The 144,179-nt window shown below is 44.2% G+C and overlaps 2 protein-coding genes across 2 annotated transcripts; both read right to left on the minus strand.

The window, feature by feature from the left end:
* Window positions 1-15,120: 15,120 nt before the first annotated feature.
* LOC147702253 (sterile alpha motif domain-containing protein 9-like) lies at window positions 15,121-104,262 on the minus strand. The gene is made up of 4 exons (XM_086930905.1): window positions 103,970-104,262; window positions 76,494-76,543; window positions 20,530-20,563; window positions 15,121-20,443 (listed from the first exon to the last, which is right to left on the minus strand). The coding sequence occupies exons 3-4, from the start codon at window positions 20,531-20,533 to the stop codon at window positions 15,690-15,692; spliced, it is 4,758 nt and encodes a 1,585-aa protein (XP_086787031.1). The 5' UTR covers window positions 20,534-20,563; window positions 76,494-76,543; window positions 103,970-104,262; the 3' UTR covers window positions 15,121-15,689.
* A 31,505-nt stretch (window positions 104,263-135,767) lies between these two features.
* LOC147702254 (sterile alpha motif domain-containing protein 9-like) lies at window positions 135,768-140,553 on the minus strand. The gene is given in 2 exon segments (XM_086928768.1): window positions 135,768-140,246; window positions 140,248-140,553. Coding segments are annotated over 2 exon segments (4,782 nt in total). The 5' UTR covers window positions 140,551-140,553.
* Window positions 140,554-144,179: the final 3,626 nt, after the last annotated feature.

The following is a 144,179-nucleotide window of genomic DNA, read 5'->3' on the forward strand; positions in this document are numbered from 1 at the left end:
TGCTGGTTACCAGTCTAGCTGCTGCGTAGAGGCTTGCTTGGAGTGGGGCCGTTCTTGATCTGGGAAGACATGAAAGGGTTGCAGAACCATATTCTAGTCTTGAGACCACTAATCACACCTACTGCTTGTTGGAAGTCTGGAGGTGCTAGGAATGGTTTCACTTTCTTTAGTAGTCTGTGTTGGAATGACGCAAGCGCTTGGTTGCACTGATATGTTCTCTCATGTTCAGAATCTTGTCTAGTGTTATTCCGAGGTATTAAGTGGAATCAATAATGGCAGGCTTGCAGTTCAGGGCTTTGAGGTGAATGAACTAGTCTTGAATGTGTGTGGAGCTGTTCTGAGGGGAGAAAAGTAGGAATTCTGATAGTGCTCCTAGGAGGATATATTTAAGTATAATTGTGTGTGGTTCACGTACATGTGCTATGCAACATTTGATTGTTTGAAGATTTCCGTTAGTTGCTCCATGTATATGTTAAAGAGTGTGGGGGAAACGGTCGACCCATGTGGGGCTCTTCATTTCACTGTTGTGGTACCTGAGAATGAGCATCCTAGTTAGATTCTTTGGTTCTACAGGAAGGATGCAAACTATAAGAGCACTTTACTGAACAGCCCAATTCTGTTTTCTAGCAGTTTTAACAGGTTGTTGTGAAACACTGATGAGAGGTCCAGTTGGATGAGTAGGCAGGAGTTGTTAATGTCTAGCATCTTCATGGTGTCATCCAGTATGTGAACAATGGCTGATTCTGTACTGTGCCCTGGTCCAAATTCTGATTTGAATTTGTCGAGTATGTCAAATGGATCAATGTGCTGACTCAATTGGTTGTGTACACATTTTTCCAGCAATCTTCGATATTGAGCGAAAGTTGCTCAGGATTGTAGGGTCTTCTCCAACATTTTTCAGGTAGGGTGTCACTTGCCCAGTCTTCATGCAGTCCAATTCCAATTTCAATTTTAATTTCAAAATGCTTTATTTGGTATGTATTAATACAACCATAAAGCAACAACATAAAATAAAATAAAAACATATTTATATCAATTTTGGTTTGCCAAATGCCATGATTACTTAAATACGGTATACATTTAACACCACATATCCGACAGTCTTTAAAGTATTTTTTAGTGCATTTGTATACTAATGTATGTGCAAATTTAGCAATATTAAAGTGCAAAATTAAATGAATCATCCTTACATATGTACAAATTACATTGGAGCATACTTCTACTAGTACATGTGCAAAGTGGCAAGATAAAGTGCAAAATGGCAATAGCGTTCTTTCTGAACACAGTATACAATAGCAGCGCATGTCTGGCATTCATGCAGTCCAGAATAATGACTTGTTTTAGCGGTGAAGTTATATTCTTCATCAGTATGGGAGAGAGGAGGTGACTGAGTTCCTTTAGCAATGTGAAGGGATAGGGTTGTTCAAAATGTTATGTTGTTTAAATGGATATTAAGGTCTTGTGGACCTCTTTCCCAGTAAGTGATTTGAAGTCATTCCAGACAGCTTCATTTTTATGGCTCGGGCCTACGTCACGCTGCGTAGCAGTGTAGGCGGAGCCCAAGAGTCCTTGTGTGAGGGTCTCCGAAAACCTACCTAACAAATTCCTGGCTGCTCGTGATTTTTCGTCCTTTTTTTTGCCAGCTGCATAGCAATTGGGCTTCACATGCGTGTGTTTTTAGAAGAGAGCACGCAATAGGCCATAGGCGGTAGAGTAGCTCCGCCTATTGCATATTGTGTGCGGTCACGCGCACCAGAAGGCCATATTTCTTCAATTACCAGCTGTCAGGGGCCGCGGTAATTGAAAACAGATGCTGGGCCCGCGTGCACCACTCTCGAGTTTCTTTTTGTCAGCTGTGTGTGTGCGCATGCCGCCTCCCGGCCAAACCTTGACTTCACTTCAGTCTTGAGATGATAGAACATAAGCATGAAAGGGTCAATATAACGGTCAAAAAGTAAACACCTCATAGCAGCAAATACGGTATCGCATCGTGTTGTGAGCTGAAGAGTCCTTTACCAAAGTGCTGTTCCGACATGTAAACAAGTAAAACCCGGTGAAAGGTTTACGAGGTGACAAAATGGTAACAAGATGTGAATCAGTGTACGAGCTTTAAGCAGTGGCAGGGTGGTTCAAAACTGGGCTGTTGATATCAATACGCGAGCATGCACGTACGTTTTCACGAACAAACTTACATGCGGAAACTCCACTCAGTTCTTTTCGGTTTGGTGTATTACTGTAATGATAAACTGAGCAAGGTGCACAACAGTTAGAAAAGTGTAACAGGATTGCAATTAAAGAAGCTGTGAAATGAGATTACAAAAGTACGCTTACCCGACTGGTGAAGTTATAAGCCTATACGATTATTCTTGTGAGATGCGGACACGAAGGTGCTTCAATGTTAGTAAATGGTAGATACGTGTATCCAGAAGTATAAGCAGAAATCAACAAAAGACTGTGAACGGTGCGAGTACCGGCTGTGTTAAACTGGAGTATGAAAAAGGATGCGCAATTGATTCCAAAAGTTGTGCTGCTAAAAGACTGTCGCATCATGAAACAAAAATTAAACATAATGCGTGTCAGCAGGTGAACTTCAGAAATGTTAATGTGGATAGTAGGCGCATACGTCCGAGAGTGTGAGCGCGTCTGAACTACAACAGTGATGAACATCAACAAAAGACTGGTAGTCTTGAAATAGAATGGACACTTAGAAAAGATACTTGAATCGTTCTTAAATTCGTACTTTTGGAGAAGTCCCATCGTGCGGAAAACATATGTACAAAAGACTGGAATTTTTAAAGAGTGCGGACAATTTAAAAAGATACTTAAATTGGTCTGAGATTCGTACTTTTGAAGAGCAGTCACTGCCTGTAAACCACATGTTGCAAAACATATATTCATAATGCATTTGTACAAAAACCTATTGTGTTTGATGTAATACTCTGCAATGCTGCTCTGTGATACTCTGGGCAACGTTCAGGTTTATACGACAACTATCTTGTTTCTGAATTCACAAATGGTTCATGTTTAAAAACAGTCCGATAAATAAGTACTTCCCAGTGCATTGGTATAATGTGACATATTAATGTCACAGCTTCTACATGTTAAAGAAATGCACTTTTTAGTGCAGAGTGGGAGTGAGTGCAGAGTGAGAGTGAGTGCAGACTGAGTGCAGAGTGTGAGTAAGTGCAGTGTGAGTGAGTGCAGAGTGAGTGCAGAATGAGTGCAGAGTGTGAGTAAGTGCAGAGTGAGTGCAGAGTGTGAGTGAGTGCAGAGTGAGTGCAGAATGAGTGCAGAGTGTGAGTGAGTGCAGAGTGAGAGAGAGTGCAGAGTGAGAGTGAGTGCAGAGTGTAGAGTGAGTGCTGCAGAGTGTGAGTGAGTGCTGCAGAGTGTGAGTGAGTGCTGCAGAGTGTGAGTGAGCGCTGCAGAGTGTGAGTGAGCGCAGAGTGTGTGCAGAGTGAGAGTGAGTGCTGCAGTGTGAGTGAGTGCTGCAGACTGTTAGTGAGTGCTGCAGATTGTGAGTGAGTGCAGAGTGAGTGCAGACTGAGCGCAGAGTGAGTGTGAGTGCAGAGTTAGTGTAGAGTGAGTGCAGCTGCCGAGTGAGTGCAGAGTGAGTGCGAGTGCAGAGTGACTGCAGAGTGAGTGTGACTGCAGAGTGAGTGTGAGTGGAGAGTGACTGCAGAGTGAGTGTGACTGCAGAGTGAGTGTGACTGCAGAGTGACTGCAGAGTGCTAGTGACTGCGGAGTGACAGTAACTGCAGTGTGTGAGTGTGTAGGGTGAACAGTGTGTGAGTGTGCAGGGTGAACAGTGTGTGAGTGTGCAGGGTGAACAGTGTGTGAGTGTGCAGGGTGAACAGTGTGAGTGTGCAAGGTGAGCAGTGTGTGAGTGTGTAGGGCCAGTGTGTGAGTGTGCAGGATACGAACACTTGAACTAAGTACACCACACACACATACATAAGACCACACACACACCACACCACACACATACACACACCAGTCACTCACCACCACTCACCACCACACACTCACCACCACACACTCAGTGCAAACTTACACACACTCACCACCACACACACAACCACCACACACACACACAACCACACACCACCAGCCGTCAGTGCACGCTTTCACCACGCACAAACACCACCAGGCATCAGTGCACGCTTTCACCGCACCAACCACACACACCAGCCGTCAGTGCACGCTTTTACCAGGCGCACTCACCACCAGCCGTCAGTGCACGCTTTTACCAGGCGCACTCACCACCAGCCGTCAGTGCACGCTTTCACCAGGCACACACACCACCAGCCATCTGTGCACGCTTTTACCAAGCACACATACCACCAGCCGTCAGTGCATGCTTCCACCAGGCACACACACCTCCAGTCGGCAGTGCACGCTTCCACCAAGCACACACACCACCAGCCATCAGTGAACAATTTCTACAGGCACACACACCAACAGCCATCAGTGCACACATCAATTGTTAGTGCATCCACAATAAACTATTATACCAATCGCAGTATGGTGCACTTTACTTTTAAACATATTCATCTAAAGCGCAGCATGCCACCATTGATACTATTCCAATACAACCCACACATTTCTACTACACACCACATGCATACACTCCATAAGACATGGATAAAACACTTTGCCATTTACAATGCCATTACCTCTAACTCAAATAAATCCGAGACCTATTGCATTTCTAATGCTTGTTAGTTTTGGATGGGGGAGCCTTTATCTGTTCCTCCACTAGGTGTGGCGATGCAACGTCGGAATTGTGTTCATTTTCTATATTTGCTCTTAGCCTTTTTATATCAGATACAATTTATTCTTTGATTTCTGAGATTTTTCCATTGAAATAAGAAGAAAAAGCTTCACAGTTTTCCACTGAGTTATTGTCGATCTTGGTTACAACGTATGCCCCGGTTTGTTAGTTGACAATTTCAAATAATCGTCTTGGGTGATTCCTTGAGTCATCGAGTTGGAATCATAATTATGATGCTTTTGTGTTTGATGTGTTTTTTTGTATCTGTTCCATCGTTCTCGTAGTTTGACTAGGAGCAATGTTGAGGCTTCCTGCCTCCACCTTCATTGTTTGGAGCTAAGACTCCTCCTTTCCTCGTTTAGACTTTGCTTGTACCAAGGGTGGGAGGGTTTGTTTTTTGGTCATTTGAGGGTCAGTGGTGCTACTGACTCCACCATGTTTGATAGTGTTTGGTTGTAGTGCTAGGTTAATTCAAGAACATTTTGAGTTTCTGTTGAGGGAGTGAGGATTTTCTTGCAAAGTGGGGTTAGTTTGGCTCTGTTAATGTTTTTGGTGTCTCTAATCCAGCATTTCTGTTTAGTTTCTTGCCCTTTTATGTGTCTATGTATGTGTATTTAGGTAGAAAATTATTGAGTGATCAGTCCAGTCATTGGGTGTGATGGAGTCAATTGCCAACGCTCCTTCTCTGGATATGATTAGGTCGAGCGTTGATCCTTTGATATGAGTTGGGCTTGTGCATGATTGGATCAGGTTTTGGTTAGGGAGGAATTGTTTAAGAGTGGATACCTGCATATCGTTCACGTTGTTCCAGTGAAGGTTGAAGTCTCCTGGAGAAAAATGGCACTGGGGTGTGGTATGGATTTTATAATGATTGTTTCCATGATATGCTCAATGAACAGTTGGTATCTCCTGGAGTGTGTTAAATTAGGTGTATTTTGGCTAGAGATTTCTTTGCTGCAGAGATTTTTGCCCCCATGAATTCACAGGATGTCTACTGGGCAAGATTAGACTTGTAGGGATTTCTCATTAATGATGGCGATCCCTCCTCCCTGTCGCTGCTGCCGATCAAGGTGTTGAATGGTGTAATCTGGAGGCACAATGATGTCAAGCATGGACAAGGACCACTGATTTAGCTAGGTTTCTGTCAGGAATAGCATGTCCAATTTGTGATGGAGGATAATTTCGTCGATGTCTGTGGTGCGATTGATCGCTGATCTGCATTGAGAAGCATGTATTTTAGGGTCAGCTTTAAGAGGCATGCAAAGTTAAGATTTGGTGTTAGCAGGACCTTGATGAGGTTTCCATGGTATGTATGCTGTCTCTTATCCTATGGCCATCATCTTTTCTTGCTGTCGATGGTCTGTATGTGGTAGATCAGCAACGGGGCTTCTTTGCAGAATACCTGTAGTATAGCTGCAAAACGTTGATGTCTGACGTGATAGATGGTCATGCACTCGCTTGAGTGGCAGAGTAGATGGTCATGGGTGGATGGCTTATCTTGTGATTGAATCAGGGAGGTTGTTAACCTTTAACACGTTTTGTTTGTATGACAATCTCAAGTGTAGTTTCTCTGGTGTTCGCAATTGCTCCCTTTAATCCCAAGATGATGTTATCAATTTTGTGTTCCCGCTTGCTTAGCTGGTTAGTTCAAAGTGTATTCCAATTATGTCCAAGGACATGTTACATTTTGTGGATTCAGAAGGGGGGTCATCATTACGGATGGGAGAGTAGTGTGGTCTGGAAACAGGAGATGTGTGTGAGCTCTTCAGGGTATGCGGGGTATTTCGCTGCTCTAATGGATCAGAGTTGGTGTGGGAGGTAATAGTGGAAAACTCGGTTGAAATAAGGCTAGGAGAGGGACTGCTAGATGGGATGATAGGAAGGGGATAGGAGGAGGTCTGCTAGATGCATCAGCGAGGGGCAGCCTGTGCTCTTGGCAGGTTCTTTCGAGCAGGTTGGAGTTTGGGATGATCGATATTGTCGCAGACTGTGAGGCCGATGTAGAAGGTGAAGGGGTGACCTAGCTTGCAGGAGGCCGATTAGTGACCCAAATTGTCTCCAAGTGGACAAATCTCAGCTTGTGAATACCATTTCCCAGGCTTCTATGAGCTGAGGGCATGTGTAGATCAGTTACGTGGGTAAAGAGGGCAAGACTCATCAATTTGAGAGTGTGATCTAGGACTGTCAGCGGCGGTTCCAGTGTTGCAGTGGCAGGGAGTGATAAAGAAGGTGGGTTGAGGTGATGCCAGCATTTTGATTGTGGATTGGGTTGGTAGATGTTGACTTTGAGAGCAGATGGGAACATTGTTCGACATCACCATGTTTTTGATATTCAGGAACATTGCGGTCAGAAGATTGGATGAGAACGTTCCCGCTGTTGTAGAGGGAGATGGTTGCCTTGGCCTTGAAAGCCACAGAGGGTGTTATGGTGATTCACAGTCCATGCAGTGTTTTTCTTGTTGTGCTTATCTGAAGCATTGCGGCTATTACTGTTCTCCATTGTGCTCTTCTGTTGGTGAAGATTAGATCAGTAAATACCGGTCCTTTCTTAGCACAATATTAGGAGTAAGAAATTAGTGTTTCAGTGTTCCGTTTGAGAAAACTATGTTTGAAACTCTTGGCAGCTTTCTTAGATTGGGGGGATATCATTTTGAACGCATTGTGGCCCATCAGTGTCATCAAACTGCTTCTAGAGCTTAGGTTGTTTGTCTCTTAGCAAAGGAACCCTGAATTTAAATGCATAAATAAAACTGCTGAGAGTTAACAGATACAAAAGGAGTTGTTGCAAATGTGAGTGCTGTCAGCTGTGGTGTAATGGCAGTGTAGACCACGTGAAGACCAAGAGTGGTGGAGAAGAAAGCTCCTGTATTCCTGCGAGCAGAGGTACTGAAAGGATCAACCCAGTGTTTTTTCAGTGTGCCTGCTCATTAGACGTTCTGAAACGTGGAGTCCTTCTTTTTTTATTCTGAAAGCAATTCACCAAGAAAGTTTTTTCATTTACAGTGGTAAAGGCTAGTTTAACTAATCCACTAAACTATCCACATAAAATACAGATCTCTTCTTTGCAGGAGGTATGTTGACTGGCAGCGCTACTTTATGGAGAGTCAAAAATGCTCTCTCTAGCAGGAACATTAATCAAGAGAGTTATCTTTATATTTTTATAACTGCCTGAAAGCTGGATGCACAAGGAACTCTGCAGCAGGTGCTTTTAAACTGTAGGTTATTGCTAAACACAGCGTGTCCCCCGCTTCCTCCAGGTTAGCGCCTCAAGCAGCCGCACAGGTCGCAACAGCTTAAAGCTGGCCCTTCCCTGGAGCTCTCAAATTAGTGTGTTTGGACAGAGCACAGTACGTGTATTGATATGGAACTTGAGTGTGGAAGAAGTTGCCACATAATAAGCCAACAAGTTGTATTGTGCCAAGCTATCCAGTGCACCCGATTTAAAACGCCACACCACTATCATAGAGGGGCAAAGTCGTGGCTTGGCTGGAATAAATGTCCAGCAGGCTGTCAAGTTTACCTGAAGTATGGGGAATCTCAGTAGGAATAAAGACATTGCATTCAAGGGATGTTTGTTTCAGCCCCTCATATTTCAATGCCGGGCTAGCAAGATGCAGGTTAAAAAAATAAATATATATATATATTTTTTATTACACTGGCCTGTGCTCACCTCGCACGGATAAATAATTATCCAAAATGGCCTCTGCTACTTGCTGTACTGAGTCGTCAAAAGAGGACGAATGACGACCCGAGAGAGTATTCTCTTCGTCTGTCAGATGCATTCTGACAGTGATGAGTTTTTGCATACCGAGGGAGTTCATTTATAGTTTTTTAAAGCGCTGTTTCGGTTTTCTTATGGATGTGTGACACTTTGTCAAAGGTGGAGTTAGTTCACAAGGTCAGCACTGTGGTAGGCCGCGGGTATCGGTCAAATGGCTTTGCAGAAATTCAGCAAGTTTCCTGATCAGCGGGTCTTCTTTTTGATCCAATCCTTTGTAGAATGTCTTGGGCTTCAGGAGTGGGTGCAATGCAGCCAGTTTGGTTGTTGCTTTCTGGCAAGTCTTCTCTATGTGGTTTCTCCAGCTGAGTTTGGAGTCAAGAGTCACCCGCAGGTAGGAGCTACTGTTTTCCCATTTGATCTCCTCTCCATTGAGGAGGATGTGTGGATGCTTCCTGGTGAATAATGTTGCTGTGGTTTTACTTGTGTTCAGGGTACCTGCCAGTCGCTGTACCATTTGGAGATCCTGCTGAGCGATGTGTAAAGGTTTTAGCCACTTCTTTTTCGCTGAAGGATTGGGAGATGACTGCAACATCATCGGTGTAAAGAGCAAGATCGGTCTTCTTAAGTTTGTGGGGATATCGTGGGGATATCGCTCACAAATATATTTGGTCCAAGAATTGGTCCATGAGGCACTCCATAAGAATAGCGTGTGATGTTGAGCGTTCTTCTCATACTGCCATGTGAAAGGTCCGTTCTAACGAGTATGATAAACAAAAAAGGGGGTGACCCTGTGTCCCTCAGAACCTGGGTATTCAATAGTTAAATAAAAAATGGTTTTGTCGGGTAAGACAGATTACTTGAACAATGCTCATAAATGTAGACAAACGAAAGACAGCTCTCTGATACATAATGTACGTTTTGAGAAATGAATGCTCAAAAAACAAAGTCATACGGTCAACGTGTTATATTGTATAAATTATAGCAAATTTCTTCCAAACATATCCGAAATTTCTGCATTCAAGGATACATTTTTCAATACATGATACGACCGTCATAAAAACATGCAAATTTTGTGACTTTTTGTGAAGTGGTGCTCAATGGGTGTGATAACATATACAATGCAAAGGAATTAATACATATACATATATACAAGATAGATTTCAATGGCCAGACGCTGAATATTGACCAAGGATTCCTAAGATTGTGGTGAGGATCCTGGTGAGTCTGGGCCTATAAATGCGTCGACGTTTCGACCCTCATGCGCCCCTGTGGGTGGTCGCGGCGGGTCTTTCTCAAGACAAGGAAGGATGACAGTTCAGGTTAAACAGACAGGGGACCCTCAGTCTAAATCTTTGTGGCACAATGGCCCATGGTATCTAAAGTGTAGGTGACGGGGCGCGGTCGGCTGCCATGACACGTCAGGACGCGGATCTATGCAGGCACGGAGAGCAGCCGATCGTGCCCCATCACATACACTTTAGATACCACAGGCCTTTCTGAAACCCAAACTTCTTCGGAGAGGAGGTTTTCACTTAATGCAATGTCGATGAGACGAGCGAGAATACCTTTTTCTCTGCCGCCTTCGATACAGTCTGCCACCAAACTCTAAGATCCCGCCTCCACAATGCAGGGATCCAAGGAAATGCCCTGGAATGGATCACCTCATTTCTCTCCGACAGAACCCAGAGAGTCCGCCTCCCTCCCTTCCGGTCCGCGGCAACCAAAATCATCTGCGGTGTACCCCAAGGCTCCTCATTCAGCCTGACCCTCTTCAATGTCTACATGAGCCCCCTCGCCGCCATCGTACGCAAACACAACCTCAACATCATTACCTACGCCAACGACACCCAGCTGATCCTCTCCCTCACCAAAGACCCAGCCACCGCCAGAATCAACCTCCAGGAAGGAATGAAAGACGTTGCGGAATGGATGAAATACAGCCGCCTAAAGCTAAACTCAAACAAAATGGAGGTCCTCATCCTGGGAACATCACAATCTGCCTGGAATGACTCCTGGTGGCCCACCGCGCTGGGCTCCCCACCGACACCCACGGACCACACACGCAACCTAGGATTCATCTTGGGACTCCTTGCTCACCATGTCCAAACAAGTCAATGCCATCTCGTCTTCATGCTTCAACACCCTACGCATGCTTCGAAAATGTTTCAAGTAGATCCCCACCGAAACGAGAAGGACGGTCACCCAGGCCCTCGTCACCAGCCGGTTGGACTACGGAAACGCCCTATACGCAGGAACCACAGCAAAACTTCAGAACAGACTCCAGCGCATACAGAACGCATCCGCACACCTCATCCTGGACATCCCCTGACACAGCCACATAACCGCCCACCTGAGAGACCTGCACTGGCTCCCCATCAACAAAAGAATCACGTTCAGTCTCCTCACCCACGCACACAAAGCACTCCACAACACCGGACACAAATACCTCAACAGACGCCTCGCGTTCTACACTCCAACCCGCCAGATCCGCTCTGCCACCCTTGCCTTCGCCGCCATCCCACGGATCCACAGAACCACCACCGGAGGAAGATCGTTCTCCTACCTGGCCGCCACGACATGGAACTCCCTTCCCGCACACCTACGTCTGACGCAGGACCACATCACCTTCAGGAGACACCTCAAGACCTGGCTGTTCGAGCAGTAGCAGCATCACCCCTCTCCCCCCAGCGCCTTGAGACCCCCACAGGTGAGTAGCGCGCTCTAAAAATTCCTTGATTGATTGATTGAAGAGCTTCGACAGGCCAGAGAGCAGACTTATGAGGCGGTAGTTTGCAGGATCTCGTAGTGGTTTTTCAGCCTTAAGGTAAAAGACTGCTCTTGCTTCTTTCCAAATGTTGGGAAAGTATTGGTGCTGCATACGCGCATTAAATATCTTTGCAAATCGATCCACTGCAGCATCTGGGAGCATCTTGATGGCTTGGTTGGTTATTCTGTCCTTTACTGGAGCCTGCCATTTTTCAGTTTCTTTACCAGGGCCAGTACTTCATCGGTTGAGCATTCCTCAATGGTTGTATTTTCTGTTTCTGACATGTGCTCCTGGTGGTGCTTAGCGACCTCTTGCTTGACTTCTACTTCCAGGTTGCTTGCCTGGTTAGGCCTGAAGAATGCCTGCAGCATGTCGGCGAATACCTCAGCCTTGTCCCTGTTGCTGCATGCCAGGTGTGTCTTTCCTTGTATTGGTGGGTTTGGTTCCTTCTTCCCAGTCAAGCGTCGGGTCATTCTCCAGAGAGAGTTGTCAGAGTCCTTCAAGTTAGCTGTAGGTGCTTCACATTTTTCACCTCTGTGCTGGCTTATTTGCATCTTCAGCTGTCTTGTCAGCTCGTTGTACTTCTTCAAAGGGTCAGGGATGCGATACCTTTGCCACTATCTCCAAGCTCTGTTCTTGTCATTTGGGGCGTTGTAGATGGAGCAGCATAGGTTTCTGCTAAGGGACGCTGCGTTCAATAGCAGTGTGGACTGCAGCTGTGAAGTGGTGAACCGCCTGGTCAATGTCTTCAATGCAGCGTAAGGGACCAGTGTCTCCTCCAGGCTTCTCTTGTATAGGCTCCAGTCTGCCTTCTTGAAATTGTTCCTGGTGCCCTGTTGTTAGTTTTCAATCACATCTCCAACTGTGATCAATACTGGGTTGGGATCGGACGTCAGTGCTGTCAAGGTCTCCCACTCCATAGATTGGGATACATTCTTAATGACAACTATGTCCAGAACATCAGAATTATACAGTGCAGCACCTGGGTAGTGTGTTGGGCGAGTTGGGCCAGCCACTACAAAGTCCTTCTTCCTTGAGTGGGCAAGTAAAGCGTGTCCGTTCCTGCTTGCAATGCGAGAGTTCCAGCACTGGTGCTTGGCATTAAGGTCGCCTCCAATTAATGTTGGAATGTTGGGGTCCAGTAAGGCATCCAGGTCCTTAGGGTTTAGCTGGTCTGGGGGTGAGTAGGCGGCAATCATCCTTAGGGGGCCTGCTGATGTCTGGATCTGTATAGCAGTTGCTTCAATACTCCCCGCTGATGGTAGTGCAATCTTGTGGTGCTTCTCTTTTGTGCTGACAATCACCGCTGTTCCTCACCCAGTGTTTGCTAGGTTATGCTTCTGGTTTCCTTATAGATGGGTTTCAGAGATAACCGAATGATGACAGGTGGAGCTGGGCTGCATATAAACAGCCTCCACCCTGGAAGTGACCTAACTGAAGGGGTTTTAGCCTTCCTCTCCCTATGTAACCGCTCCCCCCAGCAGCCCTGACCATCCAATGGTAAGGGTAAAGTGGATGTAAGGTTATATAGCCTGGCAGAGGCAATACTGCACTAAACTGCTCCCTACCCAAATTGTCGCCCCGTGTGCGACACAGGCAGACACATTTGTTCTTCCATGTTAAGTGTGGTGCAGTGATCAAACTGTAAGTACTCTGTGCTGGCCGCCCGTCTAGTTCATTCAGGGAGTAGGTGGGACAAGTGGATATATTTACAGGGAAAGTAGCTTTCTTTGACATTTTGCCAGTAGGACAAGTAGATTTTTTTTAACAAATTCACACTTACGAACCACTATAGAAGGTCATTTTCTACTTTTGTTGGCAATGGCGAAATAGAGCATTTTAATGTAATGTAATGATGTGTATTGTTAAACTTAAAAGGCCCATATTTACAAACTGAATGATCAAGTTCTGGTCTTCAAAAAGGTACGGGGTCCTTTCCTCTACATTCCAATTTTGATGAGTCGCTAGCATGCTTTTGAATACCTGGAATCCTGCATGTTCTTAGATTTCAGAATGTTACAATGCTACTTTGATCTGGACGTTTTACAAGCACTCAATGCTCTGCTTTTTCCCTCGTTCTACTTTTCGCCTTACCGGCCATACTGATTCAGAGCCATATCAATTTTCTGATTTGTGCAATGTCTTTCTACCTAATCTCAGTTCCTCTATTCTATCACAGGATACTTTACCCTCTGTTAGCTCTCCTGCCTACCCCTTATGAGCCACCCTTTCCATTTCAGTTTTGCACACACCAGATCCCTGTTCCCTGCACCTTCATACCCCCGTACTTCACTTTATCCTACCTGTTAAAACTTGGATGGCCAGACTCCTCTCTATGGGATATATTCTGTACTGTCAGACATTTGTATTCTATTACTGAATCTTGCTAGGTGTTATCAAAGATTAACAGTTAGATTCATCAAGCTTAAATCCGCTCGCAAAGGGGCAGATTCTCAGAATCTGCCCCTTTGCGACCGGTATTTTTGCATTTGGGATGCATCTTCCCAAATGCAAAAATCGTTAATTAAGAATTCGCTAAATTGTGATTCTTTGCATTTAAGGAATCTCAAATTAAGATTGCTTAAATGCAATGCATGAAAGTGAAAAAAATAGCGAAATCGCTATTAGGGCACACAAATTTCCATGAAGTACAACTTCGTGGTAATTTGCAAAAACTTTGAAAAATGCACTAAAGTGCATTTTTCAAAGTTTCATGTTGCGCACACACATGCCCTAAGGGCATGTGTGTGAGCAACCCCTGTTGCACCCCTGTTTCAGGGGTGCAACAGGGTATCCTTTGGACACCCCTGCACCCTTGAAATCGCTATCTCAATTTGTGAATCGCTAATTGCGATTAGCAAATTGAGATTGTCTTCCCATTCATTCCTATGGGCCTCTAGGCCCATAGGAATGAATGAGGAGATATTCCTTAATTGCGACTCGCACTTTGTGAGTCGCAATTAAGGAATTATTAGAAATCGCTATTTTTTTTGTGATTTCTTGATGCATAGCATTTTGCTATTCCTTAATAGCGAATCGGTATTTTTCGCTATTAAGGAATAGCAAAATGTGTTCTTGATGAATCTGGGGGTAAGTCACCCTGCTTTCTATTACCCCTCTCAGATAGGATGGGATCTTGCTATGGCAAGTGTTTGGACCGGACATCCCTCTGCTTTTAAATGTGCGGACCGGTTGGATTTTGTCTTCATCGTCTACAGATTATGGAAGTATTGGTGTTATTTCTTTTTTCATGTCTTTATCCGCTTTGTACTATTTCCTGGAAAGTGTTTTTATATTTTTATCTCAACCTCTCTCTAAGATGTGATCTTTCATAAGGGCGACACATTATACTTCACGTACTATTTTCATGTCTCTACTGTACTCCTTAATAAAGGGAAAAAGAAAAAAAGTCAAATTAAACCTTACACCATGATGAATATATTGTAACTATTTTGCTTCCATACAAAGTACGTAGGGCAATATTTACTTTAATTTTGCCACAAGAGCAGCACCAATGGCGTTTTCTGCACTGTTAACCTGGCCCCTCAATACTATCTCATCATGCAATCTCCAAACTTTCACTCAAGTAAAAGGAAATGTTAAACATGAAAGCCATAAACACAGAAAGAAATTAAAATGATCATACACCATCAGCATAAATTGATATATTTTGAACGCGGCATGCAAGGCCCAATGCTTCATTAGCACAAATGTGGAATTCTAAGGTCTCACTCTCACCTTGCAGTTTTGTTGAGAATAAAAGAAAGCCATTCGTTTGAATACATATGCAACATTTTAATGTAAAATGAAAGATAGCCATAATGAAATATTGCTGAACAAAAGGGATATAAAGGTCACTGATACTGTTTTTCATTTTATTTATGGTTAGATACTGTAAATATTTAAGTGAAGAGGGCAACATCAGATACACATCACTGAACAACAGAAGTTCAAAGTATTCATTTAAACTGAAATATAGTCTCATTCCTGATGGCTTTTAGAACATTATTTCAAACATGAATCAGGATGAAAATTAATTGATTTATCAATGTTTTTATGAAGTGTTGGCATGGTGTCTAATGGACATGACAGAGCACTTAATAGGTTAACTAGGGAGAATACATATAAAATAAACCTGCTCTTTTTGTATAACTAAAAGTAGTGTGTTGTCCTTTACTTTCCCACTCAATTTGATTAAAATGTAACCTTGGCTACAGATCAAACCTATTTACAGGTAGTCCCCAGAGACCAATTTGGTACAGCACAAAACTACCAGTATATATGAATGGAACCAATTATGTTTTTTCATAACCACTGAAACAAAAATATGCATTTCATATATGCAGATGAGATATCCAATTTCTAAAAAAGTTTACCTTCCCGCTTCAAATTTGATGGAAATCTGTAAATTTTCTTTCATGGTTAAAACATCATAAATGTTTCAAAGTGCGTTCTAATTTTGCGACTTGAATATTGTAAGCCACCAGACCATTGAATGAAAAACCTAAGTAAAATGTCACTTTCTCATTACCTTGAGGTACTGAAGAAATGTTTAAAGGGAGAATTCTGATCTTAGTCTTTTCACAGTGGCCACATGCAAACACTTTCCCATCCTCTGTCCAACCAAGAACTGGTTTTAGCACTTTATGCACCTTGTGCATTTTCAACAATTCTTCGTTTTGCCATTTCATTTGCCGCTCATTTAGTGGACCTTCAATTAATTTTTCAATCTTGCTTCTGTGTACAATCTTGTGAATCCCACTCCCCTTACTCAAGAAAAATAGAACATTTGTTCTTTTCTTTCTGACAGGGATATTTTTTATTTTTATTTCATGCAAGCGCCTCATAGTTTGAAGTGCTAATGTCAAAATGTCATCTTTTTCCTGACTGGGCTCTTGATCTTCCAAATCGTCTGGCCAGTAAAGCAAAGAAAGCAGTAGATAGGCGCTTGGTGGATAGGTTCTCCTATGTCTAAACCATCTACTGCTAAGGTGCCTAAGTTTTTGAAAAGGTAAAATTTTGTGTGAATTAGGGGATACACAACATAATGCAATATGGCACAGAATGTAGTTTACCAGCTCAAAGTCTTCAAGGCTTTCTTTCTGTACATCTTTAGGATAGAGGCTTATTATTTCTTCTAACTTCACTGCAGATCTTTCATCTTTGAAATCTGACAGTAAAGACAGTATTGTGGTGACGCTCCCCCCACCATGCCTATAAATATTCATGTGTCTCACTAATTGAGATACTAAAGCTGGATTTTTTAATTCTACACTATCATCATTCAAGAGGTGTTTGGAACAAAAAAACTTGGCAAACGCTTCTGTTTTTCTTGCTAACCATTTTCTAGGGCTGTAAATCTGCTCTTCACTTTTCTTGTGGGGTTGATCATCCTCATTCTTATCAATCTGAAAATAGCTTAGATCTTCTGAAATGTATTCTAGTGCGCGATAAATATTATCATACAAGCCTTTCAGATGGCTATGAAACTTGGTCCAGGGTTTAAAAATTTCTTCAGGTACATATTCTGTAAGAAGGTAACGCATAAGTTTCACATTTTCACTTGCCTTGTTGGATTGAAACACTTCCAGTGAAGAAAGCAACTTCAATAACCGGCATCCAACATCAACCTCTGAAAAATATGCGGAGGTGTTTATAGAATCTAAGTCCGATTTTGCTGCGTTTTCAGATGCCCTGAAGCATTCCATGGCTTTTAGGGCAAGTTCAATTAATTTAAACACCTCTCCTGATTTATGCTCACCTTTCTTTTTGTCTATTAAAACATTGAACCATTTACTGTACACCAGACCTTCAGTATGCAAAATATATAAATCATCTGGTGAGTGTAACTTTGCCTGTTCTGCCCATTTCTTTGCATCATCAAATTTTTCATGAGAATAATTCAATCGGGCAAGTTGTTGTGCAAAAAATGGATCTTTCCCAAATCGTTCATAGGCAGCTTTCAAAAGATCAATTGCTTTATCACAGTTTTTTTCAGTATCACATATATGTTCAATAAGTGGAGAAAAAAAGCTGTCAACACTGTCTCCTCTACTTTTCTTATAGCGCCTTAAGAAAAGATCTCTAATAAACTTCAGAAAGTCATCTTTTCCAAACCTGTGCTCAAGAAGATCAGCTGCAATTTGACTTTGAGGGCGACTTCCAGAGAGTTGTTGTAAAATTTCCTTTGCAACAAGGGGGTGTATTATATGAATAGATGAAATCCAAGTGGTAGGCTCTGTTATCTCAATAAAGATAAGTTTTGCCTGGTCACTTAAACAAGCTTTAAAATTATACTGCCTTAAGCAGTTTTGGTAATCATCTGTGTGTGCCCCTAGTCCCAAGAATGCTTCACAGTGTGATAAAGAGATGTACGAATTTTGTACATAGAAATTTAATAAAGCAACATACCTCATCAGTCGAGTGACAGGTGATGAGTGGTCAATCCCTTCCAGCACATTTACTACAAAGTTTCTAACATACTGTTCATTAAATTCTTCACTCATTAAAACAAATGTTATTATAAACTCAGGTTCAAACTGGCGACAGAGTATTACTGCTTTATTTGCAAAAAGTCTTTTTTCATCTCCTTTCAGTTTGTGAGTAACTGCAACAGTTTCTAGTGGAGATGCTTTGCACAGTTTTTCAGGGTCATTTGCTCGCTTACAGCTCATGAGGATGAAACAAGGCTTTGAATGATTAATCTTTTTACAAACCATGGCATCTGCTAGTTCATATTTTAAATCATCGATATATTCTTCATCACAGTCTTCTACAAGGAGGAGCACTGGGAGGCACTGATGGACATCTTTTTCCTCATATTCTCTTAACTTAACTGCATGCTGACAGACAGTTGTAACGGGACATGATGTTTTCAGCACTGCACATCGTAAGTCTTTTCTCTTTTTCCAAAGAACCTGCCGTGCAACAGTACTTCCCCCACTTCCTGGCTGGTGTGCTATTTTTATTCGAGCTACAGGAAGCTTGACAGTGTTTTCATGCAAAATTCCATGCAGAATCTTGTCAACTTCTGAACAAGCCTCCCGCTCTATAACTTCTCCACATTTCTTTTTATCCGCAAGCCAAAAATTCTTCCAACTTACCTTTCCCCCACGATAAAAAGTACTTTCTATTTCCAGTATTTTTTCATCGCTCAAAAGGTCTAGCTTTGTAGAATCACATTCATCAATGCATAGTATCTCAAGTGAAAACATTCTCTCTTCTTCAGGTGTTGCTAGAATGCACACCCCTTTTGTAGAAACTGGCAAACGCCTGGAAGGGGCTGTAATAAAAGGCAGCATATTCTGAACAGTGGCATCAATATGACTCAGTTTCATCCCAACAATACTTCTATGTTCAATAGTCTCCGAGCTGCATGATGCCTGGGCCAGGCTTGCCCACTTTGCATAATTTTCTTTACACTCTGAAATACAAATTATATCATCCATTCCACTCATTTCTGCATAGAATTCATGAAAGGTATCTACAACTGGTTTTTCGACTGGAGATAACAGCAAGAAAAGAACAATAAAAGACCCTTTGGGAAGAATTTCATTACAGATAAAAGAAACAGCTTTCTTCAAATATTTCTTTTTGGTTTTAACCCATGTATTTTCATCACAATACTGGTCATCTCCAGGGTAATTACTACGGCCATTACAAAATATCCAGCTGGTTTGAGCAAATAAGTTCAAATGTTTTTTTAATTCACTTGTGCTCATTCCACTTTCATTAGTATAGCTTTTCAATGAATGCAGAATTGTTGCATGATGGTCTTTGTACTTGAGGCATAACCCTGATGATTCAGAATCTGCATCAAAATCAAAAACACAGAACATTTTTTTCATACACATCAAAAAGGTTATATTCTGCAAGTCCTTCCTTTCACATTTATTTGTGACAAGTATGTACCATAAAGAATCATCTATATATTTCTTGCCATTAGTTAACAGAACTGATAATTTTCTTCCCAAGTCTTCCTGTGCTTCTACAAAAGATGTACTTTTAGACTCTGCCTCTTTTCTTCTGGCATCTTTCTCCTGCAATTCCTGAATGAAAGCAACACTTTCTTCGTCTTTCACTGGCTCCGATTTTGTCCCAACTCTCTGATAGATAGTTCTCTTCTCATGACTTACCTTGTTTGAATTTTCATTAAATTTTGGTAAGCATACCTGAAAAACCTTTCCTTTCACTATGTCAAAAAGTGGTTCAATGTCAACTTCAATAACAAAAGACTGTTCTTGAGATTCCTTGCAAATAACTTCAATAAATTTTGGGGGATGAATGCAGAGCCTTGCAGCATTTTGTTCAGATGGTGATTTAAAACATCTTTCAATATAATCTAATGCATCCACATAAATATCTTTTTCATGTACAGGAATACCTACTATTTGTCCATGCTTCCAGCCTTTGTTCTCCACACTGTCCATTACACCAAAGTGTATTGTGCCATTTGTTCGAACATTCATACAGGCAGAGCCAAATCGAAGGACCTCATATGCAAACTTTGCTTGTATTCTTGTACGATCTAATCCTGAAGCAGTGGCAAACGATTTGTATTCATGACATGGAGTTATTAAATCTATTATGCCAGTTTCTGGTTGTAAGATTCTATTTTTAACATATGTAAAATGAAGGACTTCACTGCCAAAAGTGAGAAATGCACTTGAAATAAAATGATCTTCTTCATTCCTTATAAAATCCTTAGATCGTTGTAGTTTTTCTTTTTTGTTGCTCACTTTTTGGTAGTTCTGGACCTCAGATTCAGAGTCTGATACACTTTTTTGAGTTGTGCTTTGGTTGTCAGTTGTGTTGTTATGACTCTTGTCCATAGCAGTAGCATAATTAAGAACAGACAAAGCAGCATCTTTGCCAACAGCAGATTTATTAGGAGACTCGGAATCATGGGGCACTTTAGAAACAAGTTGACCAATATTTTCGATTCCTAGTCCAGTATTTGTGTATGAACATTGTAAAACAAGTTCATTTCTTTTTTTTATTAGAAGTTGTATTTGTCCTTCTTTCATGCCAATTTTTTTCAGAAAATCTTCATTTATTTCTTTTAGGGCTGGTCCAGTTACTTCCTCATCAATCAACCTTTGTATGTACTCATTTTTAATGTGTATGCTCTTCAACCAAGAGCTGACATGGCTTTCATCCCAATCCTCCAAGGTAAATTTATATTCTGGAAACCACACAAATGTATAATCAGAACATGTTTGAAATAAAAATACTCATGTAAATATTATTCTAAAACAAACCAATACATACCCATTCTCAAATTTCAGACACTGCCAAAAACAATCTGAAAAGAAAACACATTGTATAAGAACTTGCGTGCATTTTATTGGTATTTAGCTCCAAGTTAGATTACGGAGTATTCAGCACTCGTTCAAATGTAACTTTCAGTAAGTGCAAACAAACATATTTTAATCAGTATAGCAAGCTGTTGTTATTTATATTATATTTTCATTGTACATGTTTACCAATATGCATCTTTTGCTAGGACATAAATGAAACATTCTCAAGACAGCAAATTCAGATATCCTCTACATTAAAATAACATCTTTTATTTTGACCTCAGTGCATAGATTTTAATGGTTATGCTTTTTTTAATGTAAATCTTGTAAATTGTTAGAATTTATACTTAATATTTATCTATCAAAATAGGTACAAAGTGGGAAATTGCAGTAGCTGTCAGGAAATCGAAGGCCCACTTGCCAGATGTAGCCAACCGTTTTTGAAGCAGAGGTAAGAGGTAGAAGAAAAACAGCCTGGGAGCCTTCCCTAAGGATGGATTTCAACCATAACAGCGCTTGGTCTCTAAAACCGACCCTTTCAAGTCTCTCAAGCAAAATAGTGTGAGAGACCATATCGAATGGCGAGGTAAGGTCAAGAAGCATTACCATAACCGGAGTGTTTTAGTCCAAATTTTCTTTAATATATTCTGAGACTTCATGCAGGGAAATCTCCATGCTGTAGCCAGCACGCAATCCTGATTGGGAGTCATGACGCAGATGATTAGACTCAAGGAAATATAGCATATTCCTGTTTACATTTTTCTCAAGTACTTTAACAACTGTAGGAACAAGTGAAATTTGTCTGAAGTTGCTAAAAACCTTAGGGTCGGCTGATGGCTTCAAAAGGAGGGGAAGTAGCAGAGCTTGTTTCCAGTTGGAAGGAACCAGCACCATGTCTAGGAAATCATTTATCAGTTTGCTCAAAATAGGATTAACCACACAGGCAGCACATTTAAAGATAGCTGAGGGGCAAAGGGCCAGGTGGGGGGCCAGACTTGCAACTTGCAAGTTCAGCTGCTCACTCCTCTAAGGTTATGGGGACAAATCTAGAAAGTGACGGACTGGAATAGGAGTTGGATGTAACCCCATGAATAATGGGACTCTCCGCCGGATATTGACAATAGATGGTTTGGATTTTTTTTTTAAAAGAAGTCCGTGAGTCCCTTACTTAACTCGATAAAAAGAGTTGAAAATTTTAAACAACTCTCTGGGTTTGTTTGTTGGCTCAGAGATGGAGGAGGCAATAAAGGTCTTTGGGCCATCCGAATAGCCGCATGGTATTTTTTCAGACCGGCCTGGTAATTTGTTTTTTGTGCCCTAATCATACTTGGATCTCCATTGCCTTTACGGCATTTGCATACTGATTTCTCAGACTTAGGGGCATCAAGAACCAAGCCACAGAAGGTTTTAGTCACTTAGAGGAGTGAGATTTTAGAGGAGCGATGGTATCTATAGCATCAATCAACCAGTTATTAACAGACAATGTGTCCTGCTATAAGTCCTCGGTCCCATGACAGCGCTTGGATTGAAGCAACTCCATCAATTGGGAGTCTGAGATTTTATGCCAAGGTCTAGTTGATGTCTTGGTCCATCCTTGCGTACTGCAAGGAACTGTGGAGCCTACATTAAAAGGGACTAGAATATGGTCAGACCAAATAAGTTTCAGAACAGGTTTTCCATGACTGTCGAGAAATTTGCTCAGATATGGTCCAGTGTATGACTTGCTAGGCTTGTAGGCTCCTTAATTAGTTGCTCTAGGCAGGGCTGGTACCCTCTGTGGCACATCCTAGACAGCATGTGTGATTTGCTCAGCTCTGTAGTCTTGTCAGCTTTTCAGAGGTAGAAACATGTTGGAATATTCACGGTTTTCCACGCAGACCATTAAATGTATGTAGTATCTTTGGGGCATATGCATCAACCTATTTAGGAAGTGCAAACGGTGCGAATCGGTAAATTCGGCCGTTTGCACTTCCTAAATATGTGTTTGGGATGCATCAAGCATTTTTGAGTAATTCAGTATTTTTACCGAAATCCAAAAATGCGATTGCAAATTTGCAATTCCTTAAAAGCTATGCATCATTTAAAAAAAAATTGCGATTATTCAAATTGGAAGTGCAAATTACCACGAGGTTCAACCTCGTGGTAATTTGCGAAATTGTTTAAAAATGCTTAAAAATGCATTTTTTAAACTGTCCAGTTACAGACACACATGTCCTTAGGACATGTGTGTGTGAAACATGCACTTTCAAATGCATTTCAGGGGTGCAGGGGGGGGGTCCTTTGGACCCCCCCCTGCACCCATGAAATTTTCTAAGTGCCACTCGCAATTTGCTACTGCCTTCCAATTGACTACATTGATTCCTATGGGCCTCTAGGCCCATAGGAATCAATGTAATGCCATTCCTTAATTGCACTTCGCAATTAAGGAATCGCAATTTCCGAAAATTAAGAAATCCTAAAAACTTTTAGGATTTCTTGATGCATAGCATTTTGCATTTCCTAAATAGCGATTCCTTAATTTTCGCTATTTAAGAAATGCAAAATCCTAGATTGATGCATGTGGGGGATTATGTACAACCTAGCTGTTTAATCTGAATCCATCAATACTAATATAATAAAGAGAGAGCCGAAAATTTTGAGGCGGGTAATCTCGGGAACCACAGCACCAATCACAACACCCAATACAGCGTTGGAAAGGGCAGTTACAGCAGAAGGGCATAGGCTATACAGACGCCCACCATATACATTTAAAAGGTAAAAGAACCGTGCCAGCAAAGTAGTCCCTTGTGGGCGTGTCTGCGTTGTGCTGTGGGCGTGACAAAGGCTGGGGGCGTGTGGTACGTTCCTGCCTTCATGCCCTGTCTCATATCGTGTGCTAATCCCACCCTGCTCCCTTAAAATACCCCTGCACCCCATAATCATAACCCATCCTTATTCCTTAAAATACCCCAACACCCTTAAACACTAACCCATCTTAACCCTATAAATATACCCTGTACCCCAAAACCCAAACCTATCCCTAAACCCTAAAAATACCCCTGTACCCCAAAACCCAAACCTAGCCCTGAACGCTATAAATACCCCTGTACCTCAAAACCCAAACCTACCCCTGAACCCTAAAAATACCCATGTACCCCAAAACCCAAACCTAGCCCTGAACCCTAAAAATACCCCTGTACCCCAAAACCCAAACCTAGCCCTGAACCCTAAAAATACCCCTGTACCCGAAAAACCCAATCCTAGCCCTGAACCCTTAAAATACCCCTGTACCCCAAAACCCAAACCTACTCCTGAACCCTAAAAATACCCCTATACCACAAAACCCTAACCTAGCCCTGAACCCTGAAAATACCCCTGTACCCCAAAACCCATACCTATCCCTAAACCTACCCCTGTACCCCATAACCCAAAACTATATCTGAACCCTTAAAATATCCAAACACCCCAAACATATACCTCAGTACCCCAAAACATATACCCCTATACCCATACTTACCTTATCCAAACATTAAAAAAACATGCTTTTACCATTCATGCATTTACAACGAATTTCGTTGTAAATGTATGCGTGGTAAAAGCATATAAAATGTAATGCCTTGCGTTATAATGGAATTGCGGAGTCATGGTACTTTCGTAATGAAAGTATGCAAAGTGATGGTATGCGGAAAGAAAGTTGCGGAATAATGGGTGTTTAACCTCCCCGGGTAAGTACATTGGTGGCACGGCGGCCCACATCTCCAGCAACATACTCATATTTTTTCACCACCCATTTGAAAAATGCACAGGTCTCTCTCATTGATGGCCAGCACCGACATACACTTTTAGACACATCTCCCACCACAAGTTCTAGAATAGCGAACTTTAGAGCTGGGAGCTACGGTCAAATCTCAGCATCAGCTCAACATCCTGAGATTCCAGGCAAATCGCTTTGTCTCCCCGTGCCTACCACAAATGAATGTGTTCTTCTGTAATGTAAATTGTGCTCATGCCATGTTGTCGAATTCGCGCTATATAATATTGCAAGGAAAAATAAAGTAGGGAAACTCGAGTTCAAACACTACTGGAAGCACACTCTTAAGTGCATCAGCAGTGCACTGTGAATCGGAGCATTTCACAGGCCTGTCACAGATAAGAAATGCTATCAAAACGAAATCCTACAAAACAATATACTACTGGCCGGCAGCAATTCATACCCGGACAACGTCGGGGCGGGCTGCTAGTACTAATATAATAAAGAGGGAGCCCAAACCTTTGAGGCGGGTAATCTCAGGAACCACAGCACCAATCACAACACCCAATACAGCGTTGGAAAGGGCAGTTGCAGCAGAAGGACATAGGCTATGCAGACACACATCATATACATTTAAAAGGTAAAAGAACCATGCCAGCAAAGTAGTCCCTTGTGGGCGTGTCTGCATTGTGCTGTGGGCGTGTGCATGGGGCGTGACAAACGCTGTGTGGTACGTTCTGCCCTTCATGCCATGTCTCATATTGTGTGCTAATCCCACCCTGCTCCCTTTAAATACCCCTGCACCCCATACTCATAACCCACCTTTACTCCTTAAAATACCCCAACACCCTTAAACACTAACCCATCTTAACCCTATAAATATACCCTGTACCCCAAAACCCAAACCTATCCCTAAACCCTAATGTCCCTGTACCCCAATACCCAAACCTAGCCCTGAACTCTAAAAATACCACTGTACCCCAAAACCCAAACCTAGCCCTGAACCCTTAAAATACCCCTGTACCCCAAACCTAGCCCTGAACACTAACAATACCCCTGTACCCCAAAACCCAAACCTAGTCCTGAACCCTAAAAATAACCCTGTACCCCAAAACCCAAACCTACCCCTGAACTCTAAAATACACCTGTACCCCAAAACCCAAACCTAGCCCTGAACCCTTTAAATACCCCTGTACCCCAAACCTACCACTGAACCCTAAAAATACCCCTATACCCCAAAACCCAAACCTAGCCATGAACCCTAAAAATACACCTGTACCCCAAAACCCATACATATACCTAAACCCTAAAACTACCCTTGTACCCCATAACCCAAAACTATATCTGAACCCTTAAAATACCCAAACACCCCAAAACATATACCTCAGTACCTCAAAAGATATACCCCTATACCCATACTTACCTTATCCAAACATTTTTAAAAAACATGCTTTTACCATTCATGCATTTACAACGAATTTCGTTGTAAATGTATGCGTGGTAAAAGCATATAAAATGTAATGCCATGCGTTATAATGGCATTGCGGAGTCATGGTACTTTCGTAATGAAAGTATGAGGAGTGTTGGTATGCGGAAAGAAAGTTGCTGAATAATGGGTGTTTACCCTCCCCCGGTAAGTACATTGGTGGCATGGCGGCCCACAGCTCCAGCAACATACTCATATTTTTTCATCACCCATTTGAAAAATGCACAGGTCTCTCTCACTGATGGCCAGCACCGACATACACGTTTAGACACACCTCCCGCCACAAGTTCTAGAATTGCGAACTTTAGAGCTGGGAAGCTAGGTTCGAATCTCGGCATCAGCTTAACATCCTGTGATTCCAGGCAAATCGCTTTTGTCTCCCCGTGCCTACCACAAATGAATGTGTTCTTCTGTAATGTAAATTGTGCTCATGCCATGTTGTTGAGTTCGCGCTATATAATATTGCAAGGAAATATAAAGTACGGAAACTCGAGTTCACACACTACTGAACGCGCACTCTTAAATGCATCAGCAGTGCACTGTGAATCGGAGCATTTCACAGGCCTGTCACAGATAAGAAATGCTATCAAAACGAAATCCTACAAAACAATATACTACTGGCCGGCAGAAATTCATACCCGGACAACGTCGGGACGGGCTGCTAGTATACTATAAAGAACAAATGCTGCATACGCGTCCAAAGGGTACAACTCTGTGGGGAAGTTCTGGTTCTATGAAGTGGCGTTTGTTTATTTTGTTCTATTACATAGCGCTTTCACTAAAAAGATTTTCCAATTTAGTTTACCGTCCGATATAAATTGGTTTTAACCATTATGAATAGCAAAGTAAAACCCCTCGACTTAACTCAGGATATTTGACATTAAAGCCTAGATTTACCAAGGGATACACAACTGCTTGCGGAATGATGCACAACTTTGCACTGAACCCACTGCATTTTCAAGGGAATGTAAATTTACAGAATGCCTTGCGTCACTTTGCAAGTGCCCATGCAAAACATTACTAAATCAACCCTTAATTTTCAGTCTTATGCCCATTCACTCATTGGTCTCCGCAAGGATCACATGGAGGCAAAAATACAAGTCAATGCCTGAGCCTTGTTAGTCTTTGCTCTATACAAGATACTTTCAAAGTTCATTTTGCAATTCCACAAGGTGTATCCCTTAATAGTGACAGGCATGTAACCTGCTTTGATTCCAGAGAGAAGCAACACTATATTAATGGCTGTTTATCAACTTGACCATTGTTCTCACTAGGAAAAGTAAATGATTTCATAACAAAGCGTCACAATGACATTTATAAGTAAACCTCACAGTCCTCTGCTTTCTAAAGCTGTAGCTTTGACACCACACAAAACACAATGAATACATATAATTCTCTAAGGTTAGCCAGCACTTCTCAAAATATTGCTAACAATAATCACTTGATTTTGTATAAAACATAGCAGCTCAACAGTCTATAGTGGATAGATCCCTAGAAGGTTTTGGTATAGTTTTATACTTTGAGAACTGATATTCACTCTTTGGTATCTCACAAATATGACTTGTAACAAGATCACACACAAAAATCTTTTAAATCCACTTGACCAATTTTGGTTGCTTGAATTATTTGTCAACAACCAGTGTTGGGATGCAGGTTTACTGCATTGACTCTATAACCCATCATACAGGTGCTTTGACCCTCATCCTTGCACCCACCAACCAACTCATTCCCCAAATCTACCAACTCATTGTTGTATTTACTCACTCATTCACCCGCAATAACATACACACACAAACTCAAAAAGTATATGCAAATAAATGAATCAATGTGACAAACTAAACATGTAGGGCAAAAGCTTAATATGAAAAAATGTTAAAAAATATATTATCAGGCAGCGATCTTAAATTTAATTGTATTCACTTGGAAAGGCTCATAAGCTTAAAGATATGCTTTCACAACAAATGTCAGCCCTACTGCCTTTATCGTCACTTAAGAACAGATTATACCTTTTGCATTTGTCCTAACTTTTCCCAGTCAAACATTCAGGACTAAATCCTTTTTAGGTCTCGCTTGGCGTTAGCAGCGCGCATGCGCTGGCCTCGCCATGCGAAGGCCTTTTTGTAATCAATATATTTTCGTAAGGAACTTTAAGCCCCGCCTTTGTTTTTTATTGGCTCACGTCATTGTTTATGTTAGACGCTGGAGCATGATTGAAAACCGGGCTTTGGGGTTACCATCTTGTCCACTTTTAGGATGGCCCATGTGGACAGGCCAACGCCATCTTTGTTTTGGCATGACGTTGCACATCACAGGAGGAGCACTAAAAGAATTCACTTTGAAATGCATGTTTCCCTTCCTCACTTCTATTTGAGGATGAAAAAGGAAAGTACAGAACTTCGCGCAGGGTATACATAATGAACGACGCAAAACATGCGGGTGCAGATATAGCATGACCCCGGACTGTCTTGGACACCGGCACCTTCTGGACGGGCTGTTTTTGGTTTGACTGGTATAGACAAACTTAGTGTGAGGTGCGTGCATCCCTTTGTGAATACGTAACTGACTTACAGGCAACTGTCCGGCCAGCTAAGCAGTCTCTTAACCCAGGCAAAGCGTTCACCCTGCGCGCACGTTGTACGGAACACATACAGTGCACATAGTAAATGTGGATGCCGTAGGGAAGTTGGAGGTCACAATTAGTGTAAAGCACGTAAAAGGGAACGGGTCAGGTCGTGCAACACCTCTACCCATGACTAACACTGATAATGTACGGATGGGTGAAAATAGCTTGTATGTACCGTGCACCTGATTACTGCCTGCTCGCCAGCAGGGATTAGTTGTAAGGCACACCTGATTTCTGGATTCCTTTTCATTATTTAGGACGGCGCTGCTGCCGGCCTGGACCCCACAAACACAAAGACAGCGTTCATTGCTCTTTTGAGACAGTTCCAAGCTCCGAGCTCAAAGTCAACCAAACACATGGATGTCTGCCTCATCTTGCGCATAACAGCCTGTGAAACTCCCTCTCGCGCTGGTGACGGTTACCAATGCAACACTATTTTTAACATTTGTACCAACTCTCTCACTGACAGATTTGGCTCTGCTTAATATCAACTTGTTTTATGCTGGCTGTTAATAGCACAACTCATGCTGCGTTAAAACAGGTTAATAGTTTCAGATTTTAATCGCTAAACAGGTCATTAAAATAAGATATCTGGGTGTTGCTAGTAATAATGCATTTGTTTTGTTTGCCTTCGATATTAAAATCATAGCCCATTGACTTTTACACTATACAAATAACTACAACAGATAAAGCCATGCTACAATAAATAGGCTATTAATCTGTGAAGTACATAGCTACTTAAGTATCGGGTCTGGGAAAAAGTATGGTTGTTAAAGTTGTAATGAGGGTCTTCTTACTTGGAAAACGATTTTTAGAAACTATTGGCATCAGGAATCCACTGCATGCACTGGATGGCACTCCAAACTTCGAAGAGTACTGCATGGCAAACTGAAAACAAGCATTGGCATAGCCTATAGGTCGCTTTTTTGACTGCTTGATTTCGTAGCGCCACAGGTTGCCTCGGCCGCGCTTGTTTTAATGTGCCTAGCTTTTTTTCTATTAAACAAACAGTAGATGTTTCAGCACCAAGGCTAGTGTGCTGATTATCTAAACACATACATGGTCCCAAAGGTGAGACCGATTGCATTGCAAATGCTTGTTTGGTTTGTCATCATAACCAACTGAGTTTACTGTATAGAGCATAAGGTTTCCCACAAGGGAGCCACTGGGCATGCATACAGTCATAAAATGATACATATGTGCAAATTTACATTTGGAAAAACAATATACAACCCTTGCTAAGTGGGCCAAACAAGGATTATCACAGTGAAACTCTTTTACCACAGCATCTGTCAGATTTGGTAACCAAAACCAAAACCTTAGACTATTAAAGTAATCTGTGAGATTCTATGTAACAAAAATACCTGTTCACAGGCTTTAATACATTTTAGAACATTGGAATGTTGGGAGCTCCATTGAAAACAATGGAGTGCTCCGGGCTTATAATGGCTGGTATAAGCCCGTAGCTCTAACATTCCAATGTTTCTTTGTTCACAGCACTGGCTGTGAACAAAGGCTTCAGGGAGCCTGAGGGGATTTCAATCCCCTTGCGCTCCCTGAAGGCTTTGTTTTATTTGTTAGAACATTCTGCCCTCTAGTGGCAGAATGTTCTAATAGCCTTATAGCCCTTTGTAGCAGGGCTATACTGGCTATTAAATTCCCGCTGCCTTGTTAAAGTCCCTCGCCAGCGGGCCTTTAATAGCCGGTATAGCCCGCTACGGCGGGCTATAAGGCTATAGTAATAGTAATCCACTGTAGGAAGCTGCCTCTCTATATATTGCACTAAAACGAAGTACATACACTGTGCAGAGTCCAGTGGGACCCCAATTGGTTTACAGAGACAAAAGTAGATAATACTAACGCTTGCTTTGGTGGTATTGTGGGTGCACAAAGGGTAGTGTTAAGCATTTGTTGTACTCACAGAGGCAATAAGGATTATGTCACTTACCCTGTAAGCATCTGTTCTTGGCATGTAGAGCTGTATATTCACATGCTTTGCATACTCCTGCCATCTGGCGTTGGGTCCTGATGTTTGAAAGTTGTTTTTCTTCTAAGAAGTCTTTTCCAGTCACAAGGCAAAGTGACTCCTACTTTCGGTGATAATGCGTATGTGCATCGACTCCATTGTTAGACTGTTTTCCCGCAAGAGGGTAAGAATGGAGTAAGTAAATGTAATATATAGATGTCCATGCATATGTAATATGAATAATAAGAACTGCAACAACCATAGGTGTCCGGGGAGGAGGGAGGACGCAAGGGCATCTACAGCTCTACATGCCAAGAACAGATGCTTAACACCTTGGCTGCTAGTGGTTTTCCCCTCCTGTGCTGCATATGCAGGATCCCCATTGTTCATGACGAGCTCAGCTCGTCATAAGCACACGACCAGTGTACTGCATGGCGAGCTGAGCTCGTCATGAGCAGCGAAGGGGTTAAAGGGTAACATAATCCGTACGAGGCATGTGTGCTGTAGATACACATGTTTTGCATAGACTATATTACAGTACTTCTCCCAAAACGGTATCTAACCAGTGGGTGTTGCAGTTGTTTGAAAAAGTGTTTTTGAGCACTGCTTGTCCTATATTAGCTTGTTGACGTACTAACATATCCACCCAATAATGTTTGGTAAATGTGTGTGATGTGGGCCACATAGCTACCTTACATATGTCAGCTATGGGAATGTTGCCTAAAAAGGCTATAGATGCTCCTATTTTGTGAGTGGAATGTGCTCTAGGAGGTACAGTTAAAGTTATTTTAGTCTTAACATAGCAAGTTTGAATATATTTGACAATCCATTTTGAAACACCGAATTTAGAGATAGGTTTCCCTTTCTGAGGTGGAGCAAAGGCAAGAAAAAGTTGTGTTGTTTTGCGAAAATCTTTTGTCTTATCAATTTTGTATAATAGTGCTCTTTTGATATCAAGTCTGTGTAGAGCTGTTTCTGATACTGAATCAGGTTGAGGGGAAGAACACAGGTAACTCAACCGATTGGTTCATATGAAAATCAAGAGACTACTTTTGGAAGAAATTTTGGATTTGTACAAAGAACTATCCTATCTTTATGAAGTTAAAAGAAGGGTTCTTCTAAGGTTAATGCCTGTAACTCACTAACCCGTCTTAGTGAGTGATAATGATTAAGAAGGCAACCTTCCATGAAAGAAATTGTAATAAAAAATTGTGAAATGGTTCAAAAGGTGAGCCCATACGTCTTTCCAGACAGGTGCAGGTGGTACCCTGGGTGGAATTATTCTTTTAAGGCCTTCCATAAAACCATTGATGACATGAACTTTGAAAAAAGTTAAATGTTGCCTGTTGTAAAGATATGCAGCTACTTCTGCAAGGTGTAGTCGAATAGATGTGTAAGCTAAACCTGCGTGCTGTATAGATACAAAATATAACAAATAATATAGCCTTATAGCCCACCGTGACGGGCTATACCGGCTATTGAAGGCCCTCTCCAGCGTTACAGGCCCGAGCCGAAGGCGAGGGACTGTCATAGCCGGTACAACCCAGGTACGAAGGGCTATAAGGCTATTAGAACATTCTGTCACTAGAGGCCAGAATGTTGCAATAAATAAAACAAAGCCTTCAGGGAGTGCGAGGGGATTGGAATCCCCTCAGGCTCCCTAAAGCCTTTGTTCACAGCCAGAGCTGTGAACAAAGAAACATTGATATGTTGGAGCTCCAGGCCTATACCAGCCATTATAAGCCCGCAGGTCTCCATTATTTTCAATGGAGCTACCAACATTCCAATGTTCTAATATTTTGTATATATGCATCTAGCGGATTATTTTGAGTTATTATTGCAATATATGACAAATCTTTTCCACTTGGCTGCATAACATGCTCTAGTGGTAGTTCTCCTTACTTCTTTAACACCTTGGCTGCTAGGCGTTCCCCCCCCCCCCCCCTGTGCTGGAAATTGCCATTTTGCTGGTGTCATGACGAGCTCAGCTCGTCATCAGCACAGCTCAACTGTGCATCATGACGAGCTGAGCTCGTCATGAGCATCGAAAGGGTTAAGAATTGTCATACAATCTGGTGGTCGGGTTAGATAACCAAACTCTATGACTTCAGGAGCCAAATCGCTAGGTTGAGGTCCTTGGGATTTGCATGTTGGATTTTTCCACAGTTCTGTAAGAGAACGTTTGACATTATGTGAAGCTTCTGATGTGGAACCACTGATAATTCTAATAGTGTGGTGGACAATGGCTGACATGCCCATGTGGGAGCTGCGAGAATCAGTGTGAAAGATGTCTGCCCGAGGTTCCGAACCAGAAATGGAAAGAGGGGGAGAGGTGGAAAAGCGTAAGCAAATATCCTTGACCAGTTCATTCAGACGACATTGCCTTTGGATAGAGGGTGTGGGACCCTGAAGGTGTAGTCTGGGCATCTGAGTTCTGTGTTGTGCCAAAGAGGTCTATATTTGTGGAAATCCCCATTTTACAAAGTACGGAAGGAGAACTTGTGGGTGAAGTTGATATTTATGTAATTGTTGTTTCATTCTGCTGTGGAGATCGTTAAAGATGTTGCCATTGCCTTGAAGGTGTTCTGCCAGTAGGTGGATTTTGTGATGAATTGCCCAACTCCAAATGTTCTGAGAGAGGCATGACAGCTGTAGAGAGTTGTTATATTGTCCGTCCGGATTAAGACAACTTTCCTTACTAGATGAGGTAGAAATGCTTTTAACACTAGTTGAACTGCTTGCAGCTCTAGGTAGTTGATGTGGTTGGTCTGTTGTTTGGAGTTCCAAAGACCCTGAACTGTTAATTATTGTAAGTGTGCACCCCACCCTGTGAGAGATGCGTCTGCTGTGAGCACGACTTGTGGAATAGGGTCAATAAAGGCCCGTCCTTTTGATACATTTTGTGTGGTCCACCACTGCGGAGAGCGATGCTTGTGGCTGTCTACCAACTCTAGGGGCCAGATGTAGGAGGCCATTTACCGACCGGTAACGACCGTTACCGACCGTTAAATGGGTATTTGTGATGTAGGGGGCCAATTTTACCGATTCGGTAAATTTACTGAATCAGCAAAATACAGAATCGGTATTTCTACCAATTCAGTAACTGCCAGATGTAGGTGGGACTCTTCTGAGTCCCAAAGGTCTTACAGATTCGGTATTTTACCACCCAATCCAATTTGGTGGTAAAATACCGAATCCAGGTGTGCATGCACATTTGTGCATGCACACCTATGCCATGTGACAGACATCGCACACATGCCTGTATTTGGGGTGCTAGAGGGTGTCAAAGTGACACCCCCTGCACCCTTGCAGGATTTGGTATTTACCGAATCGGTAAATACCAATTCGGTAATGCTCATGGATTCCTATGGGCTTCAAGGCCCATAGGAATCAATGGGCATTACCGAATCGGTATTTACCGATTCGGTAAATACCGATTTTTACAGATTCGGTAATTCAATTACCGAATTTACCTAAATCTCCCTCCTTCTATTTTACCGATTCATAAATACTGAATCGGTAAAATTCGGTATTTATGAGTCGGTAAAATATAATTGCCTACATTTGGCCCTAGATCTGTTAGCTGACCCTGTGATTGATTGCACTGAAATGCTAAGCATTCTAGTAGAGGACTCATGTTTAGTCTTGCATGAGGCACTTTGGTAATGCATTAGACCATCATCCATAGTAACTGCATGAATATTCTGGTTTAGAGATACTGTCTTTTGAAACTGTAGTTACAATGTTTGAAAAATAAAAATCCAGGCTGCATTGGGATATGCTAGAGTTATTTGAATGTTTTGAATGGCTCCCAGATATGGTTGGGTTTCATTGGGTATAAGATGGGATTTTTGTGTATTGACTGTGAATCCCAACTGATGTAGAAGGTCTATGGATATTTAAGTGTAATTCACACACTTGAGATGCGTTTTTGCTTTTATGAGTCAATCATCTTAAGTATGGGAAGACATGTATTTGTTGTATTCTTAGATGTGCAGCTACTTCTACCAGGAATTTGGTGAACACTCTGGGTGCAGTTGTTACTCCGAACGGAAGTACTTTGAACTGATAATGATTTTTTCCGATCACAAATCTGAGGTATTTACGATGTGCTGGGTGAATGGGTATATGAAACTGAAGCTGGGACGACTGCCGCTGGGGATCACGGTTAGATCCCTGGCTCCGACGGCAGGGGTCTGCCCAGCAACATGCGACTCTGGGCAATAGCTCGTATAATCTTCCCAATGGCCCCCAGCGCCGAGATACCCCTTTGGGGGTGATTTGTGTGCTATACAAGTACTGGATTTATTTTAGGTCTTGTGTTGACATAAAGTAGCCTTGCTGCAAAAGTAGAAGTACTTGTTGTAAAGTGACCATACAGAAGTGTTCTGATATTATGTATAGGTTTAAAGGTCTGAAATCCAATATTGGTCTTAATGAACCGTCTTTTTTGGGAATTAGGAAGTATAGTGAATATGCTCCTGTCCCTTGTTGTTGTAATGGGAGGAGTTTTATATCTCCTTTTGTTAGAAGAGCTTGTACTTCTTGTTTGAGTAGATATGTGTGTTCCAAAGACAGTTTGTGAATACGAGGTGGAATGTTGGGAGGGTTGCTTACGAGCTCCAGGCAATAAACATGGTGGATAATGTCCAATGCCCATTTTTCTGTTATTATTGATTGCCAAATGGGAGAAAACTGATGCAAACTTTCCCCTACATGTGGTGATTGTTTAGGGGGAAGTTATATCAAGTCACTGTTTGTGGATGATGGGGTACGTGATGTTGTACCTTTACCTTTAAAGTTGTGTTGTGGCATCTGTGGTATTATTTTTGGATCCCCCTCTGTAGAAGGAGCAACAGAAGGAACCTCTATTAGATGGAGACTGAAGTGTGCCCATTGATTTTGCTACTTCTGTGACCTTTTTTATTTTCTCTAGCGATTGGTATATCTGAGGCCCAGAAAGATGTTCTTTGTCAAATGGCGCATTAAGTATAGTTTGTCGAACTTCTGGTTTGAAACCAGAAATTCGGAGACATGCATGGCTCCTTAGTAAAATGCTGGTTTTGAGTCCTCTAGCTGCAGTATCTGAAGCATCTAGAGACCATCTAAAGGAATTATTGGAAATATGCTTGCCTTCTTGCAGTATTTCCTGGCCTTTTTTTCCTTGTTCTTCTGGAAGATATTGTAATAATTCTTACATCTCATCCCAATGTGCCCTATCATACCTAACCAACAGCCCTTGAGTGTTGGCTAAGCGCCAATGGTTGGCTGATTGAGCAGCTACTCTTTTTCCAGAAGCATCTATTAATTTTGGGGCCATATGTATCAAGATAAATTGCCCTCACAATGCTGAAATTCGCAGAATTTCAGCGTTTACGATCGCAATGTAGCTTTGTGCTATGTAGGTAAGTTTGGACCTATTCGCAAAATAAGGAATCGCAAAAATTGTGATTCTTTTTTTGCGCAGGCATTTAGAGAATCGCAATTTGCGATTCTTTAAGTGCTATGCTAGAAAGCATTACAAATTGCGATATTGCCTTAAGGAATCGCAAATTACCACCAACGCCAAGTTGGTGGTAATATGCGATTTTCTTTAAAAACACTTTATTTTTTTCAAGGTGCCATGTGGTACACATACATGCCCTTAGGCTATGTATGTGCGCCACATATGCACATTTCAGGGGTGCAACAGGGTGTCCTTTTGGCACCCTTGCATTCTCAATTTGCGATTCTCTAATTTGTAATCGCAAATTGAGAATGTCTTCTCAATTATTCCTTTTAGCCTCCTAGCCCATAGGAATAAATGGGAAGGTATTCCTTATTTGACAATCTCAATTTGTGATTCGCAAATAAGGAATATGTAGGATTCGTCAAATTTTTTGCAAATCCTATATACATTGCATTTTACAATTCTCAAATAGCGATTCTCTAAAAATCGCTATTTGAGAATCGCAAATATATCCTTTGATACATATGCCCCTTTATTCCTAATCAGGAGGAAGTGCTTCTCCTGAGCTTTGTGAATTTGCTCTTTTAGGTGCCTTTAAAAATACTAAGGAATCTAAAGGTAACTGACCCTTAATAAATGCTGGGTCAGATGGAGCGGCTTTATATTTTTTTGCCGACCCTAGGTGTTAATATACGTGACCTAACAGGATCCTTAGAAATTTCGTGTCTGCATGCCTCATCATACCCTTTAACAGGGGCAAAGATTGAGATGTTTTGTGTGTATTCCCTGAAGTTTCAAAGAGGAAATCCTCTTCTAGGTCTTCTTTATGTAAAGTGACCCCGTGATAAGTGCCTGCCCTAACAATGAATTCTTGATATGCATTATTATCATCAGGAGGGGAAGGTTTGGATGGATATAGACCAGGATTTGTCCCCTCGTGATCTATGTTATAGTCATCCCATGGGTCAGGTATTTGATTATCATTGTCCTTATTATCAGCTATATCTGGATCCATATCAGGCGACCCTGGAGGTGTTTTATGTGAAGGGTCTGAAGCTGGTATGGCAGGCACAGGTGAAGAGGGTGGAGTAGCTGGAGGAATGTTAATAGGACTAGTAGCTATGTCCTTTTTCTTCTTCATAGGTATTCTATAATCGTTTTTGCTTTTCTTTTTGGATAGTGTTATCACTGGCGTAGTGGTAATGGGTCCAGTTTAAGGGTTAATATAAGGTGACTTTTGGTTGAGATCCAGGTGGTGCTGCATTTTCTCCAGAATCAACTCTGGTGGTTTCAAAGGAGATTCTTTCTCTTTTGGTGCCGACATTTTTGACACCGAGCTGGACTTGTCTTTTTTATCTTTCCATGCCGACTTTCTATTTTGGTGCCCAGCCTGAAGGCGAGGCATCGGAATCAAAGTCTCTGTGCCTTCCATGGTCAATAGCCTTTGGCTTGGTCGGAGTGGGTTTGGTGGGCCAAGGGGCTTTGTTACTCACTGCACCATGTCCAGATGGAATGTCGTGGGACTCGAGCTCGATCTCCAACTCTAAATCGGAGTCCTGGACAGAAAAAGCCTTTTACTCTTCCACCAACAAGGCGTCCATCTCTTCTTCTTCGACATGTTCGCCGAAGATATCGGGAGTGTCCTCGATAGTTTGTCGCTGCATATTTCTGCGTCGAGCACACCGGTCTCCTTGAGTCTTTTTGGAATGGAACGATCAACAGACATCACAGTCTTCTTCAATATGTTCCAGAGGGAGACAAAGGGTACAGCCCTTATGAAGATCGGTATGCGGTTATTTGGAATGGCACCTAGGACAGAATTGGAATGGCGTCTGTTCCATCAGCAGAAGGCTCGATGCAGGATCTTCGAGTGGAAACAGGAGAAGAGCTAGGTCAGAAGGTCGCGGTTAAGAGTTCTGTATGACCAAGGAAAGTTTTCAGAAGTTCTGCGACACGCCGACGAGGGTAGAGTGAATTGCGAACCGAAGGGATCCTGATTGACAGTTTTGAATCGGAGTGCAGCAATACACGTCCGAACCCGATGGCGTAAAAAAAAAAAATCTAACAATGGATTCGATGTCCATGCACACTATCGCTGAAAGGAGGAGTTACCTTGCCTTGTGACTGGAAAAGACTTCTTCTAAGAAAAAGAACTTGCAAACATCCCAACACTAGATGGCAGGAGTATGCAAAGCATGTGTATCTACAGCACACAGGCCTCGAACATATACTTTTTAGAATAAACAAGTCAAGGCTACTAATTTTGTCATAACATTTCATAATTAACAGATAAGCTATAATCATTGCCTTGTTACCCCAACCAACACAGACATACTGTATTGAGAACAAGGTTTTCCACAAGGCAAACAGACCAATACAAGCACTTTTTTTTAATGGAAGCACACACACTCTGCCCAATCAAACATTTGTAGCAAGGAAGAACAATATATGGGATGATCCCATGTTCCTATCTTAGTACTGCTTCATAAACCTTTTTCTGGTTATCTCATAATGTGGGTTGACAGCTAGACTTAACAATAACAGTCGCGAGCGGCAGACATGGTTCTGTTACCTTTAAACAAATCATGTTAACAGTGCGTAGGTAACAGCAGAAAGACTGAAAGACAAGAAAAGTTAGCTGCAGGAAAGTAAATCAGCATTTTCATAATTTTCAGGGAGTTGGAACCGGGCCTCTTCTGACCACGTCAGTGGTCTTCCTACTGTCTTGCTTGCTTATTGTCTTTCCCAGCCTTCTTCTAGCACCCTCTGCTGCTGACCCTTAGCCAGAAATTTCCTAGGATTGGAAATGTATCCCATGAACTCCCAAGGCTAAAAGAATATAATAACATGCAAGCAAATTGCCCTTTTTTAACCAGAGTCGGGAAATAGGGTTTTCTCTAATCACTGCACAGTCTACTCCTCCCTAGCTTCTTATTTTCTGACTTTATCGTTCCTCTAAAGAGCCCTTTCTGCTGTCACTTTGCAAAAAGCTGTGTTTTGGTGTAGTATGCCTCTCCTGAGAATACTAAGGTGAGAGAAAAGAATACTAAGGAGCAGGCAAGAAACTTTACAATCTTTTATTAATTTTAGAGACAACTCTTAACAGCCTTGGATTGCCGCCTGTGACCCGGAGGCATCTTTTCTTGAGAACCTTAAAAACATCAGCCCAACCCATTAGAGGTAATGGCTAAAGGAGCTAAAAGAATGTCTGCCAAGACAACTTCGTAATTTTGGCCTGTTGGAAGCCAGATATGGCTATCGGCCAGAACCCCTATATCACCAGCATCTCACCTGCCAGACTGAAATGTTAACCCTTATCATTATTGAACAAAGTCACTTCACGGCTACCTCAAGTAATAGTATATAGACAACTCCACTGATATCAACAATTATTGCATTTGGGTATCCTTTGGCCATCCTGCCTAAGAGTCACCTGTACATTTGAGTCACCTAAGCACAGCCTGTATTTGAGTCAATTAATCATAGAATAACCAGTTTTCAACATGCATTTGAGGCAGCTATGACAAGAGTTTGATCAGCGTTTGGGTCACATGTGCACTTGTGCTCAGCTTGCATCTTAGTCAACTATGCATAAGCTATGTGTAAGCCATCTTTGCTTTGCGTCAGCTGTGCCTAATCTGCATTTAAATTAACCAAGTATATGTGAGATACGGATTGTGTAAATGGAACTCATCACTCATGGTAAACCCGGGTATTAGGCAAGGATGCACTTCAGTCCCAGTTGTGAACAGTATTTTTATAAACAGCTTCCTTTCAGCATTGTTGTCAGTTACTCCTGAGGTACCAAATCTAAGCTGAGTTCCAACCTCTAGTCTGCTATATGGAGATTATACTGTTCTGCTGCCTAGAACAGAAAAAGCTAATCACAAACTGTTGAATGCCTTTGAGTCCTAATGCAGTACAAAGAAAATAAAAGTCAGAGCCAGTACATGCCAGGGGTCACCTTACTGCGAGGCAACTTTGTGAAAGAAAGGTCCTTAAAGAAACGCATGTAGGTGGAAGTAGCTGATGACTGTGAGAACCCCATTCTCCACTTTAGTAGCAGAGGGGATTGAACAGCCAAAATTCAGAAATCCCTTTTAATTCTGGCCAACATGGCCCACATATCTATATCGAACCTCAAGAAAAGGAGCATATCAGCAACTTTAACAACTTTGCAGGCTAAAATAAACATACGGTTTCCTTATTGGGGCCCAGCCGGAAAGGAGAATCCTACAAGACTTGTCTCTGTTGAGCTCCTGGTTCAGGCTCCCGTCATGATGGATTACAGAGGGCTCCAAAGCTTTTGGATGATTCTAACTGGTGCATGTGTTATGTTATTTTATAGTATGTTCGTGGATTTGCAGAGACCCGCTTAGCAACTATAAGGGTATCAAGGCACTAGGCAGGTGAAAACTGAGTCTAGCAGTGGTTGGTGAAGGGACTTGAGTGCTAGTTGAAGAGCCAGGTATTCAAATTTTTTCAGAATTCCAGAGTGACATGGAGGTCCTGATGTGGAGAGAGAGGCTGTTCCAGCACTTTGCTGTTAGGTGGGAGAAGCATTAGCCTTTGCATCTGCTTCTACGTTTGTGGGTTACTTAGGAGATAGAGAGAGAGGCAGAACAAAGGTGTCTGGTGGGTTGATGGAAGTGGAGGCGGTGATAGAGGCAGGAGGGTCAGGTGTTGTGAAGAGCCTTGAATGCTTTTGTGAGGAGCTTAAACTGGCAACGTTTCTGGACTAAGAATCAGTGCAACTGCCTTACTTGGGAAGTAACGTGGTGCTTTGGGGAAGGTCCAGGATGATGTCTACTCTAGTTTGTATAAGATTCTCAGGACTTACCTTAACTTGGAGCAACAGGATGTGATTTTCCAAACAAGAATTTGAGAACAGGCAACAGTGATGAAGGACGCAAGAAAAACAGAACACAAGTTCTCCTTATATGACTAATGGAGGGCACCATTTTTGGGTATGCATTTCGGACGGGGTCTACTATCGCATTTCTCACTCTTGTTCAATCATATTTAGACTTTCTGTTTGTTTGAGGAAAAGGGTTGTGAAATTCTCTAAGAAATATTTCTGAAGTGGATGGATGTGAATGGTTTTTCCAATTTTATTTCCACATTCCTGTAAAAATTAAGTATTTGGGCTGCTTACAGTTCAGGTCTTTTTGCTGTATAACAGTACCAAGGGCAATACACCGTTGGCGAAGCCACTAAACTGACTTGTTGAGTGTGATTAAACACTCTGAGAAACTTCAAATATCATGGTATTGAGTTGGCATGTATGAGTTAACATTTTGCTAGGAAAATCAGGACAATTAAGTTTATAATTAGACATAGAGGCATAATAAGGCTGACTGAACCTGCAGTTTCCCCCTTATGTGCCCAAGTCTTATTTACAAATGAATTGAGAGACTTTTGTTACAAGTTATCATGGAGTGAATTTAATCAAAAAAATCATCATCTAAATTATTTGGTGGGTACAAAATGTCTTATGGCATGCATTATGTTCATTGTAAACTACTCTAATACTATACCATGGCTAACTTTCAACATTAGAATGCAGAGAATAATTCAATGATCCAAGAGAGTGAACGAGAGAGAAATGCTAAGAGTGAAATCTCAATAGTCCAAAGTATTAAAGTTAAGTTTTCCACCTACAATTGATTGTTATTCTTTAGTCTAAAGGAGCGTGTTATAAAACACTAAAACATATCTCCCCTTCATAAGGTTGCTGGCCATCATTTTGAGAGGCCAGAATGAGATGGCTCCTATCAGTGTTTCTTTTTATTCTCTTGTTCTATTACCCTTTCCCTTTTGTGGATTCACCGGCTCCCACTGCAGAATTGAAATTGTGTGGATCAAATAGGGGTGTGAGGGAAATAGCAACTGTGATCTTTTCACATTCCCACAGAAAGATGGTAAGTCTTTATATACGACAGCTATCTTTGTATATCTCACTGATGAGGACTTATAAGGCTGAAACTGGCCAAGGGTTGTTTGATTGCCCTTATGTACAGGGTCTCGTATTGCAGTTCAGGGGGTTCTATTCCTATGAGGAAGAGGATCAGTACTGATTTCCATAAGGTAGACCACTGTCAAGATTGGGACAATGGGCAAATATCGATAAGTTGTAATGCTACCCCAAGTGATTGCCAATGGTTAACTTATTTGCACACATTCCTCCCATCACCCTTTGTGTGTTTTATGTAACTACCTATTTGCAGGAATTTGTGCAAGAAAATCTGAGATCATGTCGACCACAAAACCAAAATATCAGACTACTCAATCAATGTCAATTTCAAAATCAGATTAAAAATGGTATACCCAAACAGTTCTCCATTCAGCCAAAATACAGAATATCAACAACAGACTTACTAGCACCTTCAACAACAGGTAACATCCAATTCCTCATTATAATGAAACTTTATAAAATCCTTAGAAAAAAGAGATCATTTACTTCAGATGGCCTGAAACCAGATTAGACCATGTTAAAGATAATTTAGCCCCTATTAACCCTGTCAGCCTTAGAGTGGTCTTCCCTCAATCATTTTGCCTTACTCCTCCAATTTATTTTTGCTAATCTAATTTTTTTGGTCTTAGGACACCTTATAGTAAACTGTGCTAAAGTGTTTGTGCTCACTCCCTAAAACACTGTACAATTGGCTTACACCCAACTTGCACCTTTAATTTACTTATAGGCCCTAGTAAAGTGGTATTACATGTACCGTGGGTGTGTAAATTAAATGCTAAGATGTGTAGATCTGGTGCAACGACAGCATGCAAAACTTTTCCCTGTGAATCCATATGTTTGCTTGTCGCAAATCCAGAATGGGCCTGAACTCGTTCTTGTCCTTCTTGCGCACCAGGAAGAACCGTGAGTAAAGACCCTTTCCCCTTTGAGACAAAGGGACGTCTTTCTATCGCCCTTTTTCTTAACAGGGTATCGGCCTCCGCTTGGAGCTCGCGCAGTTGAAACTGCGAGCAAACCGGTGGAATTGCTGGAGGCGGCTGGTGAAACGAAGACTGTATCCATTGCAAACAATATTCAGCACCCACTTGTCCTGAGTAATTTTTCTCCACTCTGCCAAGTACTGTTGGATGCCTCCCCCCACCGGTGCGGGTAACGAATGAGGGGGAAGTAGCACCTCAGGGCCTAGACCCAGCCGGGCCTTTGGGCGTCGAGGAGGACTGCTGGCTTCCTCTGCCCCTCTGTCGCTTCTGGAACGGCCACCTCTGGTACTGCTGCTGCTGATGTTGCTGCTGACCAGTTTGACGACCGTGCCCTCTGCCCTGGGCACCAAAACGGCTCTGGAAGGGGCGGAATGACTTCTTCTGTTCCTTCGGCTTCTCCAACCCGACGGACGTCAAGGTTTCAGCCTCTGCCTTCATGCGGGCCATCTGCTCATCAGCGTGTTTTCCAAAAATGTCACCCCTGAGAACAGCAGGTTGGCGACCCTCTGCTGGGCCTCTGGTTTCAGCGACGTCAGGCGTAACCAGGCATGACGTCTCAAATTTATCCAGTGGCAATAGCCATGGGCAGGCAAGAGCGAAGAATCTGCCGCCGCGCTGATCACCTGATTAGACACCATCATGCCCTCGTTGATGATCTCTTGAAAATCCTCCCTTTTGTCCCTAGGGAGATGCTCCATAAACTGCTGCAGGGAATCCCACAGGGATCGGTCGTATCGTCCCAGGAGAGCCATGGCACTAACAGCTTACATAGACGTAGAAGCGGTACCACACACTTTACGCCCCGCTGAATCAATCTGCTTACTCGCTTTATCAGGGGGTACCGTGGATGAAGGAGCAGCAGCGTGTTGTTTCCTGGTGGCCGTAACGATTACAGAATCTGGGACCGGGTCTGACCTGAGAAACACCGGATCGGAGTCTGGAGGCCTGTATTTCTTCTGCAGCCTGGAGGGGGCGGATCTCGCTGACGCTGGCGTCAGGAAAAGGTCCATTTCTGGGTCCTCCAGGCACGGCACGAAGGGCAATAGTGGTCATGATAGTTGCCGCTTATGGAGGGTCTCGAAGATCACTGTAGTAGAAGGCGTGGGCACCGTCAGGGTAATACCCAGCTTCGCCGCCCCTCGCAATAAAACCTCTTGAAACAACACAATGTCGTCCACTGGCGACACTCTAGTTCGGGGTGAATCTGACAAAGTGGCTAATGCCCCCGAACACTGGACAAATCCGTATGACGGGATCTCGATCGATCACGTCTGTGACGCCGCCGTGACCTTGTAGATGAATGAGAGTCACTCCTAGAATGGCGTCTTCGCTTGGATAGCGACCTTGACCGTGATCTGGACCCCCGAGGCCATGGACGATCCACAGGCCTGGTCGGCTGCAGAGGTAGAACCGGAGTCTTCGGCTGTGGCGTCCCCTTAGGTGGTGATGGGAAGCGCGGCAGTGAGACTGACCATGGAGGAAGCCTTGGTGGAAGAGGCGGGGGATAATGTGGAGGCGGAGGAGGAAGAGTCTTCGGAAGAGGAGGAGGAGGAGTCGTCGTCCTCGGAAGAGGCGGAAGCGGTGGAGTGGCACTCTTCTGCGGCAACGTAGAAGGTGTAGGCGACCTCGGCCGAGAAGGGGAGTAGGCTTGAGAGTACTCAGAGTTGGAAGATCTAACCACTCTCTTCTACTTTGTAGGTCTTCGTAACAAAGTCCTAGAAGCGGACCTTCTACTGGGCGAGCGCCGGCGCTGCCGCGACCGGGGGCTCGTGGAAGCAGAGGACAGGCTGACCACCGAGCCCGGGGATGCCATCCTTGCCCTGGATTGCCTCCTGGAGGTTGACTTCTCCTTTCTAGACGTCGAATGCCGAGTAGACCTCGACGGCGAGCGGCGGTGCCTGGAACCATCACGACGTTGATGACTCCTCGACGTTGATGTAGTTCTCGACGTCAACCTCGTCCGAGGTCTCGACGTCAGCCCCCTCGACGCCGCATCGACCCAGAGCCCTGGGTCGATGGGGAGCACATGGTGGTCAATCCTCTCGACGACGACGTCAAGGACATCGACGTCGACGGAGAAATGTGTCATTTTCTGGCCTTCTCTTGACTGGGGAGCCCCCCAAAGGCCTCAGCACGGGCAGAGGACTCAGTTCCAGCCCTCCCATGCCCAGACCCACCTTGATCCTGAAGTTTCCTCAGCTCCAGGCCTTGGTCTGGTCTTCTCCTTCTCTCTCCTGGTCCTTTTGGTAAAGGACTGGCAGATGTCACAATCCTCAGGAACATGGGATGAAGGGAGACAGAGGATACACACTCTGTGGCCATCCGATTTGGCCTTCTTCCTGGCACACTCAGGGCATCTGTTGAACAATGCAGGCATTTTCGGCATAAAAGGTGGCAAAAACTGGCAAAAAAACTCCAGGAAATGGAAGAAGGAACAGGTGGACGTCGAGTGAAACACTCTAAACACTTGAAAAGTGTAAAAAATTAGAATTAAACCCAAAAAGGGAGAGCTCAATGCTCCAGGGTCCTGCTAGCAGGAGCCGGAAAAAAGAACTGAAAATAAACGGAGTTTGCTGTGCATCATGGGATACCGAGGATCTCTGGAGAGTTCCTTAAAGGCACGGTATCCCTTTTCCAGACAAATAATGGCAGCATACAGTTTCTCTATGGATGGAACTTGACACATTATGGTAAATGTGATGTTGGTAAAATATCCTTGGCATTTCTAGTTGAAGTACTGGACAGTGTAGCCTTGTAGGTACAGGCTGCATTATTGTCTTTAATTTTCTCTTAAGTGTCTATGCAGGACTGCAAAGAAGACCACTTAAGAGATTATTTTTGATTGCTCCGGGGTCCACGCACATGGGCGGGACTATTCAATAGATTATGACTATACACAGAGATCCCCTACTACAGAAAAATGGGTTACCTAATTACATTTAATAAATGCAAACTTTCAAATGGTAGCAGGGGCGTGGCCTGACCAGCGACTGTAATGGCTGCTCTGACCTGAAGCTCCGTGAGAACCCTGCACATCATCAATAAAATACGGTCTTGAACCGTATGATTGCCTGAAGAAAGCTGCAAACCAGAACGCAGAACGGGCGCTGCAACCTATAATCCTGTGCATGAAAACAAGCATCAGAAGCTGCCGAATGTTCAGTGTGATCTGCCACGGCCGCAGGCAAAATAGCGCCCGAGCCCGATGAGCTATGCGATGGGGAAATGACATCCAGCCAGCCGGAGCGACCCGAAGCCCGCTGAACGACCTCTGCGGTGACGACTGAGGCCCACTGCTGCAATTCCATCCTTCTGGACTGGGAACTCTGCTAAACCCAGCCACGGTAAGAACACCGCTTATACTGCAGACCAGGAGTCTGAGGGGCAGGAGCAGAATACGCTATTGTGAATGAAAGTACGGAACACGGTCCCCCTGAAGGCGCGCGACCCCCGGACAGCCTGAAATCAGCGAGGTTAGCCCGCGGAACCGCTGTGCAACAAGTTGCTGCCTGCCATCCTGCACGCACGACAGCCACATGGACGGAACAGAGGCGACCCTACAGCTGTGGGATAGGTTGGAGACACCGGTCATGCAATGTTGGGTGGATGTAGGGATCCCACACCACAATGTGAGATGCCAGTGGAAACCCTCTCCTAGTATGCACCCGTTAATCTGTGTGAAGGGAGCCCACCTCTCCCACAGCAGTCACTGCGGAAAAGACTTAAACGCTCAGAGATGCGCCCGTGCAAGACAACCTACCTGCAGCTATATGCTGAGAGTGGACATTGCGTCGCAGTGCTAGCCTAACAAGAGCGCGGATTGCACGCCCACGACAATAACAAGGCCCGAGCTGTGGGGGTGGCACGTGCCTCAGGAGGATGACATGCAGAGATCCTAAGCAACAGAAGTTGCCATTTGACGCACTTAAGACTAAAAAAAATGCGCAAACCAACACTATGGCAGAGGAAACATTCACTGGAACACTAGGGAATAGCGGTCTGCCGCACGCCAGTGCGCTGATGCTAAAGCTGAGATCTGGCTTTAAAGATTTTGATAGCCGATTCGACGCCTTGGATAAATGACTCGACGGACTGGGTGAGCGCATAGATCGACATAAAGCTCGACTAGACACAGCAGAGGGTCTATTCTCAGATCTCAGGGATGGCGCGGCCTAAACAGTCAAAAGACTGGAACGGCTGGAAAGAGTCATGAAAACGATTGGCACAAAAAATTAAAGAATTAGAAGCAAGAAGCAGAAGAAACAATGTGCCCATAGTGGGGGTATCAGAATCCACCAATACGGGGAGAATAGATCAGATCATTGAGCGGCTACTGGCAGGTCTATTTGGAGCGGAACATTTTACATCTACGTTTGTTGTGGAGCGTGCGCATCGAACACTGGAACTGTGCACAAACCCTGGATGCCCACCCAGACCCATCCTTGCAAGGCTGCTAAACTTTAGAGATCAAGACACCATGTTGCGGAGAGCGCGCGACGCGGCGAGAGGAGAGCGCGCGATGCGGCGAGACAAGATGGCCGCTCCCTCCTGAGCTCGGCGATGTCGGGCGGCGCTCATTAACGAAGGGATTGTTTCCTGTCGGCGTTTTCTATCCTTATTTTGGTATGCTATTTGGGGCTTAATATGTTATTTTACACATAGTTTCATGAGGAAATGCTCCTCACTCGAAAACGGCCGACATTTAGTTTTTTCGTTTTTTCACACGTTTTTTTTCCTTTTTTCTTGCCTTTTGATTCTTCAATTACATTCAGCAAACATTTTTGCAGCCACCTTAGATGAAATTTCATTATTTGCTTGATTAAACCATGTTTCCTGGAACATATATTCTCCTCAGTACTCTCCTCTGACCACTTATTATTGGATTCTGTGAATACTCTTCAGTCCACATAGAGGAGCAGTTGTTTTGTCACGTTGTGCTGCACTTTTGAGCCATTTTTTGTCGCTCTTACTCTTACTGCTATTGCCTTGCTTGCCAGTTTATTACTCTCACGCACCTTGGTGGCCCTTCCATCTCCTCTTTTTCTCCGTAACTGGTCATCTTGGTGTATGTGCACAATGGAACACGCACATAACTCTAAAGATCCTGGTGCTGCCTCTTCCACACGTAAAGACCCTTCTTCCACTGGTAAACGCCTCAAAAAAGACCCTCCATCTCCTTCTAAGTCTCCACTTCCTGTTACGTAGGAGGATATCATGGAGGAGCTACGTCTCATACGCCCTTTTATGGCTGATACCACCACTACTCTACAGAGACTTGACGATAAATGGTATAACCTGGATAAGAGGGTCTCTGACGTGGAGCAAAAGATTAGTGACGCTCAGGATGTTGTTGCTAAGTTGGCCAGTCTTACAAAGGAAGTTGACCTGCTCAAAACAAACTCAGAGGATTTGGAAAATCTCAATCGGCGCAATAATTCGCGCATTTATGGTATTCTGGAGAATTCGGAGGGGTCAGATATTATCCAATTTTTAAAGACTCAAGTCTTACCTATAACTGGCCATCCTAAGCATCTGGATGTGAATATACAAAGGGCGCACCGTCTTGGACCAAAGAATTCTTCTTCATCCTCCAAACCTAGAGGCATCATTGCTTATTTCCTTCTCTATTCTGACCTTATGTCTATCCTTCACTCTGCCAAACAGCACAAGCAGTTACTTTGGCCTGGCCATAAAGTTTCCTCACTCAAGTCGTTTCTAAACTAACTACTGCATGACGCAAGGAGTTTCTAGACTTAAGACCTACTCTACGATCTATGAATGCCAGATATGGTCTCATTCATCCTTATTTTTTCAAAGTGACCTATAAAGAAAGAACTTTCAGCTTCGACGATCCGGTGGACCTTCGGAAGTTCATTAATACTCATAAGGATGATTCCATGGAACTCAGCAAATCTTATGCTTGTTGTTTTATAATTCGTTGATATTTTGTTCTCCATGGTAATGTTGTTCTTTTTCCTCTCACTTTGTTTTTCAGGTTCCCTCTTCATTGTTCTCGTTGTACTTCCCCTTTACTGTGCTGCCCTGATGTCTGTTCTGTGCATCTCGTTATGCTGCCTTCCCTTCCCAAATGTTTGGTAAGTCCCCTTCATTTGTTTTAGCTGGTCGTGTTTGGTCTCTTGACATATTTGTCTTTTTCCTGTTCTCTAGGTACCTATTGTTTTTGAGACCATGCATTTGACGTTCTCTTCTGCCGTGTGGTTGTTTTGTCCTTCGCTGCTCCCGCTCTCACTCTACTGTCCTTCGTGTTTTTGACTTCCATGGCTAAAGCCACTTGGCTTATTGCCATCTTTTTCTTTTCACTCTATCTTAAGGGAGTTTTGGTCTCCCACTCCCTCCTTTTTCCCTGTCTCTGTTTTTTCACTCTACTCCTTTTTTCAAGGCATTCTGCATGTATTCTTGCTCCTTTCATTTCCTCTTTGTTATTCACTTCAAGATTCTCCTCAGTCCTTTCAACTATTTCACAACTTGCTTATCCTCATTTTCTTTTCTGCAGTGGTGTGGGTTCTACTTTTTTACTTGCTACTTTCCTTCCAGTAGCCTTTCTTCCTTCTTCTCAATTTTTTATCTCTTGCTTACTTCTACTATGGTATGCTCCTTATTTTCTATCCTCTTGCTTATTTTTCTATTACTTCCAGAAATGAATAGTCTTCGTGTCATTTCCTGGAATGTTAAAGGTCTTCGCAACCCGGTTAAAAAACAACGGATTCTAGCTCATTTAGCAAGACTGAAGTGCCAAGTTGCTCTGTTACAAGAAACCCACCTCTCCCACAAAGACTTGTCTTCTCTACGCAAACAATGGGTGGGAGACGTTTTTTGTTCTCCTTCAGTTAGCAATAAAAATTGAGCTCTCATTTTCTTTCATAAATCACTATCTGTTCAGTTAAAAAACGAGTTATCAGATACAAATGGTAGATGGTTATATTTAGATGTTACAGTTAATAATTCAGAATTATCCTTTTGTAATGTTTATGGTCCTAATGGTATTGATTTAACCTTCTGGAATGATTTCTTCATGTTCCTTTCCTCGCATACTAGTGCTGATTTAATTGTTGGGGGTGATTGTAATCAGCTAATGGACCCTTTCCTGGACCGCAAATCCCAAACCAGATTTATTCCCAACAAGATGCAAAAGTCCTTTTACAAAGCAATATCTTCTAGAGGTCTAATTGACTCCTGGAGATTATCCCACCCCGATACCTTGGAATTTTCCTTTTTTTCTCCTGTCCATGCATCACACTCCCGGATAGATTACATTTTTCTCACTCAACATACCTTTCAATCCATGACAAATGTTGAAATTGGTTCTATCCTTATTTCTGATCATGCCCCTGTTATTCTTGACATTGACTTACCTTCTCCTACCCCCATATTCCTCAGCTGGCGCTTCAATAATTCCCTCCTTCTTGACCCCCAATTTAATGATCAATTTACCCTTTTTATGTAGGAATTTTTTCACAATAACCTTAATTCCACCTCTCAATTCCATTTCATCTGGGACGCTTTTAAAGCTGCAGCTAGAGGTTTTATCATTGACTTCGTTTCTTGCAAGAAGAGGCAAGCCCTTTCTAAATCTTCCCTTATTCTTAAACAGATAAAGGACTTAGAGCATCTTTTCTATACCTCCAACTCTCCAGAAGCTCTCTCTTCCCTTATTAAAGCTAAAATTCAATTTAATAAATATTCCTGTGATGCGGCTTGTAATAATCTTCTTAAATGTAATTCTAAAATGTATGATGGGCGTAACAAAGCTGGTAAATCACTTGCCAATTACCTCAAAATAAAAAAACAGAAGTCCAAAATAGCCGTCATTACTGATGCTCATGGAAACCGTCATTGCACGGATGATAAGATCCTTGAATGCTTCGTTCAGTACTACTCCTCTCTATACACACCTGAATCAACACCGTCCTCTGCTCAAATAGACTCTTTTTTCCAAAACATACCTAAATCCTCAACTGCTGATGTTGATTTCTCCTCCCTCGATGCCCCCATTTCCGAAAAAGAGATTCTACAGGCCATTACTCTTTAACCTAAAGATAAATCAACCGGCCCTGATGGCTTTACTGTCCGTTTCTATTTTCACTTTAAGAACTTTTTACTACCACATCTATCTTCATTGATTGCTCATTTCCTTTCTATGGGTGAATCCAAAGGTTCTTTCACTCAAGCCATGTTATGCTTACTCCCCAAAAAAGATAAAGATCCCTCCCTTTGTAAATATTATCGGTCTATTTCTTTAGTTAATAAAGTTTGCAAAATATATGCCAACATTTTAGCTTCCTGAATAAATACTGTTATTCCCCACCTCATCAACATCTACCAATCTGGTTTTGTTAAAGGCAGATCTATCACAGATAATTCTAGAACCCTCCTTAACATTATTTACCTTGCCTCTAAACTGAACGCTCCACTCGCTGCCATCACCAAGGATGCTGAAAAAGCTTTTGATAGGGTTAATTGGGATTTTATGTTTGGCGCTCTCCGTTGGCATGGTTTCAGTCCACACATCATTAAACTAATTCAGCTCCTTCTACCTCTATTTGGGTTAATGGCGCTCAATCTTCTTATTTCCCTTTACATAGGAGCACTAAGCAAGGTTGTCCCTTGTCCCCCCTTCTTTTTATTTTGGCTTTAGAACCCTTTCTTGAAAAAATTTGGTGCTCCAGATCTTATTCTGGTTTTGTTTATAAAAAGTTAGATATCAAGTTCACTGCTTATCTTGATGATATTTTACTTTATATTTCTAAACCTACTACTTCTTTACCTGCTCTTTTTTCCTTACTTCGCGAATACTCTTTAGTTTCTGGTTATAAGCTGAATATTGATAAATCTGAAGTATTACCTCTTAATAAGTACTGTCTTGCCCATATGTTTCAAGGTTCCGGTTTTGAATGGAATCCTACGAGCATCAAATGTTTAGGTGTCCTATATGCCAATAGTATCAAAGATACCATCAACATTAATCATAAAGACATCCTTTCTAAGCTCTCCGCTGTTATAGACCGCTGGTCCCCCTTATTCTTATCTTGGTGGGGAAGATTGGCAACTATTAAAAGGATGCTTCTCCCCATTATTAACTTCTATCTCTCAATGCTTCCCATCTCCCTTCCTGCTTACTTTTTTACACTTATCAACCGTATCCTTGTTCGGTTTCTTTGGAATAACCGCAAATCTAGGATCTCTCTCTCTCTCGTCTTCAGCGACCAAAGAATTTGGGAGGTGTTAATTTTCCCAACCTCGTCCGTTTTCATTCCTCCTTTACTTTCAAACAAATTTGGCCTTTCTTAACTGACTTGTCCCCTCTCCCTATCACTGCATGGAGTGCCCTAGAGCTGGCTCAGCTTTCGCCTTTCTCTTTTCTCACTGCTACCCACGTATCTCAACCCCCTAAGCGATTTCTCTCACCCACTTTCAAACTCTCTACGGCCCTTGCACTATATTTGTTTCGGTCCTCATTCTCTCAAGCACACCTTCACTCTCTTACCCCGTTATGGTATAATCAATCCTTGAAGATTAACAACAAAGCCCTTTTTTGGAAGGAATGGATTGACAAAGGTATTATGTATGTAGATGAGCTCTTTGTTAATGGTTCTTTGTTGGATTTTTCAGATATTCGCACATCCTTTCACCTATCTAACACATATTCTTCACAGTATCCTGCGTTTAAATTAGCTCTATCCACTCTCATTTCTCACCACAGTTCACTACCTGATAATACTCCATCAGATTCCCCTCTGCTAGATTTCACCACTCCCCACAAAGCTGCTGTTATTTACAAGATTCTTTCTTGCTCTGTCCCTGACTGTTCCAAATCTAAATCCAAATCCAAATCCAAATCCAAATCCGAGCTTGCATGGGAAAGAGATTTATCACAGGACTTTTCCCTTCCTGTCTGGGAATCCATTTGGTCTAAAATCCATACTGTTTCCCGCTCAGCTAGTACCACTCGGACTCTTTATTTATTTTTTTTTTTTTTTTTTTTTATAACCGACTTTTCCTTACCCCCTCAGATTTATTCAAGTTCAAATCTTCAGACTCCAGTCAATGTTGGTCATGTCCCCATCCTGACAGTAACCTCTTTCATATGTTTTTCCAATGTCCATTGCTCAAATCCCTTTGGCACCAAATATGGTACAAGCTGAATGATATTTTAGGCTCTAATTACACCTTTGACATTGTTCATATTTTTCGAGGTGGTTCCTCCCCTATTTGGAATGTTTCATGTAATGTTCGTAAATGTATAGATTTGTTCATAGCTATTTCTTTGCAGATAATTACTACAAACTGGAAAGATACCTCAAAAATCTCTTACAATGCTTGGTGGAATTTGATATGTCATCATCATAGACTTGATCGTGCTTATCCTACGACTACCCCTCTTTTGATTAATAGAGATTTGTCATGGTTACCTTTAACTGATTTTCTTTACAGACGTATATCCTAATATGCCTCAATTGATTTTTTGTTTTATTTCAAATTTCTGTATTGTCATGCCTTTATTCTCCCTCCCCTCTCTTTCTTTTTCTCCCCCTTCTTTTTCCTCTCTTTCTCTCTTTCTTATTCCTCGAAAAATGTTTAAAAAAGCATTTTCTCTTAGTATATAATTTATATTCCCTTTTTGGGATTTCTTTGTTTTTAATATTCACCTTTATATTGTATTTTTCTATTTGCTTAACTTTTCTTAATGACTGTGATTCTGTACTAATGTTTTACTTGGCATAATTGATTCAATAAAGCTTTCTAAACCCAACAAAAAAAAGACACTGTGTTGCGACTAACCCGTGAAGCTTTATTATGACAAGGATCATCCATATCCGTATACCCAGACTTCACCATGCTTGTACAGGAGGCTAGGCGCACATTCAAAGGAGTGAAAGCGACACTACAGAGAGGCAATCCCGGGCAGAGCGTCACCGGACAACCACTCAGGCGCAAGCGTGGACCTATTCACACCTAGCTGAGGCTCAGACCTACAATGATGAGAGCCTTGTCTTTGGAACACAACTCTTGATGCTAAATGATACCTGACCCATTCTCATGGTATGCTGATTTAGAGTTGGTAATTAGTAAGTAACTTCTGGATGCGGCTAAGTAGGATCTGATTTGGCTAATATATTGATGTGCTGGGGGCTCACGTAACATTGCCGCCCCCGTGTTATCACAATGGTAACTGAATGGAATTATCTGCCACGCTGGCATTACGAAAATGTAAAGTTAAATGATGGGTACATGGGGAGTGAACCTGGTAGACTGCTACTAGGTTTGGGAGGGAGGAGGGGGATGGGCAAAGCAGACTATAGCATGTTAGTAGTTATTGTTCAGGTTTGTTGGTTCACAATCACACTTACTGCAACAGGCATGTAGATGCACCATAACTTAACTAAGCACACAAAAAATGGCACAATAGGTAGACATCTGTCCATGTACAGATATAACCATGTTGATGTGGAATATACGGGGACTAAATAACCAGAGAAAGATGAAGCAGGTACTCCAAATACATACGAAAATGCAAGATTGACATTGTATACATTCAGGAGCTACACCTACTGCCCGCTCACCAATCTAGACTGCTTAGTGGCCACACCACTATTTCTCGAATTATAGCTCATGCTCCCAGGGAGTATCCATTCTGATAAAGCGTTACCATTTGAACACGTATCCACAATTGCTGATGTTGAACGCCAGTTTCTGTTAAGATGCCTAGTAGGACAGAAAGTCTTTTTTGTTAATGTATACTCCGAATCCGAACATAGATGATCTGACCTCTACCAGCGATTACAGTCGCAGATAGACTTAGTGGACACAGACCATATTTTTTGAGGGGGAGACCTCAATATCCGCTAAACCCCATGCTCGGCAGCACCACTGCAGCCCCTGTCAACAAGCCCAGATCACTCACAAACTAAAGGAGCGGTGTTAAACTCATGCATTGACAGATGCCTGGCGGCAGAGGAATCCTCAATGTACTGATTACACCCAATATGCACAGCAATATAACACCCGGACGAGGCTGGATTACTGGCTGATATCCGGTCCAACTATGCCATGGGTCCAAACTATTAAGCACCTACCCCACACCTTATCTGATCACTCTAACGTGCTTATAACAATGCAACTCCCTGAAGGATTTGAACGGCAATGGCGATTCCCTTACACATCGCTGCAAGACATTGTCTTTAGGACTGTACTGCGCACAGCAATTGTAGAATACTTTGACCACAATAAGGGGTCAGTCACGACATAAGCCACACTGTGGGAGTCTTTTAAGGCTTATCTTAGGGGAGTCTGCATCTCCACGCAAACTGGAGCTCTAAGGGACTTACAGTGAACTCTCGCCAGACTAGCGGGTGACCTTGTAGAACTAGACAGGGAAACTATAGAGGGGGGTGGGGGTTGGGACACCCCAAAATACTTGAACCGGAGAGCAGAGCTGCTGGTTGAATATAGGGAGGCAGCAGAGCATGAGACCCACTATTTAGGAAAGTATGCAAATGCCCTAAAATACAGTGAAGGGGAGCAGCCGTTGCGCACCTAGGCACGATTGCTAAGACTGCAGCTGAGCCAGAACTCTATTACTAGACTGCAGGGACAGGATGGCGCATGCATGGTAGGCACACCAGTTATTGCGCAGGAACTACTAGCGTATTATACTGACCTGTGCACTCCTAGATCCGTCAACATTCATTTTTTTTTGTTTTTTTTAATATATTTTTATTGCAGGAATCAGTACAACAATACAGTAACGACCAGCATCATAGTATAGCCAACTCTTACAAGATATAGCCCACCGACCCCCTTCCATAGCATTGCTATACAGCCAAGCGGCCCATATTCCTGGGGTTGGGCGGCAAATGTAGCTGGGGTCAGTAAGATGCTGGAGCTGGTCCGGATAACACACTGTCCGTCATCTGCTTTTCTAAACAAACCCCAACCCCCAAAAAGATACCCCCCCCCTCAAACTACCAGTCATTGTGAAACTCCCCCCTCCCCCCCCCCCACCATCAGCGCCAGGGAGTTTTATCACTGTAGGATCCACTGCTTGACCCTCGGGGAAGGTAATAGTGCTGTTAATGCTAGTGTCTAACGGGACTCGGGTCTAGTTGCGTCTTCGCTTTCGGAGTCGCTGGGGGTACAATAATCCCTGAGGGCCTGCACCAGCGTTTCCCATTCTAACGCGGCCTCCTGCGCCTTCTCATTGCTTTGCCTCCAAGCCAACTGATATCGCAGCGCGCTCTCACCCGCTGCCCATTTCAAAAGTTCACCGTGCCATCTGCTGCCCGTAGGACCAGCACGTGCCTTCCAGTTCCTGGTCACCTCTCGCTTAGCCAGTAGGAGCCCCAGGTCTATAAATTTACTGGTGATTTTATTCCTGGGGGTATGGGGGAACCAGTGCAGTAGCCCTACCGCCGCATCGAACGATAAGTGCCTCCCCGTCACCTCTTCTAAAGTCGCCGCCACCTCCTGCCAGTAGGACGTCAATCCGGGACAGGCCCATAGCATGTGTAGGAGGTCCGCCTCCTGAGCCGGGCACCTAGGGCATTCCGCCGAGGCTGCGGCAAAATAACGCCTGATCTTAACCGGGGTCAGGTACGCCCTATGGAGAACATAGTAGTGGACCAGTTGGAAACGGGCGCTACGTGTACCCTTCCATGCTCGCCTCACCAGCTGGGACCAGGTCGTCTCCGGGATCTCCCTACCGATGTCCTCTTCCCAGCGGGACTTCAGTGTGGTGAGGGGGACCAACCCCTCGGTAATCAACCTGCCGTAAAGGCAAGTGACCGCCTTCACTGTGCCCGCCGACATCATTACATACTGGCACACCTGAGACAACTGAGGTTCCTCTAGTCCGTTTTGCCAGTACGCCTGGATCACTCGCACAATGGCCGAGTGCAGCAGAAAGTCGCCCCGGGGGATCCCAAAGCGGTCAATAAGATCCTGAAAGGACAGGAGCACTCCGTCCTCACACAGGTCCCCGACGAGCTGTAAACCCGAATCCTCCCAGTCCGCCAGTCGCGACCAGTCTCCTCCGTGGGGGAGGGCCGTCAGCATCCCCAATGGTATTTCAGGTGCATATGGGGTCCGCAGGTGACCTCTGTTATGAGCCCGATTCCAACAGAGTCGGATAGTCCGCTCCTCCATCGACAGGTCCCGAAGGACTAAACGCTGTCGCAGCGCGATAAAGGAGAGGACGTGCCTGGCTATACCCGTCCCTCTACCGTCTTCCGGGCCTCTGAACTCCCGGGCTATCTCCTGGGTGTATGTCTGGAGCTGCGCCGCCAGGTAGTACTTCTCAAAGTCCGGCACAGCGAGCCCCCCTTCGTCCTTCGGCCTCATCAGGGTATTGAGGGCCACCCGCCGCCGGCCCGTGCCCCAAAGGAACCCGACCACCATAGAACGCAAGCGGCGAAACGTAGCCGGTGGGACCCAGATCGGCAAAGTCCGAAAGTAATACAATAGTCGGGGGAGCGCCACCATTTTGAGCAGGGCGATGCGTCCTGCCACGGAGAGCGGCAGCGTGGCCCAAAAATCCATGCTGCCTCGGAGTGCTCGTATGCAACGGGCAATGTTTCCGTCTAGGAGGTCGGGCTGGTCGTGGTACACAAATACCCCAAGGTATTTAAAGCAGTCGGGTTCCCATCTGATCTCCCTACTTAGCGCCGGAGTGGGGACACCCCTACGCATCGGGAAGAGGCAGGTCTTAGACCAGTTCACTCGTAGGCCTGAGACTTCTCCGAACTCCGTTAGCGCTAATTCCGCTCCCCGTAATGCGTCGACCGGGTCCTCCAGGAAGAGCAACAGGTCGTCCGCATAGAGCGAGACGTAATGCGGGCCCGCCGCTGTCCATAAGCCCGTATAGTGGGCTCCCGAGCGAAGATGCATCGCTAGTGGCTCCACCGCTAGTGCAAAAAGAAGCGGGGATAAGGAGCACCCTTGCCGCGTGCCACGCTCCACCGGGTATCGCGATGAAATCAAAGGGCCCGATCTAACCCTGGCTGAAGCGGAAGCGTAAAGAACTGCTGTCCATTTGATAAATCCCTCCCCGAGGCCGAATTTCCGCAATACCGCGCTTAAGTAGTCCCACTCCAGGCTATCAAACGCCTTCTCCAGGTCCACCGACAAAACTACCGGGGACGGGGCATCCACGAATGGTTCCCCAAGCAAGCGAAACAACCTTCGGATGTTCATGGTCGTATTTCGCCGTGGGATGAAACCGGCTTGGTCCTCGTGTACTAGGGAGCCCATATGTCCTAACAGCCTCGAGGCCAAGATGCTGCTCAATATTTTGTAGTCCACCGTCAGCATTGAGAGGGGACGGTAGGACCCCGGGTCAGACGAGTCTCGGCCTGGCTTGAGGAGAGGAACCACCAACGCCTCACACATCGAGCCGGGGAGGCGACCCAGCTTCTTCGCCTCCCTGTAGACCACCAGTAAACGAGGGGCCAGGAGGTCAGCATAAGCTGCATAGAACTCCACCGGCAGGCCATCTAGGCCCGGGGTCTTGTTCCTCGCCATCCGTTTGATGGCCCCGCGGATCTCCCCCAAGCCTATGTCAGATCCCAGGGTGTCTGCCACTTCTCGTTCCACTGTGCGGAGTTCCAGCGGGCGAAGATAGTTATCAAGCCGGTCTGGGTCACGCGCGGAGCGACTGCGGTATAAACACTCGTAATAATGCCGGAAGCAAGTAAGAATCTCCGGTTGGGTGCACACCTCGGTCCCATCCGCCCTACGCATCCTAGTCGTCGTTTGGGACTGGCGCGTAGGGTTGGCCAACCACGCCAGTAACGCGCTCGACCTGTCGCCCTCCGCTATAGATCGGACCGTGTAGGCCTTATAATCGAAACAGCGGAGCCGTTCGACCTCCACCGCCACCTTCTCCCTCGCCTCTGCCGTTTGTGTTTGCAATTCCGGGCGTCCGGGTCGGCTAATTTCGAGCTCGCGGAGCGTTCGGTCCGCTGCGTCTAAATCAGCCAGGATAACACGCCGCATGCCCACCCTCTTAGAGATACAGTACCCCCTCACCACCACCTTGAAAGCGTCCCATTCGAACGCCCTAGTACTCGCGGAACCGCCGTTGGATGCAAAATAATCCGTGATTCTCTCCCCTAGGTCTGCCTTGAAGACACTGTCCTCGAGGATCTCGGGGCGCATCTTCCAGGTGGGTACCGCTGGCGTCCCAGGGAACCAGCGAATGTCCAGCAGGAGGGGGTTATGGTCCGAAATGGTCCGCGATAAATACTCCGATCGGACCGCTGCCGAGACTAATTCGGACGAACCGAGAAAGCCATCCAGTCTGACATGCAGCTCATGAAGGCTCGAAAAGTACGAATAATCTCTAGACGCGGGGTGATGCGCCCTCCATATGTCCGTCAAACCCCAGCGGGTCTGCCAATCTTGACGGCCCTTAGCCGTCCGCCGGACCGGGGAGTCGGGGAGCGGGGGATGCGAGCGGTCTATGTCTACATCTACCACGGAGTTAAAGTCTCCCCCCAGCAGGAGGGGACCTGTGAAAAAATGGGCCAACGAGCCCGATAACCCGGAAAGGAAGGCAGTCTGGTCCACATTAGGGGCATACACACAGCAAACATTCAAGTCCCTCCCTCCTAGCGTGCCCGATATGGCCACGAAGCGCCCTTCTGGGTCCAACACTGTCCTCGTGACCTGGAAGGGGACTCCTGCCCTGATCCATATTAGCGCCCCCCTGGCATAAGCAGAGTACGCCGTGGAGAAGACCTGCCCTCGCCACCTACGCTGAAGCGCCGCCCCTTCCGCCTTGTTCAGATGCGTTTCCTGCAGCAGCGCCATTTGCACTCCCCTACGCACTAAATAAGCGTGGACCTTGTGACGCCTAGACATAGTGTGAAGCCCCCTCACGTTCCAAGTAATACATTTCAAGTTAGCAACATCAGCCATTGTCCCAAAGTGTTCTTGCACAGTCTCCCCGTCCGGGTCCCCACAAAGAAAAAACATCAATCCTCCCAGCGCTGTCGGCGGCCATTTTCCCCAACCAGAACCAAACCCCCCAAAAACCAACAAAACCCCCTCCCAACCACCCCAGAACAGGACCCAAACTGCACCATCTAGATCCCATCCAAACTTCTACGGAGAACAACCCCAAAAACCCCACTAGTCCTATGGTCGCCACCGTAGGAAGGCCTTACGGGCCAGGTGCGGGCTGAGCGGAGGCAGCGGGCCCTCGTCGCCCAGGCTACCAGGACTATAATAAGCCCCCCCGTGTCAAAATCTTTCGGGGCAAGAGTAGAAGCCTCCCAACCCTCCCTCTTCCATTGTCAGCAATAAAGAACGGCAGCCGCCTCCCCCCTGCCGGGCCCCCACCCAAAACAAGGCAACCTATCCCATTACCCTTGTCCGTCCAAAAGGTCCTCCACCGATTTCGGTGTGATCACCGGTGTGTGGGTACTGTCTGCCACTGAGTCTTCCGAGTCCGATGGTGCCCCCTGAGCACCCGGGTTTTCTTCCTCCTCTTCGATGTCTTCGCCCCTTGCTCCCGACAGTTCTGACAGAACTTCCAGCACTCCCCTCCGCTCAGATGATGTCTCCGCTGTCGAGGGTCCTCCCGTGCGGCCGCGGCGGTTCCTGACCCTTTTAGATCGCCTCCTTTGTTCCGGCTCCTCCGCCTGATGGGTCGAGGCGTTATAACCATCCTTCCCTGTTCGGTACAGTTCGAGCCAGTCACAGGCCTCCTCCGGGGTGTCGAAGAACTGGGTTTTGTCGTCGACAATGACTCGGAGCCTCGCGGGAAATAGGAGTGAATATTGGATGCCCTCACTCCTGAGTTCACGCTTAACCGCCAGGAAGGAGAACCGCTTGCGCTGCGTCTCGTAGGTATAGTCAGGGAAGATATTCACCTGGCTGTTTGCAACCTGGAACGGGCCATTGTGTCTGGCGGCATTTAGGATCAGGTCTCTGTCCCGGAAATGTAGCAACCGCGCCACCACCGGCCTCGGGGCTCGTCCCTGCTGTGGGGGCCGCGCTGGAACTCTGTGGGCCCGTTCTAGAGTGTAAAAGGAGGACAGGCCCTCCGGGACCACCGTGTCTCGGAGCCAGGTCTCCAGGTAGCGCACCATATCGCCTTCCTCAACCTTTTCCGGAAGGCCCACTACCCGAATGTTATTCCTCCTGTTTCGGCCTTCCGCATCCTCCGCCCTCCGTTCGAGGGTCTCGATTCGGGACATGGCATCCTTTATCGTCGCAGCCAGGGTTCTCTGCGCCGGTTCGATAGTCTTCACCGTGCTCTCCACCTCCTTGACCCGGTCCGAGAGTTTACCGTGGTCTGCCCTAAGGAGGCCCAGGCCAGTCGCCACCTGGGCAATGTCCTGTTGTAGGGCCGACCGAGTTGCCTCTATGGCTTCCAGTACACGGTCGAATTGTTGCTGGAGTGGTGCGCCACCAGGTCTTTTAGGATCTCCATGTTCTTCCTTGTCCTGGGCCTCAGAGTCCGAGGTGGCCTGGCTGGATCCCTTGGCTCCTTTAGGTTTCCCCATGCTGCCAGGGGCTCTCCGCAAAGGTCCCGGAGTATTCGCCTCCGTGTGCAAGTGTCCAGCACGACTTTCCCGGGGTTTCGCCCTCCAGTCCGGAATGGGCGATCTCCTTCTCCAGAGCCTGTGGAGACTCCGCCGTTTCGGCTCACGCCACCGCCACGGCGTCCGAGGGCACCGATAAGGGGGCGGAGACACCCGTCTCCGAGTCGGGCAGGCCCGTTCACCCACTATAGCTCCGGGGGAAGGGCCACCAACTCCCCCGGTTGTCCTGTGGCGCCCGAGTGTCGCGCCATCCATGTAGTCGGGGTGGCCAGGAACTCGCAGCTAGTTGCGGAGTCGCGGTGCCGACCACTGCCTAGAACTAAGTGCACCCGTGCCCGGTGCCCTCTAACGCGTGGGCACCCGCCCGGTCGTCTAAACGAGTATGGTCCCGCTGTAGAGGGTCCGAACCAGCCAATGTCCAATGTCTAAAACAACTGAGGCTGGTGAAGCCGGGTGCCGGGCGACACCCGCGAGACCTCCTCAACTCCGTAGGTTCGATCAAGGGGACAAAGGGGTCCGGGCGCCATATTGGGTCGCACTCCGCCACTCCGCAAACTTCGGCATTTCTTCAAAGCCACCTCCGTCCAAACTCCACCAGGGCCCTCGGGAGGGTGTCGTCGCCTCGCTCAACCGAATGCGGGGTCTGGGGTGTCCCTCAGCCTCCGATATTCAGGATAATTCCGGGCTCAGTCCCGGAGCCGAGCTCTCAGGCGACCATCGCCATCGGCGCCCAAGCCACGCCCCCCTAGATCCGTCAACATTCATGGAGACATTTCTTACTATCTAGATGAGATAGCAATGTTTTGGCTGCTAGACGCCCATCAACAATTTCTGAGTTAACCCATCTCAACCGAAGAGATAATACAGGCTATTGATGCTATGGATGGCTCAAAAGCACCGGGCCTCGATGGCTTCACCTGAGCCTTTTATAATGCCTACAGACATCTCCTGACACCTCATCTCCTGGAGGTATATGCCGAGGCCCTGGATAAAGGAACCCTACCTCCCACACTTAGGGAAGCGGTTATCACCCTGATATTGAAACCTGGGAAAGATCCGGAAAAATGCTGATCTTACCGCCGTCACTTCTCAATTTTGATAATAAAACACTAGCTAAGATGTTAGTTACCCGCCTAGCTCTCCTTATGGAGCAGATTAAATCACCTGCTCAATCTGGAATCATAAGGCATAGATTCACAGCACTGAATCTACTAACCTTTTCTTTGGTCCTCCATAGAATAGATCCAGGAGTCCCAGTGTTGGCTGCATTACTGGATGCTGAAAAAGCATTTGATTCTATGGAATGGCCTTTCTTGCACACTGTGCTGGGAAAATTGGGTATACAGAAGGGTTTTTCTGCATTGATTAAATTATTGTACACTGCGCCCACAGCTCGCATCCGTTTCAATAGTATGATCACGGAACCTTTTTTCTATATCACTAGGCAGGGGTGCCCATTGTCTCCATTATTGTTTATAATTGCAATGGACCCACGGGTGAGAAACTTGTAAAAAGATCATATGCATAGAGGACTACAGTTCAAGCACAGCCCACTGCTAATAACTCTCTATGCAGATGATATAGTGCTATATGTAAGGAAGCCACCCGACAACCTCCTGCCGATTCTGACGGAAGTGGACCAGTATGGCGCTCTGTCCGGTTTCCATATAAACTGGGGCCAATCAGCGATCTTTCCACTGATGGAAGTGCGTAACAGGTACTGTGGGAATTATCCAATACAGTGGTGTGAGGCGGAAACCAAATACTTGGAATATACCTTCACCGGGATAAAGAACATGTATTGAGACTAAATTACCGGCTAGTAGTTGACAAGCTAAATAGACTGGTGGAAAGATGGATTTATCTCCAGCTATCCATAGCGGGAGCATAGCCATTATTAAAATGGGAGTCCTACCCCAGCTGCTTTATCTTTTTCAAAACATACCCATCCCCTTAACAAATGACTTTCTTCAAATTAGAACGCTCTTAACAAAATTAATAGGGGGTAAACAACCAAAAGTAAGTTGGAACACACTGATCCTACCATATGAAAAAGGGGGATTTGTAGTGCCGGATATACAACTATATTATTTAGTGGCACAATGTAGCTATTCCTGGTTCTGGTATCACCCGACGTGCGAGTTCCTCATGCCAAACTAGGGAGAGATTTAGCAGACTCCACCCCACTGGACGCTCTGTAACCAGCTGGGATGACATGGGATCCTCACGATATCCAAACATTAAACACCATTTGCTGAGCATGGGTGTGATTACTTATGAGAACAGGAGGGGCAGCATTATATTCTCCAACGCTTCCAATGCTTGCTAACCCATGGCTACCCCCATCACTGGCCCCATTAACGCAGAACACCCTACAGCGATTGGAAATATGCAAAATTGGTGACTTATTCCCCAACGGGCACACCTTCTGCCGTACAAAATATTGCTTTAATGGACCAATTAATCCTGGCCTGTATGCAAGCACCATTAAGGAATATAATTTCAACCTACCCCATTGAACCTAAGGAACTCACACTACTTACACTTATAATTGAAGATCATAGTGGAGAATATATAATTTCCCGATTTTATAAAGCTTTCCTGGCACTCATACCACCACAAGATACTAAGGTGAGAGGTGCATGGGAAGCGGCCTTGGGACGGCCCCTCACAGATCAAATCTGGAAAAGCTGCTGCAAAATTAGTCTCATGTAATCATAGACATAAGCTAATCCATTTTAAATTCCTGAAAAGGGCTTATGTTACCCCACAACAGATGGTTCGCATAGACAATAACCAGTTTACACACTGCCCCAAATGTAACATTACATGCACATGGCCACTTTCGCACACATGACATGGGCATGTACCAAGATTGCTTCATATTGGCAAGACATATCTTATAATAGTAACATTCCTAGGCAACTAGAAACCTGGCGAAAATCAGGTAATAACATAACAATGTCATGACAAAGGTGTTAACCTCCTTTATCTACAAAGACTTAGCCACCTATGGTTTATACCATTATATTATGCATATTTATGTGTTTTTGTATAATTCTGTGATAGAATGTATGTGAATTGAATAGGATTTTATGTATTCTTATATCGGTAGTCATGTCACTGTTACGGTATTATGAATGATATTGTTGTACCTTTTTAAAAAACAATTTGCATGAATAAAATGAATTGTTCTTCACTGTCTTTTGGTAGTACACTGAGCCTCTGTTCATAATTTTGTATGTGTAAGATCTGATTTTCGCCAGGTTTCTAGTTGCCTAGGAATGTTACTATTATAAGAATTGTTTCCCTGTCCTAGGAACTACTAGCAGATTCAGGGGGTCCTTTTTTAATACTATTTGCAAGACAGAATCATAGAAGTTCAGCGAATGAATGCGCTGCAATTGGAACACTCTCCACTTTTAGCACTACTCGTGTATGTTGATTATATCCTGACGGCTACTCTCTCTATAGGCAGGACAGACTCTTGCGCAGAGGAGGCGGCATTGCCATTCTTGTGAAATCCTCCTTTCTCTGTGTGATCAAACCAATATCGATTCTTCCATCTCACTTAGAATCACTTTATTTTTGCATTACCCTTTCTCCTTCAGCCTCCTTCTCTGGGATCCTGATCTACAGACCCCCAGGCTCTAGGGCCAGCTTCCCTTCTGAACTAATGACCATCCTTGAACCTTACTTCGGAAAAACGGCCTTTACCATCCTGGGTGATTTTAATTTTCACCTAGATGAGACCAACTCAAAGGACACAATCTCTCTTGTCGAAACGCTAGAAGCCTGCGACCTCGTCCAGCTTGTAAAAAGTACCACTCACAAGGCTGGATGGGGTCTTCTCTAACGACGACAGGCTCTCCACCGGCCCTCCACTACCGGTGGTCTGGACCGATCTTTTTGCCGTGCCATTGGAACTCTTCATTCCTGTCCCCTGTTCCACTAACCGGACCACCTCCCCTTTCACCCTCAGGAGAAACTTAAGGAATATCTCTGATGAGGCCCTAGCCCCTTTGGTCTCCACTCCTGAATCTTTAGCTCTTAGTGACGCAGCAGAGGCAGCCCAAACTCTGACCGACTCCATTTCTAACGCAGTGGAACAACTTGCTCCCTCATCCTTGCGCTATTTAGCGCGCCGTAAGCCTACGGCACCTTGGTTTTCCGATCAGCTGAGACTTTTGAGACAAGGCTGTAGGAGCAGTGAGAGAAACTGGAGGAAATCTTGGGACCTAAATGACAAGAAGGCTCATAAATCTGCACTGCGGGCTTACAAACAGAGAGTGATAATAGAGAAACAGGAATACTTCTCCAATCTCACTAGCTCTCTCTCCTCTTCTAGGGAGCTCTTTAAAATCGCCGACACCTTATGCTCCTTGCAAATCCCTGACCCCGTAGTTAGCTCACAAGAACTTTGCAATGATATCTCTGACTTCTTTCATAACAAAATTCATGACATACATGTCTCTCTTGAAGCCCATTGCCTTGCTCTTGATAAAAATATTCCACCTGTCATATCCAGTCTCGATTCGCTAGGCAAAGATCCATCTCGCCTACTCATGGAATTTCCAGCTCTATCCCTTGAAGCACTGAACCTACTACTTGACAGGACCAAATCGGCCTCTCCCCTTGATCCGATACCTCTTAAAAAACTGAAGGAATGCAGAAATAGCCTTCTTCCCCCCATGCTTGAGGTTTTGAACAAGGCTATTACTCAAGGATCTTTCCCTCCGATATGGAAGAAGGCAATTGTTAAACCTCTTCTTAAGAAACCGTCCCTGGATCCGGCCATGCTGAAAAACTTTAGGCCAATCTCCCTCCTTCCAGCTCCCGCGAAGATGCTCGAGGCGCATCTCAACTTCCATTTGTCCTCCTTCCTCGACTCCTCTGAATACCTGGATAACACCCAACATGGTTTCAGAAAACACCACAGCACAGAGTCCGCTCTCACTTGTGTGGTCGATAACATCCGACGCAAAGTGGACTCTGGCCAAACTACGGTTCTGGCCCTGTTAGACCTCACGGCCGCGTTCGACACCCTGTCCCCCGCCATTCTTACATCTCAGCTGAGGGAAGCTGGTGTCATGGGACCGGCCCTGAGCCTCCTAAATTCCTTCTTGACTGAAAGGGAGCAGAGAGTGATGCTTGGGAACCACCTCTCCCCTGCCAAGTCACTGCAGTGTGGGGTGCCACAAGGGTCGGCCTTAAGTCCGGCCCTGTTTAACATCTATGTGGCCCCCCTGGCAAGACTAGTTAAATCTCAGGGGATGGAGGTGGTATCCTACGCAGATGACACCCAGATCATGGTATCACTAGCTCACACCTCTGTTAGTACATCTGCCGCCAGTTTCAGGGTATGCATGCAGTATGTGGCAGACTGGATGACTATAAATTCCCTCAAACTGAACGGCGAAAAAACGGAGGTGTTGATCTTTGGGAAGGACCAAGATCTGTGGTCGAGTGAGTGGTGGCCCTCTTCTCTTGGCATCTGCCCCACTCCCTCCCAATCTGCCAGAAATCTTGGTGTACTATTTGACACCTCGCTTTCTATGTCCCTGCAAGTTAACAGGACCGTGGCCACCTGCTGGGGTGTGATCAGGATACTCAATAAAATCCGCGGGTACCTTTCCCCCCAGGCGCGCAAACAGGTTGCAGTCGCCCTGGTTGGCTCGAGGCTAGATTACTGCAACTCCCTGTACATGGAAGCCAATAAAAGCCTGATACACCGTCTGCAGATTTTGCAGAATGCTGAAGAACGCTTTGTCTTGGATCTTCCAAAAGCCTCTTCTGCCACCCTAACCAGGAAGGAGCTTCATTGGCTTCCGGTGCAGCACAGAATCGCCTTTAAAATTCTCTGTTTGACCCACAGAGCATTGAAGGATGGTCCCTCTAGTGCTATCGGTTCTCTTTTAATGCGTCATGTCCCCACAAGAAGCCTTCGCTCTGCGGGACTCTCTCAACTGGTTTTCCCCGTGTCAAACTTGCTAGATGGGGAGCCAGAGCTTTCTCCGTGGTTGCTCCGCAGCTTTGGAATTCCATCCCCATTGAAATAAAAACTCTCCCTTCCATCGAGTCGTTTAAAAAGGCTCTCAAAACCTACTTCTTTAAGAGGGCCTACTTTTGAGAGAATAGGACTTGGGAGGGCGCTAGCTTCTGCATTTGACTTAGGCGCCTTGACGCCCACTGGGCTAAGTTTGCGCAATACAAGAACTGTTTCATTCATTCATTCATTCATTCATATCCCTAAAAGCATGCGCAGGTTTATAGCAGTATGATCTATTGCGACACCACAAGCAAGTTGTTCGCAGAATTACAGCCCGCTAAATCTCATCCAAAGGAGATCTGGCAGTGCCTGAGAGAATATAAATCAACAAGACAAATGGACCACACAACAACACCCGGAGTTACCATCAGTTAATACTATATATAAGTATACACACCTTTTAAATGTATATCATGATGTTGAACTATACTGTTGGAAATGCATAGTGAAATACGCTAATCTGCCTACTCTAGCATACTTAATAGTGACGTTAACCACGAAAGATAGTATGACTACATTGTACATCGCTCAAGAAACATTGGAACTGACCAATAGTGCTTAACGGCTACACTTGTACAAATACTAGGATGCATGTATTGTGTAATTGTGACCATAAACTTAACAAGAATTGGCACAGCAAATAGGTCTCGCTTTTGGGACCTTATAACTATTTAGTAATGCAGCACAATATCCTTGGTGCAACAACATCAACTTTTGCATGGCTAAACACTTATAAGGTTCCAAAGTCGATACCTATTGGCTATGCCAATGCTTAATATTTAACTCTCAGGGAATGAGAAAATACTCTGTTGAAAGATCTTATCTCCCTCCTTCTGTCCGGAATGGCACCGTCTAATCACGAGGTGCTGGACAGACCCGGGTGGCTTTATGAAGAGCTGCGGCGGGCGTCATTGGTGTCTCTAGGGGCATCCACTGAGAAACACAGACTACAACCAGTGAGGCGCCTAATGCACAGCCTACAGAGTTCAAAGGTCGCCAGGCAACGTCCCGCTACATAAGATTCACAGGTTTAAAGGCCATGTTCGCACTGCCTACACTCTTCATTAGTGGTGTTTGCTATCTTCTATCCGTGGTGCTTTGATCTTTAGGAGAAAGCACTTACACAAATCACACCAAGTGTGAGGGTCTGTGGGAGATGTCAGTGGTATAAAGCACCAGCGAGATGTCACAAGCTCCCCCCTACTGCAGCATTACTTCTACTGTGCGCATGAGGTGGCGCGTCACATCCAGAGTGGCATCTTTTTGACAGTCACTACCCTGCACGTTTACCAGGGAACTGCAGGCGTCCCTCTCAAGTAATGTAAGCACACTTGATGAAAGCAGCGTCGGCTCTGCAGAGTCAAGGAGAGCCGCATCCTTGCGGTACCTGCTGCTGTCGGGAAGACAGACTCCCAACATTTCCAGGCAAAGTACCTGTGCGAAAGGCCAAGCCCTCCATGGCTATTACTGAAGCGTGCCATATGTCATGTGCGACTGCATCATCCACGCCTGGCAATTCATGTATTGTAGTATAACCAGTATCCGAAATCAAATAAATGCCTGAAGTCCGACAATACATACCTACTAGTAACATTGTTACTCGCACGCCTTGCTCTATTTTACAATAATCGGTTGCGATACGAACATCCTCTTACAGTGACGATACCTGGCTCACATGAAGTCCTGAGGTAACCAGGTGTACAGTACGTACTCGCAATGGCGTCCGCGTGACAGCACCCCCTTGCAAGGGGGGGAGGCATCTTCCGTGGAGGCACGCTGTGGGGGGCTCCTGACCTCCGTGGGGGAGCACTCTCCTCTGGAAGGGCGAGATTCCTTTAGAAGTCCTGCACCTCCGCAGTGTAGTGGTCTCCAGACACCCAGCTGGCCAGGATGCGCTGCGGAGGTTGTGCTCTCCCACCCTGGCACCGGTGTCCTTAACGGAAGCTAACTGATTAAGAGGAATAACACCGAAATCCAGGAACAAAAGTGACTACATAGGCAGTCCCAGCACACAAGGGACAAAGAGACTACCAAAAAGAAATTCGTAGTGATGACATAACTGGTAATAATGGGGGGATTTAATGAAGTCAAACACAGGTAAAACACGAGAGTCATTGAGAACATAAAAAGGCAAGTGCTCAAAAGTGCTAAAGTAAAGCACCTTATCTGTGTGTAAAATGCCAGGAGTCAAAAAGTGCTAAATGATGTGGGTGCTTTAACCAGCAGTAAAGAGAACTGGCCTGCATGCTAAGCATAGCAGCCGCGGGCACTGTTGGGAAACTCTTGCTGGGGGTGAAAGGGCCTCAGACAGCTCCCTGGTGTGTGTGTGTCTGTGTGTGTGGAGTGGACAGGCGGGCAAAGGCGCAGAGATGGGAAGCCAAGCCTGATAGCCCCACAGAAAGGCACCGTGTGCCAGGAAGCACAAACACACCAAAGGAGAGAGGCACACAGAAAACCAATCCGCTAATTTCCCGGAGTGCGAGCAGGGGCACAAAGAAAGCAGCTCACATTGTGCGTGCATGAAAGTACCCGAACAAATGAAAGGTTGCAAAAGACAGGAAATAAACAAGTATTCGGCAGCCACACTAGCACCATACCACGTGCACTCACACTCACTGCACCCGTAGTGTGGGCAGCCATAAACAACCATGCGACCCGTGCAAAGGTCTGCTGACATCAGAGGAGAAACTTGGACCTTTTCTCCACACAGAGCATTGCTTTTTTCCTGCGAAACCAGGTGGGGGTAGGGGAAAAGGGACCTGCGAGTGGGACGCGCTCTGTAGTGGGGGAGGGGGAGGAGCGTTGAAGCGCACGTAAAGCAGGCTGGCAAGTGGTGTACAATTTGTGCGCACCATGACGAGAGAGGAAAGCCAGATGGCGCCTCTGTTCGTCATTGTGCGCGTAAGCGCACACTCTATGCCAGCCAAAAAGCTGTGGTCGGACTTTTGAAAGCCCACACACTAAATATGTCTCGCAGAACATCGCATGCGCTGGCTCGGGCGAGACCTAAAAAATGACGGTGCTCAGCACCGGTGAAACCCAGCCCACTAAAAGCCCTGCCTATATGAATAAAAGTTCAACTTTGCCAGGACTTGATCACCTTAGATTGTTACTTGATTACGCTAGAGAGAGAGTGTCACTCATGGCCGTTCCAATATCACTCATAATTATACTGAAATTATGAGAATGTCACACAGCAATTCGAAACCTTGGCAGCTATGCATGACGAGCTCGGATAAGGGGTGGGGCAGCGGCCATTCAAGGCTTGTTCGCCGTGGCCTGTGGAGTGTGTCAAGGAGATGTTCGAGGCGGGGACCAACACTCTGCGGCCTCAAGGCGCAGGTGGCAGTGTTCCATCACGGGCCAAGAAGGGTGTGGTGCAGTCAGGGAAGGACATTGACAAACGACTGATAAATGCATTTGGTATACTCTGATAAAAATGGTGAACTTTGGAGGAAGTGGTTTACCTTGAGGGATTATCCCCATTCAGCAGTGCAGCAGTTGGGTGCGCGAATGATGTGCCCTTTTTGGTAGATTTAAAGTTAAGCTGAGACTTGGGACGTTTCTCAGACAACTGTTCGCACGCACTAGAATAAACATGCATCATTTTATGGACGAATTAAAGAGTAAAGGGAAGGTGTGCACTTTCACACTCATCATTGTTTCCTTAGCAGTCAGGGAAGGGCCATGGGAGGAAACAAGTTATCGTGGCATGAGTCGGATGGCTATTAGAAGGCAGATGGCGCCATAGAAGCTAATACGGGGCGGAACCCACGGTGACCAAAAGACCCAGCTCTGAAGTCACCACTATCGTTCCTGTTCACATTGCTTGTGGTGCCCTTTTAGCTGCCTTAGGCCCGGGCTTCGGCTCACTTTGATGTAGCTTCAAAAGTGACTCATTCCACAGTAAGAAGCTTGCCTGCTCTATTCATAAAGAAGCTCCTATGTGCAGCAGGTACAGTTTCTAAGCCACTTCCCAGAAAACCCCAGCAGCCAATGAAACAATCAGTAAACAAAGCTTCATCCAATCGAAACTCACACCACAATCTGCAATGTTCTACAACCTACGGGAAATAAAGAAGACCTCCATTAGCCAATCCCATAATAAGAGTTCTTCCAACGAATGCAAGATCACCACACTTTACTACTGCCCAATCGAATATGTGTTGAACTGCTTGATGCACCTGAGGCACTTGCACGCCGACCCCGTTTGCAATAATTACAAGAAAGAAGATGGCCGTTAGCGGAATGCGGATTTCTTTCTCAAAATACTGGCTCTTCTGTGGTATTCTGGACTGCTGGCCACCCGAGGTAACCCTAGAAAGGAGAATGGCAGTTAAAGGGCAATATGTCTGTTTGGTTGGTGTAAAGGCATAGAAGGATAAGGTTTGATGAGCGTTTTCTTTTTGCATGGCTAGACAAGCATGCTGTTAGTTGCTGCGTGACTGTGGGAAATGCTGCTGGTTGTTGCAGGGAGGTTTCAAGAGAGAGGGCGGGAGAGTGAAGGTGAAGGGAAAGCGCGCACAGTGGAAAACGTAGACGCCAATTATCCGTGAAAGTATTGCCCACACGGCCGCAAAAGTGACGCGGCCACGAAAGTAAAAGTGAAGTACGCGCTCTGAGTTTAAATAAATCTGTAGTGTTTAAATGAGGCATGTTTGGTAGGCACGTGCGCGCGCAACGGCAATAGTGAAAGCAGGCTGGTGAGTGGTGTGCGATGTGCGCGCACCATGACAAGAGAGGAAAGCCAGATGGTGCCTCTGCTCGTCATTGCGCGCGTAACCGCGAGCTCTTTGCCAGCCAAAAAGCTTTGTTCGGACTTTTGAAAGCCCACACACTAAATGTCTCGCAGAGCAGCGGTGGCTCAGGCGAGACCTAAAAATTACAATAAAAATATATATGTTTATGCTCAAGTCTTATCCGAGGCGGTCAAAATAAGTGCAAAGGATATACTACTGAACGTATCCGGGTAAGAACCTAGACCCAGGTACCAATGTATATGGGTCACCTTAGCCTTGGGAGTGGCAAAGAGAAACGTTGCCAGGGCGTTGGGCAAGTCAGAACCTATGTCATTAAGGAAGAGGATGTTCAACATGGACTGGTGTCAAAATGCAGAACAAGTGGTGTACCAAAGGCGAGGGTGCACTAAAAAGGGGGAAAAGCTGTGGGGACCTTGGAGGGAATTTTGAGGGATGTAGGGCGATAGCTGTTTTTCAAGTTGACTAACATAGTGAATTGAGGACCGAGTCTGAGAAGTGCCAACTATACATGACTAGATACGAAAAATATTAGATTGATACCTACTGATTCTTATTCTACTGTATATGTAACTTGAAAACAAATGTATAACCCGTGCAAACTGTGTGATGCAAAATCAATAAAAATATGCTTAAAAAAAAAAGAGTATGCTAAACCTCATGCAGATGTCTCAAATGTTCTTTACGTTTAGGTCAATAAAAAAATTCAACTTTAAAAAAAAACAAAAAAACTGTAAATTGGTAGCAGGTAAGATTGTCGAGTTTAGTAAAGGATTGTAATTTAAAACCTTTAATGGTGAGTCGAATTTTAAGTCCCAATTCTGAAAATACCACTTTCAAGAAGTTGGCAGTTTCTTTTCCCAACCATTTGGTGCCTGAAACGTGTCATTGGCACACGACTCGGTTTAGCTGGCAGCTGATCTTTGTGTATTGCTCCTCGACAGTGAGACAAATGGGGAATAGGTGTTGGCAGTATGGCATTTCTGACTTAATGGGGAGGTGCTGCCACCCACCAGACTTGCACATGGTAAAGGCTCTGCCTGTGAACACTCACAAAGAGTTTGACACTAGACTTTTGTAGCCTCGGACAAGCAGGGTCCACAGCAGGTGACTCTGCCTGTTGTGAGTCTTGCCCCCCTCTCGCCCCCCCCAAGTGGTGCCATCCCAGTCTAAGCCCCTGGAATTGGGCCTGAAGGTGCTCTGCTAGTCCAGCGGTGAACTAAGGAGAACCGATGCAGTACGACGCTTCGCAGCTTAGCATCGGAACTGCCACTGCTTATGCATCCTCGATGCAGGACCTCGCATCGCAACACACAGCTTTTGTAACAACTACTGCGCTACGCATCCCAAATGCAGGACTTCACATTGCAAGCCTTCCTCAAACAGAGTCCTAGGAACTGCCTCTGCGTGATCCATCTCCAACACGGGACCTCGCATTGCAACCCTCAGTCTCTCAGAACCGCCGCTGCACGACGCATCCTCAACGCAGGATCTCACAGTACTCTGCAACCCAGAATTAGGGAACTATGTTCAGTAGGTCTTACTTGGTCCGTGTACCTGTATTCGGCCTATGTTCCACCTCAGTCAGGATAAACTTGTGACTTTGTCCTGGTCCGGCTCAGCCAGTTAACCATAGATGCCGCTTTGTATTGCTTTTAGCCACTATTTTCACTGAAACTTATAAAATTGCATATCTCCAGCTCTACTGATTGGACTTTTGTCGTTATTGTATCAAATCCTTTTTTCTACTTTTCTAAATCAGAATGGGATTTTTCTTGTGTTGTGTTTTCACTTTAATTATGTTTGAAGTGCTGCATAAATAGCTGCATAAATAATTTATATTGCTTCCATGTTAAGTCTGACTGCTTTGTGCCAAGCTATCAGTGGGTTAAGCACAGGTTAATTTGGAGCATGCTTGTTTTTCACCCTGACAAAAATGGTGGTTGCCACTTAAGTAGAGTTTCACCCGACTCAACTAGTAACCCAATATCCTACAGCAAGGCAAATTCTTTTTCAGGATGAACTAATTGCGAGCTTTGAACTGGTGCAATAAAATGAACCTATGTTTGATTAAATAGAAGTTGGGGAAAATAGATATAAAAGCAACAATATCCACATTCGTGAAATTAACAAAAGAAATTAAAAAATGCAGATCTTGAAGTACACGTCCAACAACTGTGTTGCCACATTATATATGCTGCTGGCAATTGTAACATAAAATTTGATCAAACACATTTTTTTCTGCCCTACAAATGAAAAAATATCTAACTCGAGGTCAAGTTGACAAAAATCTATTTAAAATTAAATAAGATATTGAAGCCATCCATTTTATATGTGATAAATAATTGGTTAAAGATGTATAATCAACAACACCCAACAAATGTGGGGACATGAAGATCTTCCTACCTGCGCAAAGAAAAGACACAATACATGTGGTGATTCCCATTTCGACTTGTGATCTAAGCTTGCGTGGTTCCGACAGTTGAAGTGAAGTAAATACTTAACCTCAGCAATAACTATGAACAACTAGGATAAAAATCCACAATGCAATCTAACTCCTTTACACCGGCATGGAAGAAGCAGGAACCAACAGAGAATCTTAAGAGGCTTGAAGATCGAAGAGGAGATATGAGAAAGATTGGCTGTAGAAATCCTCAAAATGTATTGAGGTTGCCTCTATTTTCCTTAATCCGTACTTTATATAACTTGTTCGCTGTGTTTTAATTACAATACCTTGATATGTCTTGAGTTATATATCAAGTAGAAAGCAGCTTCTGGGTATATTTCAGTGAAGGCTTCCGGATGACAAATGGCAATTAATCATATCGCTTTTAAAGTTTTTTGGGTGAAGCTCTGAGATATATTCCAAAGGGAACTGTTCCTCTTGTAACTTATACGACAAAATCTGTGTCCCGTGTTACTGTTGTGTTTTCTTTTTATTTTAGTAATGATGAATAGAGCTATTGTTTAGTTTGTTTCCTAGTATTACCCTCATAATTCAATAATTGTTTTGTTACTATGCAGGATGGCCGCTTTGAGGAATTTATTCCATGATAGGACAGATGAAAAGACAAATTACAATATAATTTGGGTTAAGAAGAACCAGCAAATAAAAGCTGAAGTACAAGCTGGAAGGTCCAAAGGGTGTGGGCAACAAATAGACTCCACTGCATTTTCTCAGACATACAAAGGGAATGGCTGTGAAAGTGTTTTGTAAGGTGTTTTCATATTGCACGTGCTGTCATTTTTCAATAAAACAACTCTGAACATTCAGGGTCCTAACTCTCCCATGAAACAACATGCCCTGTTACAGTTGCTGCACACTAAAATATTTGTCACAGCTATACTTCAATAGGTCAATTTGAAAAAGTAACATGATGACGGTGCTATTGGTCTCCAATGCAATTCAACTCATGTGCAACCAATAAAACTAAATGGGTGACTGTGCTACAAAGGCCCCAATTACGATGCCGGACGGACCTGAGCCCGTCCGACATCGTTTGGGAACTGGGACTGAACCACCTCCTATTGTTGATATCAACCCAGCAAGTAGGATGCGACCAAACACTGTTTAGTCGCAATCCTGTTCCTCACAATGGGAGCTTGCATTCCGACCGGAATGCATGCTCTCATTGTAACAGCCGAGGTGCAGTTCATCCCTGCACCCCGTGGCAGGCACCTCAAGGTACCTGCTACCTCAAGGTGCCTGCCACTGGGTGCAAGGACCAACAGGGGGGCCCAAAGGTGCCTCCCAGGGGGCCATCTGGAGGCCTTGCACCCATGGGGGCCCTTCTGGAGTGCCACAAAGTCGGATTCCCACAGCCTTTCTGTGTTGGAAAGGCCCGCATAGAAAGGCTGTGGGAATCTGCCATTGTAATCCCTTGGGCAGAAAGAGCCGCCCGAGGGATTACTGGAGGGTTTCCGAATGGGAGACGGGTACTCCGAGCCAGTCGGAGGCCATTCGGTAATCCATTCTGACCGACACAATAAAAATGGGTCGGACGAAAAGGAATCCAAACAGCCAATTACAATACCATAGAAACGGCTATGACCGAGGGTCGGAGCCATTTCCTACGGCATCACAATCGGGCCCCAAGTAGAGATACTCCTAACCAGATAGACACATAATTGGAGGCAAAACATGAAGAATATTAGGTCTTGGAGGTACTTATATGGTATTGGCTACAACCTTTAGCAAGGATAACAATTTTTATTTTAAAATGCATAAATAATACTTGAGAATAGATTCCATTTTAAGTAATCCTTCTTTGCCCTAATCTGTGGAAGATGTAGTGATACGTACAAAAAAGGTCCATCAAAGCTCTCACCGGTCACTTTGATGCTAGATAACTTACCAAGGATGAGGTTGCAATGGCAAATTCATGACTCTCCTTTTCGAGAAACTCTGTTGAAAAAGCCACAATTAGAGAAATAGAATATTATTTTATACACAATGGAGAGATGAATTTGATTGGGCTATAATATAGGACAAAACAGTAATCAATGGGTGAAATGATTCTAAAGTAGCCATTTCAATGTTAGCAAAAAACACAAAACCCTTAAAACTGACCCTGAAACCCAAATACTGAGGCTGACCCTGAAACCCAAATTCTGAGGTTGGAAACTAAGTGTAAATTAGATTCCTCTCCATCAACGTATAAAGCTTTGAGAAAAATAAGAGGTTGCTTGGAACCGATCGTACGTGAGGTATCAGCTAGTAAAATATTATGAACAATGTAATAAGGCTGACCGTCTGCTTGCCTACAAACTAAAGAAATTACATGCATACAGCCACAATACGTTTGTAAAAGAGAACAATGGCAATACTAAATTATTCCATGAACATTATACCCCATACACATTTCAGGAATAATAAAATGATCACATCACTAATTACCTGGCTGATTTTTAATTTCCTCCCCAAGTTCAAGAAGTGCTTTAGCAATTGGAAGTATTGTATATAAAGGGGGTAAGGAAAACCAAAGGAAATGATGGACGGAGCGTTGACAATACAAGCACTCACCCCCAGTCAACTGATCTGGGTTTAATCCATCACCGTTCTTTAGCCCACTCTGCTACCCCAGTTCAGACATGGCCATATGCAAATCAGTCTGACCCTGTGCCTCATGGGAACAGTCCAGCCCGAACTGCCAAGCCATGCCTTCCCTGGACAGGAAACAAGCTAACGAGGACCGGTTTCTGGCATTTCAGCCGTCTTCAGCCCGGCTTGCTTGAATCCAGTGGCAAAGTGAGCAAGGGACTCACGTCTGAGCATACCCTGCCAACTTATGGCGAACAAAGAAAAACCAAAGGAAATGATGGACGGAGCGTTGACAATACAAGCACTCACCCCAGTCAACTGATCTGAGTTTAATCCATCACCGTTCTTTAGCCCACTCTGCCACCTCAGTTCAGACATGGCCATATGCAAATCAGTCTGACCCTGTGCCTCATGGGAACAGTCCAGCCCAAACTGCCAAGCCATGCCTTTACTGGACCGGAAACAAGCTACCAAGGACCGGTTTCTGGCATTTCAGCCTTCTTCAGCCGTGAGTCCCTTGTTTACTTTGCCACTGGATTCAAGCAAGCCGGGCTGAAGAAGGCTGAAATGCCAGAAACCGGTCCTCAGTAGCTTGTTTCCGGTCCAGGGAAGGCATGGCTTGGCAGTTCGGGCTGGACTGTTCCCATGAGGCACAGGGTCAGACTGATTTGCATGTGGCCATGTTTGAACTGGGGTGGCAGAGTGGGCTAAAGAACGGTAATGGATTAAACCCAGATCAGTTGACTGGGGGTGAGTGCTTGTATTGTCAACGCTCCGTCCATCATTTCCTTTGGTTTTTCTATAAAGGGGGTAACCCATATATACTACCTGACCTGGGTCAATAAGTACAGTATCAAGAAGTGTGGTCAAGGCAGCAAACAAAACTTTTCATTAAACTATGGTAGCAAAGAACACAGCACAAATTTAAATGTGGTCTAAGTCCACTTCAGTAGTTTTATAGTAATAAAGAATATCTGATGCAATTATATTCAAAGCATTTACAGATAAGAGCCATACAATTGCTCATCAAAACAAATGTGCAATATTTTACAGTGCTCTGGGTGTGGTAGGAAAAAGGGAATCGGGTGGAGTGTTCACTTGTAGGTAGGGGACAAGGAAAGGTAATAATGACATATATACATCAACATGGTTTGCTGTATAAGTTTCCGTTAATGATCAAATGTTCCTAATATTGTACATAACTCAAATGGACCCAGAATTAGTTTTATACGGTGTCGCTAGAGTTTGTATTTCAATGGTGTCGATGTTTCGACCCCTCAAGTCAGGACAGGTAGTGGTCCTTGGGGTGGGATCTTCATCAGGACTGGGGCGGCACTTGGAGATAGAATGGGGGACGAAATCCGCTGTACTCAATGGGAAAGATGGGTTTGGGTAAGCTCTCCAGGTTATTCGTTGCAGTCAGAAGCTGACTGGTAGAGAACGTTCAAGCGTTTCACAGCTTAATGGTTTGGGCCAATCAATGACACATATGCAGCAGGGTCCGCTTGCGGGTGCTGGGATCAATCCCCTGATGTCTTAGAAAACGGTCTCGGCTCAGATGTAGAGTCTAGCGCAATCACCAGTGGGATCCCATATGGCCGTAGAATTATGTGGACTGCCACCCCATCACCTTGACTAGGATCCCACATCTTGCGAATCTCAGCGGGTAAGTCAATTTGAATACACATTTGAATTTTGGCATTTTAAACCACAAGTGCAACACCCTGACTCCTGCTTCTCCCCATTCACCCTTTAGGTATGTGACAAGGCCCAAATACCTATACAAGTTGCCCCACCCTGTCCTGAAGAAGACCCGCACGGCCAAGGTTTAAACCACCCTCAAGGCCACAAGACGGGTCGAAACGTCGATGCCCCCCTAATTGGCCTGGACTCCGAAATGACCCCCAACGTGCCACACAAGAATATGTTTCTATGCAACTAAACCTGTAACAGAATTGAAGATTATTTAAATGTGGTCAGGCCCAATAGGACGGTGATTTACAACCAGTCCAACTGTTTAAATGAATGAAGTCTTTGTTTTCCTTATGTCACCACCTTGACTATTCTTCTTCACCACTTCAAACCTGAGCACCCTTCTTTTTACACACATTCTCTCTGTAGCAACCTCCCTTAGAAAATGAAAACGTATAGTCAGAAACAGTTTCACCAATTGACATGAAAATAAAATGCATGGTAAATTGAACTACAGGTTGCTGCACTTTTCTGTTTAATTTGAATAACGTTTTGAGTACTATGAGCTGTTACACTGTCTTTAAGCTGGCTCATGTAATAATTTGCTGAACAGACTATACAGGGAACTGAGTTATGTCTTGTAAAAATAAGGTCTAGGACCACTGTTTTTTGTATCATACTTGTAGAGTGCAGCATTCACAAAAAATATGTGCTAAAAATATGAAATTAGCACGGACGAAAGGGTGCTAGTCAAATACTGATTGAATAGCAATGTTTTTGAACCTTCCAAAAAGATATAACAAAGACTGACCAGAGAGCAATAGGAAAAGTGTTCCAAGATGTGGCTACACCAATATAAAAAGCTCTACCCCCGAAATTCAGAGTATTGGGTGTGAGAATTTGTAACAAGCATTTCAGTTCTGATCCTAGCTGTGTAATTTGCTTTACCACATCATTTTATTAACCAGGTATGCGTGGATACATTCCCCTATGAACTATTGTAAGTGCTTTAAAAGTCATTCTTCTATGAATAAGCAACTATCAAAACTTTAAGCATTGGTGTAATAGATTAAAAAATCTTTAAGACCACTAAGAAGATGTGAAGCTGCATTTTCTATTAACTGTGATTGTGAGATATGTAGGAGCAATTAGAAAGATGTCATTCCTATAATCGATTCTGGGCTGATTTGGAGCCTTAACAACTATCTTTAGGTCCTTCTCAAGATAAGTGAGAATCGGGGCGTGGCTTGGCGCCCGACGGCAATGGCGGCACTCGAGTGAAGCTCTGCTGAGGCTTCCGGAGACACCGCTTGCGGACCGTCTTCTCCTGTTTGGACGGCATGATGTTGTGTCGGAACATCCCAGGGCACCGTTGAGGCGTTTGGAACTGCTTTTCCTGGCTCCAGAGCAGTTAATTTTGCCGCAGTGAGTTTTACAGCTGCCGATACGAGTGCGGACGCCATTTTGCAATGTCGGACGCACTCCACCTTCTATACTCGCATAATGAGTCTCCTGCTTGACGGGACTCTCACCTCAACCAGGCCTTGCCTTCTTTTGTAATACTCTGCCCTACAACTGTTTTTGCGACTTCTGCTTTCACTCACCACCTTAGAAACACGGCAAATGATCACCACCTCATATTTATTTTCATCCGCCATTTTGTGCCTCTTCAAGTACCCTCCTCTTCTGCTTCTGACGATTATACGCCGATAGCATCTGCTTCTTGCCCAAGTACTGCTGGATAATGCTGTTTCTTACCCTGCTAACGTCGCAGTGAGTGACGACTTCGACTATCAGCATGGTGAGGGGCCTTTACCTTGGAGTTTATGTTTGATATGACTCTGGTTATCTCAGGTGCATGAATGGCTGGCACTGTACCTCTCTGCGCACTTTGATTGTACTTGGGGCGCTGTACTCCTAACTGCCAGAAAGCATCCCTTGAGCCACTTCTCTTTCCTCAGTCTTCTGGTGAATTGCACATCTTTTTGCCTGAGAGGCGCTAATCTCTTCCATTTTACGTTTTTTTGTGTTAATTTCAGAATGTTTAGTACTGGACATGTTTTCATCAACAGCTTCATACGGCTCAGCTTGGTGACATAGCTTTCATCTTTTGAACTTAGTTTTCACCCTGTCAACCGCCTGTCTGTACCCTGTGCCTGGTACTTCTCACGAGTGACCTCCTTCACCAACAACAGTGCCTTCCTCCCCTCTTCAGGGGCTTTCTTCATATTTGTCTCATGCCTCCCTGTGACATTGTCCAACCTCTTGCGCAGATAGTGCACATCGCGTGGCTGTTCTACTCTAGTTTGCTTCTCTATTGGACGGCTCAAATCTATGTCGCGCCTATCTTCTGCAATGCCAACAAAGGTTGCCTTTATGAAAAATTCTAAAGTATTCACTGCTTTTTCTAAATTAGAGGATTCCCTCACCTCATCCGGCTCGGACACAGTCATGGAACCATCTCAACCAACTCCGGGGAAAACCACCACCAAAAGACTGAAAAAAGATCCTCCTTCGCCGCTCAAACAGTCTGCGCCTGTCTCAATGGAACTTTTGTTGGAAGAGATAAGATCCTTTCAGTCTTTTCTGGAGGAAATCAGGACCCTACGCCCTTATATGGAGGAAACCAATGTCAAAGTTCAAGCTCTTACAGACAATTGGTCACAAATTGATACAAGAGTCTCCTCAGTTGAACAATCCGTTGCATCATTTCAAGAAACCCGCTCCACGGTTTCTCAACTAACTGCGCAGGTGGGCACACTCTAGAGACAGGTAGAGGAGTTGGAAAATAGGAACAGGCGGAATAACCTCCGTATTTATGGCTTGGCAGAAAGTCTTGAGGGCTCGGACTCACTTGCTTTTTTCAAACCTTTCCTCCCTAAATTACTCCATTTACCAGAAGGCACCAATCTTAACATTCAGCGCGCTCATCGGCTAGGCCGCCCACCTACTCCTGCTTCCACATCACAACGACCAAGATGCGTTATTCTCTATTTTCTGGAGTACACTGACCTTTTGAAGGTTCTAGCGGCTGCCAAGGCTTCGCCTAAATTAACATGGTCTGGCTCCTCTCTGTTCTTCGCTCAGGACTATGCAAAGGCGACTCCGAATCGTCGAAAGGCCTTCCTAGGCATGAGAGAGGACCTTTGTTCCATGGGTGCTAGATATGGCCTTTATCATCCATGTTTGTTTAAAGTCACCTACAATAACAGGACGATTACCTATGAGGATCTGGTGCGACTGCAAAGTTTCATCAACGCACATAAGACCACTGCAATGGACTCCTCTGGACCTTCCTCTTCTTTCCCTGGCTGAGTTGAAGTCTTGCTTGTTTTTCATGATGCTCTTGCTTTTGATCACGTTCTACCTTTCTACAATGTTCACTTTTTCGACTGTTACTTCCCTTAAGTAGTATTGTTGTTAATTGTTTTATGTTCTCTTCCGACCTATGTTTGTAATTTAATCTCGTGTTTCCCCTCTTTGCTTCCACAGGAATCCTTTCCCGTCTGATGATGTCTCCCTGGCTTCCTGCCTAACTGACCTTGGATGTGTTACCTTGCCCATGTGGTCCCATCCCCCCCGGCTCCTTCTCGTTTTCTCCTTTTGTAGGTATGTTCTTCCTTCGTTTCGTCCTCTCCTCCCCTTTTTTGTTCTTTACCCCTCCTCTTGTGTTTCAATTTCCTTGTTGGTACAGAAGCGATACCTCTTTATTTTCAGGTTGTACTTACCTTTATGCTTTCTCTCTTCTCAATTTGATCCTTTTGAGTCTACTTCTCAGCTCCACTTTGCTCCCTCTTCATGCATATTGTTACATTCTCATTTGTCTTCTCTTTCTCTCTCTTTTCTCAATTTCTACTACGTATCTTTCCTTTCTCCTTCCATTTCTATTCATGAGTTTTTCTCCTGATTTTGCCTATTATGTTTCATATGGATTATTTTATATAGTATGTCATTAAATATAGTTTCATGGAATGTTAAGGGTATTAATTCTCCAATTAAGCGTCAAAGAATTTTGTCACACCTAGCCAAATTGAATGTTGATGTAGCGTTCCTTCAGGAAACCCACCTTTCCGATACAGAGTCTGCAAAGCTTAAGAGAGGTTGGGTGGGTGAGGTTTTCTATTCACAAGGTGATGGTAAACGTAATGGTGTAGCAATTTTATGTCGTAGATCTCTTCCTCTCACAGTCATTTCTCAAGAGTCGGATACTGGTGGCAGATGGACACATGTCAGACAATCTCTTAGAGGTGTTCCAATCTCTCTCCTTAATGTCTATGCTCCCACTAATGGTGAACCCCTTTTTTGGGGATGAGTTTTCTCAGTATATCACTCAATTTATGGCTGAAAATCTCATACTTGCTGGTGATTGCAATCAACCCCTAGATCCTTTTCTTGATAGGAATTCCGATGCCACTTATATTCCCAACAAATCACATAGACTTTTTACTCAAGCCATCTCCCAACATAAGCTTGTGGACGCTTGGCGACTTTGCAATCCGACTATGCGGGAGTTTACTTTTTACTCTCCTTCACACCGGTCTCAATCACGTATTGACTATATTTTTGTGTCTCACACTCTTGCTCAAACACTTACTGTTGCTGAAATTGGCCCGATTTTATTATCGGATCATGCCCCTGTTCTAATTAGCATTGATGTACTCCCTAAGACTAATGGGCCCAAAAGGTGGCGCTTTAACAATACCCTCCTTCTGGATCGCAAATTTACTGCTTCCTTCACCGCTTTCTTTGATGAATGTTTTTTTGCTTAATGATACCCCTTCCATCCTGAAACATACTATTTGGGATGCTTTTAAGGCAGCAGCACGTGGCTTTATTATTGAGTATGTCTCAAAGAAGCGTAGGACTGCACGTCAACTCACTAAAAGCCTTCTTTGTGACATTAAGAGATTGGAACACGCCTATTTCACTTCTCACTCAAAAGATAATCTGACGGCTCTTGTAGCTGTCAAGATGAAATTTAATGAGAAATCTACGGAAGACGCCTCCTTGTATTTGCTAAAATCAAGTGCTAAGTTTTACGGTGGTAGGAACAAAGCAGGGAAACGTCTGGCCAATTATCTGAAGGTGAAGCACAACAAGCTGAACATTGAGTCCATTTACGACACCAACTCTAACCTACAGCACAAAGATGTTGATATCCTCACTACATTCTCCCGTTTCTACGAAACTCTTTACACCTCTGAAACTCAACCCTCACTCCAATCACTCACACACTTCTTCTCTACTATTCAAAAACCTGATCACTTCCCTCTCGATCTTTCCCTCTTGGAGACTGACATTTCGCTGAAGGAATTGCTCACTGCGTTTCAGCATCTCAAACTCAACAAGGCCCCAGGACCAGATGGTTTTACCGTGGAATTTTATCTTCACTTTTCAAAATTAGTGCTTCCAAAACTGAACTTCCTCCTAGACACTTTTGCCACTCTAGGCAGCTCCTCAGGGACCTTCTCTGACGCACACATTTGTTTGATACCCAAAGAAGGAAAGGATGCTAAACATTGTAAAAATTACAGACCCATCTCCCTTGTGAACATAGATTATAAAATCTTTGCTAAGTCACTGGCGATACGGTTGGATCATCTGCTGCCTGACCTTTTAGGTGAAGAGCAATCTGGTTTTGTTAAAAGGCGGTACATCACTGATAACACTAGACTTTTATTTAACATACTATCAAAGTCATCGCGTTTACAACACTCCCTTGCAGCGATCACCCTCGATGCCGAAAAGGCGTTTGACAGGGTCGAATGGCCATATCTTTTCCATACTCTCGGATGGTTTGGCTTTGGCCCCAAATTTATTTCCTTAGTTTTGCTGCTGTATTCTCACCCGCGCGCTGCGGTCTGTGGGAATGGTCCGATATCCTCCTACTTTGATCTCGGTAGGGGGGTTCGCCAGGGCTGCCCCCTTTCACCTTTCCTTTTTAACCTAGCTGTAGAACCCTTTCTATCCAAGCTTCGCCAGAATTCCACCATACATGGCTTTCAGACCACGGAGTCTACCATTAAACTTGCAGCCTATGCAGATGATATTTTACTTTTCATCTCCAATCCCACAGACTCAATTCCCGCTTTCTTGGAGGAAGTGCGGACTTATTCCTTAATGTCTGGTTACAAGCTCAATAACGACAAATGTGAGATTTTGCCCTTGACGAAATTCAATTTTAAACCGGATTTCGCTTCATCCAATTTTACTTGGAGTCCCTACCATATCAAATACTTAGGTTTACATATCACACCCTCCATTTCAAACACCGTTTCCCTTTGTTTGAATAAATGCACTCAAAAAATAACTGATCTAACGGCTAGGTGGCATCCTCTCTATTTCTCCTGGTGTGGTCGTCTTGACACCATTAAGATGATGCTTTCCCCCATAATTCTCTACACAATCTCCAATATCCCTGTCCCCATACCTGCTAAATCTTTCAAGAAAATTAATTCGATCTTGTCCTCCTTTCTGTGGCATAATAAAAAATCCAGAATGTCCCTTGCCAGATTAATCCGCCCTACTTCTGAAGGTGGGGTTAACTTTCCGGATTTTCCAGCCTACCAAAAGGCTTCTCTGTTACGCCAAGCTTCCTTTTGGTTACAAGACCCCACTTCCCCTTGTCCTTTGTGGGCTAAGGTTGAGCTTCTTTTCCTTTCCCTATTCTCCTTTGCTGAATATATTTCTTTCTCGCGTAAACCCTCCTTGATTTCCACTCCCATTCATAAATTTACTGCCAGGCTTCTCCTATCCTCCAATCCTCCTCCCCCTGCAACCATTGCTGATTTCCTCTCATCCGCCAGTTGGCATAACAAGTATCTTTTGATCCACGATAAACCCTTTTACTGCAAATCCTGGAGGCGGCGAGGATTGGTTTGGATTTCGCAGTTATTCTAACGCTCTACTTTTTTGCCCTTCCCCACTCTTTCTTCTTCCTTTGATTTGCCCTCCTCCTTTGCCCCCAGATACCTTCTACTTAAGGCAGTGGTGATGGCAGTCTACGCTCGACTCTTACATGCACCATCCCCCTCTACTGATCCCACCCCCGTTCTGCGCCTTCATTCTCTTCCACATACTACTCCCAAAGCCTCTGTTATTAACAAATTCCTCCATGCTAATACATCTATTAGACCTAAGCTTAAGGTGGAAGAGCAGTGGGAACATGACCTTGATACATTGTGCCCAGGATCCTTCTGGGACAAGATATGGACAAAAGTTTGCAAAACGTCTAGAGCAGCGTCCTTGACGCAGTCTATGTTTTTCATCTACAACAGACTGCTACACACTTCTTTTACCCTAAACAAGCGATTCTCTGCTGTTTCAGACGCTTGCTGGTCTTGCTCCTCACCACACGATACCTTGTTTCATATGTTGTTTCTCTGCAAACCGGTACACGATTTTTGGTTGCAGGCCTGGGCTCAAATTAATGTAATTTTCCATACATGTATTTCCCTGTCTCACACTCATCTCTTTCTAGGGAGCCTTGCACCTTGTTGGGAGGGGACTGACCTAAATGTTCGTATTGTTGACCTGCTGTTGGCTGTAGCATTCCAACAGATTACCATTAATCGGAAGGCTTCATCTAACATCTCTCTTAAAGCGTGGTGGTATAATTTCTGTCACAATCATAGACTTGATAATGCTTTTGTTTTCCCTGCTCAAAAAGGCAGCAAAACGTGCATACTTATGGCTTCCGATTACAATGTATCTAGATAAATGTACGACTCGTTCATTCTGCCCACGGCCTGTCCAGCAGGAGATTTCCAAGCCCCCCTGATACCCTTGGCATTTCCTCCCTTTTTCTGCATTATTACCTGATATGTTATCATCCGTACCTGATTTTGATGTATGATTATTGCATTCCCTATATTCAATCTCATTGCTCATGATTAGTTTTTATCACTTATTCCCTTGCATTGTATACCCTGATTGTTCTTTCTTTGTTTCCCTTTCCCTTATTTTCCACATTTCTTTTCATGTACTATGTATTGATGCCTTATTTCATGATTAATAAAATTATTTTTTGAACTTAAAAAGATAAGTGAGAATCATTCAAAGATTCTTCAAATGGAAGCAGCAAAGTCTGGCAACATTAATGACATAATTCACCAGCTCTATATTGGAATCAGTGTGAATGCCTAATTTGCAGACAATGGTCGAAGGGGATGGAAAGAGCCATTACTGATAACTATCTATCTTGGTTTTAGGGGAAGTCAGGAGCAGTTCTGTTTTACTAAGACTCAATGTTAGGTAAACTGTTGTTGCTGACAAACTATCCAAGAAGATGGAATAGAGTTATTGGAATTGGAGTTATTGCTAGAGCTGCAAAGGGGGGGGGGGGGGGGGGGAAAGCCAAAGTTTAGTTAAGCATCATCGGCATTCGTATACAATCATTGGCAAAGCCAAAAGGTATGCCACAGTGTGTCAGCCTTTGGATTTTGGCAATGCACGTTTCTTTGCAGTAGTGTGGCTCACTGGTTAGAGGCGGCAGACCCGAGAGCAGAGGACGGCCCGGGACCAGGGTTCGATTCCCGACGCGGCAGGTATCTGGACCAGGGTCAGCGGACTCGATAATTCTCTCGCCTCGGTGCCCACTCTGATCAGCGATCACACTCGGCAACTCTGGGCATAAGCTTGCCTCATCTGCACTAACGGCCCCACCAGACCGCCGGGGATGCCTGGTCTCACCCTGGAGATACCCATTAAGGGACTATCTCTCAGGGAAGCCAGGAAGGGTTTCGCAGCGGTCGAAGCGCGGAGATACTCCTCCGGGAGTCGATCCTAGCGCTATATAAACTTGCAATTAATTAATTAATTAATTTTGTTGTGTTTTTTGAAAAACTTTATCGTTAGGGATGTTGCACAGCCCTCATCAATCTAAAAATAAAATACTAACTAAAAGGAAAGTTTTCCTTTGGTCTCTAAAAACACACATTATCATAGTATTCTCTAGAACTGAAGGAAATAATTTTTGTGTAAATGTGTTCCTTGTGTAAGAGCAGAATGTGGCCACTCACAGTGAAGTTATCTAATGGCTGAAGAGGGCTTTTCTACTGCTCATGCTGTATTCTGGAGTGGGTGGATGAAAAACGTGAATGACACAATAACACACCAATAGATGAAGAGGGCAGGCAAAAAAACTCCTGTAAGGTTAATATGCATAGTAATTTTAGTAAAATCAAAAACTTTTACCCATTTAATTTAAACGGTAAACAAGTGGGAACATATTAAAAATTAAAATGTAAGGGGACTAAGGTGGCTCCTTGGGGACTCCAAATTGTGTTTTTCTTTGCTAGGAACAATTAAGAGATGACTTGCTGACGATCAAGGAAGAGATTTTTGGCCCAAATTAAGGCTGCTTCTTTGATTCCAATTTCTGAAAGCCTGGTGGTAAGGATGTTGTGGTTAATGCCTCCCGGGAGGGTCAAAAGTATGGCGATGCCTGAGCTTCTAGGGTCTATCTACACCGGTGGTAAAGAACTGAGACCACTACAAGTTTGGTGCTTTGGTCAGGGCAATATCTAGCCTTCTGTGAGCCTAATATGGAGTTAGACTCGACATATTTTTGTAATTGCAAAAAAAACCTGTCTTTCTAGTAACTTAGTATAGTAGGGCGGATATACAGTGAAAATTGTTAGGATCTGTACAGAGAGGGGTTTTTAAAAACAAGCATTTACAATGCAATAGGTCTCGCATTATTAAAGTTTGAGCTATTGGCATCGTAAATGACAGTGCCTTTTATTCATTTGTTTTTAAAACCTGCAATCGGAGCATAAACACGCACTTTGAACATATAGTCCTTGCTTACGATGAGCAAGGCTGGCAGTAAAAGAGACTGCCGGCCTTGCTTCTCATAAGCATGGACTAGAAGTATAAATCGCTTGTTTACGCACCGATGCAAATGAATAAAAGGCATTGTCATTTACAATGCCAATAACTCAAACTTTAATAATGCGAGACCTGGAACACGAGGGACTATTTTATTTCTGAAAAGTACATGTCACCCCATGTTAAAATCTCTCTCCTTAGTACATTATATACACAATGGAATCCTTATTTTAATTGTTTTGCACTGTAGCAAGTATTTTGTATTGCTATCATCAGTGCTCAAGTGTGAGTGCCAAACCTACTGGCTTTACAAATGTTTGGTGCACAGTGAAAGCATAAGAGAGAGAGTGAGGTGGAGTGTGTGTGTGTGTGTGTGTGTGTGTGATGAGTGTCTAGCTTGTAACGGTATGTGGGCCTGTCAGAGGCTTTAAATTAAATGCTGTAAATTAAAGGCACAGGCCCTGTAGAGTCCCGGGGGAGTAAGTAGTGATGCCTCCTCCACTTCTGACATCCCGCTGCCCCTCCTGTGATGCGAGGGGTCAGTGGGAGTCAGAGCTGGATTTACTAGCACTCTCCCATTCATTCGGCTAGGTGCTATGACGTCAGAGAGAGTAGAGGTGAATGGGTTCGAGGATGAGCTCCAACAAGCATGCTGAAAGCACTCCATCAGCACTCATCAAAGCTTAATTTGGACCGGGGCTAGACTGCTACAGTGTAGGAACTTGTCCTAGGTGGCCTCAGTGTGTGTGCAGAGTTTCGGGGTGCTAGAGGAGAATGAGATTGTGGTATGTACTTCTGCGTGAGAGAAAGAGTGCAGATCTAGCGCTCTTCATCCAATACTAGGTCACAGTCAAATGGAAGCATTCTAGAATGTAATTTTGCTTGATTGCATCTGGTTCTGATCTGAGGCCTTCTGTGACACTGTAACATTTTAAAGGATTCCCCCAGGGAAAATATCCAAAGAGGGGTCTTAGTCCAGCACGTCCCCTGCTTTTAATTTGTCTGGTTGGTTTTGAGGCCTCCTAGCCTGAGTGAGCACCAGTAAGGATTTCAGAAACCCCCTTTGTTGTACGATGCGTTGGTGTGTTCCGAGATGCAGGGTCTGTACCAGCATTCAACAATAGAGGAAAAATGGTGTGGCATTTACAACGAGAGAAAGGGGGGCGGGTCTGTCAACTCTATACTGAGGCACATTTTTCACTGGGGGTCTCTCTACAGTTTCTCTGGCCCCACCGCTCTTGAAAGGAGGGGTTAAATAACCACGATACACTCACTTCCCCACCACAATTGCTGTCCTTTGGACGGTTCGCCGAGCAGACCCTCCCAGAAATTACACGGGAATGTTCCAAGCTGCCAGAGCGGCGAGGTGATGACAGACAGGCTGAGGGTCCTCTGTTTATGTCGACATTCTAGTCGGGGTAGTCTTATTAAGTAACTTTTCTCAAATGTGAGATCTTTCAGTACTGACCTTTACTCCTATACTTAAAAGTAACAGACTTTTTAATTTTTAAAGTAATTCATTACTGACACTTGAACCAATTATTCTCTTGACAGCCAGCTGTATTCGATTCTGCTATAAAATTTAGTTTTTCAGACATTTGTAAATGGTGTGCCTAGAAACAACGACACTTGAATTCTGAACGAAACAAAATCATATTCACTAGAAAACACAATGTTTCCCCAAGTGTAGGTTGGCAGACATGGAGACAAATGGGAAGACGCATGAACCGGAGAGAGGGGTGCTCTAGTTATCTGCTGACTCACAGTGCAGTGAGATCTGTTCCAGGAAGTATAAAGTGAAGACAAAATCGCAGAAAAACATTGGGTGCAAAAAACGAGGGTTGTTTTATTAATTGCGATACTCAGTGGCAATTAGTTTAGTAAACAAGCATTACGGGCCCTCTTTTAAATAAATAACAAGTCAGGTATTGAGAAACTCACCGCCGCAGCCCGGCTTGGACAGGAAGCCAGGCAACCTGTGTTGGGACGGGGGTGGGGCCGCAAAAAGACAGGAAGCTGACGGGAGCCTACCCCGCGCTCCTGTGCCTGTGAAGCCAGCTGGAAGTGATCGTGTGAGCTAGCGGGTCTCCCGTGCTCGTAGAGAGCCCCGCCTGCTGCAGAGACTGACCCGCTGCTGAGGGAGAGAGGGACACTCGGAAAGAGCCCGGTGAGTGGGGTGGAGGGGATGTGTGCGCGCGCGTGTGTGTGTGTGCGTGTGCGTGTGCGCGTGTGTGTGTGTGTGACAGGCGTTGACTATATGTCTTGCGGTGAAACAGCGCTTCACGCTGTAATCGCCAGGGCGAGACCTAAAAATGTTTTTAAAGAGGATGGACAATTACTGATTTCCAGAATTTGGTAACCAGTCCCCTCAAGAGTGAATAAAAAAATTCCAGAATTTCTGTAAATATGACTAGAGCTAATTTTTGTATGTGTTTTGCCGGACATTGGGTGATGCGGTGGGTCGGCTGTGACTTATTATCTGAGGGAAAAGGGACACAGATTCTACATATTTTCTCAAAGGAAAATCTTGTAAGACTTTCACATAGAGGATTTTCAATTTGGATGGCCTAAAATTCTTGTAACTAACAATTTAAAGGAAATATTTTGACATGTTAAGAGGTTTCAGTAACTGTTTTGAGAAATATAAATACAGAACAAATCCCAATAAAAAGGGCAGCGAGACAGGGTGTGTGCTAGCACCTACCCTATTCTCACTCTGCACCAGTCACGTTGTAAAGCATTTCCAGGAGTGCAATCATGATTCTCCAAAGTTGTGCGGGGCTCTAGTCCATGCACTACTGTTTGCAGATGATACCATCTTGATGTCACAGACATCTAAGGACCTACAAAACTTACTTGATAGCTTTAGCAAGTATTGTATAGCTAAGGGCTTAGAAATCAACCCTAGTAAAACAAAATATGTGGCCATTAGACCACACAAATCCTTCAGGAAAAACATCACAGTTCAGCAGCAAAAACTAGAGTATGTATCTGATTTCAGCTATCTCAGTATAATGCTGGACTCTAGACTCTCATGGCTCCGGCATGTCAATAAAGCTAAAACTGTTCTAACCCACAACTCAATGGCTATCATTAAAAAACACAAAGTCACTATATCTAAAGCGATTACTCGGGCCCTTGAGGTCTACACGCATAAGGCCCAAGGAGCAGCTTTATATGTGGTGGAGTTGTGGGGTGTAGATAATCTCAGTCAGCTTACGTTAAGTGAGAGAAAGTTTGTAAGGAGGCTATTAGGTGTCCCAATGTCTACATCACTGATACTTGTCTAGTTGAACATAAACCTAAAAGGAATAGACCACATAGCTGTCTTGAGACTGATGGAGTGTTTTCCAAACATTACAGTACACTCAAGAAATACTTGAAATAGATACACTGGGAGCACGTCTTGACCATTTCTCATCAGAATCCCAGAACGGATAGGTTGACCACACACTTTCTTTGCTGCCAAACCATACCCAAGGTTTGAAAAGTATCTAGATGTTATTGAACCCCACCTGGCAAAAATGCTGTATACGAAATTTCACTACAAAACCCTTCAAATCCAAATAAAAAATGAATTTAAGATACGACAAAACTTCTTGAAGAAAAAAAAAAACACTCTAATTTGCCAATTTGTTTTACAAAAGGAAAAATTGAAATAAAAACAAAATGAAAAAAAAACATTTAAATCAAAGCTTTCGTAACAAGGTGGAAACCAACCTACAATGCCTACAAAGAATCTATTTGCACTTTATGTAATGTGGCGGCCACAGTTATTGCCGAGTTCAGAAGGAAATGGATTCTCCCGATTTGCTGCACTATGTGTTTTTGGAAACATCTAGACCCACTGAGAATTTTAAAACATGACATCACCCCACACATAGGGCCCGATTCATAGAGGTAAACTCAGACCAATACTCTGTTTATGACTTTCGGTATTCACCACGGTAAGTTACGAGAAGTATCTTTATGTATGCACTCGGTGAAATATCTGCACTAGATTCTGCCCGAGTGCAGATGTAAGGAAACTACCGGTAACTTACCTTTGTGAATTCTGATAGTTGTAAACCTAGACTTTGGTCTAGGTTTATCTTTGTGAATCGGGCCCATAGTCTTTAGTTTAGATATTTATTAGCAGTAGGACTAGTAGGGGAAAAGAGGGTCTTCAAATTTTAACCAGCAGTGGGTATTTAGAACAGTGGTTTTAGTTTTATTTGATTGTGATTTACTGAAGCAATGGATTATCCTATGAGTGTACTTTATTGACAATTTTAGAATTGCACTGTATGTTGAATACGTTGTATGTATCCTTTTTATAGTTTTTAATCGAAATAAAAGTTACTCTGACTTTGAACTATTAACCCTCTTAAATGTGTTGATAATATGATTCCATATGAATGGAATATGACTAAGCAATATCAATGTATCAATCTGACAATTAAAAAATAGACAAAACTGGGACAGTATTATGCCTAGTAGCAAACACATAAATATTGATGAACAAGCAAACGCAAACTTTTCCCTTCACGCTAGAAACTGAGAAAGTCTACAGTCAACTTTATAGAATCCTATTGCCAAAATTACTGGACAATACAGTCATGGAACCAATAATGAGGAAATTTACATCAGCTAACTACCAACATTCTAAGGTAAGACAAAGATCAGTAGTACATTTTCAACAGATATAACTGTAGCTAAGAGGACCAAACAGAGTTGCATCCTCTCACCTATATTGTTTCATTTATATTTGGAACCTCTAACACCAAAATAATGTTTACATCAGAGGCTTAAAGTTTAATACAGAACACTATACAGTGGCACTTTTTGCAAAGGAAATACTTTTGGTAACAGCCAGACTGCTCAATACCAAACAAAGTAGGTGGATGAAATCCTGCAAATCTCAGACATTTCAGGGTTCAAGATAAATGAGTCCAAATCAATGAGCATGCAAACCCACAATCCTCCCCCAGTATATGAATTAAAAATACCTAAGGGATAGTGCCTTTAACACTTCCTAAAGACTATCCAAATATTAGGGAGTTCATCTCTCCTCCTTCATTTGTGTACTATCTGGTTTGAAGGTACTAAATGTTTTATTGCAGTTTATAAAGACCTTTATTGCTGAGGCCAACTGGAGACCTCAAGGTTTGGATGGACTGCGTGCACAAAATGAAATGTATGCAGTGGGATGATAGGTGCGGAGAGTATTGGGCAGAGGGGCATGGGAGCTTGGGAGGAGGGTGTGCATATGCTGCGACTATGTGTTTCATATATTTTTATCGCTGTGTGTGGTATGCTGTTCCGGCGTTGTGGAGAGCTTTGTGTGCGTGGGTGAGGAGCTTGAAGGTGATCCTCTTGTCGACTGGGAGCCAGTGTAGGTTTTCAGGTGGGGAGTGATGTGGCTGTGGTGGGGGACGTTGACGAACAGTCGGGCGGAGGCGTTTTGGATGCGTTGTAGTCGTCGTAGGAGTTTGGCTGAGATTCCTGCATAGAGTGCGTTGCCGTAGTCCAGTCTGCTGCTGACAAGGGCCTGTGTCACCGTTCTTCTTATTTCGGTCGGGATCCACTTGTAGATCCTGCAGAGCATGCGGAGGGTGTTGTAGCAGGAGGAGGAAACGGCGTTGACCTGTTTGGACATGGAGAGGGAGGAGTCGAGGTTGAATCCTAGGTTGCGTGCATGGTCGGTGGGTGTCTGTGGTGTTCCCAGTGTGGTCGGCGACCAGGAGTCGTCCCAGGCAGAGGGGGTGGGTCCGAGGATGAGGACCTCCGTCTTGTCCGAGTTCAGTTTCAGACGGCTGCTCCTCATCCATTCGGCAATGGGCTTCATTCCCTCGCGGAGGTTGGTTTTGGAGGTGTGTGGGTCCTTGGTGAGGGAGAGGATGAGCTGGGTATCGTCGGCGTAGGAGATGATGTTGAGGTCGTGGTGGCGGCCACTCGTGCTAGGGGGACCATGTATACATTGAACAGCGTCGGGCTGAGAGATGAGATCTGGGGGACGCCGCAGATGATGTAGGTGGCTTCAAATCGGAAGGGTGGGAGGCGGACGCTCTGAGTTCTGCCAGAGAGGAAGGACGTGGTCCAGTCAAGGGCTTTCTCTTGGATTCAGGCTTCTTGGAGGCGTTTCTTTAGGGTGCGATGGCAGACCGTGTCCAAGGCGGCTGATAGGTCCAGGAGGATGAGGGCTGATGTTACGCCTTTGTCTCGTTGGCGCCTGATGTCGTCTGTGGCGGCGATGAGGGCTGTCTCAGTGCTGTGGTTTCATCTGACTCCGGACAGAGACGGGTTCAAGATGTTGTTGTCTTCGAGGTGGCAGGCCAGTTGCATGTTTACGATTTTCTCGATGACCTTTGCTGGGAACGGGAGCAGGGAGATGGGCCTGGACGTTTTTTAGGTCCTTGGGGTCCGCCTTGGGCTTCTTGAGGAGGGCGTTGATTTCGGCGTGCTTCCATTCTTCCGGGAATGCCGCTGTATCAAAGGAGATGTTGATGACCTTCCGTAGTTGGGGTGCAATGGCTGCGTCTGCTTTGTGTAATACGTGGTGTAGGCATGGGTCTGACTGGGATCTTGAGTGGAGGAGTTCATGACCTTGCGTGTTTCATCGTCGCTGAATTTGGTCCAGGAGATCAGGCGGTTGGTGCTAGTGGTGTTCGTAGGGGAGGTGGAGTCTGGCGTCGTAGGGGCGGTCATGGTGTTGAAGCTGTCGTGGATGTCAGTGATCTTGCGGTGGAAGTAGATGGCTAGTGAGTTGCGCAGATCTTGTGAAGGCGGGATGTTGTTGGTGCTGGCGCTGGGGTTGGAGAGTTCCTTTACGATGCTGAAGAGCTCTTAGCTGTTGTGAGCGTTGTTATCCAGGCGGTCTGTGAAGGAGGAACTCTTGGCTAGTCTGATGAGGTGGTGATGTCGGCGGATGGCGTCCTTGTTGGCTGAGTGGTTGTCCGGTGTGTGCTCGTGGAGCCATATCTTCTCCAGTTTCCAGCATGCGCGTTTGGAGGTCTGGAGTTTGTCGGTGAACCAGGCAACTCTCTTGCTGTCATGGCTGTTGGAGGGTTTCTTGAACGGGGCAAGGGTGTTGGAGCAGTCGTCGATCCACTGTCTGAGGTTGCGGGCTGCGGCGTCTGGGCTGGTGGGGTCGGTGGGTGGGTTCTGGGAGAGGGTGGGATCAGCTGGTCTACGGTGACTTTGCTCCAGCTGCGGCGAGGCAGCTGTTGGGTGCGGTGTTGCGTGGTTGGTTTCTTGAAGGTGAAATGGATGCAGCGATGGTCAGTCCAGTGGAGTTCGGTGGTGTGATCGAAGGCGACGTGGTTGCCCAAGGAGAAGACAGGGTCCAGCGTGTGGCTGGCGGCGTGGGTGGGTGTGGTGACGAGTTGTCTGAGGCCGGGGTTGGCGAGGTTGTTGATCAGGGTGGCGGAGTTGGCGTTGTTGTTCTTGAGGTGGAGGTTCAGGTCCCTGAGGAGGATGTAGTCCATATGTGCATTGTATGATCTTGTTTTAGATATTTGTATTAACTTAAAGCTTTGGCTTGGTATTTTATCCAACTACTTTACCGTAGGTTCACTTCGGGAGTGGTTTGTGAAACAGTGACAATTGTGAAGCCCGCATAGATTTACCGGCTGGGTACCAAGGACCCAACCTCAGTGCTCCTGACCAATCAAGACCAGGTGCTGCAGGCCATAGGATCACTAGTAACCGAGTCCAAAAAGGACCATGCCTTCAGTCAACAGCTGTTTGTAGGCTTGTCACTCAGAATCTATCCTCACAATTCTCCTAGAGGAAGATAAGCTGAACTTTGTGGTTACTTGTTTCCACATTTGGTTGGCTTTGGTTGTACTTATGAAGTCAAAATTTCAAAATAAGTGGATGGAGGGCAATCAGTAACTAGAATGAAGGAGGCGAGTCGAGGGTCATAGAGTTGAGAAGATTGGAGTAGGGTTCAGTGGCAGAAAGTGGCGTAGAGAGGAGTGGTGCAGAGTGGGATATGGATTGAGTGGATTGAGGTAGTGGGGTGGGTTGGATTGGAGTAGAATTAATTGGGGTAGACTGGGTTGGAGTGAGTGGGCTGAATTGGAGTGGGTGGACTGGGTGGGATGGATTGAAATGGGTGAGGTGGATGGGTGGGTTGGATTGGAGTGGACTGGACTAGAGTAGGGTGGTTTGCAGTGGGGTGTGTTTGAGTGAATGGGGGCTGGACTGGAGTGGGTGGGATGGAGGGGAGTAGACTGTAGTGAGGTGGATTGGAGTGAAGTGGATTGGACTGGAGTGGAATGGATTGGAGTGTGGTGAACTGGGTGGATAGGATTAAGTGAGGAGAACTGTACTGGGGTGGGGTGGATTGGCCTGGAGTAGAGTAGAGTAGAGTGGATTGGACTGGAGTGCGGTGAATTAGGCTGGAGTGGGGAGGAATGGAGTGGACTGGGGTGAATTGGATTGGGGTGGATTATATTGAAGTGCGGTGGATTGCATTGGGGTGGGTAGATTGGAGTGGGGTGGACAAGCTTTAGCTGGATTGGATTGTGATGCATTGGATTGGGATGAGGTGCATTGGAGTGGGAAGGATTGTTTTGGATTCAAGTGGGACAAATTGTTTTCAATTGGACTGGGGCAGATTTTTTTGGATTGGAGTAGTCGGATTGGAGTGGGACAAATTGTATTGAATTGGAGTGGTGCAGATTGTTTTCGATTGGAGTGGTGCAGACTGTTCTGGATTGGAGTGGGGCAGATTGTTGTTGTGCCTATTGGAGTGGGGCAGGTTGTTTTAGATTGAAGTGGTGCAGATTGGCGTGAGGCAGATTGCTTTGGATTGGAGAGGGGCAGATTGCTCTGTATTGGAATAGGGCTGTTTGTTTTTGATTGGAGAGGTCAGATTGTTCTGGAATGGAGAGGGGCAGAATCTTTTGGATTGGAGTGGGTGAGATTGTTTTGGATTGGGATGGGGAAGATTGTCTTGGACTAGGGTGGATTGGATTTAAGTGGGGTGAATTGGGGTGATATGGATTGTATTGGAGTGAGGTAGATTGGACTGGGCTGTATTGAGGTGGACTGGATTGGTGTGGGGTGGATTGGAGTGGGTGCACTGAGGTGAGGTGAATTGGAGCGGAGCGAATAGGAGTGGGGCAGACTGGAGTGGGGCTGACTGTTTTGGATTGAGTGGGGCAAATTGTTTTGGATTGAAGTTGGCCAACAAGATTGGGTCAGGTTGTTTTGGATTGGTCAGGGGCAGATTGGAGTGGGGTAGACTGTTTTGGGTTGTAGTGGGGTAGACTGAAGAGGGGTAAATTGTTTTGGATTGGAGCAGATTGCTTTGGACTGGAGTAGGGTAGATTGGAGTATGGTAGATTGTTTTGGATTTGAGTGGGGCAGACTCAAGAGGGGCAGATTGTTTTGGATTGGAGCCAATTGGACTGGGGATGACTAGAGGGGGGCTAATGGGAGTGGGACAGATTGTTTTGAATCAGAGTGGTACCGATTGTTTTGGATTGGAGTGGAACAGATTGTTGTGGAGCAGATTGGAGTGGGTCAGATTGTTTTGGAGTGGAGCAGATTGTTTTGGAGTTGGGCAGATTGGGGAAGAAGTGGGGTTGATTGGGATGTATTGGGGTGGGTTGGATTGCTCTGGGGTGAATTGTAGTGGATTGGAGTGGGGTGATTTAGGTTGGACTGGGTGGATTGGGGTGAGGTGAACTGGAATTGAATTGGGGCAAATTGCAGTGGGGCAAATTAGAGTGGGACAGATTGTTTTGGATTGGAGGAGCAGATTGGAGTTGGGCTGATTGTTTTAGATTGGAGTGGGCAGATTGTTTGGGAATGGAGTGGGGCACATTGTTTGGGACTGGAGCAGATTCGTGTGGGCCATATTTATTTGGATTGGAGAGGGGCAGATTGTTTTGGATTGGAGTGGGGTGAATCAGATTGGGGCAGACTGGAGTGGGTTGGTTTGGGTGTATTGGATGTAGTGGATTGGAGTGAATTGAGATGAGTGGTTTGCATTGGAGTTGGGTGGATTGTATTGGTATGGAGTGGACTGTATTGAGTGGGACGAATTGGTGTTGGGTGAGGCGGGTGGATTGGCTTGGATTGGAGTGGGGCAGATTGGAGTAGGGTGGATTGGGGTCTACTGCAGATTATGTGTTAAAGCATCATTTCAGAAATTACCCGTAGGAATGAAACAATGTTGTTTCACAATAAAATAATCCTCATCTTTGGAAAACAGTGCCCAGCAGCAAAAAGAAAAGGAAAACATGAGTGCAAAGTGAGAAAAGAAGACTTTGCATAATAAAAGAAACTTAACTATAGAAAATAAATCTTTGTAATTGTGTTTGTCCGGCTGGGCATGTTTCTGCCAGTCGCTGCCTTCAGTTTGCTGGGCACTAAAAGTTAAACAAAACAAAATAGTGCCTCAATCCCCTAAGGGCTACGCAAACAAATAATGGACGGAATGCTGAATAAATCATACATTCACCCCAGTCAAGTAATCTGGGTTAAATCCATCATTCTTTTGCTCACCATGCCACCCCAGGTTTGACTCAGACATATGCAAATCAGTCTTGACCCTGTGCCTCATGGGAACAGTCCAGAACGAACTGCCAAGCCAGATCCTCCCTGGACCGGAAGTAAGCATCCTAGGACCGGTTTCTGGGTAGTACCCTTCATCAGCCAGGCTAGTTTAATTCCAATGGCACAGGGAGAAAGGCACTCACGTCTGGGCATACCCATCTGACGTAGGGTGAAAAGTGTTACGCAAACAAATGATGGTCGGAATGCTGAATACATCATACATTCACCCCCAGTCAAGAGATCAGGGTTAAATGTATTGTTCTTTTGCCCACTATGTCAAACCAGTTTAGAACCAGCCATATGCAAATCAGTCTTGACCCTGTGCCTCATGGGAACAGTCCTGAAGGAACTGCCAAGCCAGATCATCCCTGGACCGGAAACAAGCATCCTAGGACCAGTTTCTGGGCATTACCCTTCATCAGCCAGGGTAGCTTGATTCCAGTGGCACAGTGACCATGGGACCCATGTCTGGGCATACCCATCCTACTTAGGGTGAAAAGTGCTAGACAAACAAATGATGGACGGAATGCTGAATAAAGCATACATTCACTCCCAGTCAAGAGATTTGGGTTAAATCCATTGTTCGTATGCTCACCATGTCACCCCAGCCAAATGCAAATCAGTCTTGACCCTGTGCCTCGTGGGAACAGTCCAGACCGAAATGCCAAGCCAGATCCTCCCTGGACCGGAAACAAACATCCTAAGACCGGTTTCTGGGTATTACCCTTCATCAGTCAGGCTAGCTTGATTCCAGTGGAACAGTGAGCTAGGGACCCACGTCTAGGCATACCCATCCACTTATGGTGAAAAGGCAACGCAAACAAATGATGGACAGAATGCTGAATCAATCATGCATTCACCCCCAGTCAAGAGATCTGGGTTAAATCCATTGTTCGTTCACCTAAGGAGTGGTGGACGGGCACTGATTAAGGTGAATCAATCAGTGCTTGGTCCTTGCTCCACAGAGAGGAACGGAAATGATGTTAAGCCTGCCTTGATGAATTACAAGGCTGTAAAGAAGAGTGCAATGCAAGCCAACACATGGTAAGCAACGGGTGGGCTCCAAGCCCTTTTATGTATACAACAGTCTGTTGCAGGCTCGACCCTGAAAATACAAAGGACTGTGAAAATATCAATTTGATCTTCCTATTTATTGAAAGAATTGAAGAGTTGAGGGTTATGCTTAAAAGTAGTGTGTAGATGCATTACAAATTGGTAAGTTCAGTGTCAATAGTCTATCCTTTCTTCTCCTGTAAATGTAACTTGATGTAGCTCTTTCTGCTGGTGCTAAGCATGTTTGTAAATGCTCACTTTTGAGGAACTTAGGCATTGGCAGGAAGATGAAGGGCCTGACTAAGAAAAACATGCAAAACTGTGAACTCCTGACTTACCTTTACCATTTGCCTAGATTCTCCACATTTTTCGACTGCACAAAATGGAACAGCAATATACTCATGGAAGTCTACGTACATCATATATTTTCATGTATATTGCGTATTCACTGTGTGTACTTAATTTGACTGTCCACATGGTAGATACTCCACTGGAGCACATATGTAAATAGTCCTTTTTTAATTCATTTTTCCTGTCCACTGGGGACACATTTTGTATCCAAGTGTTTGTGAATACCTTCAAATGTATGAGTTTGTTTTTGGTCAACACCTTTTGCTTGCCTTGCCCCCTACAATGTCCACATTTATGATCTGAATACAAGTAATCGGCACATCTGTGATATGTGCCATACATGCGCCCATTATGTCCTTAAGATATTTGCTATAAGCTGCCATGACTTTTCTAAAATCTGTTCTCACACAAGCTGCCTGCAGCAGCTCCTTTGACTAGTGTGTTGCTAAATGAGTAGTATCTTTCTAAATGAAATCACCATTTACAAGATAAATATTGGCATGTTGACAGCAGAAGTGGCTGAAGTCAAATGGAAGACACCACTCTTGGGTTACCTGATACATGCCACACTAGCCTGGGGCTAGTGAGAAGGCAGTCAATGTGCATCAGACAAGAAGTGCCCGTGGGAGATCTGTGTGCTTCTCTAGTCAGCTAGCAGTGTATTTTAAATACAGACAACAGTGGGGGCCGACACAATGAAGAGGTGATATGGCGGGTGGAGGGGGAGCGCAGGAGGGGTGGACGTGGGTGGTATAATTGTTTTTTTTAAAGTTTATTTCGGCCAATATGACCATAAAAGTATATGTATGATACAGTACATTTAATTTGTTTCAAGGATAAAATCGTGTAAGGAAATCCATTCATCTTGCAGGAGAGCATGTTAATCACATAAATATGACACAGAAACTAAATGTGTTTTGGCCGGCCAGATCCCAAAACTTCATTAAAGTGCATGTGCAATTTATGTGCAATATAGAAAGCGAGCATAAGTAAATACACGGTAATCCTTGCAAGGAAAAGCTCAAGCCCACTGGCCCTCCATTACAGTAGTTTTTTTTTTAAGTGCCTATCAACTGTAAACTATTTACAAGGCATATGCCATATCCCAGAAAGCACCTTTCATCTTGTTAGCTTTATGTATACTATTCATAAATCCAAATATACATCGCTAATATAGTTAAAAGAGCTCATTAAAAAAACATAAATATTACATACAGATAAAAAGACATTCAGAGTCCAGTAAAAATGTTATAGAGTAATCAGCCAAAATCTATGGGGGTCAACTTCAAGAGAGCTCAGCGAGATAGAGGATAAAAAGCCAGCTACAAAAAATGCGACAGGGAGACACGTATCATATTTCAATATCCTACAAGCCTCTATGCAGTGCCTGGTTCCCAGGTTCCTACATAGCTGGATCAACCAACGTTTTCTCACCTTCTTATATCCTGGTCAGAAAAAAAAGAGTACATGATATTCCGTCTCCCCTGCGTTATTACAGGTTGGGCAACACAACATTTGTGAGCCCCCCCCCCCATTTATTTGTAAAAGCACACAGCTGGAGTACCCCATGCCTAAACAGTAGATATAACTTCCTCACAGCAGCTGGTTTAATGTCTAATATGTACTGTTCTTTAATTTCTAAAAACACAGTGATAAGCTTGCCTAATGTAGAACTCCCCAGGAGGCGAGCCAGTTTATTCCCCCACTAGCTCCCTTTCAAGTCCTCCCTTGATACTAAAGGAGAGGTTACTTCTGGGTTGTACCACAAATTGCCCCTTCCCATAGCCATAAATGTATCCCGGATGAAAGCCAGCCACTGTAGTTTCCCACCCCTTGTATACTCAACACCTCCTTCAGTTCTTCCCTGTAGTCAACCAATTGTGGGGTGACCCACAGACGCCACCAGAATACAATAGGTCTAATGGCGGCTTCGTCTGCGATTGATCTGACCCCAAGTAATTCTAAAAAACACTTACCTGAAGCTGCCGGCCGCATCGCTTCTCGCACCTCGGTGTTCTACTGTGCTGCTTCCTGGTCCAGCCAGCACTGGGGCAGCATCAGACTCCCTGTGCAATCCCTGCTCTGCTCTGATTCTAAGACACCAGCATGGGGAACGGCCTAAGTGGGCTGAAAAGATGCTCTGCTCAGGGCAGGGAGTCTGTGGTGTTTCTCCAGCCTGGCTGTTCAATACAGCCGGTTGGAGAAACCTATAGGTGTGCATGTATGTTTGGTCGGCCGGCGATGGCCAGCCAAACACACATGTGCACTTAGAAGTGCACATAGCACTCCTCGTCCCCCCTCCTCTGCCCTGGCCCCGCTCCTCCCTGCACAAGCTGGCTCAGAGCCAGCAAATGAAAATGTAAACAATTATGGTATAACATTTTATTTTTCACTTGCTGGCTCTGAGCCAGTGAGTGGGGCGACGCTCCTCGTCTCCCCTGACAGAGGAAGCACTTTGTGAAGACCACCAGGAGATGACTGTCGGTGGCTATGTACAGCCTGTTGTGTTTCTTATGAAGCCAGTGAAGGCAGGAACATGCTAGAGTAAGGCTTGTTCTATCAGGGAGTTGTAGTAGTCTAGTAAATCCTCAGTTAAGCTGTGCATCTACAGCTTTACTTCAAGGATCCAGTGCGAGTCATGGCAAGTTCGACAATGAACTTAAAAGAATGTAATCCTAAATATTAATAGGCTCCACCTATATTTGATCACTTTACAAATCTCCCCCTGGCCTGAAGTGACAAAACGCAATAGCAAATAAAGTATTGCAAAGAATATATTTAAAGGATATTGCCAGTCACCTTGCACTTTGTGGTTTTATATAGTCACAGACAGCCGTAGTTACATAAGGCATCTTAAAATGTAATTTTGGTGCTCTATATGGTCGCTTTACAGGCGACTCTTTGTGTCAGGGCTATGTGATATGGTTAGGTATTGTTTCCTGTTCACGGCTGCCTCAGTGAGCGTGTGTTGAGGTGCTCACGTTCGGCAAATCAAACAAGGTGTAAACAAATCGCTTAAATGATATATTCCCCCGATCGTGAACATCAATCACCTTCTATATATTTAAAGATAGTATAGGAAAATATGGGGATGAGTGCAACAACGTTTGGCTCAATAACACACCCGATAGTCTCGTTCATAGATACGCCTATGTTCCCTCAAACAAGATAAACAATGATTGTTGTAACGTTCATTGCCAGTGGATGGGAACAGAAGTGTCATTGTCAAAAGTAGTAATAAACAGCAAACTCATGGAACGACAAACGCCGAGCTTCCCCCTTCTAAAATGTTCTGACACCTTCTGAACTTACAGGCGAATGTGCGAACGGGGTCTGCCCCCGTCTCAGCCAGCCTGCAGGGGCTCCTCTTCCGAATGAAGCGATTCCTTGATCTGCAGACTTTTCGTCCACTGTCCTGCAGAGGGCCGACTCCAAGCGTGCAATGCATGGAAGAGATTTAGCAGCAGAGAGAGGACGCGACACCGTGAACCGGGCGCGAGGAGGAATGGCGCTCCGTGCCCATTTCCTATCACAGAGACAGACTGACGCACTCAGGGGACGATCACGTTTCTTCCCGTTTCAACTGGTATTCTAGCAACTACGGCGAAAGTATGAGGAACCGCCGCACCCTATTGTAGGAGCGTGACTTAGAAGGTGGGTGGGGATACTGGTGTACAGTTTCAGTTTCGTGTCTGACGTTCTGGGAAAGGCGCAGCCAGCAGACAAATGTAATGACAATAGTGGGTTGGAAAGATAATACAACATTTTCTAGGTATCGCCACAAGAATTATTGGCCCACATGCATCATTGTGTCATTTTGCATTTCTTAATTTGAAAAAATAAGGAATCGCAAATTAAGAAGTGCAAAATGCTATGCATCATTTTTTTCGGTATTTCTTTGTGATTCGGTAAAAATCGCAATTTTTACCGAATCCCAAAGAAATACCGAATTCTTAAGTTAATGTTCGCAATTCCCATTGATTCCTATGGGCCAAAAGGCCCATAGGAGTCAATGCAAATTGCGAGTGGCACTTAGAAAATTTCATGGGTGCAGGGGGGGGTCCAAAGGACCCCCCCCTGCACCCCTGAAATGTATTTTTCGCATCATGTTGCACACACACATGTCCTAAGGACATGTGTGTCCGTAACATGAATGTTGAAAAAAAAGCATTTTCAACATTTTAAACACTTTTTCCAAATTTACCGAGTGGTTCAACCACTCGGTAAATTTGGAACCCTAATTGCAAATTTCCACTTGTCAAAGTAATGATGCATTGCTTTTAAGAAGTCGCACATCTGCGACTTCTTAAAAGCACCCGCAATTTTAGAACTCGCAACAATGTTGCGAATTCTAAAATTGCTTCATGCATCCCAAAAAGCACTACTGCATTCGCAAACGGCCGATTTTAAGTAATCGCACCGTTTGCGACTACAAAAATGCTTGATGCATGTGGGCCTTAGATTCTATTAAGGACAGGGAGGCGAAAATTATGCTTTCTCTATTTCTTTACTGCAAACACAGCAGCCAATTAAAGTAAAACTACAACAATAAAAAACATCAATACCCATGAGGCTTTTGAACCACGCTGCCTTTGTAACAGCCAATCACTGCAATATCAAGTATACAAAGTAGAGAGACACTAATCTGTCTTCCTCTTTTTTTGCGCGAACTCAGTCCAATAAGAACAAAGCAAAGTCTTAAACTCTCAACGGAGAGCTGAACAGTTCCTTAAGAATTCTCAACGGAGAATAATCCACCGCAAGTGAAGAGTTCCTCTTCTGTCAGGAAGACAAGACGGCTCCATCCGGAGTAGGCAATCAACTCTTGTTGGAATTATTTCTTAAAACAGAAAACAAGGTTGAGAAAGGGAGCCCACAACTTCATTTCTCATCGGGTGGGCATAAAAGTTGTTAAAACACTTATAATATCAAAACAACTTTACAGTTGCATAAACTGTCCCAAAGGGTGGGATAATCCTCGCCTCCGTGTCCTTAATAGAATCTAAAATTCTTGTTGCGATAGCTAGACCATTTTGTATTCTATGGCAGGACCGGAGGCTTCTGATTATGCTGGTTCAAAGCTCATCAATCACAGCATCAATACATGAGGAATTGGTTTATAATAAAACACTTTAAACTTTGAATCAGAATACCAGTCAGCTACTTTGAGGATATCTGCCAACCTGGAGCATAACAAGTATTCTTTGGAGGCCATAACCCCTCTGGCAGAGTGGGCACCATAAACAGAGATGTCAATACCTGCCTCCAACATAACCCATCTAGCTACGGTGGCAGCAGAGACTGGCTTGAATGGTTTCTGAACAGAAATCAACAATTGACCCAAAGGTTCAGACCTGTGTGCAAACGTACGTTCTTCATAACACTTCAAATATTGCAAAACACATAACTGGTTATTATGAGGAAAAGAAGGATACTCCACCAAACGAAACATGGTCTTGGTCCGTCTTGAGATCACGAAAGAGACCCCTTGAGGAGAAAACATCCACCAGCTCGATCTAAAGCTCGCACATCAGAAACTCTTCGACATGAAATTAGACTAAGCAACATTGTAAGCTTAACCGAAAGCTGTTTTAAAGACAAATCAACATTATCCGGCCAGGATTCCAGAAGGGAGAGCACTTTAGAAATATCCCATAAAGCAGACTACCTAGGCCGAGGAGGGTTGGCCACCCAGACACCCTTAAGCAACTTACAAACCAGGGGATGCATTCCCACCGGCTCACCATCAATTTGATCGTGTCCAGCCAAAATAGCGGATCTAAAGTTATTAACCGACCTATAAGCAAGGCCTGATTCTGCACATTCAGACAGGAAATTTAAGATCTCAGTTACATTTGATCCCACGGGATCCACCTGCCTTTGAAGGCAACAATCCACCCATCTCTTCCATGAAGCTGAATATCGTTTTCTGGTGTGAGGTTCCGTGACAATTTGAACCCGTGTTTTCAAGTTTGTCGGAAATACATAATATTGGTATCAGCGAACCGCAAATGATCCATTTAGTATATCCTGGTGTTTTCGCTACGCTACGAGCAAGAGCACTCCTTTTATAAACACATTTCTGATCTATCCACGGCATCCATCTTAGATCATGGCCGCCATTTTGTATTTCTTGCCCTCACATACGCAATAACCTCTGATCACTTCATTTGGATTAAGGACACGTAACCTTAGCCGGAGATTCACCTCTTTCATGACACGTGCACCTTAAACCAGATCACGCTGTAGCTGCATGACTCGACAAAGGCTGCCTCCTCTGCCCGAGGCCAGTCCTGCCAAACTGGTCTTCGTGTCCATTGTCCTGATCATGATTAGGCGGCCGAAGCCGGTAGCCTTGCCCATTTACAACCCACAAACATCCCTTATCCCACTTTTCTATCTTCCACACCTGGCTCTGTTTCTTTCTTTCTGAATCTTTATTAGGGGGAGGTAACGAACTTTACGATGAGGCGGTCCGGGTCCTGAATGCAATATTGACAGAGAATTGTGACAAACTAGTGGGAACCCCTCTTTTCGCAATGTTTGGCCTCAGATATTATCGACGGTTCCTGTGTAACGCCAAATATTTATTGTTTTAGACACAAAGGTTTTGGGAATGTATTACATGTAAAGAATTTCCCCCCAGCTTAAAATTCAGTATATAAGGAGCAACCCTCTTTGTACAAATCGAACAGGCTCCTAGTTACTGCCCGTGTGTAGTATCTGTGACTTCTGTGTCCCTGCAGTAATAAACCTTTGGTCTTTGACGCCACCATCGAGAAGCCCGTGTTTCTGTTCATTTGTGCACCAAGGCAGGTGGAACTCCGGGGTCTTTGGGTGTTGTTCCCTGACACCTCTGGACGGAACCAAAAAGTCCAGAACTCCAGGTGGAAGGAGCCCAACACTTGCTGCATAAAGCTGGCATCTGCCTGTGAAAGTCCTGCAATGCTCTCATGTCGCCTGAGAGCGTCCATACCATCATTATTAACTGATTCTGAAGAACCAGTGGATGGCATGACCCCACTGGGTCCTGGAGGAGAGTCGGGAACACTGGAATCTGGAACGGAAGATCCGCAGATAACTCCAAAAGTGTGGGAAACCACAACTGAGTCTTCCACAAGGTGTCACCAACACTAGTGAAGCCCTCTGCCGGCGGACAAAGGCCGCCACTCTCTGGATCAGAGCAAACGGAGGAAAGGCATAATTCCTCTGATGTCCCCAATGGAGAAGGAACGCGTCCGTTGCCATCGCCATCGGATCCGGTCTCCAACTGAAGAACAGGGGAAGTTAAGCATTGAGGCGAGAGGCAAACAGGTCTATCTGGCAAGGGCCTCGCATATCCATGATCTGAGCACCTGGTTGAGCTTCCCCGGAAGGTACTCTGCCACAACCGAAATCCTGCGGTCCAGGCAAAAAATGCCAGAATTTCTTCACTATGTTCACAAGCATGCAGGACATCGTCCCCCCTTAACCGATTGATATATCTCACCGCTGAGACATTGTCCATTCGAAGCAGGATGCAACAAAATGCTCTTCAGGGGTGAGATAGACCTGATGGCAAAAGAGCCAGCCAACAGTTCTAGGCAGTTTATGTGTAAATCCAATTCTTCGGCTGACCCCCTTCCTTCTGTGGTAAAATCTCCACAGCGAGCGCCCCAGCCCCAATGACAGTCATCTGATTCGACAACCACGTCCGGGGCTGCGCCGAAAATTGCCAGTCGTTCCAGGCCGTCACGTGCTCCAACCACCATCGAAGCTCTTCCCGGGCTTCCGGGGACAAGGGAATGAGGTGATCGAATACAGTAAATCTTGAGTCTGTGCAAGGCCCTGTAGTGTAAGGAACCCGGAAAAAAGGCCTGAATCGATGACGCAAGAAGACCCACTATTCTTGCTAGAACTCTCAGAGAAGTCAAGCGTTTGGACAAGGTGGCTCTGATCTCCCTCTTTATGGACTGATCTTGGTTACTGGAAGGAGTTGGGCCGAGATGGAATCTATTAGGAAGCCCAGGAACTCAATCTGTTGACTCAGAATCAGCACAGACTTCTTGGAATTGATAGTAAAACCCAGACTCTGTAACAGGGAGGTCGTCCACTCCAAAAGAGTGAGAAGCAGAGTCCGCTCTTGGGCCAGAATCAACCTGTCATCCAAGTACACAATGAGTCGGACACCCATCTCCCGCAGGCGGGAGACCACGGGCTTCAGGAGTTTGGTGAAGACCCACAGAGCTGATGAAAAACCAAAGGGAAGAGTTTGATAATGATACCAACGCCCTTTCCATTGAAAAAGGCAGAATTTTGATGAGAGGGGCAAACTGGGACAGTCAGGTACGCATCCTTCAGGTCCAGCTGGACCATCCAATCTCCTTCCAACAGGCGATCTCTCAACAGATGGATGTCCTCCATCCTGAAGTGTCGATAAATTACATAGGGATTGAAATCTTCAAGTTTAACACCAGGCGTTGGCCACTGCCCTTCTTTTGTAACAAAAAGGGGTTGCTGCAAAAACCTTCGGGAATGAAGGGTCCTACGGCAATGGCTTGCTTGGCCAAAAGCTCTTTTAGTTCTGAGTCTATAAATCTCTGTTTGTGAAGGGAAAAAGGAGAGGGCGGGGAGGGAAAGCTTGACGGGGACAATCTAACAGTTCTATCTGGTAGCCCTGTCCAGTTTCAAGAACCCATACATCTGAGGTGAGAGTCGTCCAATGGACTACAAAATGTAACAATCTGCCCCTGAGGGGAATCGACGGACACACAGGACTTACCAAAGGATTGGTTGTCAAAATTCTTATATCCTCGGTTAACACCCCGTTGGAAACGGCCTACGTAGCCATGCGACCTAGAAGGATAGAAGCCCGCTTGCTCGGGCTCTTGGGTGTAACCTCTGCCGCGTCTTGGGGCATATCCTCGCTGAGGACTAGTATTCGAGTAGCTGCCGGTCGAGCGTCCTCTGCCACGCCCGGCCCTACCAGATACCTGGTGTAGCACTCTTTTCAATGAAGCCTGGGATTTGTCGAGGGAAGCGAAAGTGCTAACAAACTTGGCGATGTCTTTTACAAATTTGTCACCAAAGAGCTGGCCCTCTGCCAACGGGCCCGGTTCCGATGAAGCCAATTCCACTAACTGTGGATAAATTCTGAGAATTACGGATTTGCGTCTCTATGAAGCCAGGGCGCAGTTAGCGTTTCCAAGCATGCAAATCGCCCTTAGCGTCCAATCAGCCAGGACCCCAGGGTGGATAGCGTCACCCGTCTCCTGAGCCTGGGAGGCTAGTTCCAGAATCTTAGCTAAAGGGCTCGAAAGGTCAAGGACATTATCTTGGCTAGCCCAAAGGGCGCGATCAATCCCCTTCTTGGGATCCTTTATATATTTCTTTAAAAAGGTGGTTATCGAGCTATCTAAGTGGGGGGTAATGTCTGAGGGGTCGAAGATGAAGGGAGAAGGATTAACAGGGGAGGAAGCGTGCTTACGCTTTTTTGCGCACTTACGAGGCTTGGATGCTTGAGAGGAATCAGTGTCAGCACCAGTATCAGTTGTGGTATGTTGCCCCGGGATAGGAGATGACTGAGGAAGGGCAGGGGACTCACCCTTGGAATTTTCTTTAGATTTGTACAGTTTAGCATAGGAGTGTACATGGGGTCAATAGGAACCTGCGGGAACATTCGCCAGGGGGGGAGGGGCTGGGTCAGGAACAGTGGATGAAAGAGGTTTGGGCTTATCAGGGACCAACAATTCTAACTTCTTACCGAGGGGTAACAGGGCTGAAGAAAGGGTCTTACCTAATTTTACGACTAGCTTTTTGTCAATGAGGTCCTCGATGGACTCTACCTCATAATACTATTCATCGCCCTGATCTTCGCACGCAGAAACCTCCTCTTGATAGCAGTAGCATTCTGCCATTCTCATCAACAGATTTGAAAAATCCAGTCAAAATCCCCAGAGGGAAGCTTAATTATAAGCCCAAAATAAGAGCGTCGGTTGGGAGCAGTGCCAGGCGCAGGAGCCAGTCAAAAACAATACTAAAGTCACTAAAGTTACTCAAAGAGTAAATAGTCCCTTTCTAGGACTAATGGAGGTATAAACCCCTATCCGGAGAACAGATTTGGGGCCCCAGAAATTGTGGCTTGAAGAGCCCTGGTCAGTCAGGGGTTAAATTCTGTCACAAGCATGAAGTAGGAGAAAATCGAAAATCGACCTTAAGGCTGGCTTAATAATGTCGAGAAAACGGCCCAAATCGTCTCCTGGCCTGCTGCGTGACAACAAATCCCCTCTTCAGCTCGGGGCAGAGCGTCTTTGATGGCACTGAACAGGGCTGCGCACGTACTGAGACGCACGCGAGCCCCGGAGACACAGGCTGGGAGCTAGCGAAGGCCTCAGCGTGCGCCTCGCTCCCTGCGGGGGGGCCAAGTCTCTCCTGATCGCGTACAGCGATCGGAGGCAGCCGGGGCTGCCTGCAGCAATAAAAAACGGGCAAGGGGAGCTGCTAAAGCGCAACACGCGTGTCAAGATCTGCATGAGTAATGTGCGTTGACCCGGCTAGCGCGCTCCTAAACAAACTTCCCGATGGCAACAAACTACAACTCCCAGCATGCTGGGAGGCACGTCACGTATGTGACGCACGGTGCGCGCGCATCCCCGTAAATAAAGAGACACCGAAAGGATTGGCGGTGCCGATAATTTGTTTCTGTTCCTGGCTGTCGGTTGGTATTCCAGAGTAGCGGTAAGAGAAAGGGTTCTTACCCCTACGGAGCCTCGATACTCTGTGTTGGTATCGTTTTCGAACTTCCTGGTACTAGGGTTGCGGTTTACGCTTCCTGCGTGGCACTCTGGGCGGTTTTGATTCCTCTCGGCTGAGAGGGAATAAGCACTGCCGCATTTGAAAGTGGACATTCTTTAACTTTGGCAATATCCTGGAGCTGTCGCATTTGCTTAAACCCCCATGCAAACGACGGCGGGTTTCCTGGGTCACCGGCTGATTGTGTTATGGTTTAGAGGTGTGTCTGTAACACCCACGGAAATTGCACAAACAGCATTAGTAGACCGTACTGTGAATTCATTTAACCACGTCTGCTATTATGTTCTTCTGATTTCTTTCCACAACGTTGTTTATCTTTTCATCCTACGCAGGAGACATTTGAAGGGCACCCAATCAGAGGGATTATAATACCCATTGAAGCGTGTTCACTCATAACTCTGGTATGTGAGGAGATCCTTGTTAGCAACAGTGCAACCCAAACTAAGTTTTGTGTTTCATTGCATTTCTTTCTGTTTTTTCCCTGCAGTTGGGTAGAGTCCCTGGTACCACCTCGCTGCTTGTCTCCTAGGAATTAGTCCATTGTATTTTCCTTTACAGGTACGGGGGAGCTCATTTGAAGTGTTTGATTTAAGGGACACAAGTGGGTGGGTCAGTTCTGAAAGTCACGGGGGTGTTTTCTAAATACCTGTCGTTTGTCATTGCAGATCTCCCTCCCTGCTGTCCCCATCCTTTCCCTCCCCGGTTCAACTTACTTAGCAGTCTGTGTCTATACTTCAGACTCTGAGGACGTTCACAAGCGGAGGTTATAGGTATCTCAGCACAGCCCCGAAGAGGCCAGAAAGCAGAGCTTGACAGAATTATCGTCCCAAGAATTGTATCCACTTCTTGGCTGTGCTGAACTCTGCAATGGCAACAATAGAGGACGTACTGGCAGCATTAGCACAGGTTCAGGTTGAGCTGGCGGCATCCAATAGAGAAGTGGCAGCCTCTAGAGCTGAGAATGCACAATTACGAGCCAGGGTGGACAGGTTGCCCGGGCCTCCAACCACGACAGGTGGTAGTCAGAGTCCCTCTACCTCAGTAGTGGTAGAAATGCCCTCTCAGATACCCTTGGCCCCTCCTGAGCGTTTTTATGGGGACAATAAAAAGGTGCAGGTGTTCATGACACAAGTGTTGCTGCACTTCATGTGTAAGCCAAAAATGTTTGCTACCAACCAAGCTAGGGTGGCCTTTCTAATTTCATATTTGGGGGGTGAAGCAGCGCAATGGGCAGTCCCTGTTGTTAGGAAAGATGACCCTCTTCTCTATGCATGGGATGATTTTCGTGCAGAATTTGAAAAAACATTCGATAGAAGGGCCGAAACTTTCACCGCGGACAGGGAATTGCTGAGGCTCAAACAGGGTGACTCTGACTTGGTGACATACCTGAACAGTTTTCGTCGGTTGGTGGTGGAAACGGATTGGCCAGAAGCCAAACAAACAGCTTTATTCTACCAAGGGCTGAACGACGAGCTGAAAGACGTATTGGCACATATTGACCCCCAACCCAGTACATGCTCGGATCTTATCGAACTCACCCTGCGCTTGGATCATAGGATGAAGGAACGGAAGGGGGAGCACAAGAAGAAAGAACAGGCTGTTACGCCTTACGAACACTTGAGCATTGGGGAAAAATCACCCACAACGCCAGAACCTATGGACATAGGTGCAGTGCGGGCTTCCTTGACGTTGAGCGAAAAAGACTACAGTCGCAAACAGGGGCTCTGCCTATATTGCGGCAAGAAGGGGCATTTCTTAAGGGAATGCCCTGTGAAACCCAGACCTGGCAGATTTCGGGGCAGACAAACCGCAGCAGGAGTCGTTGGAAAGGAGCAGGAAAACCCCAAATCTTGAAGGTGAACGAAGGGGAGCCATCAAGCAAGAACATCATCCCTTCAATAACACCTGGGAGCGACCAGGAGCGGAATCATCTATTCCTGGGTATGACGCTGGTGATAGAATCCGAGGAAAAAAGTATTCGTGCCATGGTGGATTCAGGGGCTACCGGTTGTTTTATGCATTACACAGAAGCCCGGCGGCTGGGGGTGCGTCTTGTCACCAAGACTCATCCAGAAACAGTATATGCAGTCGACGGGAAGAAGCAAGAGGCTGGGCCCATCAAGTACCATACTCCAGAGTATGAACTCTCCTACAATAGAACTCATCATGAGCAAATGGCGTTCAACATAATCGAAGCCCCCCAATATGGGATCATATTGGGGCTTCCTTGGTTACAAAAACACAATCCGTCTATACAATGGACTACCAAGACAGTGCAGTTCTGTTCTCCATACTGCCTAGAACATTGTTTTTCTGGGTTACCTAACCCTTCGCAAGCTTTGGCCTCAATACAGTGGATTGCCACGGCCGCAGAAAAAGAAGTGTCTCTTCCTCTATGCTACAAAGCATATGAAGCAGTGTTAAGCGACACGGAGGCTGAGGTACTCCCTCCCCACAGGGCATACAATTGCCGGATAGACCTTCTGCCAGGAGCGGAGATACCCAACGGTAGGATCTACGCCCTCACCATGCCGGAGAACGAAACACAGCGGGCCTATCTGGACAAATACCTTGCCATCGGATACATACGACCTTCTAGGTCACCAGCAGCATCCCCGCTATTTTTTGTCCCGAAAGCAAACGGAGAGAAAAGATGCTGCATCGATTACAGAGCGTTAAATACGATCACCGTCAAGAACCAATACCCCTTACCGTTAATCCCTGTCTTGTTGGAACAGGTACGAGCAGCAAAAATCTACACTAAGCTGGACCTGAGAGGCGCATATCACCTTGTCCGTATCCGACGAGGTGATGAGTGGAAGACGGCATTCAAGACGCGGTATGGGCTTTACAAGTACTTAGTGATGCCCTTCGAATTATGCAATGCCCCGGCCACATTTCAGTTCTTCTTAAATGAAGTATTGAGAGAGTTTCTTGACCACCACGTAGTCGTATATATTGACGATATTCTCGTCTATTCTAATTCAACTGAAGAACATGTGGAACACGTGAGCCTAGTGCTATGGGCACTACAAAGGCATCACTTATACTGCAAAATCACAAGTGTGAATTTCATGCAACAACGGTGGAATTCCTAGGAGTGATGCTCACCCCTTCCGGTCAAGTGATGGCGGAACGAAAGGTCCAAGCAATAAAAGATTGGCCACGCCCCTGTAACGTCAAGGATATACAGAGTCTGTTGGGATTCGCCAACTTTTACAGGCGCTTTGTTCATGGATTCTCTGGTATGGTGACGCCCCTGACCAGACTCACAAGGAAGAATGAACCTTTTGTGTGGGATAAAGAAGCACAAGAAGCCTTCGACCAGTTGAAAGTCTCTTTCTCAACGGCGCCGGTGCTAACCCACGCTAATCCCGAACTACCATTTATAGTGGAAGCCGATGCATCCGAAGCTGCTGGGGGCGCAGTGTTGTCTCAGAGAGAAGAGACGTCTGGCTTGTTACATCCCATCGCCTTCATGTCCAGGAAGATCAGTTCGGCAGAGGTTAACTACACAATCGCAGAGAAGGAGCTGCTGGCCATTCGAGACGCGTTCTTGGAATGGAGGCATCGGCTGTTGGGAGCAAAGCACCAAGTTACTGTATACTCCGACCATAGGAATCTGCAGTTCATGCGGGCAGCACGGCATCTTACTCCTTGACAACTATGCTGGATGCTATTCTTTGAAGAATTCCGGTTCGTTGTTACCTTCAGACCCGGTACTAGGAACAAGAAAGCGGGTGCTCTAACAAGACAAGAAAACCCCACGCTACGTATCGCAAAACCCGTTAGGGCCATCATAGAACCATCCAAGGTCATATGTGTTACCCAAACCAGCGATTTCCTGATGGGAGTGAAAAAAGGAGTACAGACCTGTGTGTGGAGAACCTGGCTTCGACACCATCCTGAATGGAAAGTAAAGCAGGGAATACCTCTGAGAGGAACACAAGCGCTCATCCCTACGAAAGGTTTGCGTAAAACCGTGTTTTCGTGGTGTCACGATGTTCCCTGCGCAGGACACATGGGGTATGTAAAGACTCTTGAGATGGCGCAAAGACAATTCTGGGGGCCTTCCATCAGGCCTGACATACGTCGGTGGGTGACCGAATGTACGAAGTGCAACCAGATGAAGACTGATCGGCAACAACCTCAGGGGCTGTTACAAACCATGCCTACACCTGAATACCCATGGGAAAGGTTCTCGGTGGACTTCATTGTGGGTCTCCCGAAAGACCAGGGGAAGACGGCTATATTAGTGGTAGTTGATTATTTAACCAAAATGGGGCACTTTAATCAGGTCCCCACGGCAGGTCAGCTAGCTCACCTTCTTCTAGTGAATGTTTTCGGCTGCACGGACTCCCAAGAGATATAGTGTCAGATAGGGGGGCCCAATTCACTCCACGTTTTTGGAAAACCTGGTGTTCAGAGCTCCAAATCACATCGTCCTTGTCAACCAGTTTCCACCCGCAGACTGACGGTCAGACAGAGAGGCTGAACCAAACCCTGAAACAGTATCTCTATTGTTATGTTCAGGACAACACTGATTCTTGGGTGGATTGGTTGTGGGTAGCGGAAATAGCCTATAACAGCACTAAGCATTCATCCACTCTTCTTACACCCTTCTTTTGTTCGTATGGGCATCATCCCCGGTTCAAACCTATGTTGTTGCCGAACACTAGAATTAGGCTGCCAGAAGTCAGGGAAAGATTGTTGCATGTACGCAAGGGGCTCCTAGTCACACGCTAGAACCTGGTGCGAGCCAAAGCCCGCTACAAGAAACAGGCTGACAAGCACTGGAGGCCCAACCCGATGTACAAGAAGGGGGACTTGGTGTGGCTGTCCACCAAAAACATCAAGTTCAAGAGGTACAGTGTGTTCAATCCCCGGTTCATAGGGCCCTACTAGGTGGTGAGGCACATTAACCCTGTGGCCGTCCAGCTGCGCCTGCCTACGCAGTTCAGAATACACCCGGTTTTCCATGTGTCGCTCTTGAAGCCCTCTCGGTGCCCGGTTCGCCGTGCTCCCTTGCCTATCTGGGTACATCAGGATCTGGGTACATCAGGATTGGGAGTACGAGGTGCAGGGGAAACTGGACTCTAAGTGGGTCAGGGGGCGTCTGCACTACCTGATTTCTTGGAAGGGTTATGGTCCGGAAGAGAATTCCTAGGAGCCTGCTGGTGCTGTGCATGCTCCCAGATTGGTTGCTAGGTTCCATCGTCTGTGCCTGGACAAGCCAGCTGCCGGTCAACGTCCTTCGTGAAGGGGTATGTACTGTCAAGATCTGCATGAGTAATGTGCGTTGACCCGGCTAGCGTGCTCCTAAACAAACTTCCCGATGGCAACAAACTACAACTCCCAGCATGCTGGGAGGCACGTTACGTATGTGACGCACGGTGCACGCGCATGCCCGGAAATAAAGAGACACTGAAAGGATTGGCGGTGCTGATAATTTGTTCCTGTTCCTGGCAGTCGGTTGGTATTCCGGAGTAGCGGTAAGAGAACGGGTTCTTATCCCTACGGAGCCTCGATACTCTGTGTTGGTATCGTTTTGGAACTTCCTGGTACTAGAGTTGCGGTTCACGCTGCCTGCGTGGCACTCTGTGCGGTTTCGATTCCTCTCGGCTGAGAGGGAATAGCACTGCCGCATTTGAAAGCGGATGTTCTTTAACTTTGGCAATACCCTGGAGCTGTCGCATTTGCTTAAACCCCCATGCAAACGACGGCGGGTTTCCTGGGTCACCGGCTGATTGTGCTATGGTTTAGAGGTGTGTCTGTAACACCCACGGAAATTGCACAAACATCATAAGCAGACCGTACTGTGAATTCATTTAACCCCGTCTGCTATTATGTTCTTCTGATTTCTTTCCACAACGTTGTTTATCTTTTCATCCTACGCAGGTGACATATGAGGGGTACCCAATAAGAGGGATTATAATACCCATTGAAGCGTGTTCACTCATAACTCTGGTATGTGAGGAGATCATCGTTAGCAACAGTACAACCCACACTAAGTTTTGTGTTTCATTGCATGTCTTTCTGTTTTTTCCCTGCAGTTGGGTAGAGTCCCTGGTACCACCTCGCTGCTTGTCTCCTAGGAATTAGTCCATTGTATTTTCCTTTACAGGTCCGAGGGAGCTCATTTGAAGTGTTTGATTTAAGGGACACAAGTGGGTGGGTCAGTTCTGAAAGTCACGGGGGTGTTTTCTAAATACCTGTCGTTTGTCATTTCAGATCTCCCTCCCTGCTGTCCCCATCCTTTCCCTCCCCGGTTGGACTAACTTAGCAGTCTGTGTCTATACTTCAGACTCTGAGGACATTCACAAGGGGAGGTTATAGGTATTTCAGCAAAGCACCGAAGAGGCCAGAAAGCAGAGCCTGACACATACTCGCACAACGTGGTACAAATTGCATTATATGACTTGACAACGCAGTAATCTGTGTCTCTTTTCTTTTCTCTTATGTGTGGTTCTTTATGTTTCCTGTTTTGTGGCGCAACACTTTTCTTCAACTTTTTGGAGAATACCAAGTATGACTTGAAGCATACAGGTGATATAGGTCTTATGTTATCTTGATATTTATTGCAGTAGCTATTACATTCTGGTCCTGATGAAAGCAGTGGCTGATTCTTTTGCCACCGATGCTGAAACATGTTGACCCCTCCTGCTAACAGATATTTTGTTAAATCTGTTGTCACTTTATCTTATTTTTAACATTGGGAAGATTGAGAGAAACTATTAAAATTTGCTATTCTCTACTCAGTCTTACCCATTTTTATATTTTCACTATTGTTCACTACAATCACTTTTTGCACTGCAATTAGGTTACCCTTATCTACCACTAACACTTTCGATACTCCTCCCTTTATGTCCGTCATATGAACATCTGGCGATGGACACCACTCTCCTGGGTTACGTGGAGCCCAAATGATGACAAGGGAGGTACTGAGTTGAAATCTGATGGGTACTTTTTTCCTAACACAAGGAATGTAGTGTTTTTCGTCTGCACATTTACACTACCACTTCTTTATCATCTTTTATTGCGCCCTACAGTTGTAGACACGTAGGAACCACTATATTTTGTTTGACCCCCAGACACTTTTTGTAGTTATGATGTATGATTGCGGCTTGTGTCTGTGTATGGGTCGTTAAACCTTGCCCTTGAACCCTCTTTAAACTGTTGTTTCTTGTGTATGTATTCATAGCCTCCTCAGGGTTTTTAGTGCCAGTCATTAAGAAGTGCAAAAATAGTTTTCCATGTAAACTGCAGTGGACAATACAATATAAAGTTATAAGCTTATGTAACATTTATTGATCTGCAGGCCTGGGCGGAAGTGGGAGTAGACACAGTAAGCGCCTTGTTTAGCGACAACACCCTCCTAGACCATGACAACTTCATGCAAGCCACAGGGGATCGAGGTCACCGCTATTTAACGTATGCCATGGTGTAACATTATGAAAAAAGGAATTGGGCCTCCCAACGGCAAGAGCCTCAGCCGCATGAACTAGTTTGCACATTATACTACATGGGTGAGGGGCGACATCTCATCAAGTGGCTGTAAATTGGCATCAGCCCCCAGGCGTCAGTCCCGCTCACCGACTTCAGAACGAAATGGTCAGAAACTATCGATTGCGCATATCTGCTAAAGCTTGGGCAAGTATACTGGAACACCCCAAACGAGTGTCTCAAAATGCTACATTCAAATTTATACAATGCATGGTCCTGCATAGATTCTATCTAACCCCGTGACGATTAAACCAAATGTTCCCTGACACCCGACACTGCTGTCCTCGCTGTAAGACTGAAGAGGCTGGTTTTGTACACATGCTATGGGCTTGCCCTCACCTTAACGACTACTGGGAAGGAGTGCGTGGCGTGAGGGAGGTTATGCACTTACAGATTGAAGTCAACATAGCTGAATGCTTTCTAGAAGTTCGCACAGGTGAACAGAAAGTCCAGCTTCGCTTCCTAGACCTTGCCTTCATACTAGCTATATGAGCTATAATGATGAGGTGGAAGTCTGCAAGACCCCCTGCATTATCCACACGGTATGATAAGGTGATACGCAGGAGTGGCACAGGAAGTGCAGCAATCAGACGAGAAGAAGCGTTAGACCTCTTGGCACATCACACTACCCCAACCCTTCCGTGTCTGACACTCTGTACTGCATTGGACAGCACGACTAGTGGGCGAAAAGAAGACACAATGCAAAACAGAATGTAAAGCAACACTCACATGCGCAACTACCATGCCAGACAATAGCCCTGATGGGCTAGAACGTGGGAGGGGGAGGAAGGATACTTGGGTAATTGTTAGTAGTTATGTTGAGAGCCCTACTCAGTTGAGATTCGGAGGCAAGATGGTGGTCGTGTGAGACCGCAGTGCGCACGGACCAGACCAGTGCTTTAGACCGAAGCAGTACGGATTTGCACTCTGTATGGCAAACAGAGCCGAGAATGATTGGGTGTAATCTGTAAACCCCGCCGTACAATAAAAACGACATACCCCCAGAAAAGTGGTATAGAAAACTGAACAGAGGACGAGATCTTACAAGTTCCCAAGTTCCCAGAGTGCCGATCAGGAGCCAAGTCGCAACGCTAGGATTCCTAATTGGTCCTGTAGTGATCCGGTACTTGTGCAGGTGTAGCTACAAGACTTACGTAGCCTCTGATCTGTCTTACCTTATCGGTGCACCGGAGTAGAGGGTTGAGAGAGTTGCTGCCATGGACATCAGAGGTAGTATCATGGCGCCCAAGAATGCAGCAGCAGCGGCAGCAGCTAAGGCAAGGGCAGCGAGATTGGCAGTCCGGGATGGAGCGGAGCCGGTAAAAAGAACGGGCGGTGTCCCAGAACTTGCCCCTGAGTCCACCGATGTCACCATATTCAAAACCCCGAAGCAGGGAGCTGCTACTACGCGAAAGGGAAGTTTGACCACCCCTTCTGTTGTCGACCTCCTCCGCAAGACACCGGCGAAACTCCTTCCGGGTCGAGGCGGGAAGAGTCAGGCGGGTGCACAACAAACTCCAGCAGCCACGAAGAGGTCGGACGAGGTAGGTGAGCGAAGCAACCATCAGGACAACAATACAGAGGTTCCTGGCGTTAATACATTAAGCTCGATGCAGAATGTTGTAGCGCCTGAGGCTGAAATAAGGATGAGTGGGACAGGGTGTGTGGAGGTACAAGGGACAGGAACTCTTACTCGCTTTGACTCCCCTGCACAAACTCCCCCCCTCCACATACCTACCGAGGATATTATCTCGTTAGATTCTATGATGCATACAGATGACCGACTGGTGCGGGCAGCTCCTTGCAAAAGTACATCGGGTAATCAGCCAACGATAGTTGCCGGCGTTGGCCCAAATCAAGTAGAAATGCCCCAGATGGAGATAGAGGGCTCTGAGATAGCTAAGACTGACAGAAAAGGTAATGATGATGTCGACCAGGACCAGGACAGAGATAAGGATCCAAGTGATTTTTATTCTTTTTCTGACGAACTTGAGTGGTCCGATGATACAGGTTCTCCCCTTAGTGAGATAAGCGATGATGATATAAGTACAAATGATCCCAAGGCAGCTCAAAAAACAGTCTTAAAACGCAGAAAGAGTCGCCAAGGTGCAACAGAGCTAGCCTGGGATTACACGCCCTCAAATCAGCTCACAGTTTCAGCATCAGCACCACAAGGTTTCGCAAATACTCCAACATACCTGAACCCTACCCCACCTACAATTGAAACCGTCCTACAAGCCATAGCGGCGCATAGAGAGGAGACATCTCAAGATGGGCGTAAGTCCCAAGCCGCCCTCCGTAAGGTTCAAGGGGTGGTCGCAAGCTTTCAAGAAAAGTAAGTTCTTTCAGCAATCGAATGACAGACTTGGAGTCAAGAATTGTCTCTAATGAATCTGAGATTGCTACAAATCATGAACAGGGCGATGCACATGAGGCCAAACTATCGGATGTGAGGTGGAAGCTAGAGGACATGGAAAATCGGTTACGAAGAAATAACCTGCGTGTGCTAGGTATCCCGGAGTCAATGGAAGGGGAAGATGCTTGCTCTTTCGCAATACAACTTTTTCACGACTCTCTCCCTGAATTGGGCAGTTGAAACTGGGATGTAGAAGTGCAACGAGCTCATCGCGTTCCACTCACCCTAAGAAACCCAATTAAACCTGGGGGTATCCAAGGGTTATTTTAGTATACTTTGGCAACTTCCTCTTAAGGCAAGCAATCACTGAGAAGGTCAGGCCGGAAGCAAAACGTTCCCGGGGGACAATATCATACTTTGTACGCCCGGACTTTTGCCCCGCAACGGTGGAGAGGAGGTGGCGGCTCCGCCAACTCATCAAACCCTTCCAAGAAAAGAGGGTACATGTATATTTGAACAACCCCGCCCGGCTGAAAGTTATAAATGGGAGACAAACGAAATGTTTTACCTCAGAGATAAAAGCAAAAGAATATTTAGATGATCTTAAATGAGACATGATGTACCGTGTTTTCTTTTTCTTCTCGCTTGTTTTTTCTTCTTCTTTTTCGAATTGTAAGGATATCTTGAAACTCGAAACTTGATTGATAATTATAAATGTAGCTTTTCAGCTAGATGAATTCTTCAAGTAGATATGTAGGGAGGGAACACAGTGAGATAGATTAAGCTGAATTGGCGAGGCGAAAAGAAATAATACTAAAAAAAAAAGAAAAAAAGGGGGGAAGAGAGGGGAAAGGGAAGGAAAGAAAAAAAAGAGTGGACAAAAATATAAGGGTTATAAGGTCTTAAATTTGCACAATCCGTTGGATGTAAATTCTATCTAACTCAAGCACTGGTCAGGTGGTGCACCTTCATCAAACAGACATTAATGGAGTCTGCACGCCTCACATTTGGGGTTGGGGAGGGGGGGTGGTGGTGGGAGGAGAGGGCTGGGGGGGTGGGGTAAGGGGGGAAAAATAGTAAAAATAGCAACCAAAATTGTACAAATAAAATCTATGTAAAAATCAGAATGTATAATAAGCTAAAAATAAAGTATTATGGATAAACTAAAAATATGTTCCTGGAATGTGTCGGGACTCAATGATAGGAAAAAAGGTCAGGCTATGTGGGATTTTTTGTCAAAATCCCTTCGATGTACTATGTCTACAAGAGACCCATATCCCTTGGGAAGAAAAAGATTTATTGAAGGTCCCTAGATTTAACTTATTGGTAACTACAACACACACATCTAGAACCCGAGGTGTTGCCAAGTTAGCGAAACCCTTTCTGGGACAGGCCATACGTAAGGCAGCTGATCCACAGGGAAGGTGGGTTATTGTTGAGCTCAAACTTCGAATTACAATCTGTTCAATATATGCCTTCAACCAGGATGATCCCTCCACCTTTAGAGAACTTGATTTGGAGTTAGCCTATTGGCCCAAAACATTGATATTTTGCGGGGATTTTAATATTTCTCTAATGCAAAATGGGGCAGGACAAAATCAAGATAAATTTAATTACGCTGGACGTAAACCAAAAGTGTTTAGAGCCATTTCCCAGCTCAAAGCGAGTTTTGACTTAATAGATGTATGGGATATAAACCGACAATCTGACCCCAGATATACTTATTTCGCTCATCCTCACAACAAATGTTATGTTATGTTATGCGTTTTTATTTGGCGCACAGATGCTCCAGCTAAGGAGCGGATTGACTCCATATGGGTCACTAGAGATTGCAAATTTCCAAAGATTATCTCAGATCACAATCTTTTAGCCCTTACACTTGATATCACCAATCTTAATCGGCCCCGGTCAGTATGGAACTTTGATAGAAAATTACTCGCAAATAAAGACTATATGGAATACATTAAGATATGGACTCAGGGCTTCTTTGATTGTAACCGTTATAGTGCACCGAGGGGCACAGTATGGGATTGCTTCAAGGCCGCACTCCGGGGGTAAGCAATCAGTTTTGTAGCTAAGCGCAGGAAAGATGCGGATAAGGCTAATAAGGTAAAATAGAGGAAAAGCACACCACTCTAATAATGCGAGGCGAGGATCGTGGATCGACCCTAAGAAAAATGCTTATTCTTAAAACTGAGATAAATGGTAGGCTTACTCAGAAGGCAGCTGAGACTTTCCAGTCAAATCGTAATAAGCTCTACGAAGACGGTGAGAAAGTTGGGAAGCAACTGGTCTTATGTATTCGCCAGAAGCAATATCTGAATACAATCACCACCATTGAAGCAGAGGGACAGGAATATACATCGCCGGAAGACATATTAGAAACTTTTAGAAAATACTACCAAAAACTCTATCAAAACGATGACACGCTTGATCATGAAGTAATTAAAGAGGTCCTGACTAAATGGCTAATTGAGTCCGAATCCAATAAGGTCATAGATGATATTACTAGGGAAGACCTGGAGAAGAATATTACTCATATTGAAGTAGAACTCGCCCTATCAGAATTGGCATCGGATAAAGCTGGGGGCCCCGACAAACTGCCTTTAGAATTGTATAAAAACTTGGGAGATGTTATAATGCCCTATTTGTTAGACCTATTTGTAGGGATCCAAGGGAGCGGCATCCCTCCTGATTCTTGGAAGGAAACAAACATAGTCATTTTTCCAAAGAAGGGAAAGCCCCCTAGACTACCTTCATCATACCGCCCAATTTCTTTAATACATTCAGACTCGAAGCTATACTCAAAGATCTTGGCTAATCGGCTCAGGAAGATTGTCGAGCATCTGGTCTCCTTGTGGCAACATGAATGCGGCGGGGGCCAGATGTCGATGATCCTCCTTGATGCCGAGAAGGCTTTCGATTGAGTTTCTTGGGAGTTCTTATGGGCAGCGCTAGATAAAAGTAACTTCGGACCCTGTCTTATGAAGTCAATTAGGGCAATGTACCATCATCCAAAAGCCAGGGTACTAGTGATGGGCCAGGAATCTACATTATTTGATATATTAAGAGGAACAAGACAGGGATGTCCCTGTTCCCCGATTTTATTTGCCATTTATATAAATCCTTTAATTTCTAAACTAGTTGTAAGAAATATAATTAAACCAATTACGGTTGGCCCATATGATACTAAGATATTGGCATACGCCGATGACGTGGCGGTAGTAACACCTAACCCCACCAAGGCAATACCTGAAATAGAGCTAATCACTCAAGCTTTTGGGCAGTTCTCTGGGTACTCTCTCAACCGTGACAAAACAATGGTTATTTGTACTGAAAATATCCAGTTTGAAGATCCTAGGAAGGTGGATAATGCAGTATATCTAGGAATATGCATATCCCCAAGATAGGGAAGATCATTGAATTAAACTACGAGCCTCTCCTCAAAACAATTAAGAAAGACCTAAAAAGAGTCAACAGTTTACATCTCTCAATAATAGGGAAAGGTAACTTTCTCAAAATGAATATTCTTCCTAGCGTGTTGTATTTGTTCCGTGCTATCCCATTAATAGTTGAAGACAAAGTCATTAAAATATTTGAATCCCAAATGAGTAAGTTTGTTTGGAACTTTGGGAAAGTCAGGAGAGCTCTGAACTATTTGTCCCTTCCCTTGAATAGAGGGGGCTTAGCAATCCCTAATATAACGCTTTACCTGTGGGCTACTTTACTCCAGCAAATGTCACCGCTATTTAAGGTAAAAACAATAGAGCTAACCACAGAAGATAATCCCATATCATCAATTTATGAACTTGCGTTGGGTTATAAGGCAAAAGGCCTCTTGTTAAAACAGGTAGAACCATCATACTTCAAGAAGGTCAAGTTTAAAACTATAAATAGTGCCTGGAGAATCTGGAAGAAAACTATGAGACATCTCAATATCTCCAAATTCAATAAATATACACCACTATGGCATTCCTCCTTATTACCAGCACAAATCAATGAAGATATTTCTAGGAGATGGGAAACCTGGGGGTTGTAACGATAGGAGACTTCCTGTATCCGTATCCTTTCCCTGCTACTAGGTTTCAGTACCTCCAAAATAACTTTTTAATCCTGAATACAGATATCTTTAAATGTATTCAAGTCAATACGATCCTTAACTTGAAAACTCCAAATATTTCCTTTGATAACATTCCTTTACTGGATTGTATAGTAAAATCCTCAACTAGAATAGGCACTCTCTATGACATATTAATAGAATGTCAGAAGGACGACATGGAAATTGTCGAAGCTCGATGGGCAAGTAAACTCAATAATCCCAATGTTGACATCGATATGTCATTACGGCTCCTATCTAAGCTATTTGTCTCCTCCAACTTAAAAGCAAAGTTGTAAAAAACAATATATAACTTGTATTATACACCAGCAAAGTTACATTCCTGGGGCAAAAGAGTGAATGCAGAATGTCCTAGATGTGGAATAAGCCTCGCACATTTAATTGATATGTTTTATGAATGCGATAAATTAACATCTTTTAGACAAATGCTAGCTGGTTTTTGGCAAGAAGTGGTCGGTTACACAGTAGCTGAATCATCCACTTTATATCTTCTGGGATATGATAATACTCTAAGGCACACTAAGTAAGAGGAAACATGCCTCTTCTTGGGTACTGCAGTATACAGAATAATCCTTGCAGCACGTTGGAAGGAGGTAGATCCCCCTAATTTTCAAATATAGCTGACACGGTTTCTGGGATCTTTAACCAAGAAAAGGCAATATATGCGTGTTAAGGGAAAAAAGCTAGAGCGCAAGGAAACAAAATTTGGGAGCCCATTGAAGTTTGGAATAATGGTTAACAATTAACAAATTATCATGTTGGTATTTTAGCTGTTAAATATCTGTATTTTACATCATGCTTAAAGACTCTAAAGACTTTAAGATTATTAGCACTTTTAAAAATTCTGTATCTGATGTACTTTTATACTTCCTGTTAATATGAGCTATTATCCATCTGATTTGTAATCTTTTTATGAAATATTTATGCTGATTTATGTGATATCTGTAACATGCTCTCTCTTTTGTACAATTTCTAAGTGTTGCTAAATAAAAATATTTTTTTTAAAAAATAGAGCCCTACTCAAACTAATGCATCTTCATTGTAGTTGCATCATACAAACTGCTTTTGTATTAAAAATATAATCATGGTGTACTTGTGTGCACATACTTCAATACTCCTACTAACATAAGCTAGCTGTATAATGACGAGAAATACCTAAGTGAAATGTTTGTAACTATAATACTTTATGGTGCTCAATAAAGTTTGTTTTTTAAAAAATAAATCACATTCATTGAGGAGAATATATGTGCCAAATAAAGTTCAGTGGCAAAAAGCTTGTGAATCAGTTTTATTTCATTGAATATTTCCCAGGTGGAGTGTATGTCCCTACTGTGATATGTATATCATTTATTTAGTTAGTTTTGAAATTGGTATCACATACATCTAGTCTGGCCTCAACATTAATTTTAATGAGCAAGATCGTCCTGCTCTGTTTGGATCTCAAATGCCCTCGCTGTCGCCCTGTACTCCCATGGTATTGTGTTATAGGTGTTTAACCTCCTTGTTATGTTATGTTAATATACTTTAACAGCACACATTTCACCAACATTCCCTTGTGCTTTCTAACAGTCTGTGGAACAATGTTCTTCTACTTGTTTCAGTAGAGCTAATGGATGCAATGGCAAAAAGAGGAAGGTCAGCAGGTCTAAGGGTGTAGTGTAGTCCCAATAGGCTCTGCGCATTGGAATAACATAAACTGCAGTTTAGACGTAGGATGGAGGTCGACTAGGTCTCTACTGAATATGTTAGACTTAATTAGGTATGCCAGCTAGCTCAGAGGTCACTAGAAACTTTCTCGAATGAACAGGGAGGAGTTAACTTCCCTGATTAGACAAGAAGGTATTCGTTCCTGACAACCGCATAAACATGACAACTTTGCTCCCCCAGAATAAGGAGTATATCTCCAGAGTTGTGTGAAAACAATAGATAGCTATTTCACTCAGTCAATTGTGCATACTTAGTTTCACCAGAGTGCAGAGAAATAGAGAGACGGGCGTTTTCAATAAAAGGTGTTATTTATTGAGCAGTCTTCTTTCTCATGCAAGAGAAATGAATTGCCACAATTGCAATACTTGTTATAAAGTAAAGTGCTTACAGTAAAAGGAGTATTATAAGATAATACTGTAAAAGCATTGATATGGTTTCTGAGCCATATGATACTTAAAACGGATAAAATATATACAATTACATACAATGATAAAAGTTGACTAAACGTACTCAACTGGTGCTTCTAAATACGCCTACCCCAGTGTACCTAATCTAAGCCTAGTACGTGGGAAGGAGTAAGGGAGTTGCAGTTTAAGTTAAGTAAGTTTTGCCAAGAATCTGACTCAAGAATTCTCTACGGGTCTAATCAGCTCCGTACCTTGGTTTTAGAATGAAGGAGGTCTTGTATCTCGTTCTCAGGACTCGATCTCCCAGTTACCCGCAAGGGTGACTGGAAACACTGGAGCTGGATTTTCTTGGCAGGATAAAAAGACAGCGTCTTTCTCAGTGCGTCAAATGGGAGGGAGGGTTTCCTTCGGCACACGCATCAGCTGGGCTTCGGATAAGTAGATAGCCGCTTTGCTCCAAACCACTGTGTGTTGCTTAAGGTAAACGCTGGTATATTTATACCTGGAAGGTGCCGTGTTTGACGTAAGGTTGGACATAAGACGTCAATAAAAGATGTCACTAAGAACTGGCAGTTCTTTCAGGTCTCGCAGGAGTTCTAGGACAAATCAAAACAAAAGCATGGGGAATTCCCAGGTTGCTGGAGGTTTGGTTTGTTTAAAGAACTTGTTGTACTTTCTAGGAGTCTAAGGAAGTAGCCTTGCCGTATTTGGACTGCATTGGCTATTACTAAATATGGATATGATTTTTATGCCTTTATAAGGATATGATTTGTTATAACCACATAAGGGCATACATCGGGAATATTTAATTAGGGTCCTAGATACGTTCACAACACCCACTCCACGTATAATGTCCATCATTACTAAATACTAAGCAATATATAAACATATAAGTATGCATGTGTTTTCCAGCCCACCCCAAAATACATCAAATGCATTTGAAATGGTATAGATACACGAAAATGCGTATTATACTGTACGCTTTAAGCAGTAGTATCATTCAGATCAAATTTTGTACATTTAGAATGTTGACTGAATGAATCACGAAATTTACATTCATGAAATGGCTCTTAATACAGAAAAAAAAGGTCGAGACCATTTCATCACATATTCATACAAGATCGTACATGTGCTAGAGGCCGATTTCAAAAATATTGTCTCTATAGTGTCTAAGAATAGAAGTTCTGTTCTCTAAGAATAGTTCTACTTTAAGCAGAGTATCATGTGACAAAAAAGAAGAAAATATTTTGGAAATTGGGAAAAAATACTTTCGCTTTCATGGGAAAAAATAGTTCCAAATGTTTTCAGCAGTGCTGTTTATAAGAACTGAAGGCCGAATTCAGAGTTCAGGGAACGCTGTGTGCTCGCTATTTCAATTGTTATTCTCGTTGTTAGGAGAGAGCATTACCTCAGCTAGACCGGCAAAAAATGTGTCTACAACAGTAGGTGAAAGTTGGGCCAACGCTAAAAAATCAGAAATAGTGCATATATGCGATGCATTGCCATCATTGGTGTTCAGATCAGCAATGGCCACAGAAGGTTGTGGTGCCGCTTTCATCTTGTACTTCTTGCCAAAAACCAGCTAGCATTTGTCTAAAAGATGTTAGTTTATCGCATTAATAAAACATATCAATTAAATGTGCGGGGCTTATTCCACATCTAGGACATTCTGCATTCGCTCTTTTGTTGTGGTTGTGGTGCCGCTTTCATCTTGTACTTCACCGCCACATTATCGTAATGGTGAAGTCTCAACGAATGCCGTCATCAGAATCGGTAGCCGCTGGGGACAACACGTTGTATGAGTCGTTACCGGACAAAGCAAAGCGCCGATATCCATTGGTACTGCTGATGGTAGTGTAAGACAGAAGTCCAACACGCATTCTTCTCCGCATAGCAGACATCGAAGCACAGGTAAGATGCAATTTTTCCAGATCGGTCTGAATGAAAGAAACCAGGTAGTATTCAGACCTCTTAGCCGGGCCAATCCGAGGACCTTAATGATACGGTCTCGGTATCGCATTGCTAGGATTGTTTCTTCCATCGTAGCCTGAGTTTTTTCTGTGACGTGGCTTGCCATATCGGAGCAGAAGGAACAAAAATAAAAATCCTGCTACGAGTCCCAAAATAAGAGGCAGGTCACCGAAAAGAGAATGCACAAAATTCGGGAAGATGCTCAGAACTGTTTCAAAAGGTGCTAACAGTCCCGAAAAAATTGTCTTGAATACATGTGCGATGCCACTGGTACCTGACATGTTTAAGATTTGGCTCAACATTTCTACGAAATGCACGGGGCAATTTGTCGATAATAGGGTATGTATCTCTGCCGCTGTCCTTGCAAATTGCAGGTCATACGTTTCTTTGGACGAGGTTAAAGGCACAGTTGTTTGTAAAAGAATAGACTTAATTCTGCTTAAAGTATCAATTTGAATAGAAGAGATATTCACAGGCCATAATGCTGCCTCCATGTCTGGATTGCTGTTTGGATACAATACTTGCATACACGAAATGACCCTGGAAGTGACGCTCACGAGATAGGGTTTTCCTGCCATCATGCCACAACAGCTGTGGTCACTTAATATAACGTAGCTACCGTTGGAAAGTTGCCTGAAACAGGGCTCTATCTGTGTAGCAGGGGTGCCGTGAAGATGACATGAAAGGTTGTTTGATGAACCTTCGCAGGCTCCATGCAAGTTTATACCTTGACACAGAAGTGTACCGCTTAGTGATTTTTTACAATTGTTACCACTAAGAAATACCTCTTTTTTCCCTTCACTATAACATTTATGTGTAAAAGGTAAATTCCAGGTTGATTTGATGTATCCTTTACCCAACCTTTCAAACAGGCCTGATGGTATATATTTTTGGCAGTATTGAAACTGAAAAGTTGTTATTCGGGATTGTAATGGTGCCATGTATTATCCATTCAATGACAGGTCTTTCTGACATTGTCAATGGTAATCTTTCTAGTTTTTTAATGCTCAGCACCGTATAATCTGCTCCTTTTTGTGCCAACGAGATTTGTCTATCAGTAAGGATAAAGATAGAAAATAATGACGTTATGTTGATTAGACGCCATGGCACGTGACCTGAACTGAGGTTTTGTAACATCCAGCCTAGCTGTACAATAGAACACAATTGGGACTGACCATGTTGTAACCTAATCATATCCAGTTCTATTATATCAATAGCAGATGATACAATGCTGTCCAGTGAATAAATTCTGGAGGACAGAGTCGTTAACCCATTGTCCACTACAGAAAGGGATTTTTCCAAATGAATACGATCAATTTCTCGTATTTTTTCTGCAGTTTCAATTTGTGTTACCTTCCAAGCTTCATTGTAAGCTGCATATATACCGGCGTATATGAAACGTTTTTGATGCTGTTTGCGAGGTCCCAGTAAGAAATCTCGCAAGTCAGCACCTTCTTTAAGTAAAGTTAAGTGTTGCTTAATTTCGGGAAGTGTGGATTTCTGTAGCCAGTCTAGGCGTAGTTTTCCTACACTGTATGTTATAACTATCCCTGGATGTTGTCTCTGGGAATATCTTGGGTCTGGCCTGTTCTGTTTGAACCCCTGTATTTTGTTCAGGAATTTGTCTTGACAGTTATTAGTGACTGTGGGCCAGATCAACCATTTGTTCCAATCAGAGAGTGTTCTGTTTTGTTTTAAAATATAGGACACGTCTAACCCCTCATCTGTAGTGGTGTTTCTATCAGGTATATGCTTTGGGATAGACGGGTTGTTTGAATCTTTTATCTTGGTTAAACCAAGACAGGTTGTTTGTTGAATTGTGTCATTCAGGAACACTATTTGTTCTGGGATCATGCAGGCTCTAAACAATGATTCTAGACCCTGTACCTGCCATTCTTTTGTACCCCAGATGGTTTTTGTCTCAATGTTGTTTTTCCAAAATTCAAAACCAAATGTAGACATTTTTTCATAAAAATTTTCAGAATAAATCAGTTTAGTATTTGTCAACATGTTTTTCACTCCTCTCTTATTAAACATTTTGTAATAAAACGTTTCTGGATTAGTGTAATTAAACCCTGATAAGCATGGAAATTTCTCATAAAATGTTTTCGAACTGCCTTTTGGCGGGGTTGGACAATGTTCCCATTTATTATAACTGAAAACATTTTTAGGATTTGCAGACTTATGCAGATAATGAAGTGATTGTAACAATAAATTTCCTCATAATTCGACGAACCCTGTAAATATTCATGTTCTGTAAATGTTGCTGACATTTCTAAATCTGACATCATATTATTAATATTTTCAAAGGCCCAATCATCAGAGAAGGTACTGGGTGAGACAAAGTCACTTAAGGAAATCTTAAATTGGTGTGGATATTTCAAGAGCTCAACTGGGCCATAGATTTCATAGTCAGTTCTGTCCCATGCTATACCACCAGGTATAGGGATGGCTGTGATGTTCACTGGTGATAGTTCTCTTTTTTCGATGTGAGAAGATCTGTGTGGTTTCAGGACTAAGTTGATGTTCTGACTTGCTGTGTCCATTGTACTATATTTTCCATCAATAAATCTACCCAAACTTAAAACCAAGATGAGCCACAGAAGGAGGAAAAGTACACCTAACACAATCCATAATTTAATCCATGGTGAAGTTAGATATGTTTCTCTCAGTTGATGAAAGAGCTCTGTGATTTCCTTTTTAAAAGTTTTTGTTGCTGGCTTGTCTCCATGTTTACTTGGATCATCAGAAAAGTCAATAAAGTTGATAAAGTAGCCAGATGCAGTTCTGTTAATTGGTGGGATTGCTTCCGGATTTCCATTGATCTTTGCATTTTCTTTTGTTACATTTGTATAGTCCGAGGCTACATCGTTGTAGACTGGTGTTTCTTGATGAACTGTTGCAATTTGGGTTTCAAGAGGCACAAGTTCCATGGCTTTGTTGCATAGTCCTTTTTTAATCACTGCAGGTTTATCAAATGTGATTAGTCTCTCAGTTTGAACCTCTTTGATTTTAGCAAGATTTGGTCTTCTGCTATTTCTTGGGAGTCCACTGGGCCTACTACTTATTATCGGCCACATGGTTTTGGTTTCACCAGGTCGATTGATACAACTCTGTTCTCCTTTTTACCAGCAAGGGGCGGTAGTATAACTGATCTTGTTCCGCTGACAGCTAAGACAGGTACTGCTTTTCTGTAAGAAGGCCCAAATTCCTTCTTCACCGCGATCTTTTCTCTGACCAGATCCCCAATCTTTGGAATCCAGACAGGTCTTGCTGGGACCGGTGGTTTTTCTTCAGTGGTTGTTGGATTTAGATTTTCGTTACTCAGACTTTTTCTTGTTTCATTTAAGTCCTGTAAAACAGCCAAACGATCTTTGATATCAAAGCCCCTATGGAGGAAATGTTTAAAAGATTTCACTGGTAACAATCACTGGGTACTTAGACATGCTCCTCCTATTGACTGGTAGCCAATAAGGAGCCCTCAAAGTGGATGAGATGCAATCTCTTTTACCGAGACTTCCAATCAGTGTAGCCACATTATTTTGAACTAGCAGCATTGGCTCAGTTACCTTTATAGTGGCTGCAAGACAGATGCTGCTCCCATAGTGCAAATGTGAATAAATTAGGGGATTGACCACCAGGAAAGAGATATGGCTCTATCAAAGCATGATCCGCCTAGGCACCTCCAGGTAGTAGTAGCAATGCACAAATGTTAAGCCATGCATGTTTCTAAGGTCAAAGATTGGTTCTCTTTAAACGCATCTTTGTAGCTTAACATGATATTGAACTCAGTCTAAATGTAAAGGCCAGTACTCTGTAGTAGTGAGCACGGCCTTAGTTTAACTGGCAATCAGGCTTGAAAAGTTGTCCGGTATACGTCATCTGAATAGGGATAGACATGCATGAAGCAAGGAAGTCTCTCTGTGGCGGTCTCTCTGTGGCTGGACACCCTCTCCATATTGTTTTGTAAAATAAATACGAGCTGTGTTTCATCAGGAGAGAGCTAAGCATGGATTCTCATGTAAATATTAATAAGAATAGTAGATAAGTGAGATCTGAGAGGCACCCCTGCAAATATGTTAGTTCATAGATCTAAGTGGAGAGTGGGAATCCATCTAAAATCTACAAGAAAAATTGTTTCCAGCACTTTGTCACTAAAACGGGCTTGGTGAAGTGAAATGATCAGGTGGTTATGGTATATTAGGTTTAAGGAAATCCAATATAGCCTTTGTCCTGGCTCCTCAGCAGTAAATCTTGCATCTCAAGTCATCAATTTCTTTAAAGCCCACCAGCTCATTCTGAAGTGCCAGCTTTTCAAGAGCTTCTTCAGATCGACAAACACCAAACCAGTCTCCAGGCAGCAGTGACACAGGGTTATGAGATCCTCATTAAATATGGGAGCCATCTGGTTCATATATACTTGGTAGAAAAAGATTATAGGGAGAGCTATATGACCAGAACACTGAAATTAGAGGTACTAACACTTTCACAGCGTTTACCCGAAATTCACAGGATTAATGTTAGGAGATGATGAAACTTACTGTCAGACATTGACCATGGCAGGGATATCTTCCTGTTCTGCTTTGGTTCAACATTGTCACAGATTAACTAAGGATGTGCTGAAAAACCTCATGAATGGTAAGTTCAGAAATTATTTTAATAACTTCCCTTTTAAATCTTCAGTCCCTCTAATGTTCAATCCTTCTTTCTCTTCTTTGCTTATTTCACTCTCCTATCACCCTTTTTAATCTTCGTTTCCCCCACATCACTTTGAAATTACCTGAGGGCAGCACAAGTGCAATACAAGCAACCAAAATGTCCTGACATGCTGTTTATTATTATATCTCTTTATTCGGGTTTAGCATTCTTCTGGGAGAGTTAAATGCATGATTCTCATGAAGCCCCATAAAACACACATACCTCGTGCCAGACAGTGTTTGTGTTTTTAGCTACGTGTTCATTGAGAGTGAGATTGGTGTCCATGGTGAATCCAAGTGACTTGGAATTCAGAGAAAGTTGGCGTTTGAAACCATCAAGATTCATGTAAATGAGCCAGGTTTTTTAATGTTCTTGTTTGTTGTTCATGGAAAGTGACAGGGATTCTGTTTGGGTTGGGTTGAGGTTTGGGCAGTGCCTAATTTGAGCTGCTGGTTGCAGGTGGGGCCCACCAGCACTCATTTTTGGTGACCAGCTCTCATTTCCCCTCAGCAGACTTTGACCCAGCACAATAAAGAGAAAAATACAAAGGAGGGAAACTGGAGAAAAAAAAGTAAAAACAACAGTGACATTGATAGAAAGCAGTGAAGGAAAAAGAACCTGCAAGAGTGAGATAAAGAGGCACTAATTGTGGGGTGATATATTAAAGAGGCAGGAGGTGAAATCAGGACTATGAAGGCTTGGTATTTGGCACCCCATCCTTTGATAGTGCCGGCCATGGGCTTCTGAGCAAAGCTTCGGGTCCTGACATATGTTCTTTTACACATTAAGTACTGGCTTCAATTAGGCACTGGACATCCAGATCTCAATGATGTGCAAGCAGTGTTTGAAGCACTGGATGTCAAAAGAGATTTTCGAGTAGAGTTGTGTATCATCAACACATTGGTGAATCTTGATGCTGTTATCTGTGAGTAGAGCACCAAGTGGCTCCATTTATGAGTTGAAGATGACAGGAGACAGTACTGAACCCTGGGGAACTCCACATGTCATAGTCTTTTGGGGCCAGTGAGTGCCCATATGAACAAGCTAGTGTTGGTTGGAAGTGTAGGAGGAGAACAAGTGAAGGACATTATCGGTGAATCTCATTTTAGAATTCAGGGTGTGCATGATGGTGAGATGGTCAAGTGTGTCGAAGGCAGCTGAGATGTCCAACAGTATCAGGAAGCAAGCGTCATTTTCATCTGTGGTTAAGAAGGCATCAACTACGATGTGTAAGGTAATGGTCTTCGTGCTGCAGTTTGATCAGAGACCAGACTGGTGGATGGCTAGCACTGATGATCATGGAGTTGCACATAGACTGCTTTTTCAATGAACTTGCTGATGAATGATAGGTGAGTGATGGGCCAGTAGTTGGCAAGACCATCAGGTTCTAGTGCAGGTTTCCATAATAGGAGTGGCAGGATCTGGTGGCTTTGAGAGCTTCAGGGAAGATGTCTTTAGTAAGGAAGTCATTGACACTGGTTAGAAGGTAAGAGAGCGTGTCTAGAGAGAGCTTTGATAAAGGACAAGGGTAAACTTCTTGTTCACTTTAGGAACATATTTTTACTTTGTAACTTGTATGTCAAATGCAACTAGTCCATTAAATGAAAATCCCAGATAAAATGTTACATTTTCATTTCCATGAGGCACTGAAGCAAAATGCAAAGGGACAATGGGAATAATATTCTTTTGGCAGTGTCCATGAACAAATACTTTTCTATCTTCTGTCCACCCTTTTACTCTTTTTAAAACTTTTGTAACTGTTTCTGCTTTCCATACATCTCCATTTAACCATTTTAATCGCCTTTCAAATAACGGGCCGCTAAGCCACTTTTCAATCTTGCTTTTGTGTACAGCCCTGTTTAACCCATTTCCATTTCCAAGGAAAAAATGTGTATATATTCTTTTTTTTCTTGAGGGAACATTTTTTATTTTTATTTCATACAGACGTTTCAGCGTTTGAAGGGCCGATATCAAAATTGTGTCTTTTTCTGGACTTGCGTCTCTGTCTTCTGCTTCGTCAGGCCAGTAGAGTAATGAAAGCAAATAATGTGCACTTGCTGGAATTGGCATCTTTCTTTTTCTTAAAAAGCTCTTGCTAAGTTCTCTTAGTTTTGGAAATGTTATGAGTTTCGAAGACATGGGTGAAAGACATGCAAGTGTAATATGAGATAATATGTAATTAATAAGATCAGTGTCATCAAGACTGTCTTTTTGTGGATCTCCAGGGTACAGGCTGATGATTTGTTCAAGTTTTTGGACTGATCTGTTGTCTTTTGAATCTGAGAGCATTGAAAGAATCCTAGTGAAATCCCCACCACCAAATTTGTAAATGTTCATGCGTCTGACAAGGGGTGTTAGATAAGCTTGAGATTCAAATCCTATATTCTTTTTCTGTGAAAGGAAGTCTAAACTGAAGAATCTTGCACATACTTTGGATTTCCTGATGAACCATTTTCTTGGATCATGAACTGCATCATCCTCTTTATTGTTTTGTTCTTCATCATCATTTTTATCAGTCTGAAAATAACTAAGATCTTCCGAAATCCATTCGAGGGCGTTATAGATGTTCTGTCGCAATCCCTTCAGACGGCCATGGAGTTTGTGCCATGGCTCTCTTATGTCTTCTGGAATATGATCTTCATTGAGATAATCTATCAAGTCACTAGCTCCACTCTGTTCTTTTAGTCTATGTTCTCTCTCTTTGTTTCTGTTGACTGGCTCTACTGAGGAAAGCAGTTGCAACAGCCTACATCCAACATTAACCTCTCCAAAATAACCACTGTTGTTCATGCAGTCCACCTCTGACTTTGCAGCCTTTTCTGAAGCCCTGAAACATTCCATTGCTTTAAGGGCAATCTCAATGATTTCTGTGGATTCAGCAGCAGTAAGAACCTTCCCCTCTCCTTTTTCTTCTATGGCAGCATGAAACTTTTGTCTGTACACTTGACCTTCTGTGTCTAATATGAATGAATCTCGCGGTAGATGGGATTTGGCAACCTCTGCCCAGTACTGAGCACCTTTAAACTTTCCATTTGTGTAATGTAGTCTGGCAAGCTGCTGAGCAACAAATGGATCTTTCCCCAGGCATTCATAAGCTGCTTGCAACAAAGTAATGGCTGCTTCAAGGTCCTTTTCAGTATCACAAATATGCTCGATAAGTGGAGAGAAAAAGCTGTCAACATTGTCACCTTTACTTTTTCTGTATCGTCAGAGAAATAAATCTCTGATTAGCTTCATAAATTCTTCCCGTCCAAATCGATGATTAAAAAGAACCTTTTCTTGCAGAAGATCCATTGCAATTTGACTCTGATGCCTACTTCCTGAAAGTTGATATAGAATTTGTTTAGCAACAAGGGGGTGTATAATATGAATTGATGAGAGCCAGGTGGTAGTTTCTCGTAATTCAATGAAAATGAGTCTTGCTTGCTCACTTAAACTGTTTTTATAATTATACGTTCTTACTCTGTCTTTCTCATCTGTTGTATATGCACCAATTCCCAAAAAAGCCTCACAGTGTGATAATGAAATGTATGAATTTTGTACATAGGAATTCAGAAGTGCAACATACCGAATCAGACTCGCTACAAGAGAGGAATGATCAATTCCCTGCAATAAGTGTTTTACAAAGTTCTTCACATACTGTTCATTAAATTCTTGGCTCATTAAAACAAAAGTTAAGATAAATTCTGGCTTGCAGTTAAACTGCTGTTCAAGTTGGGTACGCTTACTGGCAAACTGTTGTTTTTCCTCATCTGTTAATTTATGAGTGACTGCAACTGTTTCAAGTGGAGAAGCTCTACAAAGCTTTTCAGGCACATTAGACCTTTTACAGCTCATTATAATAAAACATGGCTTCAAAGGATTAACATTTTTGCATGCCATTGCATCTCCTAGGTCATGACGTAAATCATCTAGATACTCTTCGTCACAGTCTTCAACAAGGAGGAGGACTGGGAGGCAGTGCCTGCTATCTTTTTCTTCATATTCTCTGAATTTAACAGCATGTTCACTTACTGTTGTGAATGAGAATGATGTCTTTACTACTGCACATCTTAACTCCTTTCTGTTTTTCCAGAGAACCCGACGTGCAACAGTACTACCACCACTTCCAGGCTGATGAAATATTTTTATTCTGGCTATTGAAAGCTTAATTTTTCCTCCGTGCAAAACGTCATTTAAAATATCCTGGACCTCTTTGCATGCCTCTCGCTCAATAACATCTTCACATATCTTTTTGTCAGCAAGCCAAAAGTTGTTCCAGCTTACTTTTCCCACTTGATAGAAAGTACTTTCTACTTCATGTACTTTTTCTGGACTCCAGAAGTCAGGTTTTATATTATTGCATTCATCAACACATAATATTTCAAGAGAACATAACTTTTCTTCCTCCACAGCTGTCAGTGGACACAGTCCTTTTGTGATAACTGGCAAATGCTTTGTTAAAACATTTGAAGGCAGCATAGTTTGAATTGTAGCATCTACATGACTAAGTTTCATTCCAACAATACTCATCTCACCTAGTCTCTCAATAGGACAGGAGGCCTGTGCTAAAGATGCCCATTCCTCATAATTTTCTCTAGATTCTGCAATGCAAATGATGTTATCCATTTCTGTGTAAAATTCATGAAAAGTGTCAATTATTGGCTTTTTGACTCGAGATAACAACAGAAATAACACAACAAAAGAACCCTTTGGAAGTATTTCACCACAGATTAGTGAAACTGCTTTCTTTAGATATTTCCTCCTAGTTTTTATCCAAGTGTTTTCATCACAAGGTTTGTCATCTCCAAGATAATCATTTCTCCCATTGCAAAATATCCAGCTAGTTTGGTCAAACAAGAGCATGTGTTTTTTGAATTCACTTACACTTACTCCACCTTCAATAGAGTAGCTTTGGAGGGAATGAAGATTTGTTGCATGGTGTTCTTTGTATTTTTTACAGAAGCCTGCCATATTAGAATTTGCATCAAAATCAAAAACACAGAAAACGTTCATTCGGGTTAAAAAGTTAATATGTTGCAAATCTTCCTTAGTACATTTATTTGTAACAAGTATGTACCACAATGAGTCAGCCATAGACTTCTTGCCATCAGTTAAAAGGATAGTCAATTTTCGGCCCAAAATTTCTGGGTGATCATTGTCAGCAGCATGCTTGGATTTTTCAGCCTTTTCTCGCCTTGAATCCCTTTCATGCATGCCATTGAAAAATGCAAGGTGATCATCAGATTTGATAGGTACAGAATTCGCCCCCACTCTGTTGTAGATAGTTTGCTTGCCATAAGTGAGCTTATTTGAAGCATCAAAAGTAACGAGACGTACTTGAAAAATCTTTCCTTTTACTATGCTAATTAATGGTTCAATATCAACCTCAATAACAAAGCGTTGTTCCTCCATGTCTTTCTCAATCACTTCAATGAATTTAGGAGGGTGAATGCAATGCCTCACAGCTTCCAGTTCTGTGGCAAAACAATTTTCAGTTAAATCCAAAGCATCAACATAATTGCTCCTGTCATTTACTGGAAAACCAATAATTTGTCCATGCTTAAACTCCTTATGTACTATGCTGTCCACTACACCAAAATGCATTGTGCCATTTGTACGAACATTCATACATGCAGAACCAAAACGAAAAATCTCATTTGCAAATTTTGACTTTTTGGTTCTGGTATCAAATTGAGCAGCATTCAAAAATGATTTGTATTCATGGCAAGGGGTAATCATATCTATTATTCCAGTTTCAGGTAGAGCGAGGACTGTATTTTTCACATACTTAAATGTAATGTCATCTTTTCCAAATGGTCGAAATTTGGCAAACGTTAAAGATTTTGTTGCAGTTTTCACTTTTTCATCAACACTGTCATTCACTTGTGATTCTACGTGTTGTTTATTATACTGTTCATCCTTGTTTTGAATATCTGCATGTGATGCTGAAGGAAGGTCAAAACTGTTTTGGATATCTTTGGTTCCACTAGCCTGAGTATCATTGTATTGATATTCAATAGGTTTTAAAACATTCTTTGAAATAGAACTGTCTTTTTTTCTCCCAATTTCTCGTCTGCCTCTCATGAGGTTCAGTTTGAAAAATTTCTGAAGGTACTTTCTGGAAATCTGACTGAGCATTGATTTGCAGATTTTCTAGAAGTTTATTTCTTTCTTCAAAAAGCTGCTTGATTGGTCCTTTTCTCATGCCCATTCTGCTCAGAAAAGATTCATCTACTTTTCTCAGAACACGACCATCAACTTCTTTTTGATGTAACTTCTGTATGTATGCTTGTTTTATTCCAATTGACTGCAACCAAGTACTAACATGACCTTCGTCCCATTGGTCCAGGGGAAGTTTCATGAAATCTAAAAATAAAGAGAAATATACGATTAGCAGTATATCATTACAGGATTTTGTAAATTAAAGACATTTTGAAATTATGTATACATACCCATTTTCTCTTGAAATTACACACTTGTCTAATGCTCAAATTTGTTACCTGAAAAATAAAATGCATTCTTAGTACCTATAAGGCAGTATTTGCATATTCTCTAGATGTTTCAACATTCTCTTTTGGTGAAGTAACATAAATCTTGCAAGTTGAGTTAATTGCCAAAAGTGCTGTGAATTGTAGAGTTTTTGCTGTCAGTGGATGAAAGACTGAGACAATCTTTGACACTGTTTTTCATTTTAAAGTGTTATCTTTTTTTCTCAGCGGAGACAGTATTCACATTGAGATAATTTGCTATGACTGTGCATGTACATACATTCACATGGGAAGCCGGTGTTTCTGTCATTGCTGGACCATTTTGAAATGTAAACAAATATTGGTATGATTATTTAATGTGTTATAGATTGTATTGTAATGTTTGGTATTTACAGTTTACATGGTTTTCCAAATGGAATCATGACTAAACTGCTAAAATACACAAGTGCTGGCAAAGCCAGTAGGTCATTCCTTTGAAAGGCACGAGTTAGTCCTGAGGCAAGATGGCGGCGGCCCCTTAGACCGCTGTGAGACGTTCTCTGGCCAGTGCCTTAAATCTCTGGGCAAGGAGTTCAGATAAAGAATGGATATATCGGATCTATAGGCGTGAATATTGAAGAACCTAAAGAATTTGAAAGAATACTAGGGACAATATGAATACTCCATCACAAGTGTGGCAGCAGATATAATACAGGCATGGAACTTACCCGGCAAGGTCCGCCTTCCTCTACGCGGTGCTCTCGTTCAAGTCTTCACCTGGTGGCCTCAGTTCTCGGCTTTGCGGTGCTAAGACTACTCTCAAGGATTCAAAATAACAAAGACTCTGCCGATAATCAGTATAGAACTGATAAAACAAGGAAGCTACTATCCAGCGTGGCAGAGGAAATCGAGCAGATGGCGCCGAAGAATGCAGCAGCGGTAGCAGCCGCCTCTAAAACCCGAGCAGCCAAACAAGCCCTTCGAGATCAAAAACTGGCAGCGAGACGTGCGGACACTGGCGGCTCCGGATCCGTGACTGATGATGCTGCCGGCCCGGAGACTGCTCAAGTGCTGACATCGCAGAAGCGCATCAAGGCTGTAAAAACACCTGATACACCAGGTCCGGGCCCCTCCGTGGTAGATTTGCTACGGAAAACCCCGGCCGGCTCTACACCTCCGGTAAACGCTCCCTCTCCCTCTGCCCACCACGCAACAAGCGGGACGCTGATTGCAGCGGCTCCCGCACCTCCTGTTGCTCCTACAGGAGCGGACCTGCTGTCTACTCCCCCTGCTCCTCTTGGGATAGCTGACCTGGCTGACCCAGCTGACGGAACAAACGCCTCAACGATTGTTACCACAGGAGCGGCAGAAGACGATCCCGCTGTATTGAAACAGGGCTCGGTTCAGGCTCATGTTCAACTGAATGGCGGACTTTCGGACATACCAGTGGCATCCAATGTAGCTGTACTACCAACAACTGCAACACCAGCATTAAAAATATCGGCAGGAGGGCTTGGATCAGCACAAAGAGATCGGGGACAGATCCTGAAGGAAGGTAGGCCTGCACCGTTACAGCACTTAGCACAGGCTTTGCCTATCCTCCAAAATGCCAAATCTTCTAATACAACACTACCTCTAGCGCAACCCCCTATGAGAATGAATACCCCACATCTCGAACCTACCCCTCCTGGGCCAGTCAATCAGAGTACTAACTCTCTGCAACATATAAGCAGTGCGCAGGCTCTAGAGGGTCCAATATGTGATCTTAAGGAGGGGGGCATAACATCAGACACGGATAAGGAACCATCCGAGTTCTTCTCTATCTCTGAGGGGGCTGCAGACCTTGCAGACCATGTATTGTCTCAAGAATTAGACACAGACTTAGACTCTTGTTCTTACTCTGATTCTGACCACCACACTGGCTCTAATGTGAGCTCACAAGAAAGCGATTTCGAACTAGATCCTGTCATAGGTGAACCCAAAGATAGGAGACATACAGTGCTAAGGAAAAAAAAAAGCCATCATGGTGCTGAGGGTTTGCTCTGGGATTACTCTCCAGCAATGGTCTCTGACTCACAGGCTCCCTTCCCCAATATTCACCTAGCAGATACCTCATTTCATGAGCAGCAAAATGCCACGCTAACATCTGTTATGGACACGGTGCTCCAGGCAATAGCCTCCCATAGAGAGCAGACCTCTAAGGATGGGCGTAGGGCTCAACAAGCGCTACTCAAAGTACAAGGCGTAGTGCGCAAACTCTCTAAATCAGTTACAGCATCTAATGCAAGAATGGTTGACATGGAGGATCGCATAGTCATTAATGAAGCTGAAGCTACTGTTGTTAAAGAGCAAGTAGACGCGCATGATGCAGAACTTAAAGACGTTAGGTGGAAACTGGAGGAAATGGAGAATCGAATGCGACGCAACAACCTTAGAATTCTAGGTATTCCAGAAAAAATTGAGGGCGATAATATACGCGTATTCGTGATTCAGCTTTTCAGGGATACACTCCCAGAACTATCCACCTGGAACTGGGAATTAGAGGTTCAACGCGTCCACAGAACACCATTTACAGTAAGGGCGTCAACCTCGCAGAGTAAATATCCAAGGGCTATCCTAGTTTACTTCGGAAACTTTCTTCTCCGTCAAGCTATCACTGAGAAAGCAAGACCGGATGCCCACCGCTCTAGAGGTGAAATATCATACTTTGTCAGACCCGATTTTTGCCACACTACAGTGGAGCGAAGGTGGCGGCTTCGTCAATTGATCAAGCCCTTTCTGGAGAAAAAAACTCAGGTTTACCTGAATAATCCTGCCACACTCAAAGTCATCTATAAAGGACAGACCAAATTTTTCACCTCAGAAATAAAAGCTAAAGAGTTCCTAAATAGCCTGAACTAAAACTACATCAAACTATGATGCTATGATATTATGATATTGGACCTTGCTGTGTAAGCTAGATAGAAACCTGATGGAATTAAACCAATTCTAACCAATTGATATATGACGATTTAGAAATCTAAGTCGATTTCGAAAATATTTAGCTGTCAGATGTAGTAGTAGCTGCTGCACTATGTATACTGATTTGCCCAGATAAGAGTTCTTAATGCTCAATATATAAGATCATATATATATATAAAGTCCTGGTATCTCTGTATATAATTGTTTCTTATTAGTGTGCTCTTCACTCTTCACACCCTTTTTCTTTAGCCCAATAAGGGATCACGGAAGATATAAGTTTGTTTTTCTCTTCTTTTTTTTGTAGCACTGGCTAGAGATGTCTCTCCATCACAATAGACTCTTGTTAGAGTCTAAATGCCTCATTGGGTGGATTGGGGGAGGGGATGGGTGGGAAGGGAGGGGAGGGGGAGGGTCGGGGGGGAAAAATGCAAAAAAATGAGCAAATTCATCCGAAATGTAATATACATGCAAAGACTTTATTTTGGTCGACACCTATTCCATGGAAAGCAAAATGCCAATATAAAACAAAAGGCTAACTATTATTTATGTGTTCAAGGTATTA

The sequence above is a fragment of the Lissotriton vulgaris genome, chromosome 7, assembly GCF_964263255.1.
Source record: "Lissotriton vulgaris chromosome 7, aLisVul1.2, whole genome shotgun sequence".
Lineage (NCBI taxonomy): Eukaryota > Metazoa > Chordata > Amphibia > Caudata > Salamandridae > Lissotriton > Lissotriton vulgaris.